This window comes from Euprymna scolopes, chromosome 12, assembly GCF_053919585.1.
Source record: "Euprymna scolopes isolate OS-2025 chromosome 12, ASM5391958v1, whole genome shotgun sequence".
Taxonomy (NCBI): Eukaryota; Metazoa; Mollusca; class Cephalopoda; order Sepiida; family Sepiolidae; genus Euprymna; species Euprymna scolopes.
The window spans coordinates 11,759,695-11,903,873 of record NC_136493.1 but is presented as its reverse complement, the minus strand read 5'-3'; the positions used below and the strand labels follow the sequence as shown (position 1 = coordinate 11,903,873).

Here is a 144,179-nt window from a genome sequence, read left to right as displayed (position 1 = left end):
TAAAATGAGAGGTTCCTGAAAAAAAAAATGGAAAGTTCTTGAAAATAAAATAAAATGGGAAGTTCTTGAAAAAAAAAATAATAATAAAATGGGAAGTTCTTGAAAAAAAAAATAATAATAAAATGGAAAGTTTTTGAAAAAAATAAAATAAAATGGGAAGTTCTTGAAAAAAAAAAAAAAATGGGAAGTTCTTAAAAAAAAAAATAAAAAAATAAAATGGAAAGTTCTTGAAAAAATAAATAAATAAATAAAATGGAAAGTTCTTAAGGAAAAAAAAACTCCCAATGAAAATCGTTTGGTTTTAGATACACAGAAGAAAAAATCTTTGAAATAGTAGTAGAAAATATGAGTTTTTTTGCAGGGAAGATCCAAAGATTGGTGCTAAATCGAGTACTTTCCATGGCAAGAAACTATGAATAGTTTTATAAACTTATGTGTAGTAGTCAGTTTTTTTTTGGGGGGGGGGGTTTCATAATGCAGAATTTTTCTTATATTTTTTTTCTCTTTAAACTTTGAAAACATTTTTTTTTAATAATAAAAAGAACCCTGCAAAATTGTAGAAAAAGCAAAAAAAAAAAAAAAAAAAAAAAAAAAAAACAACAACAAAAAACAAAAGACCAATTAAAAATATAGAAATATATTTATTATAAAAAATATATAAATCTAAAAATAAATGTAAGCAAATTGGGTTTTGGTATAATTTGCAGGTTTAAAAAAATAAATCTCTGAAAATTTAAATAAATAATTATATATATATATATATATATATATATATATATATATATATATATATCTATCCCTGCTATTTCATATGAAATAGAAATAGAATAAGAGCCCCAAACAGGCTTCAAGCTGATATGTTGATTGTGGAAATGTTAAACAGTTAGTGGTCTTCTGTACAGGATTCTGTGACCCAAATGGGTAGCAAACCCTGCAGCTGGAATGGAAACACGTTAACAATAAAATAAATAAATAATAAAATACAACATCCATCAGACAAAGTTAAAAAAAAAATTTTTTTTAAAAAAATTTACCTGACAATAACAAAGGGAGGCCACCCAAATACGAAATGGAGGCATTTATTTTTTGAGAGGGGAAGGGGGGGGGTTGTATTTCCAAACATTTAAAAAAAAAAAAACTGATAGAAAAAGGGTTTCTGTCTCATCTTTTCTTCTAAAAGAACAAATTAAAAAATTGCACTTGTTTGGAATACATTTGAAGAGCTGGATGTATTCTATGTTTATGGTGTGATGGACGGTGAGAGTGTGCAGATCACGTAGGGAGGACATTTCAACTAAAGATAAACTGTGTTAAAACTAAAGGTAACGTGTCAAAGGAAGTGACGTAAGAAAACAATTGAGATAACATACATGGAAAATTGAAAACTAGAATTGCTTGCTTAGGTTCTTGTCCGCAAAGAAAGCAGACATATATCGACGATCACCTTTTCACCCACCTGCAAAGAATGAAGATTAAAACTGCATTCTAAGAACAACTTTAAAAGCATAAAGAGAATTATATATATATATATATATATATATATACAGTGGAAATGGTAATTAATAAAAACTGAAGAAAGTGCTCAATACTGTTGTAGAGCAAATATGCGTTTTATTTTTTATTACCGTATCTTTCTGTTAAGTTACATTATTGTTTCAGCTACCCGGCCGTTTTTTTGGCCGTCTATAGCTTCCTCAGACTTTGTAAAAAAAAACCGGCCGAGTAGCTGAAACAATAATGTAACAGAAAGATACGGTAATAAAAAATAAAACGTATATATATATGTATATATATATATATATATATATATATATATATATATATATATATATAAGTGAGTTTGTCTGTGTGTGGAATGATTTCTACTACGCTCCTGTCAATTTCTGGTCCATAGACTTGAAACTTGGTATATAAAAATTTAAACCTGTGGAACTAATTCAATTTGGTCTTTGGCCAGTAAAAATAGCTACTAAGGGGTCAAAATTGAAAAAAATTGAAACTTGGCAGGCCTAAGTCGACTTAAACTGCTCTTGTGCGTGTACCCAAATATACATTTATATGTGTTACATAATTTTTTAAAACTATTTCTTATCCATCTACCGATAACTCAAATGATAACAATTAAGGCTGGAATGTTATGTGTTTTGGTTTTGACTAAAACTGATGGCGCCGAACTCATTTTTTTTTTTACTTTTGAAATCACTACTATATATTCGGTACAATATAATAATCAATAGAGAATTGGCTTTATAAAAATGTTTACATGACCGGGTGAGCGGGCTGCTAATATATATATACATCTATAAAACCTAAGTAAATTCATTTTTTTTTTTTTATCTTTGAATATATTTAATACGAAATTATATATATATATGGTGCTAAGATATTCGAAACCTCAACCTCTTCAACTACACCACACAACTAAGCATAAATAGTTAAACTAAAAATAAAAAAAATAAAAATAATAAAAAAAGTACCAATAGACCGACTGAAAACACCCCAAAAACATAAAGTAAAAAATTTAGAATACATCTCGACATACAAAAATAATTCAGAAATATTTACAGAAATAACAGGAAATATGGATCTACTCAACTGAAAAATAAACGAAATATCTAAAAAATAAACAAAATATCTAAAAAATAAAATAAAACGTTATTTTTTCAAATCCTAATGTGTCAGCACTTTTTAAAATCAAAATCCACCCGAGTATAAAGTAGAAAAGTCAAAGAGATTGTTGTGTTGAATAGTATTCTGAGCAACGCCGGAATTATTGCTTGGTGCACACATGCATATGGAGCTGGGTGAACACACGCAAATATTGTTGGTAAACAAACACACACAAAACAAAGCAAATATGTGCTGCTACATCTGTTATCAGCACATCTATGACAAGGCGATCATATTATAGAGATTACAACACCTGCAAGAATACTTTGTTACTACTACTAGTAACGTTTCAATAACACAACCGTTTTGATTTGGCCAATAAAAAGTGCAGAAAGTGAATGTTGGATTTACTGTCAACAACCTCATAACTCACTTCCATTATTTTTGTCATTTAGTCCTTACATTCCATGAATGATATCTTTGACAAAAGGGGTTGGAATCTAACGCTAATTTTGGACTTTGAAGTAGTATCGTTTTTAGCTCCTTACATCAAGTGGCTTCATCAATTGTTTTTGTATTATTTGATGATACCTACTATAAAAAATTTACTTTATACAACTATTTTAAACACAATTGTGGGTTCATACCTTCCCAACAATATTGGTGTGTAAATGAACAAAAATGGTGGATCTGATGGAATTTAAACTTGGTATAACAGATTCCATAGTCTGTGAGGGTATCTATTAGGCTAATCATACTGACACCTGTAATGACTAAAAACCAGCAGACAACACGAGGTGTGAAGTTAAAATAAATGTGGTCTTTCTTAGAATGATCCATGCCCTGGCATTGCTCGGATAAACTGAGAAAACCAATCTGCTAAAAACTAAATTGAATTTTGAGCACAAGTTCTGAGCATTTTTCTGCAAAATAAAGCAGTATTCATAAACTGAAGTGTTAATATTAATGAATTTAAAAACAAAAAATTAATGGAATGTCTTTTAACACATCAATATGCAAATCAGTTCATTGTTTGAAGTATATATCACCTGTATGCCTAAAAGAGAATATCATATATATATATATATATATAAACATCAGAAAAATTCCTACAAGGATTGATCTACGTTTGGACGATGTCGATTGTCAGGCGTTCAACAATAATCTTATTTTATACGTGGATTGACTTACGTCTCGTCAGGAGTTCAATAATGGCTGATATAATTAGAGAAAGGCTAATATAATTTAAAATATAAAAATAAATAAATTAAAAAAAAAAAAAAGAAGAAGATATTTGTTGAGATGATATTTGGCAAACTGACGCCAATTAAAGCATATCACTTATTGTCTTAGCAGGTCATCCCTGCCCTTCTAATATATTTGTTGCACACACAACATCCCTTTCCCTTCTTTGCTTCTGAGTGATTAAAACTTGTCACAAACTTAAGGTGTATATAACTTACTGGTCAAAGAAAAAATAAAGATATGATATTCTGAACAGTTTCTGTTGCGTCGATCCAAAAAGAGGATTTTAATATCATTGTCAGTGCGAGAAATCTAAAAACTGTGTTTACACATGAAAGATTTGTTTTAAAAGAAAAAAGCTAAACAATGCGGACTTTTATGACCTTTGCTTAATGTTATCACTCATTTATTGTTATCAAAAAGATACAACGCAATTCTTTTTATGCTGATAGAAATAGTTATGAGATGCCTTCAATAAGTTTCCAGACTTTTTTTGTACAGGAAATTCTCGAAGACGCTTGAAAATTCAGTATGTTATTGCTATACATCTTATGAGATGACTGACCAATTTTTATGATTTTAGGTTCAAAGGAACAGCTACAGCAGGAATTGGAACACACCCTACTAAAGCCTGATTGTGGATTTCAAAAAATGCAATCTGGACATGAGGATACTTTAGAAGAACGATATGCAATAAAAGTCTGCTTTAAAATTGTAAAAGAAAAATGCCATAGAAACGTATGGAATGCTTCAAACTGCTTTTAGACCATCTTGTATGAATCGAGCATCAGTTTTTGAGTGGCATAAGAGTTTCAAGGAAGACAGGAAGTCTGTAAGGAATGATGAAAGGTGTGAGAGGAGTAAGGAAGTCAGAACACCAGAGTTGATTGGCCAAATAAAGAATTTCATGGATAAGGACCGTCATGTGTCTATAGAGACAATAAGTGCATAGTTTAATATCAGTGTGGGAACTGAAGATGCGAAAGATTTGCACAAAGTTTGTCACTAGGGTACTCTATTTTTGTGACAAAAAGATACAATGCAGGTCTTTTTATGCTAATATAAAAAGGTACTATAACTTTCTTCTTTTTATGCTAATATCAATTCTTCAAATGAAACCAAAGCAAGTTAAAATTTATTAATACAAAAAAAAAAATCCTCAGAATAATTTTGGTTGCCTTCCCATAAAAGTGCTTTTTGGGGGAGGATTGGGAGTTTCAATTTTCTCATCCCAAATGACAAAAACATAGTCTCACTTACCATGAAAACATGCTAGAAAAAAAAAACTCTCGTCAATATATACCATTGATCAGAGAAATAATGGAAAGAATTGGACGTAATGATAGAAATGCTTCTGGTACATCAGGCGATCGTGGGTGATTTAAAAAAAACAAAAAAAACAAAGTGAATAAGACCAGCTCATTCTAATGTTTTTGTATACTGACACAAATTCTGTCCTAGGTTAAAAAAAACACACACACACACACACAAAGACAAGAGTAACGCTGATCTTCGCGTTAGTCAATTCCATGTGTTTATGAAATAATAAATATCTTATTTATATATTTTATTTCTGGCAAAAGTACAAAAAACATGTAACATTTACTAAAAACAAAATTAGGCACAAGGCCCTATAAGAAATTGGGAGGGGGAGGGTACAGGGTCTTTTTGACTATCTAACAGATGAGACTTTGAAGTCTTTCTCTTGACTGGCAACATTTACCAAAATACCTCATTCACTCTGTGGATCCTAATCTAGCTAATAACCCCAGCGTTCAATGTAAAATTTAATTATGTACAATTTGTATATTCATTTCTGTATGTTGTGTGTGCATTTTTTTTTTTTTAATAATAAATATCTTATTTAACAATTTCCTGATACTAAACTTAATCTTTTGTTTTGTTTTTAGTTGTCCTTGGCCAGTGAAGGAGAAAACCTTCCAGACTGAGCCAATTATTTTTTTTTGTTCCGAGCTGGATTTTCCTCCACATTAAAAAAAAAAAAAATTGGACTGTGTATCTAACTCTACCTTGATGGGGAGGAAAGTAAATAAGAACTGCTTGTGTCGATGACACACAACATGATATTGTGTTTAAGATGTTTTCAAAAATTAAATAAGCAAATAAATTGATTATTTTTAACCATTAAAACACAAATATAAAATTATATATATATATAATAATTAAGCCTAATCATATTTATCTTTAACATGTACACAAAACTTGTAGCAGGGAAATAAAATGTGGAAATTGTTGAAAAAAAAGCAGAGCTAATTAGAGAAATCAAAACTTTGCCACAAACGAACTTTTCAATAACCAAAAGGCGCTTTAACCACCACGTAACAGTGAATCCCAACAGCTTGACAATGTAAAACCTTGGCATTATCTTCATCTTGTTCTAACCCTATCTTCACAGCTGAGCAGTGGAAGTGCTTTTTGACTATTTGTAAGATATCTTTGTGGCACAGATTAAATTGCTGTTGTGGCTCTGTTATTTTTTCTGATGTTATTATGCATTTGATTTTCAGCCTACAAACACAGTAAATATGTCACAGAGTGTGTGTACACACACACATACATTATATATATATATTATATATACACACACTCTTTATTTGTTTTTACATAAGCAGTAATATGCTACTACACAGTCATGAGCATGTTTCGGTCAACTAGTTACCAGTAGATTGTGAGCTTTGCTATCGTATAAGCTGTATCGCCTGAAGAGGTATCTAGTTACTGGTAACTAGCTGACCAAAACATGCTCATGACTGTGTAGCAACATATTACTGCTCATGTAAAAACAAATAAAGAGTATACCCTGCTCTACTTCAGTATCGAGCACTCTTGTATTACCCCGTTAAACTTCATTGGTTACTTAACCTGTTGAAAACAATAACCTCAGATTATTTATTATAAATAAAAAGGAAAATCTAAATCATTAAGTGTGTTCATTAAGGTTTCATCTTCATTTAAAAGACTTCTTCAGGATGATTGATTTGAAAAAAAGCAATTAAAAAAACACAGGTGCATTACTTGGAAATATCTGGTTTGTATGTGATGTGGAAAAAGGTTTTATTCCCTCATTTGGGTAAGACAGGGTCTTTTTTTTAATTTAATCTACTTTCTTCAAATCAATCATCTTGGAGAAGTCTTAAATTAAGATGAAACGTTGCTGAGCTATCAAATGATTTAGGTTTTTCATTTTTATTTCTATTATGTTGGAATATTATTTCCATTTTCTATCATATATATATATATATATATATATATATATATAGTACCTGTGAGATTTTGTTTATAGGAGTTAATCTGATGAAACTATTGCGATTATGTTCTCAATAACAAGCAGAGCTATATTTTAGTATAAATTATTTATACAAACATGGCTACATACGTGCATACATTTTTCATTCAAGACCTTACTTCATCAGGTCACACTTGATAGTGAAGATGATGAAAAAGATGAACTTGCCACCTGAAACTAAAATATTTTTCAGCATCTTCACTGTTGGAGAAGACCTAATGAGGCCAGGCCTTGAAAAATGTAGCCAAGAGATGCACATATATATATATATATATATATATACACACACACATAATACACATATATAACTATATTATTAGGTTGGTACAAAAATAATGTTGTTTTTGACATATATATCTGATAAAAAAAACAACATTATTTTTGCACCAATAATACTTAAAAAAATAATTTTTACTAACATATATATAATATATATTCTTAAGATTATGAGAAAGTATAGACTATGAGATATTCTATAAATCATATTTCGAATTGCTACAAATATGAAGCTTAATGAAAGTGAATTTTCAACATGCATGAATTATTAATGTAAATTTTGAATTTCTTGAATTATTCAATAAGTGTCTATTTTGTGTTATGAAGGTTAAAAATTGCACAATTATGGCCATACCCACTAAGAAAAAAATAAATAAAATCAATAAAAATAATTTGCATCTTTTCGATTAGAATTAATCTCAGCACAATTCTTTCCAAAACATAATTTACTTAAATTCTTGTTTTGTTTTGTGTTTTTTTTTTTTAATAAAAATCATTTTTTTTAGCAGGCATTTTTTATAATTAATCTTCGGGATTGCATACTTCATGTGCCATTACTGAACCATCTGGTATACAGAATAAGTAATGCGTGCTCGTTCATGCTTGGAATTTCTCTTAATACTAAGGCATTGTATATAATCAACTGTATAGTTGTTCATCGGAATGACAAAGACCATTTCATTATCCTAGAGATGATAGATGATACATGCTAGGAGATTTTTTTTAAAGATAAACTAGTTTGTGCAAAGTCAGCCTCACTGTCTAATCAGCATAATCCAGCAGCAGGACCGAGTTGAGATAGCCGGAAACCAAGTGGGATGCAGGAGCTGCTGAAAGTGTTAACATCATCCTACATAGAATACAATGTAGGAGAACGTCAACAATATGGCATAATCACATGGATACATTAGATAACCATAGTTAAGTAATGTTAAGCCTGGCAAGTACAAGATGGGTGAATATTTGAGAATAACAGACACTAATGTACAATACACATACCGAACAATAGAAATAACGAGTACTTAAAATTTAAACATCTGGTGTTCTATACCAAATTTCCATTATGTGAGGTAACTGATTCCAATGTTAGAGTCAATTTTAAGTCATGGAAACATTGAAAAGCGAAAATAAAATTAACTTATAATTTTTTTTTTTCCGATTGTTAAATACCTATCTTCGTAACACTGCCATTTATACTGTACACATGTAATTTCTTTTTTATATCAAATATACACGACATTCAGAAATAAATGTACACCATCATTGACCGTTCACTCTTCCAGCTTATCTCTGTTGTTCTTAAAAATTCATACTAGAAAAAGGACGAATGGTAACAATTTGTAGGAACAAACTCCGAGAGACTGTTTGGATATTCCAGTATCTTTTTTTCATTTTTTCTATCAAATTGTTTCAAAAGTAAAACTCAGTCAAACAGTCAATTTCTTTCCTTATATTGAACCAGTTGCATGATAAGAGAGAGAGAGAGAGAGAGAGAGAGAGAGAGAGAGAGAGAGAGAGATGTAGCACAAACCTTAACATTCTAATTTGTTATTCATATCCCTGAAAACACCAAGTAATTCTATTGGTAATAAAATATATATCAAAATAAAATTTCCCATCTAATTATGTCCTGATGCAGTTTCAATATGAGTTTAAAATATGTTAAAATATGAAACTGAAGTGAGGATTATATATATATATATATATATATATATATATATATATATACACACACACACACACACACACAGTATGCTTATTTATATAAACATTATTGGCTACATATATGCACCCATGTTTCTGCCACAACTCCGTTAAAGAAGTAGTGTAATCAGGCCTAATCTTTGTTTAAAACGTTTTGAAACTTTCTTTTAAAAGATTAGATCTTAAGACCCTGCTTCCCTAAAGTTGCAACAGAAGAATACATGCACATAAGTAGCCAATGATGTTTGTACAGTCACAGAGTCAAATTTAAAAAAATAAAGTGAAGGAAACATGGATGGACTACCATAACTAAATAAATATACTATAATTATGCTCTGCTTGTCATTGATAAACACTGAAGTTTCAGTGGATTTACATCTAGTAAACAATGATACATTTATATATATACTAGCGAGGGGTACCCGGCGTTGCCTGGGTGTTTGGAGGTGTGTGTGGTTTTGGGTAAATAAAAACTAAAAAAAAAATGTTTTGGTAGGTAAGTATGAGGATCAAACCCGAACTGTTGAGGCAAAGTTGTAAATTAAAGTGTGAAAAAAAAAAAGAGTGTGACGGTTTTAACCATTGGGCCACCGCGAGATGCTAACGGAAACACGTTTGAATTTATTTAATTACTTGGATTTGGCAGGTGCACATTTTAATGACTTAATGAGGTCAAGTTTGACTGCGGGATAGTATTTCATTTACTGCGGAAAAGCCTTTTTTTATTTTTATTTTCCCAAGATGTTATAGGAAAAAGACTAACCCACATGCGGCGAGCGAAAAATGTTGAATATTTATCTTCCCGAAGTCGAGCAAATTAAATAGACAGGCGAGCTCCATTGTTAACTGTGAGATATTACGATTTATATGTGATATAAAAAGTTTTAAGAAGTTGTGAACCGACCGACCACTTCTCTGAAAAAAGTCTTTTGTAGACATACAGAAAAAGCGAACACACATACATACATTTTCGCTTTTATATATATAGATATCTCAATGGTATGTACTACTTTTCTTTTTTATGAGAAGCCGAATATGACATGAATATGGGTGATGAGTGCTCCATTTGTGCCATTTTCAATATAATGTCACAATTTATGAGTTTCATGTTATTTTTAGTTTAAATAGTTACACATTAATATTTCTACATATTGGCATGGATGGGAAAATGCTATCATGAAAACAATAATTCATGTACGTCTGTTGGCATCATATTCTGTAAGAAGTTTCTAGAAAATAAACAATGATGACAGCAATTTGCTAGTTGAAAATGTGCATCCATCTTGGTTTGAGCATTGTAAATCTGTTTTCTGGAGAAAAGAGAAGTGTTGTCTTTCGCTCGTGTTGAAATAAACAATGTCCAAGGTAAGCTCTTTCATTTGTCTCACGTTTTTTTTTTTCTTTCTTTTAAGAAAAACTGACAAAGTTTCAATCATTCATTTTTTTTTTTTTTGATCTTGAAAAAAAAAAAATTTTTTTTTTTTAAATGTTTATTTATTTAATTTTTTTTGTTGTTTCTGTTGATGTTGTATGTGAATGGGAAGCCGTTAGAGCTTCACATTTTTTCTTCGATGACAATTTTGACAATATAATGCCAACATCAAACTGTTTCCTACCCTGAAATTGTATCCGAAAGGGCATGGACGAAAAATAAAATGAAGATTTTGTTTTGTTATACAGTAATTCAAGTTACGAATAGAATATACAAGAAATATCAAATCATAAAGAGAGTTTGTAACAATGTGATACAATAATCACATCAGAATATAATGTTGTTAAAATGTTGTCACGCAATCCATATAGAAATGAACAAGAAAAGAAAAATAATACATAGAAATAAAATAAATTGTAACTCATTCGATGTAGAATAGAACACAAGTTGTACATATAAAAATACAACATAAAATCCAGAAAAAAAACAAACAAACGAACAAAACCATACTGATGAAGAATAAGAACTGTGTTATTGTCGGAATTTTCTGGATCATTTATGTAAAATGCCAAAAGGTGCCAAAGAGCTGAGCCAATGAAATCGCAACAACCCTCATTGGTTTATTATATATAACTAAATATTTATCTTGATTTAAACAAACAGAAAAAAAAAAAATCATGTAAGGAACAAAAATTTAAATATTTATCTTGATTTGAAAAAAAAAAAAAAATCCTTAAAACCATCATAAGAAAAAAATCAAAATAATAGAGAAAGGTAGTTTGCTTGAAGCATAGGTTGGTGCAAAAATAATGTTATTTATATATACATATAGTTGAATGCCAAAAAAACGACATTATTTTTGCACCAACCTACTAGATATGGAAGAGTATAAGAAGGCTATAGCAATGAAGAAAATCGTTGCATTGGTGTGACGTATGAACAAAAATGAATGAAAGGTCTTATTTGTTGTTTGTTATCAATCGTATGTTATTCAAAAAATAAATATTTATACATGTAACTTACCTTACAATAAATGTTTTTTTTTTTAATTTGAATTTTAATTTTCTTAAAGTTTCATAAAAATTTCCCAATAATTATTCACTATATTTCCTTTGTAACAACAAAAAGGATGTTATTTTCATTTTTACAACTAAATTTTCACTGAATTATCTCCCTAAATAATTCCAAAATAATACTGAAAAATTTACAAGCATTTGGGGTGGGGGTGGGGGAATCCGCATCTTTCAGCATTTTATGCTAACTGCCCCAAAAATTCTGACAATAGCACAGTCCTTATTCTGCATGAGTAACAAAAAACAAAATAAATAAAAATAAAAAAACAACTACAAAATAAATATAAAAATTCGAATAAAGCTGACAAAAGCAAATATATAATAAAACCAAAAATGAACAAAAATAAAAATTGTTTTCAATTACAAGTGTTATGAAACTTTTTTTTAATGGTCTAGAACTATATTTTGTCATAATGCTAAAAAATAAAAGTTTAAAAATGTCTTAATATTTAAATAAATACTTTGCACAATATGAAAATAAAATTTTCACAAAGAAAAACATTTGAAATAAAAAATGGTCACAGCTAACATAAAGTAGAAATACACCGACTGAAACAACGTAAAGACAATATTGTATCATGCTATGCAAAATTCTAATTATATCAAACATATAAAAATAATGCATTCCTATTCATTTTAAATGTAAACTACATAAAATTTTATTTAAAAAAAAAAAAAAAAAGAGGAGGGGGTTAAATTTTCTGATTGTTTTCATATTTAGACACTTATTCAAAGAATAAATGGTATTTAAATAAAAATTCTTAAAAAAAAAAAAGAAAAAATGAATTTCTATATGTTTTAAATATGAAATTAGGATGTAATTAAAACTCAGTCATGCACATAAAAAAACTTTGCTGATACAAAAAGATTAACATTTATGTTTTGATTATTCAAAACTTGAAGGTATTAGCTTGATCATATAGATAAGAGAATAAGTTAATTTTTTATCTAACATATGAAAACCTACTTGACACATCTGATTTTGCCCAACCAATTTATCTGCCCCCCCCCTCTCTTTCCAGCATTTTTATATCAAAATGTCTTAGGCTTCACTTTGTTTAAAAAAAATCCAGTTAAGAAAAATTGTTACAATGATAACAATCTTTAATAATGAATTATGTATTTTGATTGTTCAAGATTAAAAGATTTGAATATATTTTAAATCTTCAAAACACGCCTGAAAGCCTGTGCCAGGTAAGAATTTTATACAGGTTCAGATTTGAGGTACGGACCAGCACTAGAAAAAAGCAAATTTGTTTTACTTCGTTCATACAAATTTTTCTTTTTAATTTTATTCATATATTATTCACAGATATGTTTAATCATGTCATGGCTTAGTTCACCTATACATGGTGAGTGTTTTAAGTTGAGATTTAAAACACAATCACTAGTACAATAGTCATCAATCTTACCAGTTAGTCATTTCCATTCACTATTAAATGAAGTTATATTTTTATAACTGTTTATATTATTAGTTACTGAGAGAACTCTATTCTATTCTAATTAAAAAGAATAATGATTTGTACTCAGCATAAAGTGTTACTTCTCACAAATAGTTCAACAATGAATATTTATCAACTCAACTACCCGACACTTTAGTATTAAAAAAAAAAAAAAAAAAAAAAAGATTATCGAAATTGCGTGTAATTTCCCCCCCCCCCCAGACATTTTTAATTCATAATTTAGTGATTTCTGGAGTTTATCATTTTTTATTAACTGGTATTGGTAGAGTGACTTCTGATTTGAATTATTTGATTTTGTGATGCATTCCATAGAGAAGACAATAACCGACAGAAAACTAGTTGTAAAGAAGTACAATAGTGGCATCCCTTCCAATATATTATGAAAAAATATCTAAAATGAAAAGAATGGAAACATCACAGAGTTCATTATATATGTGTGTGTGCGTTTGTTTCACTGTTTGTACTCTCTCGTCTCCTTTTTCTTTATTATAATTTGATAAGAACAACTTTGTTTAAAAAGAATGAATGGTTTGAGTTTGGTCATAAAAAAAAAAAAAGTCTGGTGAAGGTGTTTCTCTGAAGAGTCGCAGCAGAAACATGTATATAGCCAATAATATTTGTATGAATAAATATACTATAATTCAAATGCTCTGTTTGTTCAAGCAATTTTTGATAAATACGGGGGGGGGGGTATCAGAGGAAACTACAATGATACAACCATTACATCTAAGTTTCCAATAAAGTACAAAAAAAAAAAAAACTAAATTAGTTTGTGGCATAAACTTAATTATGCAGAACTATTTAATCACTTTCTTAAAAAAATATTTTTCTTAGATTTATTTAAAAAAAAAAAACAAAAAAATAAATTAAAAAAAAAAAAACCATAATATCCATAATAAAACTCCAAGTTTCATGCGTAAACGCATAAACAAAATAAAACATTGTTCATAAAACAAAATATGTTTCGCATAATCTATGATTAATTTCTTTGAAAGCTGAAAAGAATTTTTGCCAGAAATTTCAGCTCAGTTTGTCAGTTTTATGACATAATGGAATTGTGGGTTCATATCTTCCCCAATAGCACAAGTGACCAGAATAGATCCGGTTGAATTTGAACACAGTATAGTTGATTTCATATCATGTAATGGTGTCCACCGAATCAAGCATTCATTCAACATAGTATGAAAGTCACAAAACAAAGTAATTTAATAATCATTGTTTATGGTTGGTTTGAACTTAATTCTTTGTCTTTTCTATTTTTTCTCCTAGTAGACTGAAAAATTTAGTCCAAACTAACCACAATATGTGTTTTTAAATAAACACAAATGTCTTGATATTACAATTTTGAATTTTTGTAATGAGGAATAAGTGTTCGTATTAACTTGAATTAATTGGATTAATGTTCTCATCAGCCACTAGATAATGAATATTAAAAAAAAAATATCTATATGAAAATTTAAAAAAAAAATCTATATGAAAATCAAAAAAAAAAAAATATATCTAATTTAAAAAAAAATATCTATGTGAAAATTAAAAAAAAAATATCTATATGAAAATTAAAAAAATATATCTATATGAAAATTAAAAAAAAAATCTTGTTAATGAGAATTAAAAGTAGATACTGATGAAACAGTTGGTTTAACAATTATGGCTTATAAACAGCTTCTTGTTTGATAAATTAAAATTTTAAGAACTTAAAATTGGTTAATGGATCTAATGAAACTTTAGCCCCCCCTCCTTTTGTTATAACTAATTTAGAAATAATATTCCCTAGTTTTTTTTTATTTGATAATTTTGATTTATTTTTTAAATTTTACTTTTAACTAAAACCTAAATATAAAACCTAAGAAATGTATATATCAATATTCCATATATTAAACATGGCGTCTTATACACCTGAAGAAAGTAGGAGATTACATCGCCTGAAACGTTGTGCAAATAACACTCAACATGAGAACATTAGTCCGAATAATCTAAATAGTCCAAACAAATGTCTTGGTTTATCTATTCTCCAGAACAATACCAACAGTAAATAATACAACAAAAACAGTCTGGAGAGAGCATGTTCACATCTTTCTGTACGACAATTCAATATAATTGATCCAAAAAAAGTTGAACTCATCTTGGAAGTTCCATAATCAGTGATATTGATAATACTGTCTGGTGTCATTCGTACTTCCATTCAAAATAATGTTCAGAAATGACGATCTGGGTAAGAGTTTTTGTCACTGTAAACAATTTAATCTATTTACTTTCTAACAAGTAAAAATATTGAGCTCCTTTAGACCATAATGAACAATTTTATGCACAGAAAGAAAAAATAAAATAAAATTAAAGTCAACTTCAGAAAAAGAAAAGATTCCTCTTATTCGATGTGCATTTGGAAGCAGATATTCAAATGGTAACAGCTGCAATTTCAGATAATCTTTTAACTTTAAGAGGATTATGATGATGGACGAATTATCTTAATGAATTTGAGCATATTTTTTATGCTCAGTTTTATGCAAATAAATTATATTCCTTTTATTTTTATAATCAAAAGAAAGTTTGATATTTTAAGAATGTCAGATTCACAGAGATCACTGAATGATTGACAACTTAATCTCATGACTGGCAGTTTGATGAACGAATTAAAACTTGTAGAAAATATTTCTTTAATGGAATTTAAAAACAAAAAATGGATATAAAAATAAAAATTCTTTAAAAAAAAAAACTATCATATTTAGTTTAGAAAATTAAGATAATTTACTATAGATAAATGTCTTTTCCTTTATTACTGATTATATATATATATATATATATGGTAAAACTGGTAATTAGTAAAAACCTGAAGAGAGTGCTCAATACTATTGCAGAACAAATATGTGTTTTATTTTTTTTATTACCGTTTTATCTGTTTGGTTACATATGTTTCAGATGTTGGACCATGTTTACAATCCAACAGCCTCATCAGACCTTAAAGAAAATGTAAGGTCTGACGAGGCCGTTGGGTCGTAAACATGGTCCAACATCTGAAACATATAACCAGATAAAACGGTAATAAAAAAATAAAACATATAAGATGAAGAATAAAAGTTATACATAACTTTATTAGGCCATCAGAACAATAAGGAAAAGTCAAGGGGAAAATTAAGAAAAAAAACCCCGTTATGTCATGTTTCCCTAAACTTTTCCTTACTGTTCTGATGATGTAATAAAGTTATATACAACTTTTATTCCTCATCTTTTGTTTAATATTATTGTTTGCTTCTCTTAATAGTGTTGAGCTTTTCTTATCTTGATAAGTTTTGCTTTGTTAAAGATTTATTCTTTGATATATACACACACAATGCTTGGTGAATTTTCAGGGATTGTTATAGTAACTGAATTATGCTTTTTTTTTTTTTAATTAGTCATAACTAGTGGTTTCATGCCTTCAATATTCATCCTGGGGATGATTTGCTTATTTCCACTTTCAAATATGAAATTGGAATCGAAAGTAAATAAAGCATCCTCAAGAAAGTGTTTTTGGATCATTTCATGATCGCTAAAAGTGTGAAACCAGCATTCACAGTCAATAATAATAATAAGAAAAAATAATTTCTTCCATTGTGTGTGTGTGTGTGTGTGTGTGTGTGTGTGTGTGTGTGTGTGTGCATAATATTTTTGTAGTGATTTGATGTTTTGAAAGGATACAATTTTTAGATGGTAAGATAAATATTAAATAGAAAAATAAAAAATGCATTGAAAGTGAAAAATTCGATATAAAAAAATAAAAAAAATGAAATTGTAACATTTAGTTTAGAAAAATGAAACATTGTCATTTGAGATCAAAGTTTCATTAAGTTTTAACTTTCTTTCATGTTCTTTTAAAACAAATACATAAAAATATATTAAGTAATTATATAGAAAAATATACTGATAAATTATGTAGATAAATATATTGATGAATTATGTAGAAAAATATATTGATGAATTATGTAGATAAATATATTGATGAATTATGTAGATAAATATATCGATAAATTATGTAGATAAATATATTGATGAATTATGTAGATAAATATATCGATGAATTATGTAGATAAATATATTGATGAATTATGTAGATAAATATATCGATAAATTATGTAGATAAATATATTGATGAATTATATAGAAAAATATATTTATAAATTATATAGAAAAATATATTGATAAATTATATAGAAAAATATATTGATAAATTATATAGAAAAATATATTGATGAATTATGTAAAAAAAATATTCACATTTAAAATATATATTTTATCAAAAATAAGAATTAAGGTGTATCCAAACATCTTTGGTAGAGGCTTCGTCTGTTCGATCAACAAACTGTTAGTTGGTTTGGACATCAAACATATCCATTTATTTCTCTATCAATACATGGTTATTAACTTTACTTTTCTATGCACATGAGGCTGGTTTAAAAATTGTAGCCCTGGGTATTTTTCACATGCCCAGGGAATGCCGGTAAACAAAAAAAATGTAAAAATATAAGAAAAAAATGCTTCAGTTTACAAGTACTCCTTCCTCTCCCATATTTAGTGTGAAAGGATTGGCCAACCCCTTAAGTGAGTTGGCATGACTGAAGGACTATAAAAATCTCTTATGATTCCTCAAGAGTCTTACTATGTCTTTAAAGAGAGAAAATTTCTTTTTTAGTTAAAACTTAAGAATATTAGAATTAATTTCCAACAATATATTTTATATCTTGCTACCTTTTTTTGCCGACAAACTATTTCCTTACATGAAAAAGCGGCTGGAAGTAAAGAAAATCACAAAGAGAAAAAAAATTAGATCCATATAAAATCCGAACCTATGCCTTAGACAAGAGAGTTACAGTTGTGATTTTAAACACTTTGCTAAAGAGCGCAAAGGTAAAAATAAAAAGAAATAAGTATGATATAAAATGTAAAAAAAAATTTTTTAAACACTCTTAAGGAATCAAATATTTTGGTGGTTCTTGTTTTTCAGTTTTGTATCGGGGAGGGGGGGGTGATTTATTAAATGAATAAAATTTTGGTGTTTCTACAGAATAATGAGATTTGAAGTAAAAAAAAAAAAAAAAAAGTTACATATTTACATTTCATGTCGAAATTAGTATAAATTCCAAAAATTACGAAAAATTAGCCAGTAGAAAAATAATCACCAGTAAAAATAAAATGTATCATTTTTTTCAATATGGAAGAATTCGGCACTTTTGGATAATTCATCACTGGTCTGAAAGAGTTAACTCCAAGATCTATTCATTTTTTTTTCATATGAGAATTTGGAATGCTAAAACCAACTCATTTAACATTACAAAAACATTAATAACAAAAAAGAAGATTTGGGCTTGACGATGAATGCCCTGGAAAAGTCACTTCTGATTAATTTATTGCCAAAAAAAAAAAAGTAGTTAAAAAATGAATCATTTTTTTTTCTTATAATTAATCAGAAGTGACTTTTCCAGGGCATTTATCATCAAGCCCAAATATCAGCTTCTATTTTTTTTTTATTATTAATGTTTTTATAATGTTTAATGAATTGCATGGGTTTTAGCATCTCAAATTCTCATGAAAAAATGAAAAGCTCTCTAAGTAAAATGGAGTTATCTCCCTCAGACCAGTGATGAATTATCCAAAAGCGCAACAGTTCTTTGTGATTAATTTTGTATAACAGATTTACCTCCCTTGCTATCCATTAAAATCCGTCATTTAAAAATACAAAATGTCAACCAAGTAGTATGTATGATTTTTTGTAAAAACTAAATCTAGCACATCTTCTCCTGGATCATTTTTTGCAATTTTTGGAATTTATACTAATTTCGACACGAAGCGTAAGCACGTAATAGTGTTTTTACCTGAAATAGGTTTCAAATTGTAGCATTCTGCAGAAGAAGCACTAAAATTTTAAATATAAAAAATATTTGTCAAAAGTTTTAAAAGAGTTAATGAAGATGTTTTGTATGTCTGCGTTACGACATATAAACCAGTGGGTCATTGTATATGATTAACTCAGTATCATTTGTTATTTTACCCATAACTGAATAGCATGTAGGTCATAGGTTCATACCTTCATCAACAGTATCAGTGTATAAATGACAGATACAATCTGAGATATACACTGGAAACTAAAATAAGTAAAAAAAATGAATAAATAACAATCCTAAGTTTCAGGTTTTAAAAATCTATACAATACTATTAAAGTTCATTTGCAAAAAGATTTTTGCTTTTGTCTTGAGTTTATCTTCATTACAGTTAATCTGAAAAAATTGAAGCATTATGAAAAGTAAAGTTAAAACAATGATAGTGTTATGCATAAAAAGTATTAGCTTAATACAATAAGATTTTTCCGTAGTAGCAGTAAATGTTCAGGGGCAGATAACCCAATGCATCTTCTCCAGAAAAATGCACAGATAAAAAACAAAGAGTAATCTGCCCCTGTGCTATATTCAGACTCCTGTTTATTTCCAGTTTAATTTTCACATTAAACACGGTAAACAGTTAATATTTGTTTCTAATTTTTTTTTTTTTTAACTGAAGAAACTGACATAAATCCTTATTTTAGTACAAAATAAATTGTTTGAAAATGACGCTGAAATTGTCTTCACTGTAAAAAAAAGTGTGATATCTTTGCTAGTAAATAGGTCAAAGATATCTTGATATTAAATATTTTAAACGTGATAGCTTGCACGAATTTGTTGCTAAAAAAATGTGAACGATCATAATGCAGATGTATTAAAACGGTCCTCTTAAAAAAAAAAAAAAAAAAAAAAAATTATGTAGAGCAATAATTGGACAGATTAGTTTTTAAATTTATAAAACAAATTGGGTTGACTTTCACCAAATCGTGCATTTTTTTTGTTGTTGTCGCTGTGAATATTTATAAAGTTCAAATAAAGATTTCTCAAAATATTTTAGTTAAGTTGAAAAAAAAAAAAAAAAAAAAATGAAAAATAAGCAGAAATTTTGTATTTGATGGTTTCAGCCCGTGTAAAATCCTCAGCACCAATTCATTATTTTAACGGATGTATTAAATATGTTAAATAATGACTTGTCAGTGAGGAGGCCACCATAGTTTGAAACCTTGACTCGTCAATGTAAGCCAATCGATCCATAATTTGTATTTATTCTTATACAATAGTTTTAACAGTCTACGGCACTTTGGTAAATACAAACCAAGTAAAAACATTTTTAGAGGTATTTTTTAAACAATGAAAATATTTAAGTGCCATGAAAATTGAGGATCTTTATATATATAATATTAATTTAAGATTAATAAGACATTTACAGATAATCTTGTATATAAAATTTTTGAAGATAATATCCAAATGATTGCAAAAGCACTTGTATCGATAGTCAGTTTGGACGTGTTTGAAACCATCATTAAATATTCTTCTTTATTTTATCATACTTTTAAATTACCTTTATATACAGGTTAAAAATATAAATTTAAATAAGAATTAAATTAAAATAGATAGTTTGGCGCTTCTTCATTATAATAGTGAAATTCGAAATATTGAATTTCAAGTGAAACCAATGGTATCTACTTGATTGTCATGTCACAGTAATGAACATATCCAAAAATTATGAAAAACGACGAGCTAGAAAATTAATTATTTATGAAAACAGTTTTCGGAAACAATTAAGTTTTTCTAAATTGGTGTAAGATCTTCAAAGTTTTCAGAAAATAATTACCTCCTTTGTTTCGATTCGAACTCTCCAGTTTCCCTTTTTTTTTTCTTTTTTTTTTTTATCAAAACTCAGTTTTCACTGTCTTCAAGAACTGTTTTCATTAATAATTCATTTTCTACCATATTGTTTTTAGTTATTTTTGGATATGTTCATTACTGTGACATGACGATTAAGTAGATGTCATTGGTTTTACTTCAAATTAAATATTTTGATTTTCGAATTTGGCTATTATAACAAAAAAGCGCTGATATTTTTACCCAACAACATTTCAAATAAATATGTCTGGATAATTAAAAAAAAAAAAAAAAAAAAAGACACCAAAAATATTCAAGTGATGTCACTTGAATATTTCATTTTCTTGAAAATTTGTTAGAATAGTAATAGCTAATCAAAAAATACTTCTTTTTTTAATTTTTAATGAAAAATTCTTTTTTTGTGTGTGTGTAACTCTTATGCTATATTCACATTAAAAAAAGAAAAAGTAATTTAAAATATCTGCACCATTAAAAATATTTTTATTTGAAAAAAAAAAAAAAAAAAAAAATTCTATAAGAAATATGTAGAATATAATTATTCAGTAATTACAGATAAAGTTATTCAAGAAAACAGCAATATTTTAATACCCCTCCCCTCAAAAAATAATATTAAAAATATTCAAGGTGGACCCGAAAGAGACCCCCCCCCCAAAAAAAAAATGACTTTCGGAATAAACACCCCCAACCTCCTCATGTTAAGGACGGCCTTCGGATTTTTGCAATTTTTTCAGTAGATTATTATTGATTAGACACTAATATATGGGGGGGGGGGGGATTCCCATTTAGGTCCGCCATATTCAATATCTTTTTTTTGTCTTTAAAATTGTTGAAATAAACTTTAACTTTCAGTAATTTATAAATACTCGGGTATTTTTCCTCTTTCATGTTTCCTGTTATTAGCTTTGAAAGTCATTATTTATCTATTCCTGCACATGATGTGGGGGGGGGGTATGAACGCCACTGAAGAAGGGCAAAAATACCCTCATAATATCTTCAACAAGTACTTGTACATCAGATGTCAAAGAATTTCATTTGACTTTATTCATTTTAAAAGCAAGATGGAAACTATCGGGACACATTTTGCAGGTAGATCCAGAATGTCCGGCAATAAAAATGTGATTTTTTCTTTAAATTTTATTTTTACTTTGAAAAGACCGACTTAAAAAAAAGAAGAAGGTAATTATAGTCACAATACTGCACCTAGACATTTAAATAATAAAGCAAAAAGATTCTACCTTCCTTTGGAGAATTTATCAATGAAGGAAGATATGTAGAAAGTCAGCAAACTTGCAAAAGACAGATAATAATGCCAAAATATTGCCAGATGTATAAAGAATGTGATCAAAGATGAGCAATCATACTAACTCGATGACAAAAACTATGTTCATAATCAGTAAAAATTATCTGTAAAAGTCATCTTAGGTTAAGATGATTTCTGATGACAAAAACAGATATCAAATTCTGATCCTAGCCCAAATGTCTCATCAAAAAGTAATTTTAAATCAATTTTAATGTTTTCATCATTATGAAGTTTTTAAAAAAATATTTTCTTCTAATAAAATGAATTAATTTATTAACAACAATGAAACATTCTAAAACTTTGTTTACAAATGATTTGTAAAATATTTCAATTGTTTATCAATTCGATACTTTTCATTGCTGAGGAATATCAAATGAAAGAAATTTTTTGGAAGAAAAAAAAAATTAAATTAAAATTAAAAACTAGATTGCTGCTTCTCAATGCCATTTGAAAATAAAGATGGATTCCCACGCAAAACCAACAAAATGATAAAAATTGCCAAATATACAAAATGCTGGTGAACATGAGGAATTAAAAACATTGGTTTTATTTTAATTAATGTTTTATGGTGTATCAACTCATTTGGGATTAATGCCCAAACACAAATATGTACTATGTTTTGTTGAATAAAAGTTATTTTAATCATAATTGGGGGCGATGAGGGGGGTGACGTTTGGTCATATCATTCCCAATAGTATTAAACATGGAAATTGATGCACTAACTCTGTGGTGGGTTTGAACTCAATCAGTGTTCCCTAATTTAGAAGGGAGAAGAGCAGGTAGATTTGGTGCAAAATTTGGTACCTGAAAAATAATGCAACTCGAAATTCTAATGCAATGCTGCTTTTTTTTTAACAACAAAATGTATGTTTTTTTTTTTGTTTTTTTTAAATGTATCAAATTTGGTTTGTTTGCTTTATGGCATATCAACCTTTGTTGAGTGATTGAAAACCAAAACAAAACACAGATTACAAACGTTTCATTGTATATGTCTAATTGAATACAAACGTCTATTCTACCCATAGATGAGGAGATTGCCATTTGACAATAGTATCCGTGCATAACGCAACACGACAGATTTGATAAGCTGATTCAAGGTCAACAATGCTCATTATGCACATTGCGTAATCCCTAAAATATTTACGATATTTTCAAATAAAAAAAAAAACGAAGGTTAGTCGGAATGTTGGAATTTTAAAGAACTGTTATTTGTATCATTTGTGTTTCGATTAGTTCCTTCATTTTGATTTTTATATTCACAAAATTCCAGTCATTGTAAAACTTGTTGGTTGTAATGAGATGTTTGTTGAAAATAATGATGAAACTCAAACCAGACTCTTAGAGAATACCATGATTAAGCCATGAATTTTAAATTAATGTTTAACATACAGAGATGCTGGTATGGTGCACATACAAATCTTAAAAAAAAAAAAAAAAAAAAAAAATGGATGAGTGAATTTCCTATCCTAGATGTCCTTTAATTTGTATAAACTGTATAAGTTTATTTATGTAAAAAAAAAAGAAAAAAGAAAAAAAGAAAAAAAAAAGAAAAAAAGAAAAAAAAAAGAAAAAAAGAAAAAAAAAAAGAAAAAAAGAAAAAAAAAAGAAAAAAAGAAAAAAAGAAAAAAAAGAAAAAAAAAAGAAGAAAAAAAAGAAAAAAAAAGAAAAAAAAAGAAGAAAAAAAAGAAAAAAAAAGAAAAAAAAAAAGAAAAAACTCATTTCCAATAAACAAAGTTCTATTATCCTGCCTATCTCTTTCTCTCTTTAGAGAAACACTGTAATTTGTCAATTTTGTTAAGTTTCTTTAACCGGACAAAAATGAGAGATATGTATGTGATTGATAGAATTCTGAAAAAAAAAAAAAAAAAAAAAAAAAAATGTGAATTGATTCTGTGGAAATATGATTTTTTTTTTTTTTTCAATTATATTTTACTTTTTTTATATACTAATCCTTACTTTATGAAGCCCAATATAATCACAGAGCATGCAACAAAGAAATGACAAAAGTCTATATTCCAAATTCTGATGAGTTAAGGGTAAAACTGATTCATTGATTGATATAATAATTAAATGAATAATTTTGCGCTACGAAACAGTTACTGTCAAGAATTGTAAATGTCAATGCAATTAAAGGAATAAATTGTAAGATGGTCAACATCATGAACTTTGGAATATACTGTTATTATTTATTTGTTATATAATTTAATTGAAGAGTACTTTTTTTTCTCTTTTATTTTTACTTGAGAGTCACCACTTATCAAGGACCAAAGACCACTCGTGGATAAGGGTTACTGAATGTAAAATGGTACTGTAGTAATCGTTAATGGTGTAAATTGGGTAGAATTTGATTGTACTTGAAAAAATATTGTTTTATTTATATATATATATATATATATATATATATATATATGTACTTGTACTTTTTTGTAGAAAAAGAAATCCCATACAGTGCTCTATTATTAGGGAAAAAAACCTTTCTCGAAATAAGAGCAATATATTTTTTTGTATAATATATACAAGAATTTACATCGGTAGTCGGTTTTTTTTTTTAATTTTTTTTTTTATGAAATCCCATACAGTGCTCTATTATTAGGGAAAAAAAACCTTTCTCGAAATAAAGCAATATATTTTTTTGTATAATATATACAGGAATTTACATCGGTAGTCGGTACCGACGGTTTCAAGCCCGGTAGTTGAGGACTGCTCTTAATGTCCGCCTCAGGCTCTCTTCAGCCGACTCTCATCTGTCTTTAACCGGACTACCGATGTAAATTCCTGTATATATTATACAAAAAAAAAATATATATATATGTATATATATATATAATTCTCTTAATAAAAAATAAAAATACTCACCAGAACCATAAGTGTGTATATTTTATAAATATGTATGCAAACGTGGTTTAAGTACTAAGCATTTTTAATATAAATAAGTATTAACAAAATCCTTGCTGATATGTTAATCTTGACCCATAATGCGTATATATAATAGTTGCAAAATCTGTATGCAATGGATGTTAGCTGTCATAGCTTAATGATGATATTTTCTAACAAATCTATCGATAAATTTGATTCTAAGCAAGTAATATAAAAAAAAGTAAAAAAAAAGTAAAAAAAAAAAGATTTGAAATCAAAAATTGAATTGAAGCTATATATATATATATATATATATATATATATATATGATTGCAAACTTTGCTATCGTATAAGCTGTATCGCCTAAAGAGGTCTCTAGTTTCTAGTAACTAGCTGACCAAAACATGCTCATGACTGTGTAGCAACATATTACTGTTTATGAAACAAAGAGTATATATAACTGAAGAAAAAGAATTGTCCGTTTCTGTAGAAGGAAGAAGGTTCGATTTGTGTTTCTTAGATAAATGCCACTAATTTTGAAGGTCATCTGATGATGGCCTCCGATACTGCAGTCGAAATGTTGTGAATATAAAAATCCAGATAAGGTATATGAATAATAAAAGAAAATTTAATCTGTTTTGAATCCAGAAGGAGGTCTTCAAGGAAGAACCGGAAGATCTTCAGGTGTCGATTGTTCACGTCCCGTTCAAAAGGTCATCCGTTCTGACTAATTACATTAGAAGCGTTTCATAGTTGCTTCGACGTCACAAAACATTATTTGTATACATGATGCAGATCAATAAACAGTTCAAAGTAAAAAGGCAATTCTCAAGATGAGAAAAACGGTTCCTGTCCAGAATTCCCCCAATATTAAAAAACAAAAGTTAAGAAAAATCTGCATGATGTCTGTACTCATGACAAAACAGAAATATCATATTCCAAAAATCATATAAATTGATCAAGTAGTTTTTATTTTATAAAAAATAAATGAATAAATAAAAACCATCTTTTAAGCAATTGAGAATTTGTAGGCATTACAATATAAATCTAGTAAGCATGAAGTATACTTGAGTTATCTCCCTTAGTTTCTTAAGATGGCAAATGATACTCATAAAATTTGAATTTATTTAAAATAAAACTACTTAATTTACATATTTTTAGGAATATGATATTTTCATTTCATCATGAGTACATACATCATACAGATTTTTCTTTATTTTTATTCTGTTAATATGGGGTGGATTGTCGACAAAAACCAAGAAAGATAATCTTTTAAAAAAGAAAAAAAAGAAAAAGAAAGCATAAAAATAAATTTGTGAGAAGTTGCTGCAAAAAAGAAAATATGATTTGTTAAAATAGAAAGTATATGTTCAAGATGAAATTATATACATTTATAGAGAGAAAGCGACACAGGTATACATGTTTGTATGCATGCGTGCGCCTATATGCACTTGTCATCTTGATGTCGCGACGATATTCATATATCTTCTCTAACTTTCTTGATTTTTCTCCCCTTTTCTCAAAATGACCCACACAATACATTAGACATTAAGATGTTTAAATGGAGAAGATATGTGAACAATGTAGGGACCTCAAAATTGATAGAACACTCAATTCTCTCATAAGTCATCATTATTTGGAAAATATATACATCTTACACAGTTTAGGAAGAATGAACACAGAGTGTTCAGTTACCTGTGTAAGAGCAATTTATTATTACTTAGAGGTGATACTCCAAAAAGAAAGTGATCGGCCAAAGGAAACCAGCTGGTTTTGATTATGATTTGCAATTCAGCTCAAAGGTCGAGAAATATTGCTATGAGATTGCTCATGCAGAGGCAGTGACAGTGATGATTATACTATTAATAATAGGGACAATAATAGTAGTAATAATAACAGGGACAATAATAGTAGTAATAATAATAGTAATAATAATAATAGGGACAATAATAATAATAGTAATAATAATAGGACAATAATAATAATAGTAATAATAGGAGCAATAATAATAGTAATAATAATAATAGGAACAATAATAGTAGTAATAATAATAATAGGGACAGTAATAATAATAGTAGTAATAATAATAATAGGAACAATAATAGTAATAAGAATAGGGACAATAATGGTAGAAATAATAATAGGGACAATAATGGTAGAAATAATAATAGGGACAATAATAGTAATAATAGGGATAATAATGATAATACTACTATTAATATGAATAATAACAGAATTACTACTACTACTAATAGGAATGATACTACTACTAGGGATAATGTTACTGCTACTAATGACAGAGATAATGGTACTACTACTATTAATAATTGGAATAATAGTACTGCTACTAATAATAAGGATACTGATACTACTACTATTAATAATAGGGAAAATAATGGTATTGCTACTACTAATAGGAATAATAATAGTACTGCGATGATAACTAGTATAATAGGCAATGACTGACAACAACAGAAGCTCTTTATAAAAAACTTACTTATAAAAGTGGATTGATAAAATTTTCAGATTGGAATGTGGTTCTGAATGTGCTTTTGGAATTCAAGACTGAATGTGTTTTGACATGTCAGGAGTTATGTTGTTTGTAAAGGTAACGCGTAAAAACAATTGCAACATATGATCAACATATGATGTTGTGTAGGCTTGATCCCACTCACGAAGTACAACAGGGTACTCACGATCCGCTTAGCAACAAGATCACACCCCTTCACTGTTGAGGTCCCTAAATGCCAAAAAACTTTCTACTCTAATAGTTTCTTCCCTTGAACAGCTAGATTTTTAAATTCCCTTCCTGCTACCCTGAATGTACTGAAATGCAATAAATACGAATAAAGAAACGTGTGAAAATAAGGCAATGGCGACATACCCCAGCATTAAAAATCTTTTTATCATTTTGTCGTGGTTTTGTTGTAGAAGAAGCAGCAGCAACAGCAGCTTTAGGGAAATGCTAGAATTTACTGACGGAAGAAGACAGCTTTTTTTTTTTTTTTCCTCTTTTCAAACTTAAGTAAAATTGCTCCATGACACATAACTATGAGAAGTAACATCATACCTAACTATTTGAGTAATTTTAGATTTTCGTACACACACACAGAGTACAATAGAGGTCCGATATGCTACAAACAATTAGTGAAGAGGATTTCTGTCCCTAGCTGAATTGCAACATGTAATAAAATCCAGATGGTTTCATATAGCTCATCATTTTATGTTCACAGAGTAATACCTATAAATTATGTATATATATATATATATATATATATAATTTTGAGGAAATTAGACCTAGAGTCTAAAGAGCAGAGTTTATTTTAATGTACTAGTAAATGTATTAATACTATTAAAAGAAAACAGTGCTCGTGTACTGTAGATATATAATAAGCTCGATAGGCATAAATATCCTAGAGCTATTTTTATATCGAGTAAAATGATTCATAATTTGGAATTAAGAATCAGTTTCAAAAGGAAAACAAATAAAATCAATAGATTGTACGATCGTTTCGGAAACAATGTTTTTATTGAAATAGACAATATTTCTTGAACAATAATTTGATAAAAAGATTTTTTTTTATATTTAAACAAAGTCTCCTCATCAGCAAAAAAAAGTGTGGGGGGGGGGGCTTAAAGACACTAAAATAAACTAGCATTTTTGTAGTAAGGCAGATATTCCTTTTTTTCCACACGTTTTTAAAGCTTGTTATTATTACAGTCCATCTATTCCTTGGCATGCTGTTAAAATGCTAGTTAATTTTGGTGTCTTTAATCCCCCCCCTTTTTTTTGCTGATGAGGAAGCTTTGTTTAATTTAAATATAAAAACAAAAATCTTTTTATCAAATTATTGTTCAAGAAATATTGTCTATTTCAATAAAAACATTGTTTCCGAAACGATCGTACAATCTATTGATTTTGTTTGTTTTCCTTTTGAAACGGATTTATAATTCAAAATTATGAATCATTTTACTAATATATATATATATATATATATATATATATATATATATATATATATATATATATATATATCTAATAGAAGAACAACTAAAACATGTAGTAAACAAACATGGATCATCAGTCAAGTGGGAAATGAGACACAAGTGTGAAAATAAAGCGCTGATGAACCTCACAACAATTGACGGCAGTTTCAAAACACACTACCTTTTTATCACGTATATCACAGATAAAGATGGATATTAGCACGCACCATGGAAAAAAAATTTACAAAAATTGGGGGACATTTTCAAATTTGACAGTTAAAAATTACATGCAAAAAATGGATTCTATAAATAGAAACAATTATTTTTGTTAATTAAAATTATCATAAAATAAGTTTTAAAAAATTATGCCCGAAAATATTGAGATTGAAGCAATTTTTTTTATACAAACCAGAGCAGTGTAAATTACCTGGTATTATTATCATCACTAGATTTTTTAGCCGATTAAAAATGAGCAAAAGTTATAGGCCATTGACTGAGAATGTATGTTTCATGCCAATTCGATAGTTGAATATGATTAAATGTGCTCATTTATACATTAAATACTAATCCCTATTATTCCCTAATTTTACATCGAACAAATACCATAATACTTAGTTTGCTGCACTTTATAATAAAAGTTCATACAAAATTTCAGCCAGATCATCCCAGTAGTTTCCAAGAAAAAGTGTAACAAAGAAATAGAAATATAATATAGATTACTAGCTAGCACCATGGTGTTACCTGGTCATACAATATACTTAAACATATTTTAATTTATGTAAATTGCTTATGTATTATTATAGAATCAATCATCTATTGCTTATTATATATTACAAAGAATAATTTGTCTAGTGGACTAATTTACAAAAAGAAAAAAATAAATAAATGAATAATAATGATAATGTTGTTGCGTCTGTGTTTGTTTACAATATCAGGCAGCTAATATTTGGGTTTGATGATGAATGCTCTGGAAAAGTCACTTCTGATTAATGTTTAGTTTTCAAATATGCAAACGATGAAATGATTTGCAACGATTTTAAGTGGTATCTCTCCTTTTATCTTAAATTGAATTCGTTAATAAGAAAAAAAATTTAAATAAAATGGTGAGGTACACCCATGCTTGAACAGGGGATCATTCGATCTGTAGTTGAATGCTCTCCTACTGAGCTATATCTCCAGATGACAATATGTTTTTTTTTTTTGGGGGGGGGGGGTCTGAAATTTTATTATTTCTCTTGGCCGGTGTAACATAAAATATTCCCCTGTAAAAATTCTTCTTTTTTAGAGAAAAACTATTTTTAAGATTGGATTTTTTCGATTTTCGATATTTATCGGATGAATTTCTGTACAAAACATATCTAAGAACACTGCCAGACATATAAATTAGTTTTGTGTGAAATTTGCAAAAGATAGGCTCAGCTGTTTTGGACCCTATGAAGAAGGAACTCATACACACAAAGTGACTTTTATATAATAGAGATTAATAGTAGTAGTAGTAGTATTTTATTTTCGTTTGTGTGCAAGTTATCTCCCTCTTTTTTGTTCGACTTTGCCTCAGTATCTTCGCTTGCCGTGATTGTAGCTCTGTGTTGATAAAGGGAGTTTAATTAAAAGCATTTTTCTCTAAATATTTAAATTGTAACATAGCGATTAAAGAAAAAGACATTTAAAAAATATGCAGATTGTAATAAAATTTATATTGATACAATTGCACCAAGAGTCTTATACATTCAAGAGTGGTAGAATAATCCAAATATTTGAACCTTCATTAGATAATTTTACCTCTATAAGAGACAGATACGTCCTAAGATGGAATATTGCTGCCACATCTAGGAAGATGCCACTGAAAGCACATTTTTTGTCTTGACACACTCCAAAAATCGACTCCACAATCTAGCAAGTCAACATTTCTCACAGAAGATATGTTGCTAGTCTTTCTCTTCTCTATTCTTGTTTCCTTGGAAAGTGTTCAACTGAGCTTCAATCTCTGGTTCCTTCTTGTAAAAGTTTTCAAAGCAAGAACTCGTCTTCATATCACCACTGCAAAGAACTCTCCTTCCATTCCTCCATGTCTAATATCAGATAAATCTTCCATAAACAGAGTCTTTTTTTTCCCAAGACCTTCCCATCCAGGGAATATGTTGGCACAGGATTGCTTCCTGAGGGCTACAGCATGGTCATCTTCAAATTCAATGTCAATAAGCACTTATCATAAACCGTCCTCATAAGTCATCAAATTTTATTTATTCCATTCATTATTTTCAATCTTCTCATAATAATCATCATCATTCAGATTATTCATTTTATTAACCCTTATCCTTGAGTGGCTTTTAGGTTTAATAAATGGTGAATCATAAGTTAAAAAAAAAAATGTTTAATTTTGTGAGAAAAGTTTTGGTTTTTTTTTTAAATATAAAAATCTTGACATTGCGAGCTTGTCTCTGCTTTATCATTATTTTCATGGCAAGTGCTCATCTGAGCTCCAATTTATGGTCCTCCCTGACCTGACTTTCACAAAAAACACTCATCTAGCTGAAACCACTATCAATAATTTTCTGCACTCTTTATCTGTGCCTAAACCCAAACATAGATTCCATGACCAAAGCTTCTTTCTTAGAACTGCACACCTGTGGAACTCTGTTCCGTTTTCCTGCTTTCCAACTGACTACAATATGGTTGGCTTCAAGTCCAACACGAACAAGTTCTTGATGAGTCATCATCCCCTTAAGTTATTCAATTTACCCAATTCCCACTACTAACGGTTACGACAACATTTTCCCATTGACTACAGTACACTCATTAACCTTTATCCTCGAGTGGCCTCCGGGCCTTGATAAGTGGATACTTCTTTGTAAAAAAAAAAAAAAAAAAAAAAAAAAATCTATCTAAAAGGATTTGGTGGCTAAGTAAAAACAATTATGTAATTATATGTCAAAATTAGTAAAAATTACAAAATATTATTGACTAAACCATTTTTTACAAAAACATTATCAACCCACTATTTTCTAATTCGAAATAGTGAAACAAGGGAGATAAGTCCGTTTGTCATACAGAATTGGAAATATGAGACTAAACTCATAAAACTGCATTATTCAACATTTTTTTTTTTTTTTGTAATTATTTTTCTGCTCAATCATTTTTTGTAATTTTTTTATTTCGCAATGACACGTAATTTCATAATAGAGTTTTTACCTAAAATGCATTTTTTATAATACACAAGCACCGATAATTGTTAAAAAAGACAATATATAAAACCATAAATTTAAATAACACGAGTTGTTATTTCAGTAAATAAAGTATTTGATATTTATATCAAAGTATTTCAGGCATAATTTTGAATAAAATATAAAAATCATAATGTAATAATCAGTACATTTATATATAATATATATATATATATATATATATATATATATATATATATATATATATGAAAGGAGGTGGGTTGGGAATATTAAAAGTGAAATGGTAGTGTGCCTTGATTCTGTTCAACAGCAACATTTATAAATCAACCTTTTACACTCCAATTATTTGGGCGAACAGCTTATATAACGAGTGATTTAATTTGATCACCAAAATTTATTGTTTGGTTATACAGAGATTTAAGACAGCAGCTGAGAAAGATTACAACCCATGTGAGCAGCCATTTTTTTTTTCTTCTTTCTCTCTCATAGGGTTGTAACAACACAAGTATGGTACAAGGCAGAATTTATAGAGCAGCTTTACTTGATTTTCTTTTGAGTCAATCACAAACAAGAGCAAAGAAATTCTAATTCTTTTTTTTTTTTTTTAAGAAAGAGGAAGAATGTTTTGAAAGATATTTAATAGAATAGCAGAAACAAATTCAAAATGAAAAAAAAAATTTAAGAGCCAAAAAAAAAAAAAAAAAAAAAATGCAGATCATAAATAAATAAAACATCCAAATATTGTTGACATTTCTTAGTAAAAAGCTACCCTTAATTGTTTTGTTTTCTTGGTAAAGATTTGATTTTTTTTTCTTTCTAAGAAATCACACACAAAAAAATTAAAATAAAGAGAAGATAACAGAAGTAGACAAAATAATAAATGAAGTGTTCAGGCAATTTTAGCCTCCATATTTAGGAACAAAAACATAAATATACACAACAAGAGTTCATGTGCAAGATTAGAAGAGATTATGAGCTTGCAAAATCCACAATGCTGGATTTTGGCTTGCTTTGTTCTTTTTTTTTTTTTTTTTTTTCCTTTCATTATTGTTTTTTTAGGAGGAGATGGGGTAACTTTAGCTCTGGGTGTGGTCTTTTCTATTTTTCAGTAGTGGTGTGTGCATCATTTCTTTTAAAGGTGCCATTCTATTGTCTGTAACACAAAACAGCCACCAAATTGAGCTGATAACTAATGAAAATCGTGAGGGTGATCCAGTGCATTTGGGAAGCAATAAAAAAAAAATAAATAAAATTAAAAAAAAAAAAAAAAAAAGGGAAAATGAGAACGGGGGAAAAAAATAAAAAGGAACAATCCAAGTGTTCAGTCCGACAGTGCAAAAAGGATTGGAGGAGAGGGTTTCTCCAATACTAAAATTAACAGCACTCTTTTCTTTCTCTCTCTCTTTTTTTTTTTTTGTTATATTGTTGCTGAGAGTTATTTTTTTTTTTTTTTCTTCTTTTTTACTAATACAAGGTAAATCTTATGGTTGATTGGCTCTTCCTGTAAAATCCTTTATGAAAAGGGTTGGAAATCAATGACAACAAAATTATAAGGTAGATACATTTTATCAACAATCACAAGTCAATCAAACTGCATGAAGAGATGATAGTACTTTATAACAACACATGCTAAGAACAAAAAACTCTAATACCTACTAACAATAATATTCAAAGTACAATACTAAAACAAAACAAAAAACAAAAACAATTTTTTAATTAAAAAAGCATATAAAAAAAACTCCATTTCTATTTCTCGCCTTTTTCTTAGAATTTTTTTATCCTTGATTCCCATCCATTCTCGTAAAGCATTTTTCACAGAAAGAGTCAATCAGCTATGAGACTCGTGCTGCATTAGTAGCCATTTTTTCTTTTCTTTCTTGAGATTGATTCGCTAAAATTCATAAAAAACAATCTTTTTTTTCTTTTTTTTTTTGATTAGACATTTTACAAATTTTTCTTTTGTTTTGTTTAAAATACTGTATTATTAGCCATTTTTTTTCTTTTCTTTCTTGTGATTGATTCACTAAAATTCATAAACAATCTTTTTTTTTTTGATTAGATATTTTACAAAAATTTTTTGTTCTGTTTAAAATGCGAACTGTATTAGTAGCCTTTTTTTTTTTTTTAAACTGATTCACTGCAATCCACAAAAAACAATCTTTTATAAGAGTTTTTCTTTTCTTTAAGATGCATTTCTTTTTTTTTTTTTCTTCTACATATTTGATCTTTGGTTAAATATAAATAATAGAAAGGGTTGAAGACCAACATTATTGATTATAAAAAAAAAATATTGGCTGCTTCTACAAACTTAATTTTTAAATGTTCTGCTGAAATTGTATAGTTCACAAAACAAGGATATGCAAATCACTAAAACAGTTATGATATGTGCAAGTCAGTAAACACAAAGATCTTATCATTCAATTTTTTTTTTGTTTTTAACACGTGAAAACTTGAAAATCAAAATAATTTGTCATAAATCAAATACTTTTTAGGACTATCAAATAAAAGACAAAAGCAAACTGCAGAATACGATCAAGATAGACAAACAATAAACAAACAAAAAAAAACAGGAATTACAGATAATAAAGGTTCTCTAAAAGCAAAAAGACTTCTGCAGAATATGAAAAAGTAAATAAAACTATTTTAAACTTAACTGAATAACTGAAAATATTTTGCAGTTTAATTTGGTAAAACTTTGTCTATTATCAAATCTGAAAACCTAAAAGAATGACAAGTACCATAAAGCCATCCAATGTTATAATTGAATATTTGAAACGATTATTGAACAAATCTTTGAAAAAAAAAAAAAAAACAAAAAAAAACGCTCTTGTTCAGAATTTCCCCGATATAAAAAATTAATAAAAATCTGTATGATGTACGTACCCGTGACTAAACAAAAATATCATATTCCAAAAATCATGTAAATTGATCAAATAGTTTTATTTTTATAAAGAAAATCATTTTTAAGTGATAAATGGGAATTTGTATGCATTGCAACACAAATCTAGTTTGAAATTGTTATCTCCCTTTTTTGTGGGGGGGTATTTTTCAAAACGGCAGGCAAGATGGTCACTTCTCGGACACTCATAAAATTGCTTTTCTTATTTAAAAATTAAACTACTTAATCAATTGATATGATTTTTGGAATATGATATTTTTGTTTCACCACGGGTACATGCATCATACAGATTTTTCTTTATATTAATTTTTTTTTTAATACATGGGAAATTCTGGACAAGAACTAAAATTTTTATAACATTCTTGAATTATATACTTTAAAACATTAGAATTGTTTTTTTTATGCTTTGACTATGTTTCAGCTGATGTGGCTCCCAGCCTTCTCCAGATGTGTCATCATCCAAGGATTAAAAAATAATTTTTTTAAAAAGTTTATAAAGAACGCTTGATATGATTACTTAAGTCACATATTGTGTACGAATGTTCATGATTTTGAAAAGTAACATCAAAATAACCAGCCAATCAAATTTAAGAATGAAGCAAACATCAGGATATATAATAATGAACAAATAATCAAAATCTATGTGGCAGATCAAGACACACCATTCTTGCTTCCTCATAAATTTGCTTTAATTCCATTTGAAGAAGGTCAGGGCAACATATAAACCAAAGTATAATTCAAATGCTTCAAAAAAAATTAAATAAATAAATAAAAAAAAATAAAAAAAATACTGTGCATGTGAGTGAAAAAGTAAATAGTAATCTGTACAATGGAAAACCGAAAAATGTTGGCTTAAAAAAATAAAAAAATTCTTCTGCATTATAATTGGATATCAAAAATAAAGATAACGCATTTTAAGTAAAAACATTACATAATTATGTGTCAGGTTGAAATTAGTAAAAAAAATCCTCCAAAAATTATAAAAAATGAATAATTACAAAAAAAAAAAAAAAAAAAAAATTATCGAATAATATAATTTTTTCAGTTTAGTTTATTGCAGCTAATTCTGTACAACAAACTGATTTCTTGTCCTTGTTTTCGCTTGACTTTTGTTATTTTCAAATTAGAAAATAACAGATTGATAATTTTTTTTTTTGTAAAAAGTATTTCTAGCAGATCTTTTATTTGTTCATTTTCCATAAATTTGGGAATGTTTTACTAATTTCAACATGACGTGTTATTACTTAAAATGCATTAAAAAAACAAAAAACAAACAAAACCTTTTTTTTTTTTTTCAAAGATATCCACTTATAATACACAAGCACTCCAAACATACATTCTCATAATCAGGATTTAAATATATTTCTACTTTTATCTTGAAAGGAAAATCTGACTTGTATTAAGATTTTTGCAGATTAAAAAAAAAAAAAGTATTAATAATAAATTTTAATTTAACAAATATTATAACTTTAATAATCTCTTCAAATATAGTTCTCATTTTTAGGATATTTTATAATTAGGTACTTTTTTAAACTTATGCAACTGTTATTAAAAATATTTTAGTAGAATTATCCATTTATAAATTTCTAATACAATTTAGAATTAGCAAAATAGGCATAATTTAAAAACTAGAATTTTTCTTTTTTTACTAAAGTTTACAGCAATTTGGAGATTATTTTTTGTTTTGCCTGAAATTTAATATTTGAAAACAAATACACATCTCTCACTCTCTCATATATTTGCATTTAAAGAAATCATGAAAGCAATCTATTATATCAATTGATTTTAATTGAATCCGTCACAATCAAATCTAAAACTAGCAGCAAAGGAGAGCACATCACTCCTTTCCCATGTATTTTACCCTCTGGTATCCATTTATGGACTACTAAAAAATGTTCGCGTTAATAATTTGGTCATATATTTATTATTTAAATTGACAACCCATACTAATTGTGTTTAAAATATAAAGATATTAATAGAACATAGTAATTAATCTCTAAGATATCATGAATGTCTAATATAAAAAAAACTTTTAAAAATTAATCATAAAAATTGTTATTTATAAATAGTACAAGAATAATGGTTGAAAAACATTGTTTGGTCCTTGTCCAGAATTCCCCCTATATTAAAAAAAAAAAAAGAAGAAAAATTTGTATGATATAAGTACCCATGATAAAACGAAAATATCATATTCCAAATATTACATAAATTGATCAAGAAATTTCATTTTTATAAAAAAAAATTATTTTTAAACGATTAATGGGAATTAATGGGAAATCTAGCAAGTATGAATTATTGTAGAGTTATCTCCCTTGCTTTTTTTTTTTTTTTTTTTTTTTAAAGTTTTTCAAAATTTTACTCATAAAACTGGATTTTCATATTTAAAAATAAAACTACTTGATCAATGTATGTGAGTTTTGGAATATGATATATTTGTTTTGTCACAGATACAGGCTTTTCTTTATTTTCGTTTTTAATATAGAGGGAATTCTGGGCGAGAAAGCATTCTTTTTTTTTTTTTTTTTTTTTCCCTAAAAATGAAAATAACCAGATATCCTTAAAATAAAAATAATACAAATCGAACAAATTTTGTTAAAAAAAATATTTCTAGGAAATATATTTCTAAAAATGATTAAATATGATTGAGTCTATAAAATATATACAAACATCTTTTTTACCCCATTTTTCAGCAAAGAATAAATTTGTATATATTTTTTTAAAAATAATTTAACAGTATTTTCAAGATATTCATTACTGGATATAAAATAGAGACCGCAAATAAATATTGGATAGTATCTAATCAAGAATGTTTTTTTGACAGTGATGTTGATTAATATTTTATTGGATGGCTTTATATATTTTGCCTATTGGATGGCTTTATATATTTTGCCATTAAACCAGAAAACAATATACAAAATTAAGACTTACGAGTGAGAAATTAAATTATTTCAGTTCATTAAAGTCATTCTACAATAATACTGTGCAATAAAAAAAAAAGACAGTCAACAATCTATGGTTAAAATTAATATATTTACATTTTTAAGAATAAGTTTAATTTGAAGCTATAATTCCCAGGAAACGTAAGCAATTTTTTATTTGTTTTTAACTTAAAAAAAAAAAAAAAAAAAAAACAATTGGTTCTTGTTTAAAATTTCCTCTATATTAAAAAAAAAAAAACAATCAAGAAAAATCTGTTAAATGTATGTATCCATAATGAAATAAAATGCCATATTCCAAAAATCACATAAACTGATCAAGTAATTTTATTTTTATAAAGAAATTAATTTTAAATGATTAATGGGAATTTATAAGCATTACAACATAATTCTTGCAAGTTAGAATTATTATTGAGTTATCTCCCATCATTTCTTAAGATTGTTTTCAAAATGGCAGGCAAGACAGTCGCTTATTAATTACTCATGAAATTTGATTTTCTCATTTAAATAAGTAAAACTACTTGATCAATTTATGAGATATTTGGAATATGATACTTTCACCTTGTCACAGATACATTATAAAGATTTATCTATATTTTTGTTCTTTTTTAATATAGGAGGAATTCTGGACAAGAACCACCATATCTACAAACCAATATTAACTTCTACAGATATATGATAGCTATGAACCTTGTAAATAAGAGTCACAATACATTATATAATAAAAATCAAATTCTTATAAAATAAAGAAGAGATAATTTGTTTAGCAGTTTTACTAATATAAATGCAACTTTAAATGGGAAAGCAGATTTGTCATTGTTGAAATGTTTTTTAACACAAAAATATCTTAAGAGATATAAATGAAAACATTTCTTAAGAAAAAAAAAAAGGAAAAGTTGACCAAAATTATTACTTTATACTAATTTGATAAGAGTCTTGTTATTTTATTTCTCGTGAAATAAAGCTTAATCACAACTCTTAAATAAAAGAAATGCGCCCTATAACACAAAGAATGTGTTGCACAGCATTTTGGCCAAAAGGCAAAAGTCCAAATCCAACTCAATTTGTATGCATACCACACAAAGTCTTTACAGATAATCGAAACTTCTTATGTGATAGGTAGACAAATTTGGATATTTTCAGATTATTATAAAGATAAAAAAGAAACTATTTTTAAAAATGTGTTTATAATCATTTTAATTTAATAAATTTTAAATACTGTAAATTTAATAATTTATTAAAATATATCTTGTTTTGCTCTTATTTTTAAGATATTTTATTATTATAGGTATTTTTTTTTTTTACTTGTGCAACAGTTATAAAAAATATTTTAGAGAATTATTCATTTATAAATTTCTAATACAATTTAGATATTATTTTACAATTAGCAAAAAAATAGGTGTAATTTGAAAGCTAGAATTGGGCAGAGGGGGGGGGGGGCTAAAGTTTTGGCAAATTGGACATCATGTTTGTTAATCAAAGCTTCTTATGGGGCAGGAAGCTACAATAGACAAATTTGAATGTTTCCAGATTATTATCAATAAAGAATACAAAGAAACTAAAGCGAATATAAATTAAATATAAAAATGTTTTTAAATGCATTGACATTTCGATAGGAGATACTTTATGAAATCATGCAAATAGATAAATCTAAATGCGATATTAATGTTGAGAGAATTTTAGACATTTATCTCTTACATTCTAAAGATTTGATCGGAACTGGTGTACTTATTCTGGAAATCTTAACATTTCTAGAAAATTAAGCCGTTCGTATTTTTTGAAAAAAAAAAAAAAAATTCAAAATATTAGGAAAAAAAAATATTAAAACTCTGAGACAATTGAATTTAGTATTGCTAAAGAGAAACAAAATTGAATTGTATTTCAAATTATTTTTTGGTTCTTGTCCAGAATTCAATATCAAAAAAAATATATATATACATATATATATATACAGAGAAATCTTTACGATGTATGTACTTGTCACAGAACAAAAACATCATATTCCAAAAATTCACATAAATTGATCAAGTAGTTGTTTTTTATAGAATATGATTTTTAGTGATTAATAGTATATCATAGCCATTATAAGGCTGATTTTAAAATCTCAGTAGTTTGAATTGAGCAAATCAAGACACTGTTCTCACTTCCTCATAAAATTTTCTTTTTATAGTTAAAAAAACAAAACAAAAATAATCAATTTACGTGATTATTTGAATATGATATTCTCGTTTCGTGACGGGTAAGTACATCATAAAGATTTTTCTGTACTACTCTTAAAATTTTTATTTAAAATTTTTTTTTTAATTAGGTTAAAAATTTGTTCACATTTTTCTAATGAAAAAACAAATTTTAAAACAAATTTCTTAAAAAAGTACTTTATATATATATATACACACACACACACACTTTATATAAAGATATTGATTTTGTAATGTAATAATCATTTAAAAAAAAAAAAGTTAATTTCCGAAATATTAAAGATATATTACCTATAAAATAAACATATATATCTGTTTATAATGTAGACAGTGAAAAAGTAAAGGAAATATTAAAAAAAAATAAATCAGGTAAAAAAAATAGAAAGAGCGATTGTCCTATTTAGTTGTGCTCGAAATTAATCCAATTATTAAAATAAAAAAAATTCTTCTTAAACTATTTAGAACACGAGCAGAGGAAATTATTAGCATATATATATATATATGAAATATGAAGCCAATATAAAAAAGAATAAACGTCAAGAAAATAAATGTTTAAATATTCTTGATCTCTCAAAGATGTAAATAAAATGTCTTTTATAAAAGGTTAAAAAAAAAAAAGAGAATTGTTTTTCTTAATAGAATAATAAACATAAATCAAGTGTAACTATTTCAATTTACGTTATTCTGTTATTAAAAAATGACAGGAGAAACTTAATCAGGCTAAATAAAAACGAGTATATATACATATAAGTATAGTAGATACTTGTATCACACGATGGTATCATACTCCATATATATGTATATATAGACATTGAAATTCTTATAATATTTGAAGAAAATTTTTTCAAGCAACATAGAAAAGGAGAGAAAACAAAAGTGAAGTAAGAGAGAGAAACAAAGAGGAAAAAAAACTTTGATAGGCAGAATATTAGGGTAGACTGGTCTGCCTGAACACTGACTTTAATACTAGGATCACTAACCTTTGCACTGAAAACTTGGAAGATCTTTTGTAAGACAAAAGAATAGATTTGGAAACTTGTGTAATGTGTGTGTGTATTTTAATGTGTGTTGCACCTTCGTTCAACTTGGGAGCATCCATTAGTAAGCAGGCAGTACAGTTACATTGATGTGAGATAAATCCAACATATGGCTGAAAGAAAAAAAAATTAATAATTTAAATCCAAAATATAAATCCAACATATGGCTGAAAGAAAAAAAAATTAATTTAAATCCAAAATATAAACAAAAGATATATGCTATTCAATTATTTACTTTTTACACATCACAGTTATAGAAAAAAACCTGATCAAATGTAAGAACATAGACATAAGTAATAAAGTTACTGAAAGAAATGTTGGCAATCTTAGAATCAAAGAGGCAATAATGGTAACTAGAATTAATTGATAACATTAGTAGACTAACTCACAGCAGCCATGCAATGATACAATGGATATGCTCCTCAAAGCTTGCTGATAGAACCCCTCTCAATAAACTGAGACCAAGGCTTGACTTCAGTTCAGTAGATTAGACCCTATGCTGGAATAGATTGAGATGGCTTGACCACATCCAACGCATAGCAGTCGACAAGTGGCCAAGAAGAATCATTAACTTCAATGTCCTTGGGGCCTGTCTGAGAGGTCGATCTTGGAAGAGGTGGAGTGATAACATTAAGCAAGACCTGAAACATTATAGGTCTAACAGAAGCATAGGCAATGGATCGAATCAATCATTTGACCAAGTCGATGACCCAAACGTCCAACCTTTGCACTGAACTAGTTTAATTTTTAATTCTTTGTAAATTTCTAAACTTAAAAGTAGATAACTTCTATAATATTCTTCAATTTAAAATGAATTATTCCTCATGCTGATTTTTATTATTAGCAGATGCTTTAAATAAATTGTAGGCAAGTACATTATATTGCCAATAACATGGTACGACAATAACAAATGAAATCTGACAACTTTACATTGGTCATTTAAAAGCTATAACAGAAAAAAAGCAACTTATATCTATATTTAACTAGTCTGGGTACCCAGCATTGCCCGTTTTTTTTTTGGGGGGGGGGTGAGAAAAAAAAAAAGTGGTAGTAGGCTGGCAGGCTTGAACCTGTACTGCGAAGGAGGAAAAGAATGTGAAAAAAAATGTGACGTCATTGCTATTGCACCCATTGCTAAAACGGAAGTGATGTACGTTTAAATTAAGGCTAGAGGGGATGACTTTTGAAAATATTGTTGAAAAAAGTGGCCCCTCCCTGTAGAAAAGTGCCCAGTTGGGGTTGAAGGAATTAACGTTTTTAGCTAATTTTTCAATATTTGTCGTCTGAAGGGTCAAGCTTCAAAACTATACTGATCTTGTGAGAATCTGTCGCCTCTGTCGCAAGTTTTAGGCAGACATACAAACATGCATACATTTAAACAGACAGGTGAGATTTATATATAGATGTCCAATTTTTATGCACAAAACTGTCAATAACTCTGTAACACTCCTCTCTTGGCATGGCTCTGATTTGACGTGTGATAGGTCTCTCCGGTTCAAGAATAGTGTGAGGATTGTCGTGATAGGCAAATAGAGATTATTGTACAAATGAAGATTTGAAGGGATTAAAATCTGGTGAGTGTGAAGCCCATATAAAATAATATCTACTACTGATGAAACAATCACCAGTGTTCCTGCATCCATTTCAACATGTCATTTCGTCGCCATCCTGTTGAAACCATCACCTATCTCTCACACATCTTCGTCTGCCTAAGACTTCTTAATTTCAGTATCAATCAACAAAGTTGTGAAGACTTGGAGTATACCATTTATCATTGGACAGACATGATTGTTTCCCAAAGTCTTTATTTTTGGTGGACACTTTGGTATAGATTGAATTTTATTAACGATCTCATGGGTGGGGGTGGGGTTGAAGGGGGGGTAAATCACCCTATAAATTACAGAAAATGAAAGTGCAAAAATTAAAAATATCAGATGACTCACCGATGAAATTTCTTGAAAAAATGTTGTGCCTCTTCTCCACTTCGGAATCGAATGAGTGCTTTACGCTGACTTTTCAAAAGCTGTAACGACTATTTGAAAGAGAAACAAATATTGAAAAAAAATCATCATTTCTCGATGAAATAGAAACCATTAATGAACAAGATTCAATAACAATCAAATAATGAAAAAAAAAATCTATAATCTCAACTTACCTCCACCTGTCCACATGCCTTTGCCATTTGGTTAATTGTCCGCTCTGTTGTGGAAGAAGAAAGATTATCTACAGCAATCATTGTAGCCTTTTTCCCCAGGTTGCCATCACCATCAAGTAAAGTTCGCTGTCAAAAATAAATCAAAACGGGATAAAATGTTTGCAAAATCTAATATATAAAGCCAGTCTTTTCTTCATCTCTTGCGATCCAGAATAGATTAGCAAATATAATGTGAAGATTTAATTCCGTTTCAACAAACATCCGCTTTTAATTCAATCATGTGACTAAAGTTTATATTTTTAACTGATTAAGCCTACTGATATTTTGATTTTGATTAGTGAGATTTACATGAGAGAGAACTTTTTCTCTCAAAGAATATGTACTAATACTACCAGAATGGTGAACAAATTTGGTAAAAGACAGTTTTTGTGATTCACCTGTATTAATTCATATTTCAAACGTTTTGATTGGCTAATTGACAAAGATTTGACCAATCACTGCACGTGTTCCAAATTAATATTCTAAAAAAAAAAAGAAAAAAAAAAGTAAAACGGAAAAAGGAAAGAAAAGGAAAAAGGAAATAAAAAGGAAAGCAAAAGAAATAGGAAAAAGAAAAAGGAAAGCAAAAGAAATAGGAAAAAGAAAAAGGAAAGATAAAGAAAAGGGAAGAAAGAAAAAGGCGAGAACAAGAAAAAGGTGAAAAAAAGAAAAAGGTGAAAAAAAGAAAAAGGAAAAGAGAAAAAGAAAAAGGAAAATTTTTTTTTTTTCCAATCTATATATCTCTAAAAATTAAACTGTCTGTGGCTGTACATTTCACTACCAAACTACTCTGTCAATTTTTAGTCTACAGACTCGAGATTTATCATAAGGGGCATTGAGATTTGGGAAAATCTTTTTAATCAGTTTTTGACCAGAAATTTGGCTGTCAAGGGGTCAAATTTCAATGATTTGACCTTGGAAACTCTACCAAACTCCACTGCTAATTTTAGGTCTAAACACTTGAAATTTTAGATGGAGGTTACCTAGACATGAGTCTAACTTTTTAATATATATACATATGCACATAAAGTTATGGTCAATGTCAAGTTTCTTTCCAACTCCTCAAAAAACTTTAAAATGACAACTTTTAAAGGTTTTCAGTGGTGCTGAAAACGAATATCACATTTAAATTTGGGGCAGATGTTTTCATGATATGAAGGAATTACTTTTTCAAAAAGTGGGGGATCACTTTCCTATATAAATTTAACGTAAAATGAGCACCCACTTTCTGACTACCTAGTAATTTCTCCATATCATAAACAAATTTAACTGTGATATTCGTTTTCAGCCCCCCCCCAAAAAAAAACAGCGCTGTTTTTTTTTACTAAGAGATTTGTTCATTTTTTTCATAATTTAGGATGCTAATAATGCTGTCAGTAAGCTTACATGAGCAGTTTACAAAACCGTACTTTTGTTTTTCGTTCATTTTTCATTATAGAACTTGTATAGTTTTTAACAGGTGCTTCTGCAGTTAAATATTGCACAAAAATTCTGTTTACATTAGGGGGGGGGCAAGAAGGGGTGGATAGTGTTGTGCCCCCCCCCCCCACACACACACACTATAAACAGAGTTTTTGTGAAATATTAAATGATTCTTCTGTTTGGTTAATGTGGGCACGTTACTTACAGAATTAAAAAAAAACAGAAGCACCTATTAAAAACTATACAAGTTCTATAATTGAATACCCACCTCAAAAAAAAAAGTATGTTTTTGTAAACCGCTCGTGTAAGCTTACTGACAGCATTATTAGCGTCCTAAATTATAAAAAAAATGAACAAATCTCCTAGTAAAAAAGCAGCGCCAGTTTTTGGGGGTGCTGAAAACGAATATCACAGTTAAATTTGTTTCATGATATGAAGAAATTACTAGGTGGTTAGAAAATAGGTGCTCATTTTATGTTAAATTTATATAGAAAAGTGATCCTCCACTTTTTGAAAAAGTAATTTCTTCATATCATGAAAACTACTTATGTGCCCCAAATTTAAATGTGAGATTCGTTTTCAGCACCACCGAAAACCTTGTAAGTCATCATTTAAAAGTTTTTTGCAGAGTTGGAAAGAAACTTGACATTGACCAAAATTATGACCAGTACGTAGGGGCCAAGCCAAGCCAGGCTGAACTGCTAGTATATAATATTTTTAAATTTGAAAATATTTCTTTATATATAATTAAAAACGATCTAAATTGATTTTACTGCATAAATTTTAACCAACAAAATCTTTCCTAATTGATGACATTTAAAGTCATTTTTAAATGTTTCATTGAATGAAGAAAAGACAGCTACTTACCCTACCAACATTGGGTTGTTCTTTGCCAGCTGCTAAGTTTCCGGGTCCTTTCCTTGCATTAGGACCCATTCCCATAGGCCGAATAGGTTGTCCTCTTCCCATTGAAGGATTAGGGAATTTTCCCTGACGATCCTGGCATCCAGCTGCCTTTGATCCTTGCATACGGATTTGACGATTAACCGGATGCTTCATTAGCTGCGTCTTTTTATCTTGGTTACCAGGATTGATCTGGGGATGGCCGCCTGTTTGATTTGGATTTTTATTAATAAGTTTCTTTCCGCCAGCAGCTGCAGGTTTATTTGGCGCTGCCTGTTGGGAATCTGGCGCTTTGACGACCTTCTTATAAACAAGTTTATTCTTCCTTAGTATTTCAGGTTTTGGAGAAGATAGCACTGGTTTTGTGTTTGCCTGTGGCGGTGTTGGTGGATGTGGCACATCACCTCCAGGGCATATTGGTAACAAATGGCCTCCCCTACCAGGCATTCCTCGCCCACGACCACGGATATTTATACCACGGACACCCCCTCTCCCCTGCATCATGGGTCTTTGTTGGCCACCTGGAGGCATGAACCTAGGCTGACCCGGAGAATACGGAGGTCGCATTTGTTCCTGTGCATTACGGGGTTGTCGAGGTGGACCCAGCAAGTGGGGCTGTCCGCGCATAGGTCGAGGGTGACCTTGAAATCCAGGATGTCGGAGTACACCTGATGATGGGTGTCGCAGACCAGCAGGTGGTGGAGGCCTTATATTTCCTGACGGCATAGGTCTTGGTCCTCCAAGGATATGATGGCGTGGTTGGCCAGGTCTTAGGTGACCCTGCATGCCCACCGGTCGATGCTGGTTCAGACCAGGAGACACTGGTCTTTGCTGACCATACATTTGACCTTGGTTTGGATTTGGCATTCGGATTTGTGATGATAACATACGCCCTTGGAAACCTCTTGATTTGCCCCCACGCAGAGGTCGGGACTGTGGTTGCTGTAACGCATTTTTAGGAGCCGGCGGTGGTTGTTGTTGCTGCTGCTGCTCTTTTGTCTTTGGAGTTGCTGATTGTCCAGGTTTGGACTCTTCCTGTTTCTGTGGTAAAGCCTGCGTCTTTTGCTCTGGATTCTTGTTCGGCAACACTCGCTTCACCTTCTTGGTCGTTGACACAGACTGAAATTGTTGGTGGGGAGGAATATACTGTTTCTGGTAGAAATTCTTTTGTTCTTCGGACAAGATCACATTGTTTGCTGCTTGTTTTTCTTCAACCTTAACTGGCTGGGCTTGTGGTTGGCCTGCCGTACTTTTATCTTTATCCTGACTCGGTTGTGAAACAATTTGTCCTGGACCAACCTTCACCTGCTTCACAGGCCTTCCTGCCAACTGCTGAGGGGAAGTACGCTTAATACCCGCAACATAGGTTGTATTTTGTCCAGGTGTAGGCTGTAGCGGCCTTTTACCTAAATTTGGTTTTGCTTGAGGTTGAAAGGTCTTATTAACCGTTTTATATGGCGTTTCTTCCATGAAGGTAGCTTTCTGTTCTTCAGATATATCGGCAAGAGTTAAACCTTTAAAATAAAAAGGAAGATTATTAAATATGAAATAAATAACAACATCTACAAATGAGAAATTTGAATCTGTATATCTGTAAAAGTGTGTATGTATCTGTAAAAGTGTGTATGTGTGTGTGAGGACAAATTTTTTATGTACAGACTTGAAATTTGGTATATATGGTATTCAGATATGTGGAAAACATTTTAATCAATTTTCACCTGGAAAAGAGGGCGGCTAAGGAGTTAAACTTGAAAAATTGTTACGTGGGTGTCATCGGATTTTTATCTATTTGCTAACTGTTTCACGACTGCCAATTTTTTAATAAATTGTGTGTTAGAAATCATAAATATGAATTAATTGCCTTGTTTTTAGCATAACTGAGTTACTTCCCTTGTAACTATATATCACGTGTTCTCAAAGAAATATGGCGAGGGTTTTTTGTTTTTTTTTTACAATAAAGATCAAAAACTTTCTTTTTTTTTTAAATAATGCAGTAATATTTAAATACTTCTGACAATTAAGTAAAAATGTCATTGCTTTTAGTTGAAATGGACACAAAAAGTCAGTAGATACATTTTTTTTTTTAAATCGATTTTTTCATTTTCCAAATTTCGCTATTATAGTGTAGTTGCTTCAAATTTTTTTTCAGTCTATTCACTTAATAGTAAATTTTTTTCACAATGTATCATTGATATATTTTAGAAACATCTTTAGTTTTTCATATGAGGGAGTATCAATAAACTTAGCAAAATTTTAGACTTGATCGTGACTTTACAATAAGAGTTAACTTCTTTGCGTCTTTCTTTTAAATTCAGTAAATTCTGTTAAAATATTGTGTGTGTGTGTGTGTGTGTGTGTGTGTGTGTGTGTGTGTGTGTGTGTGTGTGTGTGTGTGTGTGTGTGTGTGTGTGTGTAAAAAGAATGTTCCAAGTTTATTACTTCAGTCAGGAAGTATTTTTTTTGTATAATAATTATTTGATTTTGTTTCCTAAATTCATAATTCAGTTTTTGCCGTATTTAATTGTCTCCTGCTTCAAACATGCATAATTATTGATTTTATTTGTCTTTTTTTTTTTTTACACCAAAGTTTGAGTATAAATTGAATCCTTTTTCATTTTTTTTTTAAACGCAACTTTAAAGTAAATAATAAATTTATTTTAATCTTTAAAATCCATGAAATAACAAAATATTTATTTACTTTTAATACAGAAAACACAAACTTTCCTTTTTAATTAATTCTTGTTTTCTTTTATTGAATAAATTCAGTTCCTAAACCGTGTTCCTAAATTTTCTGTTTCAATGCATTTAAAAAATTTTCTATTTTTTTTTGTAAAAAGCTCTTATTCATCAAGTCTGAGTGTTAACAAATCTTGCTTACATATACCTCAGACATGATGTCACTTTTCAGTGACCAGGCCTGCTTTATGGTGGCTATGGACAAGTACATTCAAATCACCACATGTGGATATGAACGACTCGCTATTTTAAAAGCTTACCAACACCACTGAGCCAGTGTTATATTTTACCCCAACAATCATGTATTATCCCCTTTTCCACACATAATATAAGCATCGATTAAGACAAAGCTGTTGCCTTACCTTGTTCAGCTAATTTCTCTTGCAAATCTTTTCGTCTTTGCTCAGCATGCATCAAACGTCGCAACTCTTTGCGACGAATTACTTCAGCGCGCATACGTTTTTGCAGTTCTAATTTTTCTCGCATGGATTTTGATTCTTCGTCAAGAGAATCCTGGAAAAAAAAATTGCATGATTAGTTTTTAACTTGTGGGAAATTTCATGGTGAATGTAAACCAAAAACATGTCATTAATAAGAAGTTACCACTTTCAAATCACATAGCGTATTGTTTCGGTCATCAGCCGAGCGGTTATTCTGAAGATTGGAATGAAGGATTAGGAATAGGTTGGTTCATAAGTCAACCTTTATTTTAAGTATAGAACTATGTTTGCACAAGTTGAGAAAAACTTCATCAGAAATTCTACGTCATTATTTTCTTAAGATTTCGTTATCAGTTTCACATTTTTCATCATATCAGCTTAGCCATTAACCTAGCCTTGTTTTGATAAGAAACAAACCTACACTTTGAAAACAAATCGTGCCATCAAAATTTAGTGTTGGAAATTGACAGAACCGAAGCTTTGGGTAACAGAGTTGCTGATGCTGGCAGCAGCCGTATAAAGATATGCAAATTACCAAGATGGCTGTGCAAAGTTATGTCACAGCAGAAAAAAAAGGACGTGTGGCTGGAGACGCATATGTTTGAGACGCATGGTTGACGTCAGAACAGGGCCGAAAAGTTGCACGTGGCCAGAAAAAGGAGAAATGAATTACGTAAATATATAGAACAAATGTGTTGTTGGAAATAATAGATATAAAGGTTTTTATTAAAAAAGAAAAAGGGAGTCAAGTTTTTTTCTTTCTTCTGTTTCCTTGCGATAGAGTCTACAACATGTTGGGTTCATTACGACACCGTTAACAAAAAAAAAAAAAGGGTGTACAACGTTACATTCGAAATGATTCCTTCCACACACATATAACATCGCCACTTTATCAGGGCTTGCATCTGTTCACATTGCAAATGTTCCCTTTTATGTGAATTTCAAACAGACCACCTGGAGATAGCATACTTTAGTACTGTATCTCACAGATGTCGTATCAGAGTTCTGCCATTCTCCATAGCTGGAAACTGACAATCAGCTTTATAAGTACAATAATAATTTGTCAGGATGGAAACTTAATGACATTGTAAGAAAATTTAAACTATTGTAGAGAAAGTACTGACTTCATCGTTATACAATTAACCATTCCGATTAACATTAACACTGACAACGTTAACGTCAAGTATTTTTTTAAATTTTTATTCTACAAAGGAATCACCACTAATCAAGGCCTGGAGGCCACTCAAGGATAATGGTTAATGAGTATACAGTATTCAATGGGAAAATGTTGTAGTAATCGTTAGTAGTGGAAATTTGGTACATTGGATTACTTAAAGGGATAACTCTTTGAGAACTTGTTTACGTTGGACTTGAAGACGACCATATTGTAGTCAGTTGGAAAGCAGGGACACAGAATAGAGTTCCACAGGTGTGCAGTTATAAGAAAGAAGCTTTGTTCATGGAATCTATATTTAGGTTTGTTCATGGAATCTACGTTTAGGTTTTAGATAAAGAGTGGGGGAAATTATTGATAGAGGTTTCAGCTAGACGGCTTGGTTATATTCATATTACGATAGTATTATGAATATAACCGAGCCGTTCCTCTGTATACGTTACAAACCAGTTACCCAATTTGTAACTACCTATTGTCATTGTTTGTTCTATAAATTATAGTAATAATCTCTTTTAGTACCTGTAGCACAACGGATAAAAGTGCTAAGTAAAGTCAATCTTAAATGACAGCCTTCTGAAGGTTGAAGGTTTAATTCTCAGTATGGCAATACTAAGAATACAATTATGAAGATTTCTACTTAGTCATGACTGATAAAATGGAAGCAAGCTATTTTTGTGGATTAAATAAAAAGGCTTTGTTCAAAATTCTGCACAGATTCCAGAGTTTGACGAGACACACCTGGCGAAGGTCAGAGGTTACATTTTCCGAAACATTATGAGAATTACACTCAAGATGGGAACAGTAGTTTGAATAATCCAAATAATCATTTTTATATTTGCATGCGGGTTGGTTTTAATTATTATCAAATATCTTTGAATAATACTACCTTAAAACAAATCTTTAAATATTTTTTGCACATCTTCCTTATATTAAAACTAAATGCTTTAAAGTAAAAAAAAAAAAAAAAAGTCAATGTGATATAGCAGACCAAATGAAGACTCACCATTAAAAAGTTGATCTCTAGAGATACTCGGATCTGATATGAATATCACCTTTAACATTGCTGCCAGCAAGTAGTTCTTATGATATTCAGGCCTTTATTATCAATGTATTCTTTATAGTTTTCTTAACATAGAGAAGGTTGGTTGATTGGTTGTTTTTGTTTTACGGCATATCAACCCTTTTCGGGTTATTTAATGCCGAATCCAAAGATTTCGAAGAAAATTTTTTTTAATAGAATATATTTGTTGTTTTCACGTCAGTTTCTATTTAACCCATAGTTGGGACCCTAACAGGTACTACCACTCTGGGTCAGAGTGGACCTTGGAGCAATGGTAATTAAAGGGTGGCTCCACGCTCCCCAAAGCCCACAAGCTGGGGCCTCACAACTGGATATAGTTTAAGGTCATATCCAGGACCCCCATTGAGGGACTTTTACCCTCTGCAGGTGGGCAGTCGGCATATTCTAATGCCCCACCGACAGGGCCCATATAGAGAAGGAGGGTGTTTTTTATCGCTTATAAAAAATGTGAATATGAAGGTCCTAATCTAGTTTATAAAACTCACTATGTCTGTTTTCATATTTTCAAACTCCATCTCTTCTGAAACTAAAAGTCACAGAGCGACGCTATGGACCTCAAATGATTGAATTTTTTATGAACCGTTCTTTTATGGGTCTTTAGCCGCTTGAAATAGTTTTTAAGGGATCAAAATTGAAAAAATCGTTATACATTTTGTACATTCATCTTAGTTTATTTTTAACCAGTTCATATGCGTGTCACGTTGGTACAGTGGTAACTTTATCAGCTTTTAATGCTACAGTTTCGGTTTCGATTCTAGCTGATGGCACCCAAATACTTTTTTTTTTTTTTTTACTTTTGAAATCACGACTATAATAATATATACAAAATCTGTACAAATTAAAATATATTTAAGCGTATTTTACAATCAGACAAAGCTCAACCCCCCCCCCGCCCCCACATACACACTTTCCCCAGTATCATAAAAATTACTTGCTGGTGACAAATTTATAATATTCATTCATACAGTACTCGACCAATACTAAAAATCAACTTTTTAAAAAGGTAAGTTTTCATTTGATCCTCTTGGGCACAATGACAATAAAAAAGAAAACAAAAATACAAAACTTACATCTGATCGTGTCAATTGTTTGAGGTGAGTCGACACTTTTGCTATTTTGTTGGGAGGTTCATTGACATCCGACATTAATTTTACTTGAGGTAGTGAAGTCAACACCTTAATATTTTTATTCTGTTGCGTCTGAATCTCTTGTCGTTTACGTTTTGGTGATACCAGAAGGTTACCCCTGGAAAAAAGTAAAAAAATAATAAATAAAAAGTAAAATAAAAACAATGTACCGTCAAAAATATAAGTCTATTTTTTTGATTAAATGACGAATAATAACATTGCTTACAATCTTGATATCTATTTAAAAAAATTTTTTATCAATAATGGAAAAAGTTTTTGATTATTTTTATCAAAGAGATATTGAAATTTTTTATGAAAATTTAGGGAGATATAGGGAAAGGGCAGAGAGATGCAAACACAGGGGGAAGGGAAGAGAGAGGAGGGAAAAGGGAAATAGGGTAAGGGAAGAAAGGGAGAGAGGGCGGAAAGAGAGAAACAAGAGAAAGAAAAAGAAATGGTAGAAAGATCTTATCTCTCTTTGTCTCCCCCTCTTTCTTTTCCCTCCCTCTCTCTCTCACTCCATTTCTTTCTCTTCCTCCCCATCTTTCCCCTTTCTCTTTCTTCCTCTCTGATCCTTTTCTCTATCTCTTCCTCCTTCTCCACTCTTGGCTTCCTCCTCCTTCTCTTGTTTCTCTCCCCCTACTCTCTCAGAGATGGTAGAAAGAAAGAGAGAGAGAGATGGTAGAAAGAGAGAGATGGAGGAAAGAGAGAAACGGGAGAAAGAAAGAGAGATGGTAAAAAGAGAGAGAGAGAAAGACTGAGCTCCAATCTATGGTCCCCCCTTGCTAATTTAGGTAGATTTATGAGATAAACAATTTACCTGTAAAATCAGGTTATTTTTTTTTTCTTTTAATAAAATCTTGTTAACGTGATAAATGAGAGAAAGAAAAATATACTAACCTTATTCTCTGATATTTTCTGTGGACTTTGTTGTAAACATTGGTCCTTGAAACTGGATTGTTAACAAGATGAGTTCTCTGGTATTGACTCTGAGTCGGATGTATCTTCTGTGGAGTTACAGATGAATGATGAAGTTGATGCTGGGGTAAGTGCACCTGATGAGATTGTGGCTGCTAAAGAGAGAGAGAGCAAAGTGAAATGATGGCAAGTGAAATGCTCGACTGAGCTCCAATCTATGGTTCCCCCCTTGCTAAACTTTCACAAAAAACACTCGACTAGCTACAACCACGATATACAATTTCCCCCACTATCTGTGCCTAAATCTAAATGCAGATTCCATGAACAAAGCTTCTTTCCCAGAACTGCCCGTCTTTGGAACACTGTTCCGCTGGCCTGCTTCCTGGTTGAATACAACATGGCAATCCTTCAAATTCAATGCAAACAAATTCTTGTTGAGCCGTTCCCATAAATAATCAAATTCTAATCAATTTACACCATTAATGATTACTAAACTACCACCTTACATTCATTAATCTTTATCCTCGAGTGGCTTTCAGGCATTGATAAATCGTACCCCCCCCCCCCCCCAATCAATTTACGTGATTTTCGTTCTGTCATGGTTACGTAGAGTGTAGAGATTTTTCTTTATTTTTGTTTTTTTAATTTGGAGGAAATTCTGGACAAACGCTGTAACTTGTTATAAATAGTTATTTCCCCTTGAACTAACAAATTTAATATTTTACTGTATTTGAAACCATTAAAAAAAATATAGAAATATTAAAAAAAAAAAAACTGAAAGTTAATTTTAAATAAATAGAAATCTACTAAGTGAACAATGATCTCGTAATTATCGAGATGACATAAAAAAGAACAAATATTGGAGAGATCATTTGCAGCACATAAAAATGGCAAATACCAGAAATCCACATTAGCAACCTAAAGTGTATGCTCTACGAGAGGGAATTCTGTTGCAAGATTTTCACATAATATCAGATTTAGACAATTGTATTTATAAATAGGTTTGATAAGAATGGACCAATCAAGTATCAGAACCTCTGTATAAAACATATTGAATCTCCAGTCAAAGCTTTTCATCTTGATATGAGAAAAAACAATGCTCTGCTGATTCTGACTGGATGAATACTCCTAATTTCTTTCCTGGAACTCTTTACACTTCAAAGCTTCCATGACTGCATTGATGCTGTGAATTACATTAAATATTCGCAATTAAATAATTTTCTTTTCTCTACAATAAAGTTGTTTCTTTTGCCATCTCTTTTAGAATAACTTTTCTATTACAATAGAATATTAATTTTAGAATAACTTTTCTATTGTCTACTGAAGAAAACCATTTCTAGCCACACACAACTCTAATACATCATATCCCACATGAAATCCCAGATAAAAATCCTCACATGATTTAAGATCCAGAATTATCATATAAACAAAGGAAATTAAAACCATACAAATAGGGATGTTTCAGACAAACTTGAAAATTTAGAAAGGAAAAAAAAAAAAAAAAGCGTTATATCTGGATCAATAACTGACATATTTAAAAAAAAAAAAATCTATGTACCTCTTTTGATGAATACAGCTCGTGCAACAGATACTTACACTGGATTTGAATGGACCTGAGAGCAACGGTAATAATAGAAGGCTTCCTAAAACTCCCAAGTTGGAAATTCACGAGATGATATTTAAAGTCATCCCTAGGACTAGCATCAACCACTAGCCTCTTCTTAGACCCCCTCCCCCACAAAAAAAAAAGAGTTTAATCTGATAGGTTCCATACTATCAACCAAACTCCAACAACTGTCCCATCCATAAAAAAAAGAAAAAGAAAATGTATATTTTGAAAAGGATTTTTTTAAATACAATATACTTTCTCCCTACTGTAGTTTCATTCTCATTTAAAAGACAAAAGAAAAAAAATATGAGAAAAAAGCATGACTCACCTCAGTTGGATGTGGGGCTGATTGCACATGATATTGTTGTGGTCGCGACTGGAATGACTGGAGTGGTGGAGGCGCACCACTCGTATTAGGATGGGGAGGTGGCATGGAAGTTTGAAGCGGTGGATGGATATGCGAAGGCGTAAAAGGAGGCTGGGGTGGTTGTTGGGGTGGTGATGACATGAAATGAGAAGGTGCGACTTGTGGAGCAGGCGGTAACTGTGGGGGTGGTTGTCGGAACATCATAGACTGGTCAGCTACCGGCCGAGGAGGAACAGTTGATTGGTATTGTTGGCTCGCTGGTGGATACACCGCAGCTGGCTGCGGACTTGGCATCGGAGCTAAACTTTGAATTGGTTGAGGAGCACCTGAAATTAAAGAATTTGAATATCATCTTCGGTTTAACATTAGTTTTATATGTTGGCATGTGATGACTTTTAGAAATTGGTTTCCAAACTGCAATACCTCTAGAGATCTTTATCCTTCTACCACTACAGGCCATCTTCATCGCTTCCTCTAATGTTTTTTTTTTACCTTTCTTTCCATTTGTTCTTGATCTACTAAGCCAAGAACTCTCATTTATTCTTTCAATGTAATCAAAACAACATGTTTTGATAGAATTCCCTTTGTCAATAATGGTACTACTCTGTTGGTTAGTAATGACAGTAGTTCTCTGAACTTACTCAATGTGACAAAAGTAATGCAAAGCGTGACTTACACAGTCGACGGCGCCTCTGTCTATCCTGTCAGATGACGGAATCAAGAAAGGAAAGAGAAAAGAAAAACTTTTGTCTATAGACGGTTTGCTAATATACATATGACATTAATTTGCATGTGAGGATAATGATTGCTGTGAAAAAGTATGACTGCACAGAGCAGTCTTCTTTTCAGGACAGCTGAGAGAGAGAGAGACAGACAGACAGACAGTGAGAATGGTCGGGAGTTGGTAAGAAGTTTGGACAAATATTTATTATTATTATTTTTAAATCTCATTTTCATTCACTCCATCTATTCAATTCAATTTATTCGGCATAGGTTAAAACATTAGATGCTTTATCGCTGTTAAGAAGGGAGCAGAAAGAGAAAAAAAAGGAAAGCAAACAAAGAGGGAGGGAAGGGGCTGTGAATTTAGACTGTCAGAAATACAGTTGACCAACACCTGTCCAACTTCATCTTGAACTAATCTACTGTTGGTGCAGTGACAACCTCAAGCGGCCGTCTATTCCAGGGAGTCAATATGCAGTTTAGCTGAAATCTCTGATGAAACAGCTTCAGGTTGTGTCCTCTCAGTTCATGTTCGGGTGCCGGGGTAAAGAGAAGATCTACTTCAAACTTTTACAATTACACTAGCACCTGCTCCTTGCTGTGCTCCAATGGCATTACCAAAGTAACAAAACTTCTGAACAACATCAATAACTTTGCCATTCAAATATATTTTCTCCACATCTGAGTTCTCATCCATCTCCAGTGTCCCCATTACTCTTCTTGTATGCAAACTGGATATCATCTCTCACATTACCAGTAATTCCACAGCAATTCTTGTACACCCAATGCTTACAGATACCTCGAAACAATTCAGTTCTTAATTTATCTTCTAGCTAATTTATTCCAATATTATTTATATACAAGTAATGGGTCGAATGTATATATCTTTAAAGATATAAATTTTAGATACAAGGTCAAGTGCTGATTTGATGAAAATTTTTCTGTAGAACAGAATTAGTTCATGTTGTTAATCACTTAACCAACATCAACCCCATCTTGGTTGTTAAATTCACGTTTCAACCAATGTAAAATTCAACATTCTTCTGAGAACTGGCACAAAATTTTGAACTAATTTTTAATCCATGGAGGAGATTGTTGCCAAGTTCAAAATGACGTACCTGAAGAAGTTTTATCCCTGATACGTCTTTCTCACAGAACGAGAAATTGCGAGTTATCATTATTTTCATGGCAAGTGCTCGACTGAGCTTCAAACTTTTGCAAGATTTTCACAGAAAACACTCGTCTAGCTACAAGCACTGTCAACGGCTTTAACAATTATCTAACTCTAAATAAATTCCACTAAGTTTTTTTCCTATAACTGCCTGCCTGTGGAATTCTGTACCATGGGCCTGCTTTCCAGCCAACTACAACAGTCATCTCCAAGTCCAATTTAAACAGGTTCCTTTTGAGCTACCCCCTTAAATAATCAAATGTCATCCACCACTACCAATCATTAGTCTCACTGACCACCTTACACTCATTAACTGTTATCTTTGAGTGGCTTTCAGGCCTTGATAAGTGATAACTCAAAAAATGGTCAGGCTACCAATATAGAAGGGAAATGCATAATATTAATGCAAATAGTCTTTGTCTACCTAATATAAAAATAACAAGCCGAGCATGCAAAGTTCCCCTTCATAAATGAAAAATTTACTTTCACCATGACTAATGTTTGTGCAAAATAAAAAAAACAAAAAACATCCAAGGCGTGGTTATTGAGAAAAGTGCAAACGAACAGATGAACAATTGGGGGGCAATTTTACCCCTATAATACCCACTGGAGGAGAGGGGGGGGCATCCAGAGTTATCCCGGAAAATCCGTTCTGGCAAAAATTTACTTTTACCATGACTAATGTTTGTGCAAATTTTTTTTTTAAATCCAAGGCGTGGTTATTGAGAAAAATGCAAACAAATGAGCAGACGAACGGGAGTGAATTACTTTGTCAGAGGACCAAATAAAAGGATAAAAACTTAAATTCTAAAAAACAAAAATAGAGAGGAAACAGTTCAGCGAGCTGATACAAACCAACTTTTATCCGTGATGATGGTAGACCATCATTAGAGGATAACCCAAGAAGGAAAAGAATTAACAATCAAAACAAGGCATGGTAACTATTAAGGTGGCACCCCTACAGATTCTGATAATGGACTATTCCTGACATCACTTCCAGTAACCAGTTTTTACTATCGAGCAGTCTGGACCTGAGACTCAATGGGAATGGGTCGTAACCTAAGTTTGTCCTTCCAACTGAGCGGAGTTCCATTCAACCAATAGACGTTTCTATATTTCTAGATGTTAATATATATTTCATTTCAGTTTCCAAGCCTTTTCATTCTTCTTTCAACACTTAAACCACAACAGTAACTTATATCTCGTTCTTTTTATGTAACAAACAAAAAACATTTTTATGTAACAAACAAAAAAACATCATATGCATTATTCAAACTCTCATTCTCATTTTCGTTATTTTCACATTTTGGTCAATGTAATCACCACCACCCCACCCCAAACTCTAATCTTGTGAATCTTTTTTTAATTCAGGAACGTTCTAGTAAAACCTGAGAACCTATACCCTACCCATCATAAAACAGTTAACAATTAGTTCTAAGTGACAGACTCCTAAGAAAGTTAAAATAACAATAAAAAAACAGTAGTTGGAATAATCCAAATTATAAATCCTCATCTCAAAAAGTTCGAGGAAAAAGATAAATTATTGAAAACTTAAAAAAAAATATTTAGATACATCAATTAAACTTACGACAACAAAAATAAAAACGTTTCATTTAATTAGTAACAAGCAGTAACAAATATAACAACAGCAATCATATTTTGAATTTGATCTGAACGTTTTATTTTTTATTGATTTCATTGATTGTAATATTTAATTCTGATCATTATTTTATTTCTTTTATTGGTCATAAATGAAAGCAGAAGTTTGTTTTATGGCATATTAACCCTTTTCAGGTTATTTAATGCAAAGTCTAATAATTTTTGAAAATGTCATTATGCTTCAAATTCTTTACATTTTCAAGTATTTATTCATGGTGTTTGGTTTGTTTATTTTGTAGAGGAAAATTGCTGTTTTTGACTTTGCAAAAGATGGTGCATTTTGCAAAGGAAAAGAGGAAAAACAACATCAATATTTGTCGCATTTTAGTTCAGGAAGCCAGTATCTTCAGACAGCCTGATGTGGTAGCACCAGATGAACTAACAAGTATTACCGCTCCAGGTCAAAGTAGACCTGGGAGCAATGGTAACTAAGGGGCAACTCCACATTCCCCAATAACCTCCAAATGGGGCCTCACTACTGAATGTATCAGGAAAACAGAGATGAATAACAGATACTGTCTGCAGTTTGTGTCTACATCATTTGACTGTGTGTTTTAATGTCAATCGATTTCATCGATTTTTATATTTAATCCTTATCAATATTTTATTTTTTTTTTTTATTAATCATAAATAAAGAAAAGTAGAGGAATTATTAACTTCACAAAAGCAAGCCATAATATTGCCACTCAAATCACCACAATATAATTTAATGACCGATAATTTCTTTGATATTCACCAATGAAAAAGAAAGAAATAAAATCTTGCTTTGTCATTTTTTCCTTCCGTTATCTCTTTTCTTTCGTTGCCTTTGACTAAATGACCTTTGACTCTGAATTTAGTTCGTCATCATAGTGTCGAGTAATATTCCTTAGCTGGCAAAGTTACTAGGACCACGGTTTACATACACCACCTGATATTGCCTAATGATCACCCATTTAAATAATTGCTAACAACACAGAAGCAATCTAGATCTGATTTACATTTTGTTTTTTTTTAACTCTCGAGATATATACTTTATTTTGTCGGGCCATGTTGTAGTTTTGGTAACAAGATGGCAATTACATAAAAAGTGAAAAAAGATTTACCTGAATACTGAGTAGGAATTGGACTAATCTGCGTTACTACTGAAGGTGCTGCAGGGATTTGTTGAACTTGCTGATGCGACAGAGTTGGATGCTGAAGAACTGATGCAGCTGTTGGAAAAAACAATGTTTTGAGGGTTAAATATATTTTTCTCAGTTATTAAGCAGGAATGATAATCCATATATGGAAGTAGATGGGTTTGAATGGTTATTTTAACCATATGACAGAAATGATTTGAAGTGCAGTTTAAATGCTAAGAAAATATCATAATGTAAGTTCCTGTTAGATAAGACCTATAGATCATGTTGTCTCTGAAGATAGGCAAAAGCAACTCATAAATAAGGAAATGGATATCCTAATAATTAAGTCAAATATTTTAAATTACTAGCATTTGCAAGTGGGAAAATGTGACCATCCAAATTGTTGCTAAGATCCACACAAAAAGAAAATGGTCGCCTCCATCTTTCCTCTATATACAGTTATCAGGGGAGATTACTCACTGTTGTTTTTTTAATTGGAAAAACTAATTAGTATTATTGTACTTGAATGCAGCAGACTTAATTATTTGAAGAACGCAGGAAAAAAGTTTGTTTTAATCTACATATTTTACTATTTTATTATTAGGAAGAGCAATATGTTTTGAGGGTTAAGTATATCCTAATAATCAATTTAGTCAACCACCTCAGCAGGAATAACCTTTTTAGTGACACACAATATGGTTTCCGCTCTGCAAGATCTACCGCAGATGTGCTGACGGTTATATGCCACAGGATTAGTGAATCTCTTGACAAAGGCTTCCTTTCTAGGGCAATTGCTCTTGACATATCAAAGGCCTTCGACAAGGTATGGCATAAGGGTCTACTTCACAAGATTTCCAGCTACGGTATAACTGGAAATGTTTTCTCAATCATTAAATCATTTCTCTCCGATAGGCTCATAAGAGTAGTGGAAGATGGACAAAAATCGGCCTGCAATATAAATGCTGGAGTCCCTCAGGGGTCAATCCTGGGCCCAACTCTCTTCCTGATCTACATCAATGACCTCCCTAAACACATACTTAAATCATTTGTAGACATCTATGCTGATGACACGACCATCTACGGCAACACATCAAACGCTGTAAATGACAAAGTTCTCTCTGATTCTCTCTCCTCTGATCTCAAGCGCGTGGTTCAGTGGGGGAAGACGTGGCTGGTTACCTTTGCATCCAAAACCAAACTCCTATCCTTACATCATCAACGCTCTGATCTCCATCTGGCATCAATTTTGATGGATGGCTCTTGTCTGGGTGAGGCCCTGTGTTTTGACAAGCTTCTGGGTTTGACCTTTACTCCTGATCTGAAATGGAACACGTACATCAAGTCTATTGCCAAGGTCGCTGGAAAGATGGTGGGATCCTTCTACCGCTCCAGAAGATATCTCACTACTGATGCAATTCTCTATCTATATAAAAGCCAAGTACGTCCAAGGATGGAATACTGTTGCCATATCTGGGTAGGAGCTGCTAAAAATAGCCTATCCTGCCTTGACAGAGTACAAAATAGACTTCGTGGCTTAGTGGGGGATGCCCTTTTCTCTACCCTGCAACCTCTCTCCCACAGAAGAGATGTTGCGAGCCTATCCTTGTTTTATCGTTATTTCCATGGCAGGTGCTCGTCTGAACTCCAATCTTCGGTCCCCCCTCGCCAATCTTTCACGAAAAACACCCGTCTAGCTGAATCCACTGTGAAAAATTTCCCCCACTCTATATCTGTGCTTAAATCAAAACGCGGATTCCATGAACAAAGCTTCTTTCTTAGAACTGCACGCCTGTGGAACTCTGTTCCGTCTGCCTGCTTCCCACCGGACTACAACTTGGATGTGTTCAAGTCCAATGTTAACAAATTCCTAATGAACCGCCCCCTTAAGTAAACACTTCATCAAATCTCTACACTAACGTAATGTACTTGCAATAACCCTTATCCCTGAGTGGCTTCCGGGCCTTGATAAGTGGTGATCACTGTATAAAAAAAAAAAAAAAAAAAAAGAAAAAAAGTCAAATCTCTATAGCAATGTTTCCCAACTTTTTTTACAGTTGTGGAACACTTCCAATAATAGTGATGTCCTAAGGAATGCCTCCAAAAGAAAATATTTTACAATATTATTTATTTCTCCTTCATAATGCAAGCAATATTTTTATTTTTTATAACTGGTTTAGGTAAAAAAGAGTTTTTCAAATTTATTTACAATTAAAAAAGAAGTGAACATATTTTTCTGACACCGAGTTCAAACACATAACTATCCTTTTTTCCAGTTTATTCACAATCCTATACATGTATAAGAAAATAATCTCTGAAAAATGTACATATGTAAAAATAAAGCATAATAATCTCTGCGTATTTATTAGTATCTTTTGAACGAACTCCAGGGTTCCGCGGCACTCTGGTTGGGAAACCTTGCTCTATATTGATAAAATCGTGTGACTAATTCCCATATTTGTGTGTGTATTTCTCGCATTTAGGTAACTTTGATAGTTATGCATAAAATTTATTTTTAGTTACTACTAGACGTGCTACCCGGCATTGCCCGGGGTCATAAAAGCTAAATAAATGCAAAATATCATTAAGTTTCTCTTCTGCCCTCCCCAAGAGAAATTAAATTTTTATGTGAGAAGTAAAAAAATTAAACTTAGGAGGGTCTCAAAGTACTACTAAATGTGCTAAATAAAATTAAGGATCCCTCCAGAGCATTGCTAAAACTACCCCCCTCCACCACACACACACTCTTTTCTTTGCAGAAAGAAAAAAGACAAAAGTTAAGAAACAACAAATTAAATCCAGAGTTAGTGTCTTTTAATTTGAACAAAATGCTGACTCATTTCCTGGGTTGTATTTTTTTTTTTTTTAAACTGTCATTCACCCCAAATAAGGAACAGTACTACTTGGACATAAAGAGACTACTATTCAGGATCAAATCTACAGAGAAACTATGTAAATAGTTGAGCAGTGATATGTCTACTCACATCACACTTGAACTTCTGCATGTCAGTAAAGTCAGGGAAACAGGGATCTGGGAAGGAATTCCAAAATCTAGTAGTTTGAGAGAAGAAGCTATTAGATTAGGAGACTTTTTGGTATCTAAGGATTTCTACAGTGTAGAGGTGGGACTTTGCTGCTTGTCAGATTAGTCGGGGGTATCTATATCAAGGGGGGTACAAGTGCTTCCAGTTCATCAGAGCACATTCCATTAAAATGCTTGTAAAACAGGCACAGCAATGCAACATTTTAGTGATAGGACAGGATTGGAGTTTGGCTGATAGTGCAGGATATTTAATTATAAAGTTAAATCTACAAGAATGCATTTCTATTTTTTCATAAATAAGTCATTTTAATCTTTTGTTAATCTAAACTCATAAGCAAAAAGAAAAGGAAGAAATCGATTTTTCAATATTTTTCCATGAATTTTTGTTAATTTTAACTGAAAATTTCCATTTTGCAGATCATTATTTTATAACATATAATAATAAGTAGAAAAATTAATCCTAAAAATGGCAAGACCGTATCTTGACGAGGGCATAAAAAACCGAATTGCAGGATTAAAGCAGTCCAAAATGAATTACAAGCAGATTTTTGACATTTTAAGAAAAGAAAATGTGAAAATATCTCTTTCTGCAGTGAAGCGAATTGGTCAAAGGTTCGAAGTCGAACGCTCAATAAAAAGGAAATTTGGATCTTGTTGCCCTAGAGCATCTATTTTGAAGGATCGCCACAGGCTTAAATTAACTGTTTTGAAGAATCAAAAGAAAACTTATGTTGACCATAGCAAAGAATTCAAAACATGGACTGGAAATTCTTTTTCTTTTTTTTTTTTTTTTTTTTTACCTGGGCATCACCACTTATCAAGGCCTTGAGGCCACTCGAGGATAAGGGTTAAAGAGTGTACAGTAGAATTTGGACAACATAGTAATTGTTAGTAATGGAAATTTGGTGAATTTAACTTATATGGAACAGCTTATCAAAAACTTGTTTACGTTAGACTTGAAGACAACCATATTGGAATCAGCTGGAAAGCAGGAAAACGGAAGACAATTCCATAGGCGTGTAGTTCTAAGAAAGAAGCTTTGCTCATGGAATCTATGTTTAGGTTTAGGTACAGATAAAGAGTGGGGGAAATTATTGATAGTGATTTCTGCTAGACGGGTGTTTCTTGTGAAAGTTTGGTGAGGGGGGAACCATAGATTGGAGCTCAGCCGAGCACTTGCCATGAAAATAACGATACATCAGAGACAAACTCGCAACATTTCTTCTGTGAGAAAGAGGTTGCAGGGAAGAGAAAAGGACATCCTCCACAAGGCTACAAAGTCTATTTTGAACTCTATCAAGGCAGGATAAATCCTTTCTATCTCCTGCCCAGATGTGGCAACAGTACTCCATCCTTGGACGTACCTGGCTCTTATATAGATAGAGAATTGCATCAGCAGTGAGATATCTACTGGATCGATAGAAGGATTCCACAATTTTTCCAGTGACCTTGGCAACGGATTTAATGTAGGTGTTCCACTTAAGATCAGGAGTAAAAGTCAAACTCAGAACCTTGTCAAAACATGAGGTTTCCCCAAGACGAGAGCCATTCATTTCAATTGATGCCAGATGGGGATCAGAGCGTAGATGATGTAAAGATAAAAGCTTGGTTTTAGATGCATTAAAAGTAATCAGCCACTCCTTTCCCCACTGTACCACGTGCTCAACATCAGAGGAGAGAGGAGAGAGAAGCGAGAGAACTTGGTCGTTTACTGTCTTAGATGTGCTACCATAGATAGTGTCATCAGCATAAATGTCTACGAATGATGTAAGGATGTGATTTGGAAGATCATTAATGTAGATTAGGAAGAGAGTTGGGCCCAGGATGGAACCCTGAGGGACTCCAGCATTAATACTGAGAGCTTCTGATTTCTGCCCATCCACCACTACTCTTCTGAACCTATCAGAGAGAAATGATTTAATAATTGAGAAGACATTTCCAGCTATACCATAGCTGGAGATCTTGTGAAGTAAACCTTTATGCCATACTCTATCAAAGGCCTTAGATATGTCAAGAGCAATTGCCCTAGAAAGGAAGCCTCCATCGAGAGATTCGCTAATCCTATGAGATATAACTGTAAGCACATCTGCTGTAGATCTAGCAGAACGGAAACCATATTGTGTGATACATAATATCTAGACGAATGAAAGAAATGGGATTTTCTTCTAAAAGGTGTGCAAAGAAGCCATTTTTATCTTAGAACATCAATGATAGAAAAAGATTTTTCTCGTGTTATGGCAAGAAAGATACAGACTGGTTCAGGAATGTTTCCTGGTCAGATGAATCAAGATTTTGTCTTCTTAGTGATGCTCCTGAACAGTGTATTCGAAAAACTGGAGAAAGATTTTCACCTAATTGCATAAAAACGACAGTTAAACACGGGAATGGAGGGATAATGGTATGGGGAACTTTTACTGCAGCAGGAGTTGGGGAACTTATTAGATGTGAGAAGTCAATCAATGCAAAGGAATACATTCGAATGTTAGAAACAGGACTGTTACCAAGTATCCAGAAGCTGGGAATATCCCAGAACATTATTTTTCAACATGATAATACCCCTGCACACACTGCTTAAGTCACAAAAAATGATTTTCTGATAATTCAATTGATGTGATGTTTGGCCAGGTCAAAGCCCCGGTTTAAACCCAATCAAGAATATTTGGTCCATAATATCTTGTGCATTGGCTGGAAGAACTTTTACGGACAATGACTAACTGTGGGAAGCTGTTCAAAGCGAATGGAATCGCATGTCCTCTTCACAGTGTTTCACTTCGGGTGAGAGCATGTCTAAAAGTATTGATATTTTAAAGAAATTAAAAGGGAATACGATTCCATATTAAGCATTTATTTGAGTAAACATCTTGTTCTGTGTTCTCATTTAAGTTTTCTTGTTCAGTTTTTTTTTTTTTGTTCAATATAGCTTTTAGTGCAATAAAATGTATAAAATTTGTTTGGCCCATTTTTTTTGCTCACGAGTGTATATATCTATGAAAGTGAAATTGTCTGTGTGTGTACATTTCCCTACCAAACTACTCTATCAATTTTTAGTCTTACAGACTCAAGATTTGATATAAGGGATATTGAGATTTGGAAAAAACTTTAATTGATTTTCAGACAGAAATTTGGCTGTCAAGGGGTCAAAGTTCAATGATTTAACCTTTGAGAACTCTACCAAACTCCACCAATTTTTGATCAAAACACTTAAAATTTTAGATGTAGGTGTCTTGAACATGGATCAAACTTTTTAATTTGATTTGAGCCCAAAACAATAAATGTTAAGGGGTCAAAATTGAGGTCAAAGTTAAAAACAAAAAATTGACCTCTGCATTCTCTATCAAATTACTCAAACAATTTTTAGTTTAAACATTTGAAATTTTACATAAAGTGTATTCAGACATAGGACAAGCTTTTTAATCGGTTTTTGGCCGAAAATTCGCTGCCAAGGGGTCAAAGTTCAAAAGATTTGACCTTTGCAGTTTCTAGCAAACTATTTAGCTAATTTTGGGTCTAAACACTTGAAATTTTAGATAAAGGGCATTCAGACATGCAGCAAGCTTTCTAATCAGGTTTGGGGGCAAAAATTTGTCTGCTAATAGGTCAAAGTTGAAAGAGTTGACCTTTGCAGACTCTACCAAACTCCTCCACCAAATGTTGGGTCTAAACACTTGAAATTTTAGATGACATGAGCCAAACTTTAATATATATATATATATATATATATATATATATATATACACATGCACATAAAGTTATGAACAGTACATAGGGCTCGAACAAAGCTGGGCTGAACTGCTAGTAGTTGAATAAAAACAAATTACGTTTCTGTGATTCATAAATAGAAATTACACCAACGTTAACAAAATTAGGGCAAAAAGTGTAATCCAATCAACAAACTTGAAAATTAAAAAAATATTTTTTTGTATTGATATAAAAATGGTGATTATGTGACGGTTGCTTTGGTTGCTTTGTTTTAGGGCATATCAACTTTCGAGTTATTGAATGCCAAATCCAGTAATTTTTTAAAAGAAGAAGAGCTTATATGTCAGGTCCTTTTATACCTTTAAATATTTATTTATGGAATTTGGTTTGGTTGTTTTATAGAGAATCAGTTTTATTTTTGGCTTTGCAGAACATGACTGAGTTTTGCAAAGGGAAAGAAAAAAAATAACATCAATGTTTGGTGCTTTTTAGTTCATTTTAGTTCAGGAAGCTGGTATCATCTAAATGCCTGGATGATTACGTGACATTTTACTAATGGAAAAAAAGTTGACATAATATACGAGGTTGTGGTGATATCTGAGCTTTTTGAAAGGCTGAAACTTTTGAAATTTATTTGTGTTCAATCATTACATAAACCAAGATTCAAAGAATATCAGCACACTTAAGAGTGGTACAACAGTTAAAGGCGTAATCTCATAAAGGCGTAATCTCATTAATGAATGTGAAAAAAAAAAAAAAATCAATGAAAATATTTTGTATTAATATTAGAAAGATGATCACGTTAAACTTTACTCGCAGAAAAAAATGGACGTAAAACTAAAAGGTTTTGATGAGTTTTAAGGATATATGAACTTCAAATTTTACATAAATTGCAATTGTAAAAAAACAAGTTTTGTTTTAGTAAAAAAAATTTTTTTTTTTTTGTGAAATCTATACATCTAGAAAAGTGAAATTGCCTCTGCGTGTGTGTGTGTGTGTATATTTCCTTACCAAACTACTCTGTTAATTTTCAGTCTACAGACTCGAGATTTGACATTAGGGGTATTGAGATTTGGGAAAATCGTTTTAATCGATTTTCAGCCAGAAATTTGGCTGTCAAGGGATTAAAGTTCAACGATTTGACCTTTGAAAACTCTACCAAACTCCTCTGCCAATTTTGGGTTTAAACACTTGAAATTTTAGATGTAGGTTACCTGGACACGAGTCAAACTTTTTAATATATATATACATATGCACATAAAGTTATGAACAGTACATAGGCCCAAGCAAAGCCGGGCTGAACTAAACTAAAGCTAGTTAATACTAAACTAAAAAGGAACATTACCTCTAATATGATAATCTATGTTGAAACTAAGATAATTTCAAAAAGATTCAAAATAAAACATTAAAAATATGAACAAAATACGCATCAAGTACGCTTGAAAGCCAAATCACAACGTAATATGAGGAAAATAAACAAATATCTTACTTGTTTGAAATTAATCACAAATATATTTCGAAGGTATACTCCATCTTCAGTGTGTTGTTTGGTTTCTTTTTTTTTTTTTTTTATTCCTTGCCAGGTTATAAATTTGGACAACATGGCAAGGAAGAAAAGGAAAAAAAAAAGAAAAACAACACACTGAAGATGGAGTATACCTCTGAAATATATTTGTGATAAATTTCAAACAAGTAAAATATTTGTTTATTTTCCTAATATTACGTTGTATTTGGCTTTCAAGCGCAATTGATGCATATTTTATTTTATTCAAATTAAAACAACGTTTCTATATGGAACTTTCATCCTTGACATATTAAAAATATGTTTCTCAAATTACAGTTTTGGAAATGATGCAATTTTGATTTTTTTTTTTCCCAAAGAAATTCTTCAGCTATTTCTGATAGTTTTTGCTCCTTCAACGTTTACTTTACCGTTTTTTTTGTTTCTTTACTTTTTCAATTTGAAGCCTTCAATTATATCTCTAAGCATGGAATACGTTCATCATTGCAATGCATACTACAAGCAATGATAACTAAGAATAATATAACAATCAAAACTTCTATCTGGTCACAACCGACAAGAAACAAGAAGAATCAGCAAATGTTATAAATGAAATCATACAATATCAGGTCAAATTCAGTCACCATCTTGCTGTTTTCTCCTAATTTAGATAATGTTGACACATTTCAAGCATGCTTTTCACAAGTTTATATGCGGAATACTAACTGGATTTTAAATCGAAATGATTCATTTAATATGTAAGAAAAGCTATAACATAAAATCAGTATTAATGTCAACAGTCATCTACCAGAATTTTCTCTGGCACCGTCATATTAAAGACAATTTCTTATGCAATATTTTGTAGTGGATATGTCATTATTAAGAGGTTTTATTTATTATAATTAATGCAAAATGTTTTTATATATATATATATATATATTTATGCATGTCTGATTAAACACGACCGAGTTCGTCTTTTTTCCAAATTTGTTGGTATTCTTTTCTATTCGCTGCGTGGTCCTTCTTGTTTCGGCTGGTAGGTTATATAGTATGGCGCCTAGTGGTTGTTGTTCGGCCATATCTCTAGCGCTTTCCATCGGTACTTCCACTCAGGAGTGGTTGTTGTTGTTCTTCTTATGACGAGGCTTGGGTGTATTTATAGTTAATTCTATTTTATTTAACATTGTTGGTTGCTTTTGTTTTACGGCATATCAACCCTTTTCAGGTTATTTAATGCCGAATCCAGTAATTTTGAAGAAAAAGTTTTTAATAGAATATATTTCTTTTTTTTATCCAAGTCAGTTTCTATTCAACCCATAGTTGGGACCCTAACAGGTACTACCACTTCGGGTCAGAGTGGACCTGGGAGCAATGGCAATTAAGGGGTGGCTCCATATTCCCCAAATCCCGCAAGCTGAGACCTCACTATCAGATATAGTTTAAGATCATATCCAGCATCTATTTCATATTGGTTATATAAGTAGGTGTAAATGGATAGGGGTAAATTATTTATATTTTTTTTCTCATTTTATTTATTGATTGATTTATTTATATTTTATTTATTTATTTACTTATTGATTTATTTATATTTATTTATGTATATTTTATTTATTTATTTACTTATTGATTTATTTATATTTTATTTATTTATTTATATTTTATTTATATTTTATTTATTTATTTATTTATTTATATTTTATTTATTTATTTACTTATTGATTTATTTATATTTTATTTATATTTTATTTATATTTTATTTATTTATGCATATTTTATCTATATTTTATTTATTTATTTATATATGTATATTTTATTTATATTTATATTTTATTTATGTATATTTTATTTATTTATGTATATTTTATTTATTTATTTATGTATATTTTATTTATTTATTTTTTATTTATTTATATTTTATTTATTTATATTTTATTTATTTATTTTTTATTTATTTATATTTTATTTATTTATTTATTTACTAGTATTTCAGCCCGGCGTTGCCCGGGTGTTTGGAGATATATGTTGAGCAAAAAAAAACAAAAAAAAAAAACGGTCAATTATATTATGTCCAAGGAACCTATATCTAAAATTTCAAGTGTTTAGACCCAAAATTGGCAGAGGAGTTTGGTAGAGTTCTCAAAGGTCAAATCGTTGAACGTTGACCCCTTAACAGCCAAATTTCTGGCCGTAAACCGATCACAAAGATTTTCCCAAATCTCAGTACCCTGTATATCAAATTTCGAGTCTGTAGATTTAAAATTGACAGAGTTATTGCATAGGGAAATGCACACAGACACGTTCACTTTTATAGATATATAGATTATTAGCAGTTGAATACAGTTAGTATATTTGTCCAAATATTAAACATGATTCAGTTAATAAGGGACTGTAGTTTTTTAATTATTATTAATTAAATAGAATTAATTATAAATACATCCAAGCATCGATAAAGAAGAAGGAACACAAAAACCACTCCTGAGGATGATTGAAAGTATGGATGGAAAGTGTTAGAGAATATGGTCGAACAACAACCACTGGGTGCCATACTATATAACCTACCAGCTGAAACAAGAAAGACTGCTAGGCGAATAGAAAAGATTACCAGCAAAATTGGAAAAAAGACAAACTCAGTCGTGTTTAATCAGACATGCATAAATAATGACTTCTTGCCAAAGTATACACTATATATATATACGCTATATATATATATATATATATATATATATATATATATATACATATATATACACACACACACACGCATACATAATAGGGATGGGACGATTCCAAAATTTTTCACAATTCCAATACAATTACCGATTCCAATGTTTTTAAAATGACTAAATATTTAGCTATAGAATTGTTTTTCTTTAGATTACCATCAAAACCAATGTGATATATTTGTGTGAAAGTAAAAATACACTTCTGTGGGTAATTTTGTTTGTAGCTTAAAACCAACACGTGTACCATTTTATCTTTAGTAACAGTAATAGAAAATTAAGTTAAAAAAAAAAAAACTCAATTTTTGCTAATTGTCTTTGAAAACTTTTCATGAATAATTAGTTTTTAATCTCAATGTGGTTTACTATTGCAAGACTCATTTATATAAATCCATAAATCATTGAACAAATAGAATTTTAGCAAATTTCACAAGAACTTTTAAGAGGGTTCCAACACTCAGAGAGAAGTTGATGTAAGTTAAATGTATTTTATATCCTTTCTTCATGGTAATTATGCAATAAGCAGTACTATTACATATCATATAGATTTTAAAAAGAAATTACTTGGTGTCCTATCTGTATGAAAGTGGGATCTAATGGGTTAAATTCAGAAATAATGGGAAAAAATAGGAATAAAAGGGCATTTTTGTTACTATCAGATGAAATATTTAGAAGAATTTGCTTTGAATATTGATTCGTGTAAATTTCTGTGGAACAATTATTTTTAAGGGTTTAATTGAGAAGATAGCAAAAAGAGTAGATCTCCAAAGAGGCTTAACAAATAAATAATAAATATAAAGGAAAAAAATGTCCTCCTACCTTGATATGAATGGGAAACTGGATTATAATGTGTCTGTGAGTGGATTACTGGCGGTGTAGTTGCTTGATAAGAATGCTGTGGCTGAGCCGGAGTTGGCCAAACTTCAGCCGTATGTTGGACATAAGTAGTCTGAAAGCAAAAACGATATTAATTTTTTGAAATGATAATGAACATCAAATTAAACAGAGTTCTCTCTCTTAGACATTCTGGAGAGAACAAATAAATATTGTCTCAGGTATGAAGGATTTCCCCTGCACTGACCGAGGACAGAAAAGGTGAGATGTAGTATCAGAACAGATACAGATTTTTAGCGATATTAATAAATTCGAAACGCTGTTATTTTTTTTATTTTTTACACTACTTTATCGTTTTTAAGAGCTATAAGCTATTCATGTTATATATATATATATATATATATATATATATATATATATATATATATATAGGAGAACCCACCAGGATACGGTGGCCCTAGTATGTTTTTTTTTAAGGTTACAATGTGAAATACAATGTTTTTCCGGCCCCTGGTTACGGTATTTGCCCCACGTTACGGTGTTATTTATAATGTTATTTGATTATACACGTGTATTATATACTGTACTGTATTTTGTTTATAATTTTTTATGCCGTATCCAAGGGTTCTACTTTAAGACAAATCAGTAAGAGTCAGCTAATGTACTTCCTAACTTCCGGTGTTTGCTACCAAAAGCGGTGACAAGGCAAATCCGTTCCTTCACACCTATATATCCCCTGTGCATTTACTTTTTTATTTTTTTAGACATTTTTTTTTCGACCATTCTATTTTTATTTAATAATCATTATTTTAATTAAGAATTATTGAAATTAGTTCTAGTTGTTTTTAAAGAATTATAAAAAACACTTTTTGCACTCTTTTTTTTTTTTTTTAAAGAATTATTAAAAACATGTTTCAGAATTTTAATTAAGAGAAGGATATTGTAGTTTGCTTGAAGCATTGTGCATAGCTTGAACACAGTTGTGTTTGAAGGCTATATCGATGTGGTTCGTAGGAAACAATGTGGACATGAATTAGTATATAAAAAAATAATGACAATATCAGAATTTTCAATAATTTCTATTATATTGCATTTATTTGCCAACATGTGTCGTATAAGATGGAAGGTGTTGATGTCCCTAATTTTTTAGAGTAGCATCTCTTCTCTGGTGGATATAAAAAGAAATGTGTACAACTGTTCCACAAGGCTCTCCTTTGATTGTTTGATTTATTTATTTCTGGAAATCAGTGTCGCAGACTAGCTGTCAAATGAATTTCCAGGACACGGGTTGTGATGATTATTAAGTATTGTTGGAATTTATTGTAGCTTTTTTGATATATATAAATGATTAACTTTTGCGTATTATGCTTGAAGTGTGCATTTACGAGTGTTAATGACTGCTGTATTAGTGTTGTATAACGTCCAGTATGGGTAAAGTGAATGATCTAAGGAGATCACTCTAAGTCTGCTTGGATTAGTTATTTTATTACATTTTTATTTATTTGTTTGTTTTCTATATATTACTTTATTTATTCTATTTGTTTGTTTATTTATTTATATGTGTATACACACACACAAACACACACACACATATATATATATATATATATATATATGTATATATATATATATACACATAAATAATTTTTTTTTTTTCTGTCTATCTAACCTTATTATTTATTATATATTGTTATTGATTAGTGGTCAATGTTAATGACTGCTGTATCAGCGTTGTGTAATACCCGGTTTGGGTAAAACGAATGGTCTAAAGGAGGTCACTCTACGTGTGTTTGGCTTAGTTCCGCTGCCAAAGTGTATAAGTAAATATGTATAGCGTACACACATATGCACACAAGCGCATGTACACATATATTATTTGATTTTAATAATTGTATTCATTTATTACATTTTTATTTATTTGTTTTCTTCATATTAATTTCTTTATTTAAGTATGTACACATATATACATATGTATTTTTTTCTATTCTATCTAACCTTGCTATTTATTTATGATATATTGTTATTGATTAGTGATCAAGGACGTAATATAATTATTTGTTTATTTATTCATTTGTTTGTTTTCTATATATTAATTTCTTTATTTATTCTATTTGTTTATTTATTATGTACGTAATATTTTTTATTCTACCCAAATGAATTAGAGAGGATTGCAAATTTTTATTTTTACAAAGGAGTGACCATTTATCAAGGCCAGAGGCCACTCGAGGATAAGGGTTAATAAGTGTAAAGTGGACAATGGGACAATTTCGTAGTAATCGTCAGTAGTGGAAATTTGGTAAATTGGATTACTTAAGGGGAATGACTCATCAAGAACTTGTTTACATTGGACTTGAAGACGACCATATTATAGTCAGCCAGAAAGCAGCCAAATAAAGACAGTTCCAGAAAGAAAGAAACTTTGTTCATGGAATCTATGTTAAGGCACAGATAAAGAGTGTGGGAAATCATTGATAGTGTTTTCAACTAGATGAGTGTTTCTCGTGTAAGTTTGACGAGGAGGGACCATAGATTGGAGCTCAGACGAACACTTGCCATGAAAATAACAATAAAGCAGAGACAGTTTTTCAACGTCTCTTCTGTGAGAAAGAGGTTGCAGGGAAGAGAAAAGAGCATTGTTATGATGACGAAACTTATGCATTCATGACCTGAAAATGTTTGAATGTCTGAATTGTATTTCTCAAGTTTTAATGAGACATACATACAGACAACTGTCCTTTATATAATAGACTAGCCTTGCTACCCAGCGTTGGTGTTTGGAGGTGTGTGTTGAGCAAAAAAAGTGGTAGTAGGCAGGCAGGCTCAAACATGTACTGCGAAGGAGGAAAAGAACGTGAAATGAAAAAAAAACGCGACATGTTTGCTGTTGCATCCATTGCCAAACCGGAAGTAACATAGGTTTAAATTAAGGCTAGACAATTGAAAAGAGGGGATGACTTTAAAAAATATCAGTGAAACAAGCGATCTCTTCCTGTAGAAAAGTGCCCAGTTGAGGGTGAAGGAATTAATGTTTTTGGCCAATTTTTCTATATTTGTCGTCTGTAGGGTCGAACTTCAAAATGATACCGATCTCACGAAAATCTGTCACTTCTGTCAAAAGTTTTAGGCATACATACATACATTTAAACATACACGTGAGATTTATATTATAAATGAAGAGGATTTAATTGTCTGTTGCAGAGCCGATTTTGGTAGCATCCTCCTATTTTTAATTTTTCTATTTTTCACCAGGTCAATGCAAGGTCCAAGAGCTCTGGTCAGATTAATCAATGCTTAAAATGTATCTTGGCAAGTGAGATATTTTATTTATTTCACTTGAACGGATCAGAGAGGATTACAAGTTGCATTGTTATAATGACTGAACTCATGTATTCATTGCTTTTAAGTTTCATCCCTCAGTTGCAGATATTGACAATGTGAGACTAAGAAAACAACCCCTGTTATGGATGTGCGTCAGAAGCAGAAATACATCATTGAATTTCTAAAAAAATGTGCATTGAGAATGGTGGTGACTATGTAGAAAAATAAATTCAAATAAAAAACTTTTATTTGTAAAATAAAAAACTTATTTTTATAATTTTATAAGAAATATATATTTCTTATAAAATTTCAAATAAAATAAAAAACTTATATTTTCAAAATTTTGTTATTAAAAGTGCAAATAATGAATAATTGTATTATTTTTATCCGTATAATTTTGTTAATTTTTATTGTATACTTTTCAATAATGTCCCTTTTCTTATATTTTATTTCAATAAATAGCTTCACAACGGAAATACCGAAAAATAAAAGTGAAGGAACGGATTTGCCTTGTCACCATTTCCGGTAGTGCTATGCTGGAAGGTAGAAAGTATGTTAGCGGACTATAACCATGAATTTATAATTGAATGCGAATAATTTTCTTTAAGCCTATTTAAAAAGAAATTTGATAAGAAAAAATTTTTTTTATGAAAACAAAAAGACTCCTAGGCAATGGCGAGTAGAGACGGTCAGTTGAATATTATAATATTTTAGATTCACTTTGTTCATCATATCTGGTTTAAAGTTAATTTTATTACATGCTGGCATGTGTTAACAGCTTTAAGAAATTGACTTCAAAACTAAACTATGGTTAAGTCTTTATGCATTTCTTTCACGTCTATTTTTATCTATATTTTCTAGCCTTTCACCTGCGAACTGGATCTGCTACCTTAGCTGTTGTACATCTACTGATATAAAATCTCTTACCTATTCTTTTAATGTGACCATACCATCAAAGTCTCCTTTTCTGAACACATTTCCCTATAATGTCAAGATTTAATTTTTCTCCAAATTACAGTTATTAAAAACAAAAAAGTTTAATTTCTCATTGTTTTTCCTTCAGGATGAGAGGAAGGGGGATATACCCCCCCCCCCGATGATTATTATCAAGAAAGACGAGTATTTACTTGTAAACCAATGACGCCACATAATGAAGTTCATAATTTAAAAAGTTGCCACAAACTACCATTATGATGGCAGCTATTTTTTAAGTAAATATTCTCTTGGAAAACACAATTTTCAAACAATGTCACAGTTAATGAAATATATCTTAAATAATATGTATACAAATACTGACCCAATTAGTCATAAGAGGTCTCATAGAAGATTAAGACTTACTTGTTGAGGAACAGGCTGATAATGTTGATGTTGCTGGGGCAACAATGAAGCAGATGCCATTGCTGATGTAGAAGAGATAACAGGCGGAACCTGAGGGGGTGGTGCATCAAGTTTCGCACCTCGGAAGTGAGGGTTGATTAGAATTTTCCTCCCCTGTTGATGCGAAGTTGTATTGTTGCCGTGTGTTAGTTGTACATTTGGTGTAGAAGCCGGGGGTGCTAGCTGAGGTGCGGGGTTAAGCGGGGCCGGTTGTGCATAGTGAGGTTGGATGGCAGCTTCGTGTTGACTCACGACTGGCTGCTGTTGGTACACATGGCTTTGATGAGATGCAGGTTGAGATGGATGGGAGGGGGTAGGGGGTGGCTGTTGAATCGGGTGATGATAATGCTGCTGCTGATGTTGCTGCTGCTGCTGCGGTGGTTGGCTACTCTCGCGGGGTTGGTTATGTGACGTATTATAGTTACTCTGACATGTGATAGGGATAGGATACACTTCACTTTCTCTGTGGGTCATAGTTGGGATAGGTTGTTGTTGGAGATGGTGTTGCTGTTGCGGTTGTTGTGATTGTTGTTGGTGGTGGTGGTGGTGCTGCGGTTGCTGGTGGTGTTGGTAATGTGCAGTTTTCTTCTGTTCAGGCATTTGATGATGAACCGGTTGCTTTTGATTCACGTTGGATGTGTCTTGCCAAGCACCATAGACAGGTTGTCGGCCACCTCGCATACCACGATTTTGACCACCACGGTATCCACGTCGTCCTCCACGTCGATTTCGCTCATTCAAAAATTGATCAATCTGAGCTTGCTGCTCTTCACTTATTTCTGAAATCAAAAAATAAAAATCAGAAGACCTCCTGAGCACTACTAAAACCAAGAGCTTTCTTCTTTAAAGAGAAATCATGGTGATAATAATAATAGTTAAGAAACAATAAATTAAATCTAGAGTTACCATCTACCAATTTTTGAATTTCAATTAAAAAAAAAAAAAAAAAAAAAAAAAAAAAATGCAGAGTCATTTCCTGTTTTAAACACATCTGCTCTATCTAGGATAATGAGCACTTTAGATAATAGCTCCTGGACAACACCACCAAAAAAAAAAAATGGCAAAAAGAAGTTCTTTATCCAATGCAACACTATGTTTAAACACACTTGCTTTATCAAGGATATTGAGCACTTATAGAATTAAGGAGGCCTCCAGAGCACTACTAAAAGTAAGTTGACTGCCCCCTCTAAAAGAGAAATTCTTTTTTTTTTTTTTGTGATGAGTGAAAAAAAAAATAAATAAATAAAACTCCATAAAAAATACCAACTTTTTGGGTGTTTGAATTGTATTTTTTAAGTTTTGGTAAGACATACACACAGACAACTGTCCTTTATATAATAGATGAGGAGTATTTAATTGTCTGTTGCTGAGCCGATTTCCGTAGCATCCTCTATTTTTCACCTGGTCAATGCAGAGTGCAAGAGCTCTAGTCAGATAAATCAGTACTTGAAATATCTCTTGCCAAGCGAGATAACTTTCACTTTTTTTTTTATTTAACTTCAGTAAGTTTTAAAATATCAAGGGGATCACTCCTGGAGCTAACACTTGATTCCGTTATGATTGAGATATTTTCGGGGGTGAGCCTTGAGGAGAGTTACTGTTGTTCATTGGGCGTTGCCCTTGATAATGCGTCTCCTCTGTCAATGTAAAGTCTGAGACCATGTCGGGTAGTTGTGGTGAAGTGGATTCTGGTGTAATGTCACTGGGAAGAGGGATGGGGTTGCTTATTGGGCAAATGTCATCTTCAATCATTAAGCGAATATCTCTAATCATACTGGAAATCTGCTCTGTAGAGAAAGCTTTGTTCTTCATGAAGTTAAACTTCTGGCAGGTAAGTTTTTCTCTTGCGATGCCTTTTTTATTTGGGCAATGATACTTGAAGGTTTTTTGCCATTCTTGGCATCTTTCTTTGAGTTTTGAATGCTTAATTTTTGCATACTCCATTGCCCATATAAGCGTCCATTTATTCTCCCTGCTCTATTGAGTTTGTGTAAACTCAGTTATATCTCTTTGACTAAAGTCCTCTTTTTCTTTTTTAATTTAACTTCAGTGTACAAAGAGTTATGTCCCTTTAAACAGAAAAAAAAAACATTTAAAAGTAGGGCTGGATCACATCTTCGCAAACATCATTTCATAAAGTTAATTCGAAAATGTTACAAAACCACGTTATCTAATTTTTTTATTAAATGAATAAAAAAAATTTTATAGAGTAAGACAACTTTTTAAAGGTTTATTTTTTTCAGGACTTATGCAGAATAAGGATTGTGCTGAAATAATAATGTTACTATTTAGAAACCCATTCTTAACATGGGGAGAGTGTTTTGTAACTATTATGTACTTTCCCTTAATAGTTTAATAAAGTAAAGATACCATAAACCTTGAATTTAACTTGAAAAAACTATAAAAAATATTTTTTTAAAGCACGGTACCTTCTCTGCATAGGTGCCGCTCTTTCTCTTTCATTTTGCTGGTTGTATTTAAAAATATTATTCGTAGTATATGTATCTTTCTGACACAAAGGAAAATTAATAATAAAAAATTTTTAAAAAATGGTAATGAAATATTTGAATGAAAATAAAAAAAATATATTTTACCTAAAGTATCTGGAATGTCTGTTCTCGTTTTGGGTTTGGTGGTTGCAATAGAAATAATATTGGAGCGTTCACTGATAAAACGGCCACGCCCTTTTTCTTCATCCTCACTGTCGCTGCTCTCATCAAAACCTTTAATTGTTTTATCCTAAAAAGTGAAAAAGAAATAAAAATAAAAATAGTGGTCTATGAGAAAAAAAAAAAAATTAAAAAAATAAAAGAGATGAGCACTTATAAAGTGCAGACCATCTCCAAAATCCAACTAAGATCCAATATTAGCTGAAAAGAGAAAAAAAAAAAAAAAAAAAAATGGTGTCACCAATTATTCAAGTATTTCATTTAGTTAATACTTGTTCAAAACCAGACTTGGCTAGGTACATAGGTAGCTATGTAGGTACAACAATATTAATTGGGAAAGAGGGTCAGGATTAATAGTTGCTTTTTCTATCAACTGCCCATTTTCAAATCAGGGGTCAGCAATTTTAGTAGGGCAGGATATTTTTAAAACAAAGTCAAAGTCAGGAATTTGTAACTGACCATCTCTGGCATTAAGGCATAAAAACATTTGGTGCACATACACCATAATAACGAAATTCAGAAAAAAAAAAAAAAAATCGATTCAAAAATGAAAAAAAATTTTATCTACTGACTTTTTATGTCGATTTCAACTAAAAGCACTATCTACTCAATTTGCATGTCAGAAGTACTTAAATATTACCGCATTATTTAAAAAACATTAGTTTTCAATCTTTATCATAACAAACCGTCATTATATTTCTTTGGGAAGACACAACGTAATAACAAGGAAAGTAAAGGCAAAACGCATGATTTATTAAAAAAAAATTGCCATTAGTTACACACTATTTACCTCTCTTTGGAACTCTCCAGTGTTCTTTAGTCAAACATTTTATTTTTGCTAATTTTCTTCAAAAATTGTTTTCTTTAATAATTTTTTTCTACCTTATAATTTTTTGTAATTTTTGGATATAATCATTACTATAACATGACAATTAAGTAGAGACTATCAGTGTGCCTTTAAATTCAATATTAAAAATTTTAGAATTTGGCTATTTGTAGTTGCACTGACCATTTAAAGTTAATGATCACGGTAAAGTTGATAACAATGCGGACTGACAACCTAGGTGCACCAAATTCGAATCCAGTCAATTTCATAGCACTAGTTTCACTTATGGATGTTGGCAACCTTCACGTAGTCTCTTCTGTATTTGATCCTAGAAAGATTCTGGTAAACAACTAAACAGAACGACAGAATCAAGTAAAAAAATGTTGGACCATGCTGATTTATACAAATTTACTCAATATGAAGATTCTATTAAAAGTATGTATTTATTATAAATTTATGTCAACATGTGCTGCACAGCATATTTTATCTGGTATATATGAATAGCAGACATTGCAGTGATTTTATGTAATCGCTGCGGCCAGTTGTTCAAAATGCCTTTGTCTAATCTATATAATGTTTACATGTAGTTTTGTTGTTATCACAAAATATATACACACACTGACAGCAAAGTAAAAATCACAACACAGTTGATCTACAAAAATATTCTTGTTTTTATTATTTCACTCTGACAATCAATCAGCTTTTCTGTGACAAACTGTTTACTGAAAGGTATGGGGGAGTAGACAATTGGCTGTGGTGAGAAAGTAGTGACAAATGTTGCAGGCTTCTCTCACTGACTGACTTTTTGTGTCTCTGCGATGACTTTATTTATGATCACATTATTTCCATTAGCATCTCTAATATTTCTTTTGTCTATTGTCTCAACCTTTGACTGATATCTTCTCAAGTATTTCTGGGCTGAATTATGCATTCCGTTAGACAATAGGTGGAAATACTGAATTCTTAACAATTGAAATTATTTGCATGTGTGCAACCCATTGAATGTTTTTCTTCCCGGCATTGCCAATATCTAACAGTAATAGATGCTTGGTCAAATGAAGAAGGAAGAGGTACAGAGAACTGAAAATATCTCTAGCCAAAGTCAGACCACCCAAGCAATATTCTCTTTATTTGAAAAGAAAAAAAGTACCTCACTGAATGGGAAAAAAATCATGCTGGGATTGGCCTTTGTGAAAAAAAATAGGATTATCTGTAGATAATGGAGAGTCTTAGATGTTATCCCCAGTAGATGTTTCATAGACCAACCTCTTGAAGGAGTAGGATGACGTTGGAAAGAGTGGTTGGTTTTCTATGAAGGCTGCCGGCAGTTGTGTTTCTCTGGGTCAGTTGGGTCCTTTAGAGGCGCTTGGCTGAAGGACGGTGTCAAGGGAACTTTTTTTTTTTTCTTTTTTTTTTTTTACACAGTAGTCACCACTTATCAAGGGCCGGAAGCCACTCAGGGATAAGGGTTATTGCCAAGTACATTACGTTAGTGTGGAGATTTGATGAAGTGTTTACTTAAGGGGGCGGTTCATTAGGAATTTGTTAACTTGAATGTTTCAGTCTGGTCACATAAAACATCTCATTTTGCAAGCCTGGCATAAATATTATTATTTGCTTATAACCTGGGCTTGTGGTTTTTGTTTCCCTGTGTATTTTTTCATTGCAGCACTGACATAACAGGTAAGATGATCAGAGCCAATGCAATAAATATGCAAAAGCATGTTAATATTTAGAAACAAACTAACTTTTTCTTTAGTCTCTTTTTTTATTTCTATTCATGTATAAAAAGTACTTTGTGTGTGTGTGAATTCGTTTCCTATGAACTCTGAAATGGCTAGGCCGATATCTTTTCAATTTCACACAAATGTACTTTATGTGTAGGGGAGTGTTCTTACATAGGTTTTGTTTCAGAATGCCTCCGATAAGTATCAAAAATCGATAATTAAAAAAAAATCCAATTAAAGATGGAACAGTCGGATTTTGATTAAAGTTAACACCCTTATACAGTCTAACATCACAAGTGCATTTGGGAAGTAGAAAAGCCCAGTGTATAAAATAAGATGAGTGCGTTTGAAATGAATATTTCTGTTTACAGTACAATCGAATCATGATACTTAACTTTTGTATTTTAAAGTTTTATTCAAGCTATCATATAAAAATACTTTTATAAAATCAACAGTAAGTTCTCTACAGTGCAATGTAGACTACAATGTATTATGGATTAGGTCACTGTCGGAAGGCATGTGAAAGTTCCTCCCAGTACATTGCAGTGAGTCTCCAATTAGAGCAGGGAATTCAATCGATTAAATTGGAAAATGAGCAATTTCACTAATTTCAGCAACAATAAATGTATAGGAGAGTGGAACATTTGTTGACCCTCATTCAATTCTAGGCAACATCGGATTTCCCTGCTAGTATAATGTGAATGAATCAACATTGTTGATTCTTAAGCTTGTTTTTTCTTGTTAGGTTCAGATTTGAAATGAATAAAAACAAAGAACAAGAATTTACTTCATAATCCTCTTCTTGATTTTGAAACGATTCATAGTCGTTCACAGAATGAGCATATCTTTCATTGGTAAGTCCTTCAAGAGGCTGTACATTTAGATCGCCAGCACCAAAACTCTCAGATGTTACATCCTAAAAATAAATAAAAAGTTTACATTAAATTCAAATTCAAAAACAATGAAATTACGAGGTGTCTTCAATAAGGTTCCACACTTTTTTGTACAGGCATTTAAAATTGTTGTAGACTCTTGAAAATTCAGTATGTTATTGCTATACATCTTATGAAATGACTGACCAATTTTTATGATTTCATGTTCAAATGAACAGCTAAAGCAGGTATTGGAATACACCCTACTAAAGCTTGATTGTCACAGCTGATGATTTCAAAAATGCAATATGGACGTGAGGACACTATAAAAGAATGATATGCAATAAAATTTTGTTTAAAACTTGGAAAAAATGCCATAGAAACGTACAAAATGCTTCATATGGCTTCTGAGCCATCTTGCATGAATCAAACATCAGTTTTTGAGTGGCATAAGAGATTCAAGGAAGGTAGGGAATCTGTGAGGGATGATGAGAGGTGTGGGAGGAGTAAGGAAGTCACAACACCGGAGTTGATTGGCCAAATAAAGAATTTCATAGATAAGGACCGTCATGTGTTTATAGAGACAATAAGTGCACAGTTTGATGTCAGTGTGGGAACTGTATACAAAATTATTTGCAATAAACTGAAGATACAGAAGATTTGCGCAAAGTTTGTCCCAAGAGTGCAGACTATTTGACCAAGATAGGCATCAAGACCCTCCCTATAATCCAGACCTTTCTGCCTGTGACTTTTGGTTATTCCCTAAGCTTAAGGAAAACCTCAGAAGCTGCCGTTATGAGACAATTGAGGAGATGAAAGAGGCGGTGACGAGGGTCATTGACACGCTCACACAAGAGGACTTCTATGGGGCCTTCCAGATGTTGGATTGATACAACAAGTGCATTGCAGCTGGGGGAGATTACTTTGAAGGGGACTAGAGTTTCATGTGTGTACTGTGAATCAAAGTGCCCATACAAAGAAAGTGTGGAAATTTATTAAAGACACCTTGTAACTTCAACTGATTAGAACAAACAAAAATCATTTTCACCCAAGAACATAAGTGCAGCCAATGTATTCCATGTTTAAACAATTTTTCTTGTGAAGATTTTTGTTTAACCAATCGAACCCTTGCTCACTCATTCCTTTGCAATGACGGACCAGCATTCATTTGCATGTAATGTTATTACAATTATGAAAGATAAATCTATAAATAAATACTATGTTTGTAATATACTAATCTGAGAAATTCTGAAATACATATGGGATTGCATAACGGTGTGTATTTACTATATAGGCTGTGATGGTCCACTTGTTGTTTTCGTCTTTATTTGACGTCTGATTCTGGCACTGGTTGTAGTGTCAATCATGAGATCTGTTGTAACGAAAGGATTCTCCCTTCAAACAAAGCTGCAACAAATAACGTTTTATTTTTCAAAGTTACTGAACAACAAACTGAATAAAAACTGAGCTCAATCAAATCAAAACATCCAACCAAATGCAAATGGTCCATTAACTAAAGCTCAAAGACTCATCTGTCTCAGAGACCAACAGAAAACTAACTGACCCCCATGTCTGCTCTGCTAGAGTATATATATTAAATACTAGTATCATTTGCATAAGACCATTCAGCCTACTTGAAAAAACTAAGCTGCTTATCTATGGACATAAAACAAACTTATTACCCAGGATACTCTGGATTTGGAAGGACATTAATTTTTCTAGAACTCAAGCGACTCTAAATCACTTCATGGACCTTGTATCCAAGAAAAAGGTACTAATTCAAAAATGTTAGCCTATTTCTTGGGTGGTCTCTCTATTTTCTTAGCTAAATATTCTCTCATTGCAGGTCAGTCGTTCACGTGTACTACAACTATGCACCGAACTAAACATGCAGCAGTGGACATGTTTACACTTATATATAAAATACATTTGAGTTTGTTAGATTCTTTTGGCTATTACAAAAATAAGTCAAATAATAGGAATGATCAAAATAACATAGATGCTATCAAACTCAAACGTATTTTATATCTCCAACAAACAATTAGATTATTTTTTCTAATGCAATCAAATGTTTCTTTGAACAAATTACTCAAGTTAAAAATAGCAATCGAATAGAAAAATTAAATAATAAACTGGATGAATTCAAAAACAAGAACATAAATCAATTGAGACTGCATACCTCTGCCTGACAATGTAAGGATGTACTAAAGTCTTATGGGGCATCACTTTTCATAATGTATAAAGTATTCCTCAAGTTATGTCATGAAAACGATAACTTAAAACTATTTATTTGATCTTGATGAAATCTTGCATGGTGGTTACTGTTATCAAAGACAATCAGATCCATACATCAAATTTTGAAGTTGGAAGTTAAAATTCTGACCATGACCAAACTTTTCATGGTTAGATAAGCTGCAAAACTTCATTGGCTATAGTATGGACCAAGTAGTGAGACTTTACAATGAATAAAACCAAAGTTATTGCAAAAAGTGTGACTTTCACGATTTCTGTAACCTTGACCTAGATATCTAAAATTATATTAATTCCAAATTAGACCATGACCAAGTTTGGTAACAATTAGTTAAGCTGTGTGAATGCTAGGCTTTACACAAACAAACAAACATACAAACTCAACAGAAAACATAACTTCCATGTTGGAGGTAATAATGGTAAATAAATTTACAAGGACATTTTTGGAATCTACCTGATGAAATATTTGAAAGAATTTCATTTGTAAACGTCGATTAAATGATCAATGAGATTCTATGCGTGCGTTTCATTGAAAGAATACTAGGAATATTGATTAAAAGATGAGGATGCTGAAAGAGTAAAATAATTTTTTAATAGACTTTGCAGCATCGTTCAAGACCAAAATGTATAATCACTTAACGTACCTGATCCACTTCCACTAGATTTCCAGCACCATTCTCAAAGCCATCAAGTTCAGAAGGATCTGGCACGTCAATGACGTCTTCCCCTGCAAAGTCTGCATCTAAAGGACCTCTGAGGTTTAAAAAAAAAAAGACAAAGAAAGTAAAGATTTACGCCAAAACATAAAAAAAAAAAAAAACAATCATATTACAGGTTTTATTCAAAATTGATAAAATTTCATATTCATTTTATTTTTATCATTATAAATTATTTTTTTTAATAAAGAACAGTGGACTGCTCGAAATATTAAAATAAAATGTCATTTTATATGCTTTCATATTTTCTATAAAAGCTATTTTTATTTGTCAGATGTGAATAAATTATTTTTAACCTAAAAACACTTTAAATTATAACAAATGTGTGTGTGTGTGTGTGTGTGTGTGTTGCACTACATTATTCTTCTCCTTCAGAATTCTTGGTATCAAAATTTTGATACACAGCTAATTCTTCTTCTTCTCACAATTCCCGGTTTCAAAAGCCAATAGACGTCAAACAAAACTACCTTCTACAAAAAAGGCCCTTCTCTGATCAACAGGCTTTTTACTGAAACTGCCTTTCATATACATCTTCAATGCCCTGAAGTTTCATTACCTCATGAGATCGCCAGCCTATAAGTAAACATAGTGGCCATTTTTTTCTTCATTCTCCTTGAAAATCTAAGTTAAAAATGGCATAATGTAAATAATAATGTAATTGCAGCTTCTCTTCCAATTTTCGGAGTTTTTAATCAGGCCCAAACGCATTTTATTTCCTTTGATGGATTGATTATTGCTATTTCTTCTGATGAGTTGAGGGCAAAATAGATTCATTGATTGATATAATAATTAAGTGAATAATTTTGTGCTATGAAACAGATACTGCCAAGAATTTTATAGCAAGCCACACTCTCCCCAATGGTTTACTTCTACTTGTGCAGCTGCCATCGCGCAAAGGCAGCATGCGTACCGCAGATTTAACCGACATAAGTCCAGTTCAAACAGGCAGAAGTATATAGAAGCCAGAAGTAACTGTAAGAAAGAAATAGCGACAGCTAAGAGAGAATTTACTGAAACCCCCCCAAAAACACATTGAAACACAGAAATTAGGGATCCGCGACTTCTGGAAAATCTACAACAGTGTAGTAAATAATGAGCAATCAACAATCCCCCCACTATCCAACAATCATGAGGTTGTTTGCTCTGCAACTGAGAAGGCTAATATGCTTGCCAGTTGGTTTGCCTCCAACTCCACACTGGACCCTTCCAACCACCCCCTCCCTGACTTCCCTTTGCAGACAGACGCCACACTAGACGATCTGAAAATCACCCCTTCTCAGGTGCATGCTATCATAAGAAATCTTGACACTACAAAAGCATGTGGACCTGATCTCATCTCGGATGTGCTATTAAAAAAGTGCACTGCTGAAATAGCTCCAGTTCTCTCCAAACTTTACAACAAATGCCTTAATGAATCTTGCTTTCATGCCTGCTGGAAAACTGCTTCTGTGTAGTACCAGTTTTCAAGAATTCTGGCGAAAGAACTGACCCAGTAAATTATCGCCCCATTAGCCTCCTCTCACTTTTCGCCAAAATATTTAAGACAATAATTAACCAAGCTCTAATCCATCACCTTACAGATGCTAAACTTTTGACTGACCCACAATATGGATTTAGACAAGCCCGTTCAACAGCAGACATCCTAACTGTAATCTCAGAACATATATACCAGTCACTGGACAAAGCAGGGGAGGGTAAAGTGGTAGCTCTAGATATATCTAAGGTTTTTGACAGGGTATGGCATGAAGGTCTTTTCAGGAAAATCAGATCATATGGTATCACTGGAAGAATACATGACATAATTAAATCCTTCTTAGATAAGAGAAAAATCCAGGTTGTCCTCGACGGTCATACATCTAAACAATATATAAATGCAGGAGTGCCTCAGGGGTCTATCCTGGAACCTCTGTTGTTCCTAATATTCATAAATGACCCTCCTGACAAAATTGCCTGTGAGATGGGTATATATGTTGACGACATCACACGCTATAACAGACACGACAGGAAAACAAATGAACACATATCTAAAGAAATGGCAGAAACACTAGAGGATGACCTCCGATCTGTAATGGAATGGGGACAAAAATGGATGGTCACATTCAATGCTGCTAAGACAAAACTCGTTTCCTTCAACAATTACAAGAAACCTTCTCTACCACCAATAGCAATGGCTAATGACTCTTTATCTGAAAGTACATCTTTTAAACTCCTTGGCCTAACGCTCTCAGGAAACACGAGTTGGAACAATTACATCGAGAGTATCGCCAGGACCACTGCGAAGAAGGTAGGTTCTCTCTACCGTGCTAGAAAGATACTAACGCCCGAAAGTATCCTATACCTCTATAAGGCCACCATTCGCCCATGTATGGAGTATTGTTGTCATATTTGGGCTGGTGCATCTACCACTAGTTTCTTGCTCCTAGACAAGGTTCAAAAGAGAGTCGGCAATCTGATAGGTCCTGAACTGTCATCTAAACTTCAGCCCCTGTCCCATCGACGAAATGTTGCATCCTCTGCCTTTTCTACAAGTACTTTAATGGTGAATGCTCTGACGAACTGCAAGCACTTGTGTGCCCCCTCGACGTAAATACCCCCGACAAACCCGACAAGCATCTAAATCCCACCCCTTCACAGTAGAGATCTGTAGATGTAAGAGAGCCTTCTACTCCAGTAGTTTCTTCCCCAGAACAGCTAAACTTTGGAATTCCCTACCGGGTCCCTGCTTCGCCAACTGTACTGACATGCAGAAGTTCAAGTGCAACGTGAACTGACATCTTGCTGCCCAACTCCCTACACAGTACTCCTGATGCCCATGTCCCTGATAGTAGCCCCTACAACAAAGTGACAATATGCCTTGTTTGGGGTGAAAATGTAATAAAAAAAAAAATAAAATAAAATAAAAAAAAATAAAAAATAAAAAAAAAGAATTGTAAATGTCAACTGAATTAAAAGAATAAATTGTAAGATGGTCAACATCATGAAATTTGGAATATAGACTTTTATGATTGATTCATTATATGCTCTGTACTTACATTGAGATTCTTAAATAAGGATTGGTATATATAAAAAGGAAATATAAGTGAATAAAGAATATTTCCACAGAAATATTCTTATATATATATATATATTTATATGCTCAACTCATTCAAATATTAAATAATGTGCACTATATACCCTTTTCTCAGACATTGTTATTTTTTTTTTCTTTTAGGGGGTGGGGTATAAACAAAGATTCTCAAAAAAAAAAAAAGTTGCTGTTTAAACAAATTTTATGTTACATTGTATAACTGAAAATAAACATTGTCTGGAAACAGCTGTAAATGATTTGGACGTTATTGTCTGTACTCTTTATTTGGAAGAAGATTTGAAAATAATTTAAACCTTTAAAAATACACACATATGCCTTCATCTATATTGTGAATTGTTCACACATCTTCACACTTACGAATGATCCCAATACATTGATGGGTATACAGTTCTCTCTCTTTAAACAATACTACTCCTTAATTTCATCAATTTAACAATCATTGGTATGCAGATGCTGACGTATGTATACAAAGGTTTAATTGATGGTCTTAACTATGACACACAGAGCTGAAAATGTGACACTTGTGAACAAGTGCTTCTGTCAAAAGCTGGCCATGTCAACCACCTTAAGTCATACAAAACTCCTGTTCAGGTCAACTTTGCACCTATTAGTCCAAACCAAATGATCTGTTTAACATGCAGCAAAGTTTGCAAGTCTACTGCTGGTTTGAGAAGACATGTGATTGTTCATAGGAATACCCTTCAACCTCCAGAGGAAGTCAACTCAATGGAAATTGCTCAATTTGTATGTCACATCTGCTTCAAGATGTGCTAATCTGCAACGGGACTGTGGATGGCATGGATGACGAGATGAGAACTAATTATGACGGCAATCATCTGGAAAGATGCAGCAATCATCATCTATGTACGTATATGCCAGCAACATTCACCCAAGGAGAAAGTGTCAAGGGAATATCAAAATCCAGAAGCGATCTCCAGTCACATGTACATCCTGGTCAGGGGAGATAACAATGATAGGTTTTTGTAGTTGCAGTTCTTGCAGGGAGGTGTCAACGTCTTACATACATTGCCTGGTATTTTCCAAATGATCACCCCTCTGGTATTGACCAAGCTCAACATTGCTTAACTTTGGTGATCTAACAAGAACCGGTGTGTCAATGTGATTATGCCGTGTTGATGCCAATGTTTAAATAAGAAACAAATATTTAGTTCATTTATCTTAAAAAAACATTAAATATCAAACATTAAAAAAATAAAGATGTTTTCTAACTTTTGAGATGAGGATTAATAATTTATATCATTAAGACGATAATTTGGATCTGAACATGTAGCGTTGGCTAACAATCAGCTCAAAGGGAATCTTCTAGAGGGTGATGGTCCAATCCTTACAGCAGGTAATCTATATATATAAAAGTGAAAATGTATGTATTTATGTTCACTTTTTGTGTATGTCCGCGAAAGGCTTTTTTCTGAGAAGCGATCGGTCGGCTCACTTCTTCTGTAAACTTTTTATATCACGTCTAAATAATAATATCTAAGAGTTTGAACAGGGGTCGCATGTGTATTTAATTTGCCCGGATTTTACCAGCTCGCCGCTTCAAAAAGCGAATGATCTAGCTTGCAGCGCAAAACTAGGTCAGACACCACGCCACTTCCTCGCACCTGTTTATTTCGCTTCATAAACATTCACTTAATGTCCTTATCAGTTCCTTTCCCTCGTGGCCGAGACGGTTAGGTGTCTGGCTTTTTTTCCCTTTCGTTTCCACCTTCGCGTCAAGGCTTCGGGGTTCAATCCTACCTTCCTACTAAAACTTTTTTTCTTTCTTTTACACCTCCAAACACTCGGGCAACGCCAGGTACCGCCCGCTAGTCTATAATATAAATCTAAACTGTCTGTTTAAATGTATGCATGTATGTATGTTTGCATGTCTGCCTAAAACTTTTGACAGAGGTGACGGATTTTCACGAAATTGGTATCGTTTTGAAGTTTGACCCTTTGGACGACAAATATAAAAAAATTGGCCCAAAACATTAATTCCTTCATTCTCAACTGGCCATGTTTCTACAAGGGAGGGAGGGGGGCGCCGATATTTTTGAAAGTCATCCCCTCTTTTCGATTGACTAGCCCTAATTTAAACCTTCACCACTTCCGGTTTGGCGATGGACACAACGGCAAAGACGTTTTTTTTTTTTCATGTTTTTTCCTCCTTCACGTTACAGGGCACTCAGACTAGTAATAACTAAGAATAACATAATAATTAACATTTTTACTTGGTTACGGCTAACAGAATGAGAACAATTTACCCTCGTGAATTAAACAAAGGTCCCACACCATCAACCAAGTTCCAACCACTGTCCCATCGCTGCAATGTTGCATCTCTGTGTCTGTTTTACAAGTACTTTAATGGAACATATTCTGAGGAACTGATTGCAATTTTACCCTCCCTCGATGTACATACACCCGACAAACACGTCTAGCAGCAAAATCCCACCCCTCCACTTGAGATTTCTAGATATCAGAAAGAATTCCATTCTAATAGTTTTTTTCTTTAAACTGCTAGACTTTGGAATTTTCTCCCTGTCTCTCGTTTCTCTGACTGTAATAACATGCAGAAATTTAAATGTAATGTAAACAGACATCTCTTCACATAGTCCCCAGTAGACATGGTCGAAAATAATAGCCCTTTACATTCGAGTGGCAATATGCCTTGTTAGGAATGAATAAGAATATAATAAAAAAGGTTTCCCATACCCGTTCCAGAATTTGAATAGAAAGTCTTAAGTTCGAAAACCCATACCTGAGGAAATTCATAGATCTATTGGCCAAAACATTTTAAACAACAAAGACGAAAATAACAGTCCGAATAATCCAAATACAGAAAAGACGAATATAAAACTCAATGTTTTCAGTTAAAAATAAAACAGTTAAAGAAGATCTTAAAAAAAATAAGAGACGCTTACGCAACATGTTCGTACACATCCACATGCTCAACATGACTTTGATATTGTGTCGGGATTGGAATTGCTGCATTAGAAGTTACTGTTTTCTCGACTTTTACAGGTAGTGGTTCCTTTTTGACAGGTGGGTCTTCATATTCATTGTCGCTACCAAGAAGAGCATCTTCATCGAGTTCTTCATCAGATTCTTCTTTTTCCTGAAAAATAAAAAAAATGATCAAATATGAAAATCTAATAGATTGTGTACTATTAACTAAGCTTCAACACCTGTCCCATCACAATATTGCATCCCTTTGCCTGGTTTATAAGTATTTTTATGGAATTTGCTGACTCATGGTACTTGTGTCCCCTTAACGTATATATCCTTCACTAATCCAACGAGCAGCAAAATCCCATCCCTTCACTTTAGAGGTCCCTAGATGTCGGAAAGCCTTCTACTCTAATAGTTCTTCTCTCAAACTGCTACACTTTGGAATTTCTTCCGGAGTCCCTGCTTCCCCGACTGTATTTACATGCAGAAGTTCAAGTGCAATGTGAACAGACATCTTGCTGCTCGACTCCCTACATAGTATCCCTGCAAATTTCGTTCCAAATAGTATTCCCTTATGTCGAAGTGGCATTGTGCCTTGTTTGGATTGAAAAGGCAGTAAAAAAAAAAAAAATAAAAGATTTGGGTGATTCTACTTATAATCACGGATGATAAGAACAAACCAAACAGATAGCAGAATCACTTTATAATAAAGTACTAGCAAAGATACTCACGCAAAGCACAGGACTTTGCTGTACACTCAGGTACCCACATCGCGGGCACCCTTGCAGTAAGTGGATTTTATAAAAGTAACTATTGCTTCAGGTGTTTAAAATTTTTCAACTACCTCCTTAATCCAACTATGAACTTTAAAGCAAATAGATTATATCAAAGTTGGCATATTGTTACACATAAAAATTGAAACAATTTCAAAGAATCACAATGGTTAACATTTGTTTAGTATCACAAACAAATTTTTATCAAAGATATAGCAAAGATACACACACTCTGCACAGGACTTTGCTATGCACTTGGATATCCATTTCGTAGGCACCCTTGCAGTAAATGAATGCTGTAAGAGCAACTATTGCTTAAGGTGTTTAACAGTTTTAATTAACTCCTGAAGTGACTTAAATCCAACCATGAACTGATGGAATGGTGGTGAATCCCAACTCGGTCTGCACCATCCCTAAATGGAGGAGTTGAAGAGTTGCACCAAATATGACCTTGACCTTGAAAAAGGGTGTACACCATCCCTAGGTGGGAGACCATCATCATGCCAGGTTTCGTCATTATCGGTCTAGTGATGTGGGTTGTAGGAGAGTTGTACACACGCACACACACAAACGCTACTACTTTATATATAAAGATACTGAATGTCTTTGAAGTTTTCAGTCACAGCTTTCTGTCGTGACATGACCACTACTCTGGTGATCCTGACTATTTATGCTGACATTTTTTTTTCTTGCTTCGGACAACTATTTTTTTCTATTACAAAAATGGCTCTACACTCAATGGGTTATGCTCCCAGCAGTCGCCTTTATTTTGATGCATCATAAAACAAAAATAAAATTAAACAAAGAATATTTCAGTAAAAAATAGATTCAAAAAAGTTTTAAACATTTAAATAATTATTTTTACTAGCGGGACCTGTGGAAATTCCACAATGGACTCTTTCATACGAAATTCAATTATGTTCCAATTATTTTGTTTCATTTTAATATTGTCTTTAAATAAAACAATAAAAATATCCATAAACTGTTGTATTTTTTTTTTTTTTCAAATAAATGTTTATTTCATCCAACTTCAGTTTTTTCTTGTCATTATTATTACTTGAGCTCATATTGAAAATAAAGCAAAAATTGTAAACAACAATATTTGAAATTATTTTTCGGTACTTGAATAGTTTAATCAAGACATTAAAAAATGAAAATATTGAAAAAAGGTTATATTGTACGTATTCGTTATGGAACGAAGTTCTCTGAAAAAAAAAAAAAAAAAAAATCACTCAAATAGTTTTTTTTTTTTTTTTTTTTTTTACAGCGAAAAAAACATTTGTTATGATACCAAGCAAAAGTTTCAATTTTTAGGAAGAAAACCTAGTATTAAAGATGGGGAGGGAGTGTTGGCGCTTCAAATTGAGTTATCTCCCCGTGACGTGTTTAAAACATTCCATAATGGCTGACTTTAACGCGCTCTCATAAAAACATGTTTTTTCGCTGTTAAAAAAAAACAAACTACTCGATCAAATTAAGTGAAAATTTTTTTCGGTGATCTTCAATCCAAAATGGATACATACAATATAACATTTTTTCAATATTTTCATTTTTTAATGTCTTGATTAAACTGTACAAGTACCTATTTTTCTTTAGAGAAACCTTCTGACAAGTAATATATCTCCAACACAGGCAATGATCGGTGAATACTAACAGTTATATATTTGATTAAAACTTGCAGTTCATGTAAAAATACACAACAAAATTATAAATGAAATACAAATAAAACAACAAATTGAAATATGGTAAACATCATTGTGAATATAAGTTATTTTTATTTATTTGTTTATTTAGTTTACAAAGGAATCACCATTATCTAGGCTCAGACACTACTCGAGGATAAGTGTTAAAGAGTATACAGTGGTCAAAAGGATAATATCATAGTAATCGTTAGAAGTGTAAATTTGGTAAATTGGATTACTTAAGGGAAACTGCTCATCAAGAACTTGTTTACATTGGACTTGAAGGCGGCCATATTGTAGCCATTGTGAAAGTAGGAAAACAGAAGAGTTCCACAGGTGTGCATTTCTCAGAAAAAAACTTTGTTCATGGAATCTACATTTAGATTTAGACACAGATAAGAGAGAAAAAATAATGTAGACTTTTTTTGTGTTAGTGTGAAGATATTTGTGCAAAAAATTGGGATCAAATGTTTCGGTGCACCTCAAAATAAAGCATCTATGAAAAGGGCGGATTCCGAGTGATACTAGTTGTTTTCAGTTCCACACACATTAAAACTTATAAGCAGATATAGAATATTGTATACTTTTTTAATTAAAACTATTCTGCATAATTTGTTTTTTCATATTTATGGTAAGAAAAAAGATGGTATATAAAAAAAAATATATTGCAAAAATGTATAAACATATAAAATAGAGACAATTTCTACAATGTTTTATATATGGTGGAATGATAAAATTGTTGCCCTAGAAAAGATAACCGGATTCCATTTCCATTTGATGAAAACCGGTTTCCTTTCTTTTTTTTTTTTTTTTTTTTTTTTTTTTTTTTTTTTTTGTTGCAGACCATCTACTAGTTGGCCAGTTGTGTACAAATCCCAAGAGCGATAAACATCTTCTATCGTGTCTGAAAGTGACACAATGTTCAATGAGCGAGATCAGATACTCCACTGTACAAATGCTCTCTACCAATCCAACAACAAGACCATTGCCAGCACCCTCAAAATGCATCACTGGATTGCCACGAATAAGACGGATGTACCCAGGGTGATGAAAACAAAGTTTCCAGCCACAATTATTGTCTTTGGTGTGGTTTTAAGTGAGGGCAACATCATGTCACCTCACATCTTCGGAGTTGGCTTAAAATGCAACATCAACGTGTAACTGGATGTACTGAAGAGTGTGGTGATCCCTTGGTGCAACCAGGGGATGCTGGGTGACCCTAAGCGTGGCCTCCTCCCCTAACCCCACTCCCTCCTTCGACCTGGACCTGCTGGACGACTTTATTTGGTCATACGTTGAAAACATCACCAACATGATCTTCCACAACACCAAAACCAGCCTGATCGCTGCCATCCACCGAGTGTTCACCAAGCTCCTGTCGGCACTTATGGAAAAGACATGCTCCCAGTTCCAGACCCATATCGAGACGGTGATTGAAGCTGAAGGCGGCCACATTGAATAGATGTCAGTTCTTCTACATAAGTTACCTGAATTGATTTTTTCAATAAAAATTTAAAAATAAAGCTGTAGTGTTTTATTTAACTCTAACACTTTTATTGTTCCACTGTGTATGTGCGCATCCCCTTTTCTTAAAATTAATACAAAAATAAAAAACATAGAATAGTTTTAATTTTAAAAAAACAAATTGGAAGTGTGCAATTTCATTTGTTTATAATTTTGGTAAAAAAAATTATTTATTTGTTAAATGTTATTTCGTTTTGTTTTTTTTAATAGACTGTCTTTTTTTTTTTAAATATGAAAAAAAAAAGTAACACAGAATAGTTTTAATAAAACAAAAAGTTTTGAACATTATGTATCTTCTCACAAATTCCATATGCATGCATGCAATTAACCTAAAATGAAAGACTTGCATACATAAAGATTGCAATTATAATTTCTGATTTTTTTCTCTAGTTTCCTGTTCATTTATTATATATATATATATATATATATATAATTATTTTTATACTATAATAATTAAATACCTACAGACACTAGTGTTTCATCCTTTCGGGAATCTTCAGTGCAGGGTGTCACAATTACTACCAGTCGAACGATTCGAACCCCACATCACGAGACATCTCTGGCTCGATTAGCGGAGACCGTATCCATTCGGCTACCATTAACCGCTTGAAATAACGTTGAATTTTAAACATCTTAATTTTAAGTGTTCATTTACGTCAGGCAGACAGTGATCTAATCGTTATACGATGATCTACGCATAAGAGCTAAATTGACCGACTTTTAATTCAACTGAAAGTGCTCAACGATAAGAAACGAATTTTTTATATATATATATATATATATATATATATATACTACTTTAGACAAAGTGTTAATGAGATTGACAGATTATAAGTTGAATGATGGAAAATATTGCGAGAAGATTCTTTCTTCATCCATGTGCCTAAAATAAAATGACATTCTTCTTTGTTTCTTAGTATTTCTAATATTTCTGACTGGGTTCAGCACATGAAGACAATCCACTCATACTGATTGGGGGCTTTGTGAAATACAGAGTAGTTAACTTACTTATTTTTCTCATGAACAACATTAATCATGTTTTGACAGGATGAGTTTATTACCTGTCGCTTAAGACACTTAGTGCCTATTTAGGAGAAGGAAAAAGTTATACTGTGTCTGTTATTGTATGGAGGCAGATGAACTTAATCACATCTATAAATAGAAAAGCGAAAATGTATGTATGTATGTGTGTTCGCTTTTTCTGTATATCTACAAAAGGCTTTTTTCAGAGAAGCGGTCGGTCGCCTAACAACTTTTAAAAACTTTTTATATCACATATAAATCGTAATATCTCAGCGTTAACAACGAAGCTTGCCTGTCTATTTAATTTGCTCGACTTTGGGAAGATAAATATTCAACATTTGTCACTCGCCGCACGTGGGTTAGTCTTTTTCCTATAACATCTTGGGAAGCGTTCCCGCAGTAAATGAAATACTATCCCGCAGTCAAACTTGACCTCATTAACTCATTAAGACGGGCACCTGCCAAATCCAAGTAATTAAATAAATTCAAACGTGTTTCCGTTAGCATCTCGCGGTGGGGCAATCGTTAACGTTGCACTTTTTTTTTTTTTCACACTTTAATTTACAACTTTGCCTCAAGGGTTCGGGTTCGTTCCTCATACTTACCTACCAAAACATTTTTTTACCCCCCCCTGGAGTTTCCACACACATCTCCAAACACCCGGGCAACGCCGGGTACCCCTCGCTAGTCTAATATATAAAGTAAACATCTGTCCTGTTGTTCAATAGCTTTGTACACAAAACTATCCCCCATGAAAATAAATGTACGAAGTGCCTTCAATAATTTGCAGACTATTTTTGTACAGGAATTTAAAATTATCGTAAACTCTTGAAAATTCATTACATTATTGCTATACATCTTATGAGATGATTAACCAATTTTTATGATTTCACGTTCAAATGAACAGCTACAGCAGGAATTGAAATACACTACTAAAGCCTGATTGTCACAGCTGGTGAATTTTAAAAATGCAATCTGGACGTGAGGACACTTTAGAAAAACGATATGCAATAAAATACTGTTTTAAACTTGGAAAAAATATATATAATCCTTTCCTCTTGTAATTTCGATCTTGTGTGTAATCAAGAAATCAAAACATGATCATCTGTTTCAAAAGAAATGTGATCACATGGTTACAAGAAAAATGTAAAACTGAATATACAACTGTACAATATCTAATGGTTCATACCAATTACTCAGTTATCTGAAAGGAAAAAATATATATCCATGTTCAAAAATCAAAAGAATAAAATATATTTTTAGTGAAAATATTTCAGAATATTTACCTTTGAACTTTGAAATGCACTGATTCCAAGAATATCGTCTTGTAGAAGATCTTCGTCACTGAATTAAAAAGAATGAACAATTGTGTAATGAATTTAACTTTGCAGGAAAATCAAAAGAAAGAAATGGAAACTAAGTGGATTACTTAGCATGCGATTCAATATTAAATCTGAAGAAAGAGGGCACGGGGGGGGGGGGGGAAATGAGAATTTCACAAGAATTTATAAGATTTCTAAATATAAAAGAAAAATATAATTGTCTGATTTCAAAATATAAGTTGCATATGAAAGGAATGGTTGTGATAAGAAGGGCGAATTGTGGAAGAGAATAAGTGTTTGGCAGAAAAGAGGATGTGGCGAAGTTAAGTCATGCTAATAACATGAATATATTATGGAAGTGCTGTCAATTTCTTCTTTTTTTTTTTTTTTAGGTTACAAGTAGTAATACACAGGACGAAAAAAACGCTTTGGATAATACAGAGTTCAAGATAGTTCTACTAAAATAGCCATATTTTTCAAACCAAAGCACTTCAAGTCTTCAAATTACTACTTTTTGTTTGGAAATGAATATACTTTCAAATGAATTAATAAATATGAATGTACATTATATATTTTAAGAGTTTTAAGCAAATAAAGTGATAAAAATGTGAACGCCATAAAATGGCGTTTTTGGTAAGGTTTTATAATGACCCTCCCTGTTTTCTAAAGGCCTGTACCATGATTGTATGAAGAATTTCATTATAAAATTTGGGAACCAATCAGAAGAGGTGTTAATCTTAATACTGTCAAGTGTCAGAAATATTTTTGACCATTTCTTTTTTTGTCGTGTTAAAAATAAGACTTTAATATGACGAGTATCGAACATTTTGAAAAAAAATTTCATCGGACACCCACTAGTAAATAAATCATTCTTTTTACTATCTTTATCAATTAAAAGTATTATTTTATGTTGAGTAGGGCCGCGGTAATTGATAATAATTTAAAAGGACCTATCCGAAAAAATGTTTATTTTTCGAGTTTGGTCAAATTAAGTTAGTATTAGTCATAGCACAGTATAAACAACACGCATTCTTTAATTTTTATTCACGAACGAATTATGAAAAACATGAAAATATGAATATAAATGTTCCGATATGTTCAATTGGAGCTATTTTGTTATCAGAATAACAGTTTAGAACTATTCTGTTTTCAGAATGTATAATAACAACAATCCCAACCAATTCAGCATTATGAATCCATTATAATTTCTCACATTTCTGGTCAAATTTAAAAACATGGTTAAAAAAAACAAAGTAAACTTTTGTAGATATATAGCTTGCATGCACTTTTATTCATTGCATTAGTTTTGAACAGCGAATTAAAACAATGTTTTACTGCGAACAGCCACAAATGTTTTTTCAAAATCAAAAGATGTATGAAAATCTCGTTTGTATTACTATACACATAGATTTGAAAAAGTTGTCAAAAAACAAATATATAACAAATAAATGTTATCAAAGGCAAGATAAGTTACTTTTCTACCTAACTGGATATGTTTTTAGTGTTTATATTTAATGTAACTTGTTTATTCAGCTCGAAAAACATAGTGTTTACTGATGTATTCGAAAATTTTAAATGGCGGCCGACTCTCTCTTTGAGGCGGTAAGTTTGGGAAAATGAGTTATAAATAAAAAAAACAGACAAAATACTGTTAGAAACTCGCTCAATATATGTTACTGTGACATAGGCGGATATATATTCGGTTAGTTTTTTTAAATTTTTTTATTTTTTATTTTTTGGACAACTTTTTCGTACTGCAAGACATTGGAATTCCCTAACTGTACTGACATACATAAGTTAAAGTGTAATGTGAACAAACATCTCATTGCTCAACTCCCTACATAGTATCCTTGCAAAATTGGTCCCAAATAGTAATCCCTTATGTCAAAGTGGCTCTATACCTTGTTTAGGGTGATTTTGGTTGGTTGTTTTTGTTTTACGGCATATCAACCCTTTTCAGGTTATTTAATGCCGAATCCAGTGATTTTGAAGAAAAGTTTTTTAATAGAATATGTTTTTTTCAAGTCAGTTTCTATTTAACCCACACTTGGGACCCTAACAGGTACTACCACTCCGGGTCAGAATGGACCTGGGAGCAATGGCAATTAAATCTGCCTCCTCCGTAGATTTGGTTAGGTCGCCGTAGGCGATACCGCATAGTTTTGCTGCTAAGTCTAGTTTGTTTCTTGGTGTGAACTTGAATTTTTTGGGGTCTGTACCCGGTCCTAGGAATTTGTAGCCTGGAACAGTGAATTCTAGCTTTGTACGGTGCCTTTTCCGCGGAGGAGGCATAATGAATTGTTTCCATATATATCTGAAAGTAGGTCAATATTTGTAACTATTGCGTCATATCTATAGCTCGGATAATATTTTACTGTTATCTAAGGTCTGGTTAGTAGTAATGCCACTATTACTTTTACATTGATGGGTCTAAGGTATGGTGTACAATTATTACACGATTCTACCAGTGAAAAAAAAAATCAATACCGCGCTGGTAGAATCGTGTAATAATTGTAACCTGGGTGAAAAAAATGTTAAAAAAGCAAAAATCCTCATGCATGTTTTGGAAGGTATTAACATGCAATAATTTCATAGAGATCAAAACATAGTTTTATAACAACTTAGTTCAATAAGTTTGATGGTGAAACTATATTGTGATAAATAAATTTATCTGTCACATTCTTTTGAATTTCAAATTTTAATTTGGTTAAAAAAGATCAAAGTAATGAAACTCCGAAACAATGTTAAATAAGTATAACTAATTTATTACATTGGGTTAGTTTGTCCACAGAGAGACAATATGTTCAATCTTTTGTACATTTTTTTTTAATGCGCCCCCTTTCTTCTGCCAAATTATACTAATAGATTGTAATTTTTAATTTCTTTAATTTTTTTTAAATAAAGTTTTTTTAACTTCTTAAATACAGTTAGTGTCTCAAAAAATAGAGATAAATAATAGAAATTCTTTCCAGAGATTTAAAGTGTATGTCTCTTGGCTATAGCATAGTGGAATTACTGAATGGATTTCAACCGCACTTGGTATGCTGATAGCTTATGACCAGGAAAAGGAGCATAAGATTTTTCAAGTTGATACAGATCAATCCAGAAGTTCATAAAAGATTGAAGGAGCCATTTCTAAAAGTTCATTTGAGAGCAACAGCTTTTGAACAAAAGGAACAACAACTGTGTATATTAATTAAACAATTTTACTTGGACAAGTAACTAGTGATGGGACGATTCCAATATTTTTCCCAATTGCAATTCCCGATTCCGATTTTTCATAAATCTCTAAATATTAAACTATATATATAGTTGTATTCTTTCTCTGATTACCATAAAAACACACACGTTAAATGTGCAAATATTTTCCTAAACATAAAAATATAATTGTGGGGGATGATCTCTTGATTTTAGCTTCACTGGTGGTTTAAAATCAATAAATATTTATTATTTTATCATTATTACCAGCAATGGAAGATTTTGCTTTAAACAAAATCAAATAAAAAAAATAATCGTTTTGGCACCGGAGAATCGGTACAAATTTTTCCGATCCCGATCCTCTCAAATATTCCGATTCTCGATTCTGATTAATCGTCCCAACACTACAAGTAACAAAGAATGATATGTTAAACAGTAAACGAGGATCTAAGTATCCAAGATGGATATTACACACTCATCACCTCGTTCTCGTATGATTTCTCTCTAGCCAACACTCGCCGGGTTTTTGCTACAACAAATATTTTCCTAATGTAATTAAAAACATATCAAAGTTTTTTTTTTAATGTTACTGTTTTTCTTGGAGGTGGATGAGAAGTCAAAAGAGTGCTTGACAACCAAAAAACACAATGGACATTTTAGATTCCATTACTTTCCTTTCGCAGTGAAACCAGTTGCAGTCATATTCCAGCAAACAATAGATGCAATGTCAAGATGCATCAATAATACCATAGATGCTAGCACAAAATGAACTTTTACAACATTTGGTTTCTACAATTGAACAAATTCAGTCGTACGGATTTCATGTACAAGCTGAAACATGGACACAAATATCTGGCATTCATTTTTGGCGAAAATGGTTGACAGATTCAGGAAATATTTTAGCCATTAAAAAATGCAGACACTGACAAACATCAAAACACTGCATTCTTTGCTTGACATGGTTGCCACAACAATGTATTTTTGCCAGGACTTGAGAATTCCAGAATTCGTGCATCTCATAATAATCTTTTGAAAACCACCCCCACACAAACAAAACGCCTTCTATATATATAAAAGGCAAAATGTGTGTTTGTGTTTTTTTTTTGTATGTCTGCCAAAGGCTGGGGGGGGGGGGGCTCGAGGGGGGGTCAGTTTCTTAGAATTTTTTATATAATGTCTAGATTAAAATATGTCCGATTTGCACAATGACGTCATCTGTATCTTTTATATAAGCGACTTTTATGTTAGAAAATTTGCACTGTACTTTAATTTCTCTACTAATATGGCGTAACGTTGGACCTAGAAAACCACACGTTGTCATTCAACCACCTGTTTTTTTAAACGTTTAATTTCACCTGATCTTAGTTCTCTGCCCACTTGCCGTCGGGGTAATGTGTCAGACTGTTTTTTCCGCCTTAGCCTACCTCTTTACCAAAACTTTTTTTGTTTTACACCTACAAACACCCGGGCAACGCTGGACACTCCTGCTAGTTTATATAAATATAAGTAGAGATTTACCACAGAAATGGTTCACTGAGTATGAGTCGGTATTTGATAAGATTAAATCTTTACGTTCTTCAGATATGTTGCTTATATACAGTTCATCCATGGATATTAATTGTTGTTTCTGGTGCACCAGATTATGGTGTTAGAGCTGTCATTTCACATAGTATTCCTTACGGCAGCAAAAAAAGACCCGTTCATGCATGAAAGTCAGATACAGAAGGAAACACTGACAATAATTTTTGTAAAAAAAAAAAAAATTCACAAAGTGTTATATGAACACCACTTTACCTTCATCAAACATCATAAACCTCTTGTTAGCATTTTTGGATCCGAAAAAGGTATCCCTTTACACAAACGGACCACTATGTGGTTAGATTAGAATTTCTCCATCGGACATACAGATGTTTTATTTAGACTAATAGATGAGGAAATCTAAGTGAAAAAGGATTCATTTATTTTGGCATTATCTGTGGAACCAAAAATTTATTTCAGTGCTCGTGTCAACTGTCAGAACACTGCCAATTACTTCACACAAGATCAGCAAGGATACAGTTTCAATATTTGCAAGAGTCGCATCAGGGTTTTTTTTTTTTTTTAAACTAACTAGCAATTGTGACTTTTCAAGTAGACATTCAATCTCCAATGAAAATTTACACACACACACTTTCTAGCTGTTTTAAAGGCGTAACATGATCTATTACTTACCTATCCCATGATGCTGCAGTGGGCCTGTTTTTCCGAGACATGATTGTATGGATCAATATTAAGACATTAGTCAGTAGAAATTATTCTGGCACCTAAAATAAAACAAGAAAAAAAATCATTAAATAAACAAAAGACAAAAATGAAATGTATAAATAGAAAATTATTCCAATTACTATTATAAAAATATTAGTACTTATGCACTTATTGGACCATGTTGAAATAACATTTAGAAAGCCATTCTTAACATGGGGAGAGAAGAGTGTTTTGTAACTATTCTGTACTTTCATCTAACAATTTGATTAAAAAGGATATCGTAAAACTTTAATTTAGCTTGAAAATACTATTTAAAAAAATAGCGCGGTTCAATAAGGGCATAAGCACCAAAATATTATCTATACTAGAAGGACCTGTGGAAATTCCATGGAATGAGAAATATATTTAATCAACAAATGTTTTAATAAAGTTGATATTTTTCTGGATAACGCAAAAGTTAAGTTTTTTTAAACAGAAAAACCAATAACATGCAAATATGAGTTTATTGAGATTTTTTTTACAGCAAACAAGGCATATCGCCACTTGGACATAAAGAGCTACTATTTGGGGCCATGCTTAGGGAAAATGAACAAGATGCTAGTTTACGTTACATTTAAGCTTCTACATATCAGCAGAGTCAGAGAATCAGGTAGCAGGAAGGGAATTCCAAAGTCTAGCTGTTCTAGGGAAGAAGCTATTAGAGTAGAAAGCTTTCTGGCATTTAGGGAACTCCATGAAGAGGTGTGATTTTGTTGCTAAGCAGTTGGTCAGGAGTATATACATCAAGGGGGCACAAGTGTAATGAGTTCATCAGAGCACATTCCATTAAAATACTTGTAAAACAGGCATAGGGATGCAACATTGCAGTGATGGGACAGGAGTTGGAGCTTAGTTGACAAAACGGGATTTATTAGATTAGAGACTTTTCTTTAGACCTTATCCAAGAGGGAGAGACTAGGAGTAGATGCACCAGCCCAGATGTGGCAACAATACTCCATGCATAGGTTAATGGAGAGTATCCTTAACCACTACAAAGCCACAGGATACTCTCACGTGTGAGTAGTCTTCTAGTACAATAGAGGTAACCCACCTTCTTTGCAGCAGCCTTTGCAATGTTCTCAATGTATTTGTTCCAGTTCATATTGTCCATGAATGTTAAGCCGAGGAGTTTGAAGGAAGAATTTTCAGGTAAGGTGTTATTTGTCATGGATATTAGTGGTTGGAGAGGCTTCTTATTAATTGTTAAATTAATAAGCCGCATGTGCATGGTTCCTCTCTGCTGCTGCATGTGAGATGGCGCCACAAAAAATAGTGAAGAAATGATGAATGTGAGAAGTGTGAAGGGCCAACATTGCCTTCACATTTTCGACAACGTTTCAGAAAAATTTAATGGATGGGACAAAAGTTATGGGGGTAAAAAGTGTTATTTTTTAAAAAAATTTGGGGAATTTGTGACCCCTTTTGAATTCCTGGTAACGCTGAATCCCAGTGAAAATGGACAAACGGTGCAGTTTCACGCCTTAAGACATGTATATTTGAATTCAGAACAATGGAAAACCACTACATAGACATACATATCAAGTTTTTGAGTAATATGAAAAAAGAGCTCCAAAAAGGCATGTTTTTTTAAGCCCTAAAAGTCCCAGAGGGATGTGAACCAGAATTTTGCCAGGATCACCCATACTGAATTTATATTAAGAACAATGGCCACCACATTTTGGCCAAGTTTCAGGAAAATCTAATGGATGGTGCAAAAAGTGTAATTTTGGGCCATTTTTTACTTGAGCCCCTGGGCAAGCCGAATCCCAGTGTAAATGGATAACGGTGCAGTTTCAGGCCTTAACACATGTACAATTGAGTTGAGCACCGTGAAAAAACACTATATTTTTTTTTTTTTTTTTTTACACAGTGATCACCACTTATCAAGGCCCGGAAGCCACTCAGGGATAAGGGTTATTGCAAGTACATTACGTTAGTGTGGAGATTTGATGAAGTGTTTATTTAAGGGGGCGGTTCATTAGGAATTTGTTAACACTAGATTTGAAGACATCCAAGTTGTAGTCCGGTGGGAAGCAGGCAGACGGAACAGAGTTCCACAGGCGTAGTCAGACATATCAAGTTTTTGTTGAGAAATATTTAAAAAAAGAGCCAAATGTCCTCGGGGACATAAACCAGAATTTTGCCAGGGTCTCCCATACTGGATTTATATTAAGAACAATGTTTTGTGAAGTTATATGGACAAGTTATCAAAAAGCAAATTTCAACATGAAATAATAAATATTTAATTACAAGATACAACCAAGATACAGGTGCTTCTCTGCTATTAGAGCAAAAGTCGAGAAGCGAAATATTGAATGTCAAGTAAAACCAATGGTATGTATTTAATTGTCATGTCGCAGTAATAAATATATTAAAAAATTATGAAAAACGATAAGGTAGAAAACAGTTTTCAATGACAGTTAGTGAAAATTGAGTTTTGTTAATTTGGTCTAAGACTTCACAAAATATTTACCTATTTTGTTACGAGTCGAGCACTCCAGTTTCTTTTTTTTTTTTTTTTTTTTTTTAGCAAAACTCAATTTTCGCTTTCTTCAAAAACTATTTACATAAATACTTAATTTTCTACCCTATCATTTTTCATAATTTTTTGGATATGTTCATTACTGCGACATGGCAGTTAAGTAGATATGATTGGCTTTACTTGAAATTCAATATTTCACTTTTCGGATACCGTTCAAATAATGAAGTAGCACCAAGATACATTTGCATACAAACAAAAAGTAAAAATCAATAAAAACTACTATTGATTATTTATTGATTAATACATGTTAGTGCTTGTAAGAATCACTAAGTGCACTGAATCATCTTGGAACAGGTGGCGCTGAACTTTTTGTGTTAGCACAAGAATCAAACCGATACTGAACACATAGTCAGCAGCACAGACTATAATAAACTAGCAGGAGCGCCTGGCTTTGGCAGGTCGCAAAATACACTTAAATAAATTTTAATGCAGATTTCATATTTATTATTACAAAGCCAAGTCTCTATTGAATATTATATTGTACCTTTATATAATACTGATTTCAAAAATAAAACAAAAAAAAAAATGATCTGGGTGTCATCAGCTAGAATCAAAACCAAAACATTTAATGCTCCAGCTACATCTCCTACCAACGCAGCTCTCGAGAGATAGGCAAGAATGATTTAATATGAAATTAATTGAATTAGGGCATGCGCAAAAAGACTGTTGGCAAGTTGAAATAAACAGTGTATTTCAACTTGCCGATAAATGTCTGTCTGCATCATTTATCCATTTAAACAAAGATTAGACTTGTTATAAACCATATTTGGTGTATGATTCCTTTTTCCTGTTAATTTCAATGTTATGTGACCAGTAGTTTAGGAGCTTATCGGTTAAATATTTACACACAGACACACACACACAACTGTTTTATTTATATAGATGATGGTCATCTATTTCATTTCCGCTATCAGCAGGGATACTTTTTATTCATATACGACAGCATGAACACTGAAGAGCCCTCGGATATAAATTTAAACTATAATAGAATCAATTGTTAGCCCCAGGAAGGAGCCCCTTGATCTCTTCAAACTAACAAAAGTAAACTTAAAAAAAAAAAAAAAAGAATTTTAAATAACATTACTACCATGTGTTATTTTTGATATTAGGGTTAAATTATTAAAACAAAATTGTTATAACAGTCAAAAACATTCATTAAAAAAGAAAAAAAATATTAAAATGAAAATTTTAAATAGTTATGGGACGATTCAAATATTTTCCTTAATTCTGATACAATTACTAATTCTTTACTAAATTACCAATTCTCATTATTTTAAAACCTCTAAATATTTAGTTATAGAGTTTTTATTTTTTTTATTTTACAAATTACCGTAAAAAACCTGATATAATATGTGCATATAATTTCCAAAACATAAAAGTACACTATATAAATTTTAGTTTTACTGGTAGTTTAAAATCAATGAATAGTTATCATTTTATCAATGTTACCAGTAAAAGAAAATTATGTTTTAAACAAAAACAAAACAATAAAAAAATGTCCGTTCTTAACATTAGAATATAAGCCCAAATTTTTCTGATATCAATGTCCCAAAAAGTTGCAAGTTTTACACACTAGTATAAAATGGAATTCGATTCAGTAAAAAAATAAAAATCTGTAAATAATTAAAAAAAAAAAAAGAAAAAAAAAAAAGCCATTATAAATTTCTTCATAACACAGATGGTCATCATAAATATGTAAAATTGTTCCAATAAACTTGATAAAAAATGTTTTTTTGTTAATAAATTTCAAGAAAAAATTAAATAAATGATCAGTAAGAAAAAATTTTCTTTTTTGCTTTATCAAGCTTCTTTGAGTGAATTTTATTTCTAACGTACTCAAACTGTTACCCAGTAGTGTATTTATTCGCAAATGTTTTGTTTGTCACTTTTTAAACTATGTCGTTTTTTTCACTAAAAAAGATTTTTTTACAAAAGGAAGTAACTCTGTATGGATGAATACAGAGTTATGTCCGTTTTTTTTTTAAGATAGTGGCATTATGAAAATAATTTTTATACAGACAAAGGAATTAAATCAAATTAAATTTTATACGTCTTAACAATATACTGTGATGCATAACTGATGAACCAGAATTAAATAATTGATTTTGCAGGAAGAAAATTATTGCTGACAAAGAAACAATAAAAGGATTGATCTTATTTTATTTGTAAAGTCTTGAAACTTGAATGTGATGGGGGTGGAGGAGGTTGAATTTTATGAATGAGAGAAGCACATGATAAAAGTGAAAAAGGTCAAGAAGCATTGATGAATGCCAAGTACAAGTTGCAACTCTTTTTACCTGCATAAGTGTAGAAGGTTATGTTTTCAGGCAAGTTTGTTTTTATATAATCTAATATCCACATTTCTTAACCAAATCGTCAAACTTGGTCAAAATATTAGTTATGGTCTAGCTAAGAACTGACATAATTTGACATATCTAGATCAAAGGTGAAAGTCACACTTTGGTTCTGTTCATTGTAGCCAATGTTCCAATTCTTATATTGTTATATAGAGCACTGCCAGGGGATGCCAAGTAGTCTGAATGATTATTATGATCGTTGTTGACGTTAGGAAAATAGAATTTTTGGAAAATATGTATCAGGAATGGTAGCAAGGAATATTAACTTGATAGAATAGAATTTTATTCTGACAATCATGTTTTCACTTGGAAGAGGAATATGGAATGTGGAAATAATAACTGATTCTGTGAAAGCCACCAGGTGATGATGTAATAAATTAGAAAGATAATTTTAGATATAGATGTGGAGTTTAGTTAGCTGGGAGTATAGTTGAGTATGAAAATTGCAACCCCAACAGAATAATTGAAGAATAAAAGATTATGAAATTCACCAACTTTGTCCGGCATTGTTAAGAAATGACACAATGGCAAAAGGTATACTGTTTGTGTATATGTGATGTACTCCCTCCACACACGGACACAAACGAGACGTTATATACATCCAAACGCTTTTGTCATGCAGACATGTAAAGACACTGTAGAATATTTTATGATTTACTCTGCATGTTATACAGACCAGTACGCAAAAACATAACCTTGTGTCATATATTCGTTGCAACTAGTCATTCGATGCGCTTTACAGTCTAAATCGAATTTTTTCACTGCCTACAATACATACACTTGACAGTGAATAAAGCACACATAGCTGGGTTATCAAAATATTTTGTTTATTCCCAATGACAATCTTTTCAATTTAGTATGACGTCAGATGCATAACGGGGTGTGGTGCGGATCTTTTTGCAGCTTGTTCTCGTTCTGTAACCAACTCTTTCTGTTGTGTTGATTTATATAAACATTCTTTTATTCTGGAATGTTTTCTATTTCCCATTGTCTATTGTTCTACTTCTTTGACCGATATTTCTCTCACATATTTCTGGTCAAATTATGCATTTCAACAGACAATGGGAGGAAAGCCTAGCATTTTTTAAATTAATTTGCGTGTGTGCAACCCATCGAATGCCTCTCTGCACAGGGTCATCTGCCAAATATTCAACACTTGACAAGTTCGGTCACTGCCAAAATTTTGACAGAATTTCAATTTCTGATTTTTCCAAATTTGATTATGAATCTCGTACTCTTTGATAAACATTTTTAACCTGATTAAATAGTTTTTGAGTTATCAATGTTTCCATAGCATAACTTAGGAAACATTTCATACAATACAGAAAAAGTAAAGCCCAGATAAAACTTTTGCTCATCCTTACATTGTCAGGCAGAGATATGCAGTTTTATGACTTATTTAGGTTTCTGTTTTAAATAGAAACAGTTAGTTGATCGAAAGGAAAATAAAATCAATAATTGTAAACTTTTGACTTTTAACTTTGCTTGGAACATTGACCATAAGCAATGATAGGACATAAACTACAACTAGCAAGAATACCTGGTATTGCCCGGGAATAAATGAAAATTCTGCTATCAGAAATTTTTAATGTCTATAATTGGAAATAAGGTAAAACATTTTTGTTGTTTATGGGGATCTGGCATAAACGCAGACCCAACAATATTATTGTTAAACTTCTTTATACAAAACAAATTTTATCATTGAATTTCTCCTAAATTTTACTTGCGAACAAGCTGAGCATGCAGGGTCCCCCTCTACAAGGGAAAAATTTGCTTTCACCAGGACTAATGTTTGTGCAAAATTTCAAAGAAAAATTCAAGGTGTGGTTATTGAGAAAAGCGCAAACAGATGAACAATTTGGGAGCAATTTTACCCCTATAATGCCCCCTAGGGGAGTAACCAGAGTTATCCCAGAAAATCCATTCTAGGAAAAATTTACTTTCACCATGACTATTGTTTCTGCAAAATTAAAAAAAAATTCAAGACATGGTTATGGAGAAAAGTGCGAACAAATGAACAGGAGTGAATTACTAAGTCCAATCCTTCCTTTGTCAGCGGACAAAAAAATAGTTTGATCTTAGTATAGGGATTTGTTTTCAATTGCATCTTCGGATAGTGACTGCATACATACACAAAGCACACACAAACCCGCCTAGAGTTTTCTGTGCAAAAATGGGTAAATATAGTGAAATTCCATTCAATTTCAAGAATTCTCCCTATATGGGGACAAATATATAGGAACTAAAATAAAGAAAAATCTGTACACTGTACATACCCATGACAAAACGAAAATATCATATTCCAAATATCATGTAAATTAATCAAGTAGTTTTATTTTTAAATAAAATAAAATTTTATGCGTAACTGAAAAGCAGTCATTTTGTCCACCATTTTGAAAACAATTTAAGAAAAACAAAAAAAAACACACACACATAAAAGGATATAACTCAATAATTCAAACTTGCTAGATTTATGTTGTAATGCATACGAATTCTCATTAATTGCTTAAAATGAATTTCTTTATAAAAATAAAACTGCTTGATCAATTTATGTGATTTTTGGAATATATTTTCGTTTCATCACAGGTACATACATCATAGATTTTTCTTTATTTTTGTTTTTAATATAGAGGGAATTCTTGACAAGTACCTCAACTTGTGATAACTTATTTGTTGGTTAATTTGATAAAATTTGGATGTAAATTTAAAAAAAAAAAAAATTTTCAAACAATCAAATTATCAATTTTGGAAGAGAGAAAAATTTATAAAATTGGGATTTCACTCTTTCAAAATTGGTCATTATATTTTTCCACAAATTTATCTAGTCATATAAAAAAAAGGATAAATTCTTCATGCCCAGCAGAGAATGATTTTTTATGAATGGTTTGCAAAAACAAGAGTAAGCAGGAAATAACCATGTTGAATTGGTGCCAGTATGACAACATTTATGAGATTTTTTTTTTTTCAAAGAAAATTTAAACATTTGTTTTCCTCAAAAATAAAAAAAACATTGAATAACTAACTTATGCAAGAATAAGGTGCTTTGAAAAAGTGTCGAGCAATATATATATTTTTAGAAACTAGCTTTCAAAATTAGTTTGAATCAGGATCCAACACTCATCATCAATTTGTCTTATTTCTCTTCGTCAGGAGTTCAACATTTTCCGTCAGCTCGTAATCTGTCTCCAAGCTTGCTGGTTTTTAAGAATAATTTCATGAGAATTTACACTCCCTAAAATTCTTGCAGTTTGCATCCAAGTTATCTTGGGTTGTCCAATTTTCTTGCAGCCGTTCACCTCAAGGCTTCTGCATTTTCTTATCCAAGAGTCGCTTCATTCAACATGGTGTAACCAATGTAACCAACTGATCAAGTTTCGATATATATGGCCTCATGAATAGAGTATCGGAGCTTATATGCCAGGTCTGATCTGATCCAACATTGCATATCTATCTGATCATTGCTCTGCCATCATGTTGAAGACGAGTGAGTGGACGGAGTTGAGGCCCAACACTAGTCTTCGTACAGCACCAGACACACTAACACAGCTGCTTTTGGATAACTTGTGAGGTCAGGATTGCCAACAGTTTGTGGAACTTAAACCATGCAGATCATATCCTAATAGTAGAACTTAAATATCATAATAGTTATTAAGTAAATATAACTCACAGAAAAGATCACCTGCAAAACCAAGCTATATCTATGTGGAGACTAAAATATGGAAATAATGTAATTGTAATGTTTATTTTATTATTTCTTAATGTGACATCACATTTTCTAAGTACCGTATATTTTGACATATAAGACGACCGTTAAAAAAATCATCTTTAAAAACCAATATTTCATAAGATACCAGGTGTTGCAATCTGGAGCCTAGGCTAAGCAAACATGGTTTTGATATTTAGCAGTCGTCTTATACAACCGATATATGATAAATTTATTAAAATTTGCTCCAATTTTGTACCTCGTCTTATCTGACAGTCGCCTTATACACCGAAATATATGGTAGATATCACAGTTGAGTGGCATCATGATTGTGATAAACAATAGACATAAAGAGTCTACTTGGAAGATTCTTCTCCGTTTTCTTATCTCAGTCAGGTGCTGTCCTTCAGCTGTCAGTTCCCATTGCTTTCTTAATGATATTAATAATCTTGTTGAATATCTTGTAACATTCAATTATCCATGCTTGAAGGATTCTGTGGTAAAATTTGTGTAGTCAATCCCTGTCTTGACTATGTTCTTTTTCCTAATTTTTATCTTCTCCACAATCTTTTGATCTATATTATTATTATTATTAATATGTATCTAATATATAAACGGCTATATGTCTGTCTGTCTGTCTCAATATTTTCAAACTCTATCTCCTCTGAAACTAAAAGTCACAAAGCGGTACTATGGGCCTCAAATGATTGGATTTTTATGGACTGTTCTTTTATGGGTTTTTAGCCAGTCAAAATAGTTTTTAATGGGTTGAGTCAAAATTGAAAAATAGTTTTTAAAGGGTCAAAATTGAAAAAAATCGTTAAGACATTTTGTACATTCATCTTAGTTTATTTTTAATTTTTAATCAGTTCATATGCATGTCACGTTGGTACAGTGGTAACATCATAAGCTTTGAATGCTACAGTTTCGATCCTAGCTGATGGCAACCAAATATTTTTTTTTACTTTTGAAATCATGACTCTTTAATAATATATACAAAATCCGTACAAATTAAAATATCATCTTTAAGTGTATTCTATGCCCGGGCAAAGGCCCCACCACCTCCTACCGCTAGTGTGTGTGTGTATATATATATATATATATATATATATATATATATATATATATATATATATATATATATATATATAAATAGAGTGACCTTGTCTATGTGTGTGTGGAATGGTCTCTACTAAACTATTTTTTATTTTTGGTTTACAGATTTGAAAATTGATATATAGAATGCCTGAACATATGGAACAAATACGATTTGGTTTTTAGTCCATAAATATAGTTACTAAGAGGTCAAAATTTTTAAATTTGAACTTGGGAGGCTTAAGCTGACTTGAAATGCTCCTCTACGTATATGCAAACATACATTTATATATTAAAGTTGGTTAATTTTTAAAGTTTTGATATTCATCTGTTGTTAGCTTGGATGGTAACAGATAACATTGGAGTGCTAAATGTTTTGGTTTCAATTCTAGCTGATGGCACCCAAGTCATATTTTTTAAAAAAAACTTTTAAAATCACTACTATATATATTGGGTACAATATAATAATCAATAGAGAATTGGCTCAATAATAAATATGTGATCTGTATGAATTAAAATATCATATTTAAGCTTATTTTATGACCCGGCAACGTCAGGCAGTGCGCTAGTAATAAACATTTCTCAGAAAATGTCACCTGCAAATCCAATGTACATCTATGCGGAGACTAAAATATAATGGAAACTAGCAAAAATACCTGTGCTGCGTGCAGAACTTTGCTGTATGCTCGGATACCTACTTTGCAGCATCCTTTGCAGTAAGTGGGTGTTGTAAGAGCAACTATTGCTTAATTATTGTTTAAAATTTTTTAATTTCCTTCTTAAGTGACTGAAATCCAACCATGAACTTTAAAGCAAATAGATTAGATCAAAGTTGACATATTGTTACACATAAAAATTAAAACCATTACAAAGGATCACAACGGTTAAACTTTGTTTAGTATCACAAACACATTTTTATCAAAGATACCATAACTTGGTGTGTACCATCCCTAGGTGGAGAAATTTATGAAGCTAAAGTTCAAATACACAATGACCTTGACCTTGAAACACGGTGTGCACCATTCCTAGGTAGGGGACCATAATCATGCCAGGTTTGGTCATGATCAGTCCAATGTTGTGGACTGTAGGAGAGTTGTACACACAGACACACACAACGCTGCTACATATATAAATGCTTATATTTTTAAGTTAATCTGACATTTAATACAAATGCCAGTAGTATGAACTGAATTCTAAAGATTACAACAACAACAACAACCTGCATGAGACACATAGAGGGATAAAACATGTTATCATGGCAAAGACCGCTCAACTTGATAAGAATCTATGAATAAAAATAAGAGTTTATTCTTACAAACAAAATGGTTACTATAGCACACTCTTGGAGTGTTATCATCTCTCTAGATTGAAAATTCAAAGCACCATTATCAAGAAGTACGAGACACAATGTGTTCAGAATAAATAAAAAACTTGCAGAAAACAGTTAATTACTGAGAGAATGGAAAGAAATTGTTATAGATGTATCTAAAAATCCTCATATAAGGAAACATAAACAAAGGCTGAAGAGAATTCGACATAGGCGACCAACTATAGGTCCCTTAGTTTGGATTTGAAACTGACAGTACCAATGTTGTTCTGATCTTTTGTTACACTTATATAAATATTACATACTTATATTTTTAATTTTTCTTAATAATCTCAAGCACTCTGAAGTTCTCTCCAACTAACCTTACACATACACACACACATTATATATATATATATATATATATATATATATATATATATATATATATATATTAGTAATTTATAAAATATATATGGCGATTAAGCTACACTGAATACTGTTTTCACATTTTAAGGGTTTTAAAACCATAGGATTCTTTTTTGTTTACGTTTTCATTTTTAAGGAAGAAATTTGCTCGCCATCGCATTCGGCGTATTAGTTCATCTGTTTTTTGGATTAATTTAATAATATAGCTATGCTTGCTGGGTGTGGGGATGTTTTTTAGCGATGTTTCGAAATTGACTCTTTCCATATCTATTTTTAATGTGGTGAAATAAATTCTTTTGAAAGTGCTCGACTCTTTTAGGAGCTAAGTATAACTATTTCATTTATTCACATAAATTTACTATACGAAAGTATAGATTTATGCGTAAACTTTAAGTATTTACTTCAAAAGTGCTCAATACGTAGGTCTTCCTTAAAAATGAAAACGTAGCTTCTTTCTTAGAACTGCACACCTGTGGAACTCTCTTCCGTTTACCTGCTTTCCATTTGACTACAATATGGCCGCCTTCAAGTCCAATGTGAATAAATTCTTGATGAGTCGTTCCCCTTAAGTAATCCAAATTTACCAAATTTACACTTCTAACGATTACTATGATATTGTCCTTTTGATCACTGTACACTCTTTAACTTATCCTCGAGTGGCCTCTGGGCCTTCATAAGTGGACCTCTTCAGGCAACAATGCTTATTTACGAAAGCGGAATTCTCAATGAAAACCGAAAATCAAATTTTAGCAAAAGAAGGCTTTTTTTCTTTTCTTTTTTTTTTTTCTTTTTTTTTTTAAATTTGCATTGTTGCCTGAAAGAGGTCTCTAGTTGTTAAACACTAGAAGACCGAAACATGCTCATGACTGTATAGCAACAAATTAATGCTTATGTAAAGACAAATTGAAAATAGACAAACTGTCTAGCTATACCCAGTAGGTCTAGTATATTGTTAGATACTAGTTGTACCCAGCCATGTGCTGCTGTAGCTCATGTACACACGCAAACAAACACTACTGTAATAACTTTTTAATACAATTCTAAAAATAGCTTAGTTGCATAAACACAACATTTAGTTATAACATCTAAGAAGTATCTAATGGAAAATAAAAGCATTTTAGTCTATCATATGCACGCAAACAAGCATGACTGTAAGAACTTGTAAATACAATTCTAAAAAAAAAAGCATGGTTACCTAAGTGCATAAGAACAATGTTTAATATTGACATGTACGATTTATTGAATGAAAAATAAAAAGAATTTTAGGCTTTAAAACATGTCTGTTAGTGATGTCATGTTTTAATGTTAGGCAGTGTTCATTTATTTAGCAGAATTGAATTCCGGAATTTTTGCAACGGAGCCATTATTATTTATGAATCGGAAAAGGGAAAGCTTATGTTTATATGTTTATGGTCCAGTTACAATAGGTGTAACCACATTATCCATATAAAGTGTAGATTTCCTCCCAGTGTTGACTGGTGGTGGTAGGAGGACTAAATGTCTAAAGGGAAAAATTGGAACTCCTGTCGCGGTATGCTTCATAATGGTTCATATTCCGCTGTGCCAGTCATTATTTCCACTGTAAACAATAACACATACACCGCCTAGCAGCCTATAACGTCATTTCCGCTGAATGCTAAAAATAGTAATAACTCTTTTTTCGTTTTGATCGGATAAAAAAAAAGACTTAAATTCAACCTTTTCTACACTAAACAAAATAGAAGAGACTTTGTTTACGAAATGAATCAAAATTAAACAGAATAAATTCACTTTGGAAGCTCGATTTGTTGAGTGATTTACCAAGGAATTAATTCTACTTGTTTGTTTCCTTATTGAGAGCGGTGAATGTCATAACAAACTTATTGCATGAATACAGCATGTCTGTCACGAAAATTTCAATTCAGCCAAGGGAGCAAGGAGATTTTGGACCGCCCAGCCAGGACTTTCAGCAGGAGCAGCAGCAGATCAACGAACCCGAAAGCCTTTTGCATAAACTCAAAGTCTTTCCACAAACAGCCCTTTTTAGGGCTAACCTTCTGAATGTTTTACTTCCCCCCTTTTTTTCTTCTCCTTCACTGCCTGCTTGCTGCGTTCCTGAGACATCCCCGTGGTGCCTCCTGCTCCTGCAGCCTTCCAGCCCGTGGTACCTCTTACTCCTGCAAATTTCCAGCCCGTGGTGCTTCCTGCTCCTGCAGACTTCCAGCACCGGCCGACCTCAGGCTACCCACTCCACAAGCCTGTCGAAATCCAGTCTGCCTGTCAGATACCATCGACATCCGCCTCAGCAGCCTGCTGAAGGTCTCTCTGCCAGATATCATCCACGTCCACCTTAGCAGCCGCTGAAGGTCACTCCACCAGATACCACTGACGTCCACCTCAGCAGCCTGCAGAAGCTCTCCCTGCCAGAACCAGACATCCACTTCAGTAGCCAGACAAATAACCTTATTTTTTTGGACAATCGTTCCTTTTTGGGTTGTCAATAAACAAAGGTGGATCCTATTGTCCTTTTATACTAAACACTCTGCGTTTTGTCATTCTTTTTTTTTTTTGAAGTTCCCTTCCTTCATTTGTGTCTAATTTTGTTGTACGGTCAACCTGGTTTTTATAACTGGTTGTTAAACCCTCTACAACACTCTTTCCTATTGAGATGCTGTGATTGTGATGATGTTGCTCCTAGGATGCAATGTAGCATTTTAATATGACGATTAAATGTGTATAAAATGGTATTCTAAAGTTACAGGAGTGGCTAATAACCTAGACATATTGAATATGTAGGTGGTATCTGTTGTTGCAAACCTACAATACTTTGGTCCAGAGGGGAATTTCTGCAATCATTTTATTATATATATATATATATATAGGAGATACCATTTTTTGACTTTGACATTGGCTGAATAAAACTGCTTTCACACAAACATTTACAGCATTTGGAAACTACCATTTATCTTTTATATGACATTTATTTTTATGATAATATACAGTATATATTAATTGATAATTATGAAACGTGCTGTTCCACAACAAAACAAGTTTCACAGTTTTAAGTAATAGCATCCTACTTTCTTTAAACATACAAATATTTATAAATTTATCTTGTGATGTCATAATAGACCTACTTTATAATGACGTCATAAATGGTGAATGGTAACTTTTGGCAATATTTGAAAAAATAAGTTCATTTTGCAAACATTTTTTTCCATGTAAGTATATATATATTTTCTTTTGATAATAATCATTTGTGTTTTGTACATTTTTTTTTAATTATTATTTAGATCATACCCCTCCATTTATTACTTCCCTAATCACTTACCCTTTATTTATGTTATTCGCCCTTCCTCCCACTATCTGAAACATTCATGATTAGAAAGCAACGACTATTGAGTTATACAAGTGAAAATATTAATAAATTCCATTGCATATTTTTTTTATTCATATTATTTGGAGTATCCATGTGCTGTTCACACAACGGTTCGATCAATGTAACCTCTGATCTTCTTCCTGACGAACTTTGGAATCTACATAAAATATCAAATGGAACGGGAGTAGCATGTTCTTGTGCCATTAGCCTTGACTGAATAGTTCTCAACAATTTACAATTGTATTTTGAGTGTCGCTCGCACCCGCACTGAGGATTGAACCATCAGGCTCCTTAAGAGTGTTACTTACAACTGAATATTTACAAAAAACTTTATCCACTATTTTTGTTTTTCAAAGTACAATCTTACAACTTATCACTATTTATTACTACCCATGTGGATTAAATAAAAGGTTCCGTTCAAAATTACATGCAGAATCCAGAGTTTGACAAGATACACCTGAAGAAGGTCGGAGGTTGCATCGACTAAACCATTGTGCGAATAACACTCAAGATGAGGACAGTAGTCCAAATAAAACAAATAATACAAATTATTAATTCTCGTCTCAATAATTCAGGAACATAAAAATTTTTAATTCAATTTTTACGATATATCAAATCTTTTTTCTTTTTAATCATTCAAACGCCAAAATAATATACAATATATTGAACTTAAGTTGCTATTTTATCCAGGTGTTGGCGATAAATTTCCAAAGAGTATCCATGCATAATTGAGTATCCTAGATCCGAGGTAGGATTTGAAATTGGCACAGCAGATCCCATAATTTACAATATCCATCATTCATATTATTCTACAAGGACCCATGAAGTAATGCAAGTTGGTAAAATTTTGAAGTTACACTTTTCTGGAGGTTGAAGGTTCAATCCTAAGTGCAGAATTTTGAATTACTTAGGATTACTACCCAGTCATGACTGATGGTACAAATACATGTTACACCTGTGGATTAAATAAAGGGCTTCATTCAAAATTCTGTGTAGATTCCAGAGTTTGCTAAGGTACACCCGAAGAAGGTTGAAGGTTACATTGGCCGAAATATTGCACAAATAACACTCAAGATGAGAACAGCAGTCCAAATAATCTAAATTATCAACCTTCATCTCGAAAAGTTCAGAAACATAACAGCCATTATATAAATTATGCACATCCTTCATGTACCATAAACTATAAAAACCAATTTTTTTTTTTTTTTTTACATTGTCACCTCTTATCAAGGCCCGGAGGCCACTCGAGGATAAGAGTTATTGAGTGTATAATACTCAATGGGATAATATCGTAGCAGTCATTAGTAATGGAAATTTGGTAAATTGTATTAAGGGGGCAGTTCATCAAGAATTTGTTTATGTTGGACTTGAAAACAACCAAGTTGTAGTCAGCTGGGAAACAGGCAAACGGAAAAGAGTTCCACAGGCGTGCACTTCTAAGAAAGAAACTTTGTTCATGGAATCTATGTTTTGATTTAGGCACAGATAAAGAGTGGGGAAAATTATTGATAGTGGTTCAGCTAGACAAGTGTTTTTCATGAAAGATTGGAGCTCAGATGAGCACTTACCATGGAAATAATGATAAAATGAAGACAGGCTCGCAATGTTCTTTAATTACACACAATCCACACAAAAAAAAAAGTAAAAAACTTAAAACTTCTTTATTATGAGAAAGCAGCTGTATTTACCTGGCGTTGCCTGGGAGGAAGTATTAAAGAAAAATAATCTAAAATAACCATATTTACATCGTTTGGACAGTGGACCTGAATGAGAATCACCTCCCCTCCCCATAATTTTAACCTGTATTCTGCAGTTGGTATTTTTTTATGACTTAATCCAGCATGGTATAACCCCTCCCCCAACCTCCCCATGTTAAAAATGGCTTTCAGAATAAACACCCCCAACCTCAAAAACTATTGATACTAAAACTATTGATACTATACTAAAACATACTATAAAAATTATAAAGGGGGGGGGGTCGCTCAAGTCTTCTGTTTGGACGACTGTTTTCATTTTGGATGTTATTCTTACAACATTTTGGCTAATATAATCTCCAACATTCTTCTGATGCATCCTGTCAAATGTTGAAATTTTAAAGTTCAATATAAAGATTCCCAAGTTTGACAAAATGTACGTGAAGAAGATGGTTAAATAGGCTGAAATGTTGTGAGAATCGAAGATGAAAACAATGGTTTAAATAATCAAAATAATCCAAATTGTCAATCCTTATCTCCAAAATTCTGAAGCAGACGTGTTTTTTTTTTGCAAGGGAATCACCACTTATCAAGGCCCAGAGGCCACTCGAGGATAAGTGTTAAAGAGTGTACAGTGATCAAAAGGACAATATCATAGTAATCATTAGAAGTGTAAATTTGGTAAATTTGGATTACTTAATGGGAACGACTCATCAAGAATTTATTCACATTGGACTTGAAGGCGGCCATATTGTAGTCAAATGGAAAGCAGGTAAACGAAAGAGAGTTCCACAGGTGTGCAGTTCTAAGAAAGAAGCTTTGTTCATGGAATCTACATTTAGGTTTAGGCACAGATAAAGACTGAGGGAAATTATTGGTAGTGTTTTCAGCCAAACGTGTGTTTCTCGTGAATGTTTGGCGAGGGGGGACCATAGATTGGAGCTTAGACGAGCACTTGCCATGAAAATAACGATAAAACAGAGACAGGCTTGCAACGCCTCTTCTGTAAGAAAGAGGTTGCAGGAAAGAGAAAAGGGCATCCTCCACTAGGCTACGAAGTCTATTTGGAACTCTGTCAAGGCAGGATAAGATCATAGCAGCACCTGCCCAGATGTGACAGCAATACTTCATCCTTGGTTATAATTTGATTTAATAAGATTTTTTAAATTTGTTTTAGTAAAGCATTCTTTAACCTTGGTAGGCAATCGTGAATGATTTTTCAATAAAAACACTGATTCCCATCACCTACCTGGGTTAACATGAGGAAGGACATCCGCCCTATAAAAATCTCACCTTAACTAAGCAGATGATTTCCAAAGAAAATTTGTTGCAGTTCAGGATAGGTAGTTTAAATAATGACCAGATTAGAGATAAGTTAGCTTAGAAATAAATTTCAAAAAGCCATCCAACACATGCCAACAAGTAAAACAGATGTTAAACCGAATGATGATGATGATGATGATGATGATGATGATGATGATGATTATAATTATCTTTTGACTTTTGATTTTAATATTTTGGGTAAAAAAAATGGCCGCTGAGTTCTTAGAATGTGTGCAACAAGTCTTGTAAATAATAATGATTTCATGCTGACTCAAGAAATAACAATATTCCAACATGTCATGAAGTTGTCTGACAATTTCGAAACAATTCAATGGATTGCTAAGCACCGGTTAATAGCCAATTCTTGGAGGTGTGAAATCTTTAATTTGCTACGCATACTGAACTGTTATTTGCAGTCAACTGATGGTTGGAGATGGAAAAGTTCAAAAGATGGATTTTGTCCTTCAATTTTGAGTAACATAAACTTTCCTTATAAACAATTATCTTTATAATTTATATATGAAGTAAAAATTTCTTTCAGTTTCAGTTTTTATATAAAACTTGAACTTGGCGGCCATTTTCTTTGCAGACCGTTGTGTCTACACATTATCAATATTTGATAAAGGACAAAATTCTGTTTAAATGTATGTATGTCTGCCTAAAACTTTCCACAGAGGTGACGGATTGGATTTTCACAAAATCGGTATCGTTTCAAAGCTTGGACGACAAATATCGAAAAATTGGCTAAAAACAGTAATTCCTTCACCTTCAACTGGGAATTTTTCTACAGGGAGGGGTAGCAAAAAATCGTTCCTTCATGACAATTTAGCCAAACATGCATGCGCAAAAAATGTTCTTTCTTGAATTAGTTTAAATATAAAAAAACAACCTAACTTTGCGATCATAGACAAGTCGTTATATTGGCAGTGTCGTTTATCTTCAGATTGCACCTTCGAGCCTAGATATTAGATTTTTTTTTCTCGATTTTTAAAGTGTTAATATTGAAACCGGGTTATTTATACCATTTTTACATTTTTTAATTTTATTTTTCCATCACGTTCGCTGTTTTTTTTTTGGGGGGGGGGTGTTCCGATTTTTTAAGAAGTTTTAACATTTAAACAGAGTTATTTATTCCATTTCTTTTTCGTTCGCTTATTTTTTTTGATTTGTTTTTCCGATTTAAAAAATAAAAGTTACAATATTTAAACAGGGTTATTACGCTTGCTTATTCTTTATTTCCATTTTGTTTTGATTTGAGTCTCTAGCAAACTATTCAGCCAATTTTGAGTCTAAACATTTGAAATTTTAGATGTAGGTTACCCGGACAGGAGTCAAACTTTTTAATATATATATACATATGCACATAAAGTTATGAACAGTACATAGGGCCCAAGTAAAGCCGGGCTGAACTGCTAATCTTATAAAAAACATGGTTTGGTCCATTTTATAGCATATATTATTATCCATGATTTGGTTTGGTTTATTTTACAATATATCTGCTATACAGCATATCTTACAAAATTGATTTATGAATTAAATTCTTGAATTTAATTGCATTGATTCAACATTTTTTCATAATCCACTGAATAATTTATCAAATTAAACTTTAATAAAGTGTTGCATTGGTCACAAATAAAAAAAAAATGTAACTCTAAATTTAATATTTATCTAAAATAATATCAATTTTTGTCCAAATACAAGAAGCATTCCAAAAGTAATGCCTCCTATTTTTTATTCCGCCCAAATGGATCAGAGGGATTGCAAATTGCATTGTTATAACGACTGAACTTATGCATTCATGACTTGAAAGTTTCATCACTCTATTTCAGGTACTGACGATGTGAGATTCTAAAAAAGTAACAGCTGTCATGGACATGCATCAGAAACAGAGGTGTGGCATTGAATTCTTGGCAAAAGTGTATCGAGAACAGTGATAACCATGGAGAAAAATAAATTCTGGAACACAAAAGGTCACTCGTTTTAATAGAACCACTCCCGTCTTCATGGGTCTTCAACTTTGAATTTAAAAAAAAATAGGAGGCTTTACTTCTGGAACTACCCTCGTATACAAGTAGAATTTTCTATTTTAACAACAATTTCAGCAAATTAACTTTTTCATTTTCCATATCGACAAAACTATTATGCAAACGCAAATCAATTTTCATGTTGATTTTTAAAAAATTTTTTTTTACAAAGGAATCACCACTTATCAAAGCCCAGAAGCCACTCGAGGATACCTTAAAGAGTGAACAGTGGTCAAAAGGACAATATCATAGTAATCATTACAAGTGTAAATTTAGTAAATTGGATTACTTAACGGGAAGAGCTCATCAAGAACTTGTTTACATTGGACTTGAAGACAAACATATTGTAGTCAGCTGAAAAGCAGGTAAACGGAAAAGAGTTCCACAGGTGTGCAGTTCTTAAAAAGAAGCTTTGTTCATGGAATCTACACTTAGGTTTAGGCACAGATAAAGAGTGGAGGAACATTGATAGTGTTTACAGCCAAACGAGTGTTTCTCGTGAATGTTTGGCGAGGGGGGGGGGCATAGATTGGAGCTTAGACAAGCACTTGCCATTGATGTTAAGATCTTGAAACTTTATTACATTGTTAGATTGGATTTTAGAAAAAAAGCAAATTGTTTGCATGCTTAACAAACACCAGGTCAATTGTACCTACCATTTTTAACAAAAAATTAATCTACAGTCGTGTTTAATAGTCATTTAAAATGATGATGTACAAATCCGCATGGAAAATTAGATGGAAGGTCATGTCAAGAATAATAATGAACAATTCTAAAATACAATGGACAATTTTTGTTTTTATATAAAACAAGTTTAACCCATTTTATATAGAATTTTTTATAATGATTTGACCTACTGTATCTTCAAACTCTTCAGGAATATTTAAAAAAAAAATTTTTTTTAATTTAATTTTTTTTTTATCAAACATTTTATTTATTTATTATTTTCTTTAATTAAACATTTTATTTATTTTTTTTATCTAAAAAATATTTTCTTTTATTCATGTTCACCCCTGACAAAGCATATGGCCACTTGGACGAAAGGGGCTACTATTTGGGGCCATGTCTGGGAAAGATTAACAAGATATTTGTTTATGTTACGTTTAAACTTCTGCATATCAGTACAGCCAGGGAAGCAGGCAGCAGAAGGGAATTCCAAAGTCTAATAGTTTCTTCTCTCAAATAGCTAGAATAGAAAATTTTCTGGCATTTAGGGACAACAACAGTGAAGGGGTGAGATCTTATTGCTAAAGGAGTTTGTCGGGATATGTACGTCGAGGGGGTACAAGTGAAACCAGTTCATCAGAACACATTCCATTAAAATATTTGTAAAACAGGCACAATGATGTGACAATGAGGCAGGGACTGGAGCTTAGTTGATAGTGGGATCGATCCAAGAGTGAGAGACTAGTGGTAGATGCACCAGCCCAGATGTGGCAACAATACTCCATGCATTGGCGAATGGTGGCCTTGTAGAGGTACAGGATACTCTCATTTTATTTTCATTTGTAGGTGTGTGTGTGTGTGTGTGCGTGGAGGGAGGGTATTTGTTTAAATTTAATGTAAATTCATTTTTAATAGAAATAATTTAAGAATGAAATTACCCTATATGACTCTTCTCTCCTTTTACAATTATCTGCATAATCCGATTCTTGCAAACCACATTAACAATCACATATGATCAACTTTTTAATTAAAAAGGACTATCAAAATAATATAAAATAATCGTTTTTCTTTTTGGTAATAAACTACAACTTACACCGGCCATTAAACTGCACATCTTTAGAAACTGACAAAGTTATGCCATGCTCACTGGTCGACAAGTGGAATCATGAAAGACTAGCTATATCATGCAACCTTGCCTAGTCTGTCATGTTTGGACTGTTATGATTCAAGATACGGTGCACACCTCAGAAGCAACTAGTGTAACACAACCAGATTTTGCTCAGAGTGGGAATTTATAATTTTGGGAAATTATTTAACTAGGGAGGGAGGTGCGTGGCTTGCCAGGTTATAAAATACACTTAAATATATTTAAATTCATACGGATTTTGTATTTATTATTACAGAAGTAAAAATATGTCGGCAAGTTAAAATGAAAATTTTGCATTCCAACTTGCCGTTATATGTCTGTGTTATTTAGTCATCCAAATATTTTACTCGTTCCAAACCATTCTTCTTGCATAAATTACTATTTCCTGTTAATTTCAATGTTGTGTGATCAGTAGTTTAAGAGTTTATTAGTTAAATATTTACTGACAGACACACATACATCTTTTGTTTTATTTATATAGATGTATTATGAAATATGTATTTTCTGAAAAGTTAGGAGAATCAAATAAAAATTTTTTTTTTAAATCGAAGTAACAATATCAAGCAGTTCAATTTTGAGAGTGGTTCAAAGTTGGCCGATTGGCATAAATATAACATACAATGATTATCACATGGGGATAAGAAGAAACGTTTGCTACTTATTCTCATTTTTGTTTTTTTTGTTTTAAACTGATAGAAAAAAAATCTAAAATCTATTTTAAAATATGTTTCTCTATCTTTTCAAATACTAGCGGGCTTTGCCAGGTCGTAAAATACACTTAAATATGATACTTTAATTTGCACAGATTTCGTATATAGTCATTATAGTCATGATTTCAAAAGTAATAAAAAAAAAAGGTATTTTGGTGCCATCAGCTAGAATCGAAACCGAAAGCAAAACTGTAGCATTCAAAGCTGATAAAGTTACCACTGTACCAACATGACATGCATATGAACTGATTAAAAATAAACTAAAATGAATGTACAAAATGTATGACTTTTTTTTTTTTTCAATTTTGACCCCTTAAAAACTATATTAACCAACTAACGACCCATAAAAATCCAATCATTTGAGGATCCTAGCGCCGCCCTGTGATTTTCAGGTTCGGAAGAGATACAGTTTAAAAATATGGAGAAAGACATAGTGAGTTTTATAAATTAGATGAACTAAAAACAAAAACGTAATTTAACATATTACTGAATTTTTTAGATGAGGATTGATAATCGGTATTATTTGGATTGTTGGGAGTGCTGTTCTCATCATAGGTGTTATTCTCATAATGTTTTGGTTGATGTAATGTCCGACTTTTTTCAAGGGCATCTTTACAATGGCTCTTATTGGTAGTGGAAAGAATGTTTTTGTTTTTTTATTCAACAAACCATAGTTGTTAGAATTTAAAATATATTTATAAATAATCCAAATAATACATCACATCAATCTTTATCTAAAAAATTCAGAAACATATCAAATCGATATGAACCAGATTTAATGTAGAAAATAAAAACGAGAATTATTACGAAAACAGAAACAACTCTGTTCTTTCCGTTTCATAAACATATCGCTCATTTTCAATTCTAATGATGATGGTTCATTAACAAAAGCATACTTTATCTTTTTCACCCTTCACCAATAAGAGCCATTGTTAAGATGCACCTGACGAAGGTCAGAGGTCACATCAATCAAAACATTGTAAGAATAACACTCAAGATGAGAACAGTGGTCGGAACCATCTCTGCCTTATTATTTTCATGGCAAGTGCTCGTCTGAGCTCCAATCTATGGTCTCCACTTGCCAAACTTTCACGAGAAACACTCGTCTAGCTGTAAACACTATCAATAATTTCCCCCACTCTTTATCTGTACCTAAACCTAAATGTAGATTCCATGAACAAAGTTTCTTTCTTAGAAGTGCACACCTGTGGAACTGTATTCCGTTTGCCTGCTTTCTAGCAGACTACAATATGGTTGTCTTTAAGTCTAATGTAAACAAGTTCTTGATGAGCCGTTCCACTTTAAGTTAACAAATTTACCGAATTTCCATTTCTAACGATTACTATATTGTCCAATTGACTACTGTACACTCTTTAACCCTTAGCCTTGAGTGGGCTCTGGGCCTTGATAAGTGGTGATGCCTACGTACAAAAAAAAAAAAAAACATGCGAAAGAATTTGTTTTAAAGTTGTGTGGATGAAAATAAACAGACGAACAGTCTGTAGTGGAATGAGGATGTAAATGGATCGCAACATTCAACGCTGCAAAGATTAAACTTTCTTTTCTTTTACAATTACAAGAAACCATTCTCAACAACTAATTGCCATGATTACACTACCCGAAAGCTCTTTGTTCAAACGCCTCGGCTTAACATTAACACAAAACATGAATTGAAACAAATACATTGAGGGCATTGCCAAGGTTGCTGTGAAGGTGGGCTCTCGCTATCGTGCTAGAAAAATACTCACACCTGAAAGTATCCTATATCTCTACAAAGCCACCATTCAACCATGCATAAAGTATTGTTGACACACCTGAGTTGGTGCATGTACCACAAGTCTCTTGCTCCTAGACAGGCTTCAGAAAAGACTCTCCAACCTAACAGGTCGCACACAAGCAACCAAACTTCAACTTTAAGTCTAATGTAAACAAGTTCTTGATGAGCCGTTCCACTTTAAGTTAACAAATTTACCGAATTTCCATTTCTAACGATTACTATATTGTCCAATTGACTACTGTACACTCTTTAACCCTTAGCCTTGAGTGGGCTCTGGGCCTTGATAAGTGGTGATGCCTACGTACAAAAAAAAAAAAAAACATGCGAAAGAATTTGTTTTAAAGTTGTGTGGATGAAAATAAACAGACGAACAGTCTGTAGTGGAATGAGGATGTAAATGGATCGCAACATTCAACGCTGCAAAGATTAAACTTTCTTTTCTTTTACAATTACAAGAAACCATTCTCAACAACTAATTGCCATGATTACACTACCCGAAAGCTCTTTGTTCAAACGCCTCGGCTTAACATTAACACAAAACATGAATTGAAACAAATACATTGAGGGCATTGCCAAGGTTGCTGTGAAGGTGGGCTCTCGCTATCGTGCTAGAAAAATACTCACACCTGAAAGTATCCTATATCTCTACAAAGCCACCATTCAACCATGCATAAAGTATTGTTGACACACCTGAGTTGGTGCATGTACCACAAGTCTCTTGCTCCTAGACAGGCTTCAGAAAAGACTCTCCAACCTAACAGGTCGCACACAAGCAACCAAACTTCAACTTCTGCCCCATCGCCGAAATGTTGCGTATTTTCTAAGTATTTTTATGAAATGTTGTCCGACGAACTCAAAGCACTTGTACCTCCCTCCTTGCCGTAAATACCCTCGACTAACCCAACAAGCAGCAAAATCCCACTCCTTCAGTCTTGAGATCCCTAGATGCCATAAAGCCTTCTACTCTAATACTTCCTTCTCTCAAACTGCTAAACTTTGGAATTCCCTCTCTGTTTCCTTGACTGTACTAACATACAAAATTTCAAGTGCAGTGTAAACAGACATCTTGTTGCTTAACTCCTTACATAGCATCTCCATAGATTTGGTCCCAAGTAGTAGCCCCTTATTCCCTATTGTTTTCACTGGTCGCCATGTTTATTTATGTGCACACGCATTCGATTTTTGAGTGATTATCAAGGCTCGACTGAGACCACCCTCTTGTTTTTTATTGACAGTCTTTACACTATCTTTATTTTTAATTAAAATGCTTTAAAATAAGTTAAAACACAAAAAAAAAATCAATGTAGGTAGAAGAGTAACATCTACGGCCTTTGGTAACATTTATTTGTGTTTTGTAAACTATTCTGAAAAATCATCCTGAAATCAACAAACTTAATGATTACTTTGAAATATGTTTAGGTTGAAAATAGTTTAAATAGAAAAATAAAAACATTCAAAGCTAGCAGGAATTGAAACAAATACATTGAAGACATTGCCAAGGCTGCTGCAAAGGTTTGCTCGCTTTACCGTGTTAGAAAATAACTCACATTAAAGCATCCTATATTTTTACAAAGCCACAATTTGCCCATGCATGGAATATTGCTGGTGCATCTTTTTTTATTATTATTTATTGCTTTTATACCTCAGACAAGGTACAGTGTCACTTGGATGTAAGGGACTACTATTTGGGAAAACATTTGCAGGGATACTATGTAGGGAGTTGAGCAGCAAGATGTCTGTTCACATTACACTTGAACTTCTGCATGTCAGTACAGTCGGGGAAGCAGGGACCGGGAGGGAATTCCAAAGTCTAGCAGTTTGAGGGCAGAAACTATTAGAATAGAAAATTTTCCAGCACCTAGGGATCACAACAATCTCTACCGCTGGTTTCTCCCTCTTGTGATAAAAAAAACAAAAAAAAACAGTCTTATATGTCCCGCACTATCAACCAAGCTCCAACCTCTGTCGCATCGCCACAATGCTGTATCGCTCTGTGCCTATTTTACAAATACTTTAGCGGAATGTGTTCTGATGGACTCATACCACTAATGCCCCCAACAAACTCAACAAGCAGCAAAATCCCACCTCTTCACTACTGAGGTCTCTAGACACCGGAAACCCTACTTCCAGTAGTTTCTTCCCTCGAACTGATACTTTGAAATTCCCTCCATCTTTCCTACTTTCCGACTGCATAAACCTGCTAATGTTTAGATATAAACAGACATCGGTAAATTTTTAGATTAGGTCCACCCACCTCCACAATTTTCTTTTAAATGACGACTATTATAGGTTTTCGACTATTGCTGAATACGGAAATCGCATTGAAATTTTGCAGAAATAAGTAGTTATCGAGATATAAAAAGTTGTATTATACATTGTATTTTTTGGCGGCCATCTACATAAACAAATCTACGCGCGTAACAAAGATGGCCGCCAAAGAATACAATGCATAATACAACTTTTTATATCTCGATAACTACTTATTTCTGCAAAATTTCAATGCGATTTTCATATTCAGCATAGTCGAAAACTTATAAAAGTCGTCATTTAAAAGAAAATTGTGGAGGTCTGGACCTCATTTAAAATAATACCCAGACATCTTGAATTGCTGCGCATTTTTTTTTTTTTTTTTTTTTAATAATTCACCACAAACAAAGCACCGATCCACTTAGTCGAGGGGCTACTATTTGAGAACAGATTTGCAGGGATATTATTTAGGGAGTTGTAAGATGCCTTACACTTGAATTTCTGCATGTCAGTTGAGTACAGTCAAGGAAGCAGAAGCCCGGGAGGGGATTTCAAAGTGCAGAAGTCCGAGGAAAAAGCTATTTGAGTAGAAGACTCTACGACATCTAGGGATTTCTACAGTATAGGGGTGGGATTTTGCGGCTTGTCGGGTTTGTCGTCGAGGGAGTACTAGTGCTTTGAGTTCGTCAGAGCACTTGCAATGGCATTGAAAGAATGCCACGTTTCGGCGATATGGAACAGTCCTCTGGTAGACACGATCCCAAATAGTAACCCCCTTTATGTCCAATTGGCAATATGCCTTGTTTGTGGTGAAAAGGTACAAAAAATAAATAAATAAAATAATAAATAAAAAAAAAATCGCGCATACAAAACAAAACAATGTCTTCTCATAAAAAAAATGTCAAGTTAGCAGAATTACATATTTAAAACGAATGTTTCTCATGATCTCAAAGCAAACCTTTCAATTATATAATTTCTTTATCAAATCAATTTATAAACAAGCTATAAAAGAATATCACAAATCGAATGTTGATCACAACGTTGTTTTTTTTTAGTTATTAAAACGAAGATAACAAATCAAACGACAAAAAAAAATATGGTTAACTGAACTCTGAACGATGTAGTCTTTCAAACGTTAATAAACAATTCAATGACATTACTAAAAATATACAGCACGTTAACTTACCCGTATAAATCACAGACGTAACATATTTTTTATAAGATAAAATACGAATTTGCATCGCTAGTTTGTTAGTTTGTTTTTTGTTATTCTTTTCAGAAAGAAAAATATTCAATGTTAAAATGGCGACGGTAGAAACATTTGCCGGAAGTGACTGCTAGTCTAAAAATATCATAAGTCCGCACTGAATACATTTGATTTTTCACGTTAAAAGTTTCTTTTAAAAGAAATAAAAAAAAATTAGATTTTTTTATTTGTTAAAAAAAAAATAAGTTCACTTTTATTTATCAGACAAAATATTTAAGCCGTTAATTAATTTATCCAACATTGCTAATATTTAGTATAAAATGCGGAGCTAAATATTTATTTCAAATTTAAAAAATACTGATCAATACACTACGAAATGCTATTTTTATTTGTTGATTTTATTTAACCTAAATAGAAATCTTTCTATTTTATAAAACGTACAATAAAACTTTGCAAATAAGTTCCTGATTCCGTCAGTTATGTCAGCACGTGGTAGACCGCGCGCACGTAATAGTACAAATTTTGGTTTTTAAATTCAACATAATTTTTTTTTTAAATACAGAAAAATTAGTACTTGTTTGTATTGGTAATCTTTTAAGCCAATACATATCAAGTGAAAACATTATTACGTACCTACATGCCATGATGAAATTAGTATAAAATCCAAATATTACGAAAACTTAATCCGTAGGAGATGTGCGTGCGAGATGTATTTTTTTAACAACAACAACAACAAAAAAATCATTCACAATTACGATAATTAAAAAAATGGCTGAACCTTGAGTTGTGTTATTTAAATCGAGGGTTATTTCCCTTGCTTTTCATCCTGACTTGGTTCTACATTTTAAAACATAAGATAAAATTCGATAATTTAATAAATTCTAGTTTTACTTGCAATTACTTTTCTAATGTGTCATTTTTCGTAATTTTTTGGAATTTATGATAATTTCGTCATTACAAGTAAGTACGTAATAATATTTTCATTTGAAATGCGTTGGTTCAAAAGATCACCAATATAAACAAGCACAGAATCTTTATGATCTCCATAAAAAAAATATTTAGTTCTCTCGCACTGCAAGAACTGTGACATCAGGGTCGGAAAATAGGATTGAGAAATCAACGCCTCTGAGGAGGGCCCCTATTTTCCTCAGGAGGGGCACTCTGACCTGCAAAAAGTGGCTGGGCAGCTCCATTAGAATTCCCCAGTGAGGGCGCATCAGGCGATTAGCAAAGAGAGAGAGCAAAGCCTAGGAAAGTGGACCTCTTAGAACTGCATAGAATTTAATTCTCACTGCAAAATCAACAGGAATGGTTTAATCTCTGCTGATTTTGAGGCCCAGGATAAAAATCCTGTGCCAGATAAGTATTTATGATGTATTTTACATCCTTGTCACGGAACGAGTATGTCATATTTAAAAAATTATGTAAATTGATCAAGTAGTTTTTTTTTTTAATTCAAATTTTATGGAGAAGTGAAAACTATATTTTTCTCCGCCATGCTTAAAATTAGTTACTGGCTACCCTCCCCTTAACAACCTCTCCAGAAATAGAGATCAATATAAGCCTTGTAATGGCTACTATTTGCTATTAATTTCTAAAATAGTAAAAAACTCATTTTATATACATACATATATATACATACATATATATATATATATATATGAAATAAAATGGAGGTGGAAGGACCTGGATACTCAACGTTTCGCCCGATTTATGCGGGCTTACCATCCCTCTTGAAGAAGCCCGCATAAATCGGGCGAAACGTTGAGTATCCAGGTCCTTCCACCTCCATTTTATTTCATATCGTCGGATTTAATCCAGCTCAACAATCATATATATATATATATATATTCGGTCATCCGGTGGCTTATTTAACCATCAACAGTTTAAGGCCAAGACTCTTCTTCGCACCGAAATTATCGCGACTTGCTCTTCGCTGACGATGCCGCACTGGTAGCCACGTCCTTTGAGGAAGCCCAGGTTCTTCTTGATCGATTTTCAGTCGCGTGCAAGGCCTTTGGCCTGACAATTAGCATAAGGAAGACTGAGGTAGTGCATCAGCCACACCCTACCCCAAAACAAGTTGAAGGCGTAAAGCAAAATCCACCAGAGTATAGATTTCCTGCGCGCAAGCTGAAAGTCGACGGTCATGATATCAATTATGTCAAGTCCTTTCCTTACCTTGGTAGCAAGGTGAACCAGGGCGGTTCTCTTGATGATGAAATTGTCAACAGGATTGCTAAGGCCACTTTTGCCTTTGGAAATCTCCGCCATCGCTTGTGGAACGAAAGAGGTATTCGACTAGACACAAAAATCCTTGTCTACCGTGCTGTTGTTCTTTCCATTCTTCTTTATGGATCTGAGTCATGGACTCCATACAGACATCACATTAATCAGCTGGACGTTTTCCACAAAAGCTGTCTACGCTCCATATGTGGTCTTAGCCTCCGCGACAAGGTATCAAATGACGAATTATTCACAAAATGCAAAATATCTGGCATTGAATTATTCCTTATTCAATCGCAATTGCGGTGGGCTGGTCATGTATTGAGGATGCCCGATGACAGAATTCCAAAAATTGTGATGTACAGTCAATTTGAGGGTGGTAAAAGAATTGTCGGACGTCCTTGGCTTAGGTACAAGGACAAGTTGAAGAGTAACTTGTCTGCAGTGAACATACCATACAGGAGTCTTGAAGATGAGGTGAATGACCGAAAAGGATGGAGATCAAGGTGTTTTGAAGGTCTCCAGAGGTTTCAATCTGAAAGCTTAAGGCAACTGAAAGAAAACAGAGTAAGAGCAAAACGACTACCAGCCGAACCAATATCTGCAGCATTAAATCCACATTCATCTTCTATTTGTGGCCTTGTCTGCAAGTCCCTTGCTGGACTAAAAAGTCATCAGAGGCAAAAGCATAAATGAGTTTTAGAAATATGGGTTGTCTGAACCTCATACGTTGAAATCGACGGGAGAGTCCATCATATATATATATATATATATATATATATCATCCTCTCGTTTTCTATTTACAAAATTTTAGTTAAGGTTTTCTCTTTTCATCCTTATGTAGTTAAATTCTGTTTTAAAATTGAATACTTTTGCGAAATCGGCTTATCCAAGTGCTGTTGGAATTTTTTTTTGTACCAATAATAGTGCATCCCCCCCTGTTTACATTTATTATTTTTTATCTGGTTCTTGTATTTGATTTTTTGTATTCCGTATCTTTTATGAGTCTTAAGTTTTGTACATTTTGGGTTTGTACGAAACTCCCTTTAATTTGAATAAAAGGGAAATGCTAGCTCCTTGATGACGTCACGAGCCCAGCGCGAATTTCGGCCTCTTTTTATTGTTCCAGCGGCGTGGTGAGTGGATGCAAGTTCACTGCCCGGCGCAGACAAGGAATTTTGGAGCCTCTTACAAAGAAGAAAACCCAGCAAGAATACCCCGGGCATGCGACGAGGCATGCTTCTGAAAAATATCTACGTGGCTACGGTTTTGCACGTATTTTGAAGGAGTGTAATTATTTTTAAAAAAAGACCTTATTTTACGTGACAAGGAATTTTGGAACCTCCTACAAAGAAGAAAACCCGGCAAGAATACCCCGGACATGCGATGCGGCATGCTTCTGAAATCCATCTGCGTGGCTACGGTTTGCTTGCAAATGGAAGGAGAGAAAATTCTAAAAGGACTTTAAACAAAACAAAAAAAGAAAAAGGCACGTGCATGACTGGCTTTCAATTTGTGAGTACGCTCCTAAACTTTACTGCAGATGAGAGTATAATTAGGAACTACTATTTTGCATCTTATTATTGTATTTGTTCATGGATACAATATCTTCATTATAAGAACCAGTGTTATTTTTTTCATTATATGTTACCTTGGCGTTTTTTAAATTTAATGCCCGCAAAAGGAAAAATTTGCAACTAATTTTATTGTAAATAAAATCTCTTCTTCATTTTGAAACAAGACCTTTATATTTTTCCGGCTGACTACAATATGGTTGTGTGCAAGTCTAACGTATATAAATTCTTGATGAGCCGTTCCATATAAGTTATCAAATGTACTGAATTTTCATTACTAATGATTACTATATTGTCCAATTTCTACTGTACACTCTTTAACCCTTATCTTTGAGTGTCCTCTTGGCCTTGATAATGTGGTGATGCTGTGTAAAAAAAAAAGTCTCTGATGAGCTGTTACACTTAAGTTAACAAATTTACCGAACTTCCATTACTCTCGATTACTATATTGTCGTTTTGACTACTGTACACTCTTTAACCCTTATCCTTGAGTGGCCTCTCGGCCTTGATAAGTGGTGACGCTTATGTAAAAAAAAAAAAAATTTTATTCTTTACCACCCCCACCCCCTTTTTATTTGGTGTTTTTTTTTTTTTTTTTTTTTTTAGGCTAGTTACTTTGGCGTCAAATTTATCTGGAAACAAGATAAAATTCCAACAGTGCTAAGTTTATTTCTATTTAACAATTTTAGTTAAGGCCTTTTTTCATTTTTTTTCATCCTTATATAAATGAATTCTCTTTTGTTATTATAAAACTTTTAGAAGTCGGATTATGTAGGTGCTAAGTCTGCGATAGGTTAAAGTTAATATTTTTTTTTTCTTTCCGGGAATTTAAACTGCATTCTTTATTTTTATTTCTGCATTTTTTTATTCAAAGCTTCTTTAAACTATATATATATATATATATATATATATAATATAAAATAACTGTTGCTTTTACAGCAGCATTGCTTCTAACAAAGCCTTCATCAGATGATGACTCTGGATTCAGGTATGGTTATGGGGCCAAAGCATCATTACCACTAGCCCAGAGCGCCCCAGCAGTATCTTACAATACCATTAGACTTTTTTGCCATATCCATGATGGTGTACAAAGAGCCTTGTCTTGCATTTTCTTTATGTATCTTTTCTTGTCTGACGGAGAAAAACCAAGATTATTAAAGAACATGGAGGTTGAGTTTGCAATAAAGCCTCAGCATTCGACTTTGATAGGAAGTACAATGGTTTTCCAGCCATTTCTGAAACATTCTTCTTGTAGATTCTCATATCTTTCCAACTTATACTGATGTGCCCAGTCAAAATTTCCTCAAATGGAACTGTTAATTTAACGAGGAAACCTTTTTTCAAATTAACAAACCAAATGACGATATCCGGATGCTGTTCCATTAACGTTATTTCAGTTGGAAATATGAGCCGTCGAATGCAATGCGCCAGTTTGTGCAGTCATCAAACGATGACGATCTCTGCCTATTTTTACATAAAAATTTGGAATTATTTCCTTCTTTAATAACATGAATTGCTCTGCTGGTCATATTTTGAGTTTTATTGGCAGTCACACAACATATCTTTGCAGCTTCCGCATCAATTTTCAATATTTTATTGTGTCTCTAAGTGTAGCTTTTTAGGGAATGATCGCATTCAGTGAGAATATGTTTGAGATTGGCAGTTTTCTCACATGCTTTGCATTGATCGGATGTAGTTAACCCCCAGGCATGAAGCTTAACTGGTGTTGGTAATATATCATAAGATGCTTTTATAAGAAAGCTTAACTTTTTAGGCTCCTTGTATTTGAGGTCGTGCCATGTAATTTCCCTGTTTTTTACACTCTACAACTTAGTCCATGGGACTTGTTTACTTTGACCTACAGCTGTAGCAATGCACTTGGCTTCTTCAAGATTATAGATTTCTTCCTAAACCATTTTCCTCTGCTTTACAGGGGGTTCTTTCAACCACCATTGTTTTGTGTATAGCCCTAGACCTGCTTTCCTGCTTGCCACAGCACCGACTATTTCTTGCATCTTAATGGCCGATTCTGCATCTGATACAGCGTGTTTTGCTTTCCATTTTCGACCAGATATTAATGCTGATTGGACATTCTTCACTACGGGGTTGGGAGAATCACATCTGGAAAACACACTTTACTCAATTTATATTCCTCAACAAGTGACGACGTTGGAAGTTTTAACTGTTGATGAACTTTATAGTGCCACGTTTGTCCGGGAATTAGGCACACCTAACCATTTTTTCATAAACTTGCTGATCAGGCATTCCATTGTCTCAACTTTTGTAAGTGATCTATATATATAAAATTTATATATATATATATATATATATATATATATATATATATATATATATATATAAATATATATATATATATATATATATATATATATAAGGCAAATGCGCATGCATTTTTTGTATGTCTCGAAAAGACTTTTTTCGCCAACGGTCCCGGGGGGGGGGGGGGTACTATCGCTTAGAACTGTTTATATAGCCCCTAGATAATAATATCTACAATTTGGGAATGCGAGTCTCCTTTAGATTTATTTACGTCGATTTTTACAAAATTATTGCTATTTCAGACCGTCTTGTGTTCGTTCAGCTTTTTTGTATAAAACCGAAACTAATTTAAAGCTAAGGCACTCTTCCCAGCAATCGCACCGGGAAACGTCCAGAAGCAATCAGCTTTCATCAATGTGGGGCCAAACTCCTTATATCAGACAATTGCTATTCAATCTGGATAATGGGGAGCTGGTTTCCCCCTCCCCAACATCTTGGGGAAACAACCAGTCAAAGTTGGGTAAACTAACCCAAAAGCTGCCCTGCAGCAAAAGTTAACTCTGCAACTTCTATTTGACCTCATTAATGAGGTCAAATAGAAGTCGCAGAGTTAACTTTTATTGCGGACACGTGTCAATTCTGTTTTTAATACTTAGATAAATAAATTTAAACGCGTTTCAGCTACTCCTTGTTGCTGGCCAAGCGGGTAACGTGTCAGGTTTTTTGCACACTTTATCTAAAGGTTGTGAGTTCGAATCATGGTGTGAGATGTCTTCTTTTTTTTTTTTTAAAGGATTAATATTGAAACAGGGTTATTTAAGCTATTTTTCACGTTCTATGTTTTTTTTTTTTATTTTTCAGATTTTTTAAAGAAGTTTTAGCGTTTGTTTTTCTGATTTCTTTCCCATCACATTCGCGTTTTCTTTTTTTGTTTTTGTTTTTCCGATTTTAAGAAATTTTAACATCATTCGTTTGTCTTACGTTAGTTTTTTTTTTTTTGATTATTTTAATTTTTAACATTTTTTAAATATTTAAACAGGGTGATTATTCGCTTATTCTTTTGATTTGATTTAAGCACACACACCTCTAAACACACGGGCAACGCCGGATACCCCCCCCCGCTAGTCTCTATATATAAAAGCAAAAATGTATGTATGTATGTGTGTCTGCTAAAAACTTTCGACAGACACAACGAAAATTCACAAACTTGGTATCATATCGAAGCCCCATCCTTCACTCGAAAAATATCAAAAAATTGGCCAAAAACGTTCATTTTTTCACCCCGAAATCGACAATTTTCGACAGATAGGGGGGGGGTCAACAAAAACGGTCCTCTTGTGACGACGACCGGTTCTACACATACGCCAGATGACGTCATGACCTGATTTACTTTAAATAGTTGAAAAACTGAACATATTTCATGTACGTCGCGTTAGGTCAGTTGATTAGTGTGTTGGTTCATTATCTAAATGTTTTGGGTTCGAATCGTGGTGTGAGATGTCTTTTTTTTTCAGACTTTTTAAATTTAAATATTGGACCAGTGTTATTTAAGCCATATTTCACGTAACATTCGTTTTTCTGTTTTTTTTTTTACTTCGCTTATCCACCACCGACCACACACCCAAAAACACCCGGGTACCCACCGATTTTTTTAATTTTAATATCGAAACAGGCTTATTTAAGCCATTTTTCATGTGTTCATTTTCTGTTTTCATCGTTCGTTTGCCTTACGTTATTTCTTTTTGTGTTTTTTTTTGATGTTTTGATTACCCCCCCCCCTTAATTAAAACATTGTTTTCTTTTTTTACTTCGCTTATAACAAACAAACCTACATCGTCGTCATCATAACGCTCGACGACTTTCGGGCGCGCACCTGTCAATTTGGTTCTTACTTAAATAAGTTCAAACATCTTTCAGTAACTCATTCTGGCTGGCCAATTTTATTTTCAAACTTCGCCTCAGGACTTTGGGTTCGATCCTAACCCCCTCCCCCCTCCCCCCGGTTTCTTTTTTATTTAACAGCACACACACCTCCAAACACCCGGGCAACGCCGGGTACCCCTGCTAGTATTTCATAAATCTGTATTGCCCATGATAAATTGGGAATTAATCCAAAGTAAATGCACCATATCTTGTCTTTGTTTAAGAGTTCACACTTATCAATTGAGCGTAATCTATCTGTATAGGTCCTGCTCTTTTTGCAGATTTGTGAGATTTTGTTTCTGTCCACAAAGAATATTGTTTCTCTGCAGGTTCCTTAAATCCAAAATATAAATCTCACCTGTCTGCTTAAATGTATGTATGTATGTATGTATGTCTGCCTAAAACTTTCCACATAAGCGACGGATTTGCGTGAGATTGGTACCATTTTGAAGCTCGGCCCTTCGGATGACAACTATCAAAAAATTGGCTAAAAATATTCATTCCTTCACCCTCAACTGGGCACTTTTCTACAAGGAGGGGTCGCATTTTTCACCAATATTTTCGAAAGTCATCCACTGTTTTCGATTGACTAACCTTAATTTAAACCTTCACCACTTCCGGTTTGGTGATGGATGCAACAGCAAAGATATCATGTTTTTTGGGGGGTTTTTTGACGTTCTTTTGCTCTTTCACGGTACGGGTTCAAGCCTGCCTGCCAGCACTTTTCTTTTGCTCAACACAGACCTCTAAACACTCGAGCAACGTAAGGCACCCAGGCTAGTTATAGATAAACTGTGACATTTTGATCACTTAATTTTCATCACAGTCCATTTAAACAGCTCTTGTAAGCAGGTAATCATTTGTTTCATGTGTGATTTGGATTCTATGACTAATGTTATGTCATCTATAAACGTCTTCATAATAGAGATCTTTTTTTATTGGGGTTATTTTCAGCACTATACAATATCATCTCCATTACTAATACAGACAGTAGTAGAGAGATAACACATCCCATGATAACACATCCCATAATAACACATCCCATAATAATGCCAATATTCAACTTTTGCTAGTTCGTTGAATATTTATTATTAGCTGTACCCGCCTGGCCACGCATTGCTGTGCCTGAATCTGGTTGACGCAAATATTAGATTGATTTGTATCTCAGAGACACACACACACACACACACACACACACACACACACACACATACACAAACATACACAGAAGCACAAACTCAAAAAACACGCACATGGGAAAAAAACCCACATGCACACACAAAATAATACAAATGCACACACAAAGAAACATACACACACACACACACAAACGTAAGCACATGGAAACACACACAAAAAAACACACATGCACACAAAAAAAACACAAATACACCCCACACACACACACGGATGCACACGCACACACGCAAACAAACACACACAGAAACGTGAATGCACACACACACGCGTGCAGAAAACACACACACACAAAAAAAAATGCAAACACGCATACACAAACACAAAAACACACAAACGGACACACACACATCCATGAACAAACTCACGTGGACACGGAAACAGCATGCACATGCACACACAAAATAAACACAAACATGCACGCACATGTGCAAAAACACTCGCACGCACACATACACATGCACAACCAAACTCACGCACAAAGTCACACATGCACACACTTTGAAAATAGTGAGGAGTAGACAGTTTAAAGGCTTTTAAATCACACGTAAGATTTTGAAGTACATAAAATGTCAATTTATGGTTATGATTGAATGTTAGATTCAAGCATTATAGTTAACTGTGTAAAGAAAAGAAAGAATGCTAACAGTAAATCTTATTTTTTTTTTTAGGGGTTATATTTTTCTTAGTGTGGGTGCTGGAAAGAATTAAAAAAAAAAATTTTAAAAAAAACGGAAAAGTGAATGACCCGTTACAAAACATACTAAAATAAAAACAAAAAAAATAGCATCGTCCACTGTTTGGTATGGAGAATCAAAGAAAAAAAAACAATGCTAACCGTAAATGTTAATTATGTTTGTATCGGTGATTCGTTTTTTTTTTTAAGGGGATTATTTTCGTGGTCACAATGTTTGTGTAGGTAAGAGTAAGGGTATTAATATGTAAAATTATGATTATGAGTGGTTAAGATTTTTTGTAGTTAGTTTAATATTTATAAAACGATTGCTTTGTGTAGAGAGAGACACTATGTTTGTGAAGGTTTGATGCATTTGCTTTTTGAATAAGTTGTTTATTCCCGAATAATGGATCTATGAGTTCTCCGCCAGTGAGAAAAGCCGGAAATTCCAAAGGGAGAAATTATTATTTTGTAATCAGTAACTGGAAAGGTAATGGTATGTATATGAGTGTATGAACCAGTTATGAAGGTGTCGGGAAAAAATAGTTATAAGAAGTGTACATAGTCCTGGTGATGAATGGGGGTGGTAAGAGGACTGTACATTTAGGGGGAAAAATAGGAACTATCTTAACAAAAGATGTTGCGATTGGTGTATTATTGAGTCATATGCATTTTCTAAATGATACAAAGCTTGGCAGATTCATTATTTTTAGCCGTTTTAATTCTGTTCCACAACAGTGGTATGTTCAATTCAGTCTGGGAAGTTGAGAAGTCCGGCCTTCTGTATTGAAGAATCGACATAATCATTGTCTAGTAAGAATTTTGCCATTCTTTTATAAAATTTATAAGAAATACCATTTATACCCGGTGAACTCTTTGGTCTCGCTTTCCTGACAAAGTCTTTTATTTCACTAGGTACGGGCAAAATGAATGCCGATGCTCAAAATGTATAAACATTTTGATTCCTCCCTTTACTTAAAAATTCACCAAAAAATCAGGGAATTAACCAATTTTAATGAAATTTTCAGTATTCATCAAATAATGATCGCGGAATATAATGAATTAATTATTTTTATTTAAATCTTAGTGGAAATGTATTATTTTGTTTAAACAAAAAATACCTTTACTAAAGTTATGGTTTTCAGTAGTAAATAAAAAACGCAACCTTTATTTTTGCTTTTTTTATATAAATAAAGGATCGTAATTTATAACAATAAAAAAAATTTTTTTTACAGGAACATTACGAAAAAAGCCCCTAAAGTCCGTATTAATGAATTTGATATAACTCAGAGAAAAATGAATTTCTTGAACTACTGATATTACCATTGAATTAAGCATTGTTTATTGAATATTTTCAGACAAAAAAAAATTATAATAGCAAAAATATTTCTACTTTTTTTTTTAATTACAGATTTTGCATAATTTTTATATGCTAGATTTTAATAATTTCGTTGTTCGCAAGAACGTGAAACTTTTGGCGAAACATAATTTTTATATAATCTTGAACAATAATTTTTTTAAAAATTTAAAAACAGGAACATAAAAAATAATTCAATTAGAAAATGATAAAAATTGATACAAACGTTCAGAATAGGAATATACGGATGACCGTCTGGGGGAAAAAAAAAGAAATCTGACACCCCTACCTCCTTTTACTATCATGCCTTCATTTTGAAACAGCGTTTTGATTCGCTGAAATTTTGGCTTTCCGTATATTCGTGTATATTCATGTTTACAACCTGTTATTGGTTGCGTTTTGCCGAACGGCATAATTACTTGCTTTTTGAGGGCTAATTAAGCTGTATTTTGTATAAACAAGGTGTTTTTTTTATTTATTTAATTCAGTATCTTAGGATTTTACTTTATTAATTATCTTTGAAATAGACCAAGAAAACTAATATTAATCTTTTAAAGGATTTTTACAATGAATTTCTTTAACTTCAAAATTTAGCTGAATTGGTTAGCTCGCCATGAAAAGATTTTCATAACTTTTTTTTTTCACATATATAAATATTTTTTTCCTTTGGGAAATTAACTTTAGTTCTTAATCTTTCAAATACAATTAAAAAGTAGTCGGAAACCTACAAAAAAATTATGATAAATCGACTTTCAAGCTAGGTCCCCCTATTTTTGCCCGCTTATTTTTGCCCATACCTATATTTCACCCAGCCTTAAAGGTGAATTATCAAACTTTACTCTCAATGACTGTGGATGGCTTTTTCATTAAAAGGACCCAGAGGATTGTCAGTGAGGGGGTCGGTATATTTTTTCCGAAGGTGTGCTTCTAGTTCCTCTTTCAGAATATTAACGACTTCACTTTTTTCTTCTTGAACAATTTCTTGGTGAACTTAAATGGGTTTTTTTTTCAAAATCGCTTTTCATTTCTTTTGTCAACGTTTTCAGCTCTTGAAAACATAAGCATTCTTTCCTTCAAGTCAGACAATCGCTTTCTCACTAACTCCTGGTCAAGTATTTTCTTGTTGTACTCCCTCGATGTGAATACGAGGGGTGTGCAACAAGTAATGCCCCTGGCCCACTTCCAGTTGTCTAATCCAACTGAAATTTTGCATGTGCAATGGTTTATATCTCTACGAGTTATGTGGCAAATTACAGCTCTGAACTAATTGTGGTTTCTGTTTTACAGGTGTTTGAACTGACTCAGGTGTGAAATGAAGCCTGTTGAATGTCGAGCAGTGATCCGGTTTTTGTATTTGAAAGGACGCACACCACAGGAGACTTTTGATGAAATGAAAGAAACTTATGGTGATAATGCCCTATCATATGACCTTGTAAAACGCTGGCATTGTGAATTCAAACATGACCGGAAGTCTGTAGAAACAGCTCCCAGACCTGGTCGCCCCCCTTCTGCCATTGATGAGTCATCTGTCCGTCAAGTTGAGGCTGCCATTTTGGAAGATCGGTGCATTACTATTCGCCAAATAGCCCAAGATGTCAAGATTAGTACAGGGTCTGTGGAAACTATCATTAATGACCATTTGCATATGCATAAGGTGTCTGCCAGATGGATTCCCAGGTTGCTCACACCATTCCAGAAGCGAGAACGCATCGAGTGTTCCAGGATAAATTGGGAGATGTGCCAAGAAGATGAGTCAAAGTTTTTCAAAAGACTGATTACACAGGATGAAACTTGGGTCCATCACTATGATCCAGAGATCAAAGCCCAGTCAATGCAGTGGAAGCACTTGGACTCACCACCTCCAAAGAAGGCAAGGGTGCAGCCCTCCGCTGGCAAGGTGATGCTCACAGTCTTCTGGGACCAGGACGGAATAGTGATGACAGATTTGCTGGCAAAGGGTACCACAATTACAGGAGCCTATTATGCTTCGCTTTTGAGGAAATTAAGGGAAGCTATCAAAATCAAGAGACTGGGCAAATCAGCAAAGGCACCCTCCTCCTGCAGGACAACGCTCCGGTCCACAACTCGCATGTCACCAGATCAGAAGCACGGGCGTGTGG

At 32.2% G+C, this 144,179-nt stretch overlaps 1 protein-coding gene across 2 annotated transcripts; it reads right to left on the bottom strand.

Annotated features, from left to right (window-relative positions):
• Positions 1 to 41,136: 41,136 nt before the first annotated feature.
• LOC145291188 (uncharacterized) lies at positions 41,137 to 131,617 on the bottom strand. 2 transcript variants are annotated; one of them, XM_080136767.1, is made up of 18 exons: positions 131,460 to 131,617; positions 103,170 to 103,261; positions 97,725 to 97,782; positions 91,409 to 91,602; positions 85,328 to 85,436; positions 82,349 to 82,477; positions 78,934 to 79,078; positions 76,301 to 77,118; positions 71,630 to 71,759; positions 59,833 to 59,940; positions 55,156 to 55,520; positions 53,201 to 53,373; positions 52,244 to 52,418; positions 48,841 to 48,991; positions 45,707 to 47,256; positions 43,379 to 43,504; positions 43,167 to 43,255; positions 41,137 to 41,336 (listed from the first exon to the last, which is right to left on the bottom strand). In XM_080136767.1, the coding sequence occupies exons 2-18, from the start codon at positions 103,208 to 103,210 to the stop codon at positions 41,285 to 41,287; spliced, it is 4,413 nt and encodes a 1,470-aa protein (XP_079992893.1). In that variant the 5' UTR covers positions 103,211 to 103,261; positions 131,460 to 131,617; the 3' UTR covers positions 41,137 to 41,284. The 2 variants fall into 2 exon arrangements, with proteins under 2 accessions (XP_079992893.1, XP_079992892.1); XM_080136766.1 differs by lacking the exon at positions 131,460 to 131,617 and adding an exon at positions 130,806 to 130,963.
• Between the last annotated feature and the right edge of the window lie 12,562 nt (positions 131,618 to 144,179).

Excerpts from the sequence above, each read along its gene's own strand:
- LOC145291188 (XM_080136767.1), bottom strand. The coding sequence starts at position 103,210 with ATGTCTCGGAAAAACAGGCCCACTGCAGCATCATGGGATAG. Across the intron at positions 71,760-76,300 it reads ATCAGCCTGTTCCTCAACAA|ACTACTTATGTCCAACATAC; the intron begins GTAAGTCTTAAT and ends TTTTGCTTTCAG. Across the intron at positions 41,337-43,166 it reads TTTTTCAAGAAATTTCATCG|CCATATGTTGGATTTATCTC; the intron begins GTGAGTCATCTG and ends TTTTTCTTTCAG.